The 143,768-nt window shown below is 41.1% G+C and overlaps 6 protein-coding genes, 2 long non-coding RNA genes and 1 pseudogene across 12 annotated transcripts in view; 7 read left to right on the top strand and 2 right to left on the bottom strand.

Moving 5' to 3' along the window:
- Window positions 1–757: 757 nt before the first annotated feature.
- Window positions 758–18,746, top strand: LOC116694405 (myosin heavy chain, fast skeletal muscle). Its single transcript, XM_032524138.1, has 30 exons — window positions 758–866; window positions 1,327–1,548; window positions 1,624–1,767; window positions 1,866–2,022; window positions 2,109–2,136; window positions 2,225–2,321; window positions 2,430–2,522; window positions 2,611–2,674; window positions 2,753–2,851; window positions 2,941–3,044; window positions 3,162–3,300; window positions 3,402–3,520; window positions 4,630–4,779; window positions 4,881–5,051; window positions 5,142–5,445; window positions 5,564–5,631; window positions 5,727–5,814; window positions 5,934–6,051; window positions 6,138–6,261; window positions 6,586–6,722; window positions 6,806–7,061; window positions 7,148–7,390; window positions 7,475–7,651; window positions 7,739–7,884; window positions 7,975–8,065; window positions 8,165–8,554; window positions 8,665–8,791; window positions 8,879–8,996; window positions 9,075–9,131; window positions 18,736–18,746. The coding sequence occupies exons 2-29, from the start codon at window positions 1,342–1,344 to the stop codon at window positions 9,112–9,114; spliced, it is 3,999 nt and encodes a 1,332-aa protein (XP_032380029.1). The 5' UTR covers window positions 758–866; window positions 1,327–1,341; the 3' UTR covers window positions 9,115–9,131; window positions 18,736–18,746.
- On the top strand, window positions 10,804–13,372 carry LOC116694428 (myosin-7). The gene is made up of 8 exons (XM_032524160.1): window positions 10,804–11,111; window positions 11,205–11,408; window positions 12,054–12,179; window positions 12,353–12,523; window positions 12,606–12,710; window positions 12,793–12,888; window positions 12,977–13,108; window positions 13,274–13,372. The coding sequence occupies exons 1-8, from the start codon at window positions 10,833–10,835 to the stop codon at window positions 13,292–13,294; spliced, it is 1,134 nt and encodes a 377-aa protein (XP_032380051.1). The 5' UTR covers window positions 10,804–10,832; the 3' UTR covers window positions 13,295–13,372.
- On the top strand, window positions 14,116–14,455 carry LOC116694442 (histone H2B 1/2-like; annotated as a pseudogene).
- A 1,751-nt stretch (window positions 18,747–20,497) lies between the features above and the next one.
- setd6 (SET domain containing 6, protein lysine methyltransferase) lies at window positions 20,498–33,486 on the top strand. Of its 2 annotated transcripts, none has more exons than XM_032524152.1 (9): window positions 20,498–20,569; window positions 27,139–27,219; window positions 27,611–27,755; window positions 27,859–28,000; window positions 29,094–29,288; window positions 31,003–31,153; window positions 31,263–31,443; window positions 32,468–32,604; window positions 33,128–33,486. In XM_032524152.1, exons 1-9 carry the CDS (start codon window positions 20,525–20,527, stop codon window positions 33,449–33,451), a joined length of 1,401 nt encoding a protein of 466 aa, XP_032380043.1. In that variant the 5' UTR covers window positions 20,498–20,524; the 3' UTR covers window positions 33,452–33,486. The 2 variants fall into 2 exon arrangements, with proteins under 2 accessions (XP_032380043.1, XP_032380044.1); XM_032524153.1 differs by lacking the exon at window positions 20,498–20,569 and adding an exon at window positions 26,546–26,797 and having other exon boundaries at window positions 33,128–33,451.
- Window positions 33,487–36,218: 2,732 nt separating this feature from the next.
- On the bottom strand, window positions 36,219–62,368 carry cnot1 (CCR4-NOT transcription complex, subunit 1). Its single transcript, XM_032522279.1, is given in 51 exon segments — window positions 36,219–37,165; window positions 37,354–37,488; window positions 37,571–37,703; window positions 38,002–38,182; window positions 38,280–38,429; window positions 38,674–38,847; window positions 38,957–39,058; window positions 39,166–39,283; window positions 39,470–39,633; window positions 39,815–40,063; window positions 40,159–40,390; window positions 41,125–41,294; window positions 41,510–41,618; window positions 42,531–42,673; window positions 42,798–42,992; window positions 43,252–43,371; window positions 43,550–43,654; window positions 43,786–43,926; window positions 44,074–44,370; window positions 44,527–44,678; window positions 45,233–45,410; window positions 46,079–46,156; window positions 46,349–46,459; window positions 46,577–46,693; window positions 46,920–47,099; window positions 47,182–47,322; window positions 47,705–47,950; window positions 48,086–48,164; window positions 48,262–48,548; window positions 48,716–48,840; window positions 49,414–49,539; window positions 49,969–50,170; window positions 50,359–50,378; window positions 50,381–50,483; window positions 50,775–50,799; window positions 51,319–51,470; window positions 51,607–51,729; window positions 52,005–52,124; window positions 52,263–52,503; window positions 52,882–53,009; window positions 53,985–54,155; window positions 54,627–54,737; window positions 55,343–55,469; window positions 55,887–56,055; window positions 56,228–56,431; window positions 56,912–56,966; window positions 57,519–57,587; window positions 57,761–57,859; window positions 60,004–60,111; window positions 60,252–60,541; window positions 62,147–62,368. Coding segments are annotated over 50 exon segments (7,146 nt in total). The 5' UTR covers window positions 60,354–60,541; window positions 62,147–62,368; the 3' UTR covers window positions 36,219–37,086.
- A 1,065-nt stretch (window positions 62,369–63,433) lies between these two features.
- si:ch211-216l23.2 (nuclear receptor coactivator 5) lies at window positions 63,434–75,269 on the top strand. Its single transcript, XM_032524159.1, has 9 exons — window positions 63,434–63,637; window positions 63,842–63,928; window positions 64,669–64,742; window positions 66,461–66,584; window positions 70,382–70,581; window positions 72,152–72,430; window positions 72,596–72,754; window positions 73,061–73,279; window positions 74,535–75,269. Exons 1-9 carry the CDS (start codon window positions 63,576–63,578, stop codon window positions 74,570–74,572), a joined length of 1,242 nt encoding a protein of 413 aa, XP_032380050.1. The 5' UTR covers window positions 63,434–63,575; the 3' UTR covers window positions 74,573–75,269.
- A 5,891-nt stretch (window positions 75,270–81,160) lies between these two features.
- Window positions 81,161–96,842, top strand: LOC116694464 (uncharacterized). The gene is made up of 4 exons (XR_004333171.1): window positions 81,161–81,171; window positions 84,653–84,661; window positions 85,657–85,660; window positions 96,738–96,842. It is a non-coding gene; the product is annotated as an uncharacterized LOC116694464 (long non-coding RNA).
- LOC116694449 (uncharacterized) lies at window positions 89,969–97,384 on the bottom strand. The gene is made up of 3 exons (XR_004333156.1): window positions 97,322–97,384; window positions 97,136–97,244; window positions 89,969–89,981 (listed from the first exon to the last, which is right to left on the bottom strand). It is a non-coding gene; the product is annotated as an uncharacterized LOC116694449 (long non-coding RNA).
- Window positions 97,385–115,692: 18,308 nt separating this feature from the next.
- znf423 (zinc finger protein 423) overlaps window positions 115,693–143,768 on the top strand; it is a 160,375-nt gene continuing 132,299 nt past the window's right edge. For 3 of the 4 annotated variants that reach the window (XM_032524133.1, XM_032524134.1, XM_032524135.1), the window contains exons 1-2: window positions 115,694–116,929; window positions 143,142–143,204. In XM_032524133.1, the coding sequence (XP_032380024.1) occupies window positions 116,890–116,929; window positions 143,142–143,204 (103 nt within the window). In that variant the 5' untranslated portion in view covers window positions 115,694–116,889. Of the gene's footprint in view, window positions 116,930–143,141; window positions 143,205–143,768 lie in introns of all 4 variants that reach the window. The other variant, XM_032524132.1, reaches the window with a different exon arrangement.

Genomic DNA, 143,768 nt, shown 5'->3' on the forward strand with positions numbered 1-143,768 from the left:
AAACCTGAAACATGAGATGATAAATTCTCTTTCTATAAATCTGTCTCGCCAGATTTGGTATGAATACCAACAAGGTATGGTTTTAACTTTTGCTGGGTCATCAAAAGAGTTTGATATAAAGGCTACTTGTAGACACAGAGTGCGACAGTAAAGATCTGGGGGTTCCTGCTTGTGGTAAAAACTTTTTTCTTAAGCTCAAGGCCATTTTATTAACATTATTTAAGAAATAAGTTATGAAAATAGAAAAATTTGTTGACTGAATCTTGTTTTTACACATACTCTAACAAGAAAAACTGTTTTCAGAATTACATACTAATGTGAAATAATGCAGGAAAAATGCTTTATAAATGATGCATTAAGTATTTACTAATGCTTAACTGGTGCTTCATAGTGTGTAGTTATTATAAAGTGTTACGTATTATAAAGTGTTACTAAAAAGGTTCATACAAGATGTACTTTAAAAATAGCCTAGAGTAAACTTTTATTGATGTAATGTGTAAGCAAAAACCAAGACAACTAAATGAAACCTGAAACATGAGATGATAAATTCTCTTTCTATAAATCTGTCTCACCACATTTGGTATGAATACCAACAAGGTATGGTTTTAACTTTTGCTGGGTCATCAAAACCGAGTTTGATATAAAGGCTACTTGTAGATACAGAGTGCGACAGTAAAGATCTGGGGGTTCCTGCTTGTGGTAAAAAATGTTTTTCTTAAGCTTAAGGCCATTTTATTAATATTATTTAAGAAATAAGTAATGAAAATAGAAACATTTGTTGACTGAATCTTGTCTTTACACATACTCTAACACGAAAAACTGTTTTCAACAGATTTGGTGAATACCGTTGACAGAGAGGCGTTCAGGTAAGGAAACTTTAAATGTTACATTTTCTTTAAAAGCGTAATACACTGGGCGCCTGGGTAGCTCACCTGGTACAGCGCGCCCCCAACTACAGAGGCTCAGCCCTTGACGCACCTCCGACCTGCAGTCCTTTGCTGCATGTCATTCCCCCTCGTAATTTCAATTCACTGTTTTTATTTATATAGCGCCAAATCACAACAACAGTTATCTCATTGCGCTTTTCATAAAAGTGCGGGTCTAGACCGTACTCTGTGATGTTATTTACAGAAACCCAACAATTCCCACCAAGAGTTAGGCGAAAGAGGCATGGAAAAACGACCTAAGTTCCTGTAATACATATGCAAATTATTTCTCATTCATTGAATTTCAGTTCAGATATGTTCAGCAGAATTTGAAGTTTGACCGCTGTTTTAATTACATGGACTTAGTCTAAGATGACAGTTCCTTTGTAATTATCATCAGACATCAGCCGCCACCATGAGTACGGACGCGGAGATGGCCATTTATGGCAAAGCTGCCATTTACCTTCGTAAGCCAGAAAGGGAGAGAATTGAGTCTCAAAGTGCACCATTTGATGCCAAGACTGCCTGCTACGTGGCCGATGTCAAGGAGCTGTACTTGAAGGCCAAAATCCTCAAGAAAGATGGTGACAAAGTCACCGTTGAAATCCTGGACACTAAAGAGGTTAGTATCATGAAGTCACAGTCAAGTGGGAATTTAACATGATTAGTTCTCATTGTAATAAATGCCCAATTCCAGGAGAGGACAGTGAAAGAAGCTGATGTCCATCCAATGAACCCTCCCAAGTATGACAAGATTGAGGACATGGCCATGATGACCCATCTCAATGAAGCCTCTGTGCTGTATAACCTCAAAGAGCGTTATGCAGCATGGATGATCTACGTGAGAAATTATGCCCAATGAGAAAAGAGAACTATTAAAAAAAATGCTCAGCTAGTAGGAAAGAAAGTTAACTGTTGAATCTCTATGATCACTTTCAGACCTACTCTGGGTTGTTCTGTGCCACTGTGAACCCCTACAAGTGGCTCCCAGTGTATGATGCTGAATGTGTAGCAGCCTATAGAGGCAAGAAGCGTATGGAGGCTCCACCCCACATCTTCTCTGTCTCTGACAACGCTTTTCAGTTCATGCTTACTGGTAAGTCCTAACCAAAACAATTTATCAGTATATGAGGTTTCTGTTGTAGTAAAACACAGTAAATTTTTTTGTTTTTTATTTAACAGATAGGGAGAACCAGTCTGTCTTGATCACGTAAGTTTGTTACATTTACATTTGTAGACTTTGTTTAACATAGTCAAATATCTTGATCAGGTTCTTATAAGTCTATTTCTATACCTAGTGGAGAATCTGGTGCTGGAAAGACTGTGAACACCAAGCGTGTCATCCAGTACTTTGCAACAATTGCAGTTGGTGGACCAAAGAGGGACGCATCAAAAGTATGTTACTGTATGATGAGTACAATTCAGGGTTCTTATGTATGGAATGTTTTTTCCAGGGTAGAAAAATAGTTATTTTCTAATAGCAATTCTAAACCTGGATATTAGGGGTCACTGGAGGATCAGATTATTGCAGCCAATCCCCTGCTGGAGGCCTACGGTAACGCCAAAACTGTGAGGAATGACAACTCTTCTCGTTTTGTAAGTATGGAAAAATTTCTACAAATAAGAGATTTTTGTTACAGATTTCCAATGTGGAGATCCATTAAAAATCCTTTGTTCCAAACAGGGTAAATTCATCAGAATCCATTTCGGCGCAACTGGCAAACTGGCTAGTGCTGATATTGAGACATGTAAGTAATACTCATAGCACATACAAACAACTGGAATTGAGAACTGGTCAGACTGTAATTTATGAACAATATTTGTAGATCTGCTGGAAAAGTCTAGAGTGACATTCCAGCTTCCTGATGAAAGAGGCTACCACATCTTCTATCAGATGATGACTGCACACATACCTGAGCTGATTGGTAAGGAGAGTGACAGGATACACATTGTTTAACCTGTTTTCATGTGAAACAAATATTCAGACATTTTTTCACCCTTTTTTCATCTCCAGATATGGCCCTCATCACCACCAACCCCTACGACTTCCCCATGTGTAGCATGGGTCAGATCACTGTGGCCAGCATTGATGACAAAGTTGAGCTGGAAGCCACTGATGTGAGTGATCTCCACTTCATAGTATTTAAAAAAATGTTTGCATTAAATGCAACGTAAAAATTTCCATTGCACGTTTTTCAAATGATTATATTTTGTGTGGACCTCTTTTGAACTCAGAATGCCATTGATATCCTGGGCTTCAGCAGTGAAGAGAAGGTAAGCATCTACAAGATGACTGGTGCTGTGCTCCACCATGGTAACATGAAGTTCAAGCAGAAGCAGCGTGAGGAGCAGGCTGAGCCTGATGGCACAGAGGGTGAGTGTTTAATGTCAGCTCAGAATGTATCGCTTGGGTACAACAGAAAATCCCACTAGTGTCAGTTTACATCATGATGGAATTCTCTGAATTATTTTCAGAGGCTGACAAGGTTGCTTACTTGCTGGGTCTGAACTCCGCTGACATGCTCAAGGCTCTGTGCTATCCCAGAGTGAAGGTCGGAAATGAGTATGTCACCAAGGGACAAACTGTACCTCAGGTAAACATGAATTATCAATATCCTACTATTAAAAAAACAGATTAGTTATGTTAGTTCTATAAATGTTGCACTTCTTTTAAATAGAACACAATGGTATTGTTCAATATACCAAATTGATACTTTGGAAGACTTACACATTGAATACTAAATGCATAATATAGAATAAGTCTAGGAAAATCTCAGATGTAATTTCAAATTTTTAGATCTTTTGTATTATTTACGTGACAATTGAGGTGGCCGTTCAAACCATGTCTGTTTCGAACAGGCCGATTGCTTGGCCTGTGGTGTTGGTGCTGCAGCTTTCTTGAGAAATGCTCATACAATCAACTTAATGCTCACACTGCGCTTCTTTGGGTCCTGAGCAATATCTACTACACACAGTCAGAAACACATTTGAAATACACTGGTTCAGCGGTGAAAACATTAAGAGAAAAATCATTAGGCCAATAAGACAACTGCCTGGGGGCCAAATGTAAAAAGGGCCCCATACAGCTGTAGATGTATTTTGATTCATGATGTAAAATATAGAATGTTGCAATTTTAATTCATTGTACCCAGAAATAACTTACAAAGCACACAAAAAAAAAAACTGATTACTTCCACTTCAGACGAAAACATTGTACTGCTACATTTACCTGCTACCAGGAGGAAGAGAGGCTATTCCAGATTGGGCATCGCGATAATGTTTTTCTGCCTTTTGCTTAGAAGTGGTGAATTTACTGCTCACAATGATTTAAATACAATACTGTGTCTGGTTTTTGTTTGGTATCTATTGTCGACAAAAAAATGTTGTTAGCAACATGTATCTCACGTTTTTGTTGAATTACCCTTGGCTGCAGGAGTTTGCATGCATTAGCTCAGAGGGCTAACTTGGTTTCTCTACTTTATGAGATCCTTCTTTTCATACATAGAAGTGTCCATTTTTATCCGTACAAAAGCGTGCTCGTATTACGTATTTTGCGCTTTTGGATTGCCACATTCAACTTGACAAACTGACTGACCTGCCTATATATTCAAGAGATTAGAAGAAATTCAAAATACCTTTAATCCATGATTTGACAAAAAGGCTTGACTGGCCTTAATCAAATCATATCCTTGTTTTTATTCAGGTGATGAACTCCGTGACTGCCCTGGCCAAGGCTGTCTATGAGAGGATGTTCTTGTGGATGGTCGTTCGTATTAACCAGATGTTGGACACTAAACAAGCACGACAGTTCTACATTGGTGTCCTGGACATTGCTGGTTTTGAAATCTTTGACGTAAGCTTCATTTCAAACAACTCAGAAGATGAAAAACTTTTCATGACAGAATCCTTCTTATTGCCTACAAGAGATTAAACTGATTATTTGTCTCCTCACAGTTCAACACCTTGGAGCAGCTGTGCATCAACTTCACCAATGAGAAACTGCAACAGTTTTTCAACCACACCATGTTTGTCCTGGAGCAAGAGGAGTACAAGAAGGAGGGTATTGTCTGGGATTTCATTGACTTTGGCATGGATTTGGCTGCATGCATTGAGCTCATCGAAAAGGTAATTTAGTGATTTGGTGATTTTATATAATTGTTTTTCCTTTTTAATTAATGTATCACTTAATGACACACTCTTATTACTTTTTTCAAGCCCATGGGCATCTTCTCCATCCTTGAAGAGGAGTGCATGTTCCCCAAGGCCACAGACACATCCTTCAAGAACAAGCTGTATGACCAGCATCTTGGCAAAAGTAAAGCATTTGAGAAGCCTAAGCCCCCCAAGAAAGGCAAGGCTGAGGCCCACTTCTCCCTGGTGCACTACGCCGGTACTGTGGACTACAATATTATTGGCTGGCTGGAGAAGAACAAGGATCCACTGAATGACTCCGTCTGTCAGCTCTACATGAAATCCTCAGTGAAAGTGCTGGCTATCTGCTTCCCTCCTGTTGTTGAGGGTATGATAGTAACTACAGTAAAATGAAACATTTTTTAAGGTTATGATGTAAATGTATTTTAAGTTTATACTGTATATTTGTTCATGTACATTTTATGTCTACTTTAAATTATCAACAGAAACTGGTGGCAAGAAGGGAGGCAAGAAGAAGGGTGGTTCTATGCAGACTGTGTCTTCACAGTTTAGGGTAAGGCAAACAAATCATAAACATACAGTATCAGTTCATTTTCAAACTCACAATTGTTACATGTCATGCTAATACTCACCATCTTTGATCTACAGGAGAACTTGGGCAAGCTGATGACTAACTTGAGGAGCACCCATCCTCACTTTGTGCGCTGCCTGATTCCCAATGAGTCAAAGACTCCAGGTACATAGAAAACTAAATCTCAAGACATTCTTGAGGAGAGGTTTTGTTTGTTAATTTTGTTTACTAAATGTTGTGTTACCATTTCTTCAACAAATTAATTCATTATTAATTTTTGACAGGTCTGATGGAGAACTTCCTGGTCATCCACCAGCTCAGGTGTAACGGTGTGCTGGAGGGTATCAGAATCTGCAGAAAAGGTTTCCCCAGCAGAATCCTCTATGCTGACTTCAAGCAGAGGTATTAATGGATATTTTGAGAGAATTTTGATAGAGATTATTTACAAAAAAGTCTCATACTGACCATTGACTCTTATAAAACTCAAGGTACAAGGTGCTGAATGCCAGTGTCATCCCAGAGGGCCAGTTCATTGACAATAAGAAGGCTTCAGAGAAGCTGCTTGGGTCAATTGATGTTAATCACGATGAGTACAAATTCGGGCACACCAAGGTAAACACCTGGATTTCCTTATTTAACTGACGAATAATGGCCAAGGAGGTTAGGTTGTTCAGTCTGGTGTGTCTGCTTTTTTTATTAATTACATAGCAGAATATGTAAAAACGTAGTTACATGATTGTAAAGTTTGATGCCAAGGAACAAGTTATTTATTGTTAGTAGAGGCCGAGAAGGCTGCAAGTTTATAACACACCTTTGACTTGAAACCCTTGAACATTGTGAGGAAGGTGAAAATCTTTTCAGTTTTAGTTTTACAGTGTGTGAAGTATTCACTATCTGAGTTCATTCTGAATTCATTTTTATTTTTTGCTTAAACAGGTGTTCTTTAAGGCCGGTCTTCTGGGTGTCCTTGAGGAGATGAGAGATGAAAAACTGGCAACTCTGGTAACCATGACTCAGGCTTTGTGCCGTGGTTACCTCATGAGAAGAGAGTTTGTGAAGATGATGGAGAGGAGGCATGTTGAAAACAGCTCATTCTAAATGATGGTACAAAAACTCAATAACAATACTGTCCCTAACAGCTACTTCTTGTCCGCAGGGAATCCATATATACCATCCAGTACAATATCCGCTCATTCATGAATGTCAAACACTGGCCATGGATGAAGGTGTACTACAAGATCAAGCCTCTGCTGAAGAGTGCTGAAACTGAGAAGGAGCTGGCAAATATGAAGGAGAACTACGATAAGATGAAATCGGACTTGGAAGCTGCCCTGGCCAAGAAGAAGGAACTGGAAGAGAAGATGGTGTCCCTTCTGCAGGAGAAGAATGATCTGCAATTGCAAGTAGCATCTGTAAGTACACGTCATTGGACAGTTCTGTTTTTTCATATACAAATTTATGTCCTTACATCAACATCTGTTTTTATATCTTTAACTAGGAATCAGAGAATCTGAATGATGCTGAAGAGAGATGTGAGGGACTTATCAAGAGTAAGATTCAGCTGGAGGCCAAACTCAAAGAGATAAATGAGAGACTGGAGGATGAAGAGGAAATCAATGCTGAGCTCACTGCCAAGAAGAGAAAGCTGGAGGATGAATGCTCTGAGCTCAAGAAGGATATTGATGACCTGGAGCTTACCTTGGCCAAAGTGGAAAAAGAGAAACATGCCACAGAGAACAAGGTTCGTAAATAATAATCTGTCCATCAGATCAAGTAAGATTATAATGATGAACATTTAAAGACAAGATCTTTCTTGCACACTTAGGTGAAGAACCTGACTGAGGAGATGGCCTCTCAGGATGAGAGCATTGCCAAGCTGACCAAGGAAAAGAAAGCCCTTCAGGAGGCTCATCAGCAGACTCTTGATGACCTGCAGGCAGAGGAAGACAAAGTCAACACTCTGACCAAGGCCAAGACCAAGCTTGAGCAGCAAGTGGATGATGTAAGTTTACAAAGTCTCTTGGATTGGCAAAGCACGATTCTTCTTCTTGAATGTGTGTGATGGTTAGAAACCCATTTTATTCTTCAGCTTGAGGGTTCTCTGGAGCAAGAGAAGAAGCTCCGTATGGACCTTGAGAGAGCCAAGAGAAAGCTTGAGGGTGATCTGAAACTGGCCCAGGAATCCATCATGGATCTTGAGAATGACAAGCAGCAGTCTGATGAGAAGATCAAAAAGTAACTAAGTTTTTCAACCTACAACCATTCTTTTAGAAAAAATGTGATCAACTTCATGAGCTCTGTGCATTTTATCTAAACGTCTCACAGGAAGGACTTTGAAATCAGTCAGCTGCTTAGCAAGATTGAAGATGAGCAGTCACTGGGTGCTCAGCTTCAGAAGAAGATCAAGGAGCTACAGGTGACATATCACGTTACACAAAACATTTCTGCAAACGTTTCCAATTTTAGGTATTACAAGTGAAAGTTTACTGAAAGGCATCACATCGATATTAAACAGGCTCGTATTGAGGAACTGGAGGAGGAGATTGAGGCTGAGCGCGCTGCTCGTGCCAAGGTTGAGAAGCAGAGAGCCGACCTCTCCAGGGAACTTGAGGAGATCAGTGAGAGGCTGGAGGAGGCCGGTGGAGCCACCGCTGCTCAGATTGAGATGAACAAGAAGCGTGAAGCCGAGTTCCAGAAGCTCCGTCGTGATCTTGAGGAGTCCACTCTGCAGCATGAAGCCACTGCTGCTGCTCTTCGCAAGAAGCAGGCTGACAGCGTTGCTGAGCTGGGAGAGCAGATCGACAACCTCCAGCGTGTAAAGCAGAAGCTTGAGAAGGAAAAGAGTGAATACAAGATGGAGATTGATGACCTCTCCAGCAACATGGAGAATGTCGCTAAAGCAAAGGTACACAAAGCATTAAATGTTATTTTATTACCCAAATTAGTATAATAAATAATGTAATTAATATTATAAATAAAATCTGATCACTGATCTCATCTCTATTTACTCATTAGGGAAATCTTGAAAAGATGTGCCGTACTCTTGAGGACCAACTCAGCGAACTGAAGACCAAGAATGATGAAAATGTCCGTCAAATCAATGACTCAAATGCACAGAGAGCACGTCTCCTGACAGAAAATGGTATCTAAAACTTTTAAACTCAATGATCTGTTGTCTATATTAAGAAACGTGACAAAAACTCATGTATCGTGACATCTTTCACACAAGGTGAGTTCAGCCGTCAAATTGAAGAGAAAGAAGCTCTTGTCTCCCAGCTGACCAGAGGCAAACAGGCATTCACACAGCAGATTGAGGAGCTGAAGAGACAGATTGAAGAGGAGATTAAGGTAAGAGACATTTAAGTGTGTGTATTACTATTATTATTTGGGGGTTGTGGAATTTTGTAATTCTCTATGTCTTGACCGGCCAAGAAGCTTTCCCATGGACTGCATCAGCCCCCCTGACGTGATCTGCTGGGAGCGTTTAAAGGGGAGAAAGAGGCCAAGGCTAGCGCGCTGGAATGCCCAAAGGGCCCCAGTGGGTTTGGCTCAGTGAAAAACTAATATAAAACTGTGCTATCCACGACTGGGGGTTTTGAGGAACAAGTGGCACTTCAAAAAAGAAATGGTGGCATTTTTTTTTGGGAAAAACTTTTTTAAATGATCATTAAATCCTGTATTAAAAAAAATTTGCATTACCATAATGCCCAAATAAGGGCTACTTAAAAAAATTTCCCCCTTTTTTCCAAAACACTGTTATTTTGAAAAATACTCATTTTTTTACCAGTGGGAAAAATTCAAAAAAAAAACATGCTGTAGAAAAGCCAACGTATACAAAAAAGAAATTAAGCCCTTCCAATACATTTCCAGAAAATTACGATCTGGCCTTGAATGTTTTGTGTGTGGATTTGCAACGTTAATAAGGTGGAAAGAACTAAAATTTTGAAGATTCCTTTTACTAGACTTAAAGAGCAACATTTTTTTAGTTGGAAAAAATCCTTCCTTTTTTCAAACAGGAAAAAAGCTGCTCAGCGTCTTCAGGGGGTAGGAATTAAAGGTAAATTTTCCAAAGGGGGCTTTCTTAAAAAAACCCAAAAACAGAGGCCCCAAGTGAGGTGGGGACCTCTGTGTTTTGGGGGCCCCAAGGGGTGGCTCCAAATTGGGACAAAAAGGAGGAATTTGACAGGTACATAGTTCATCTGTGTTGCCAACCAACAAAAAACATCCGCATTCCCAAACCCTTGCCCCCAAAAGTGCTGCGGGGGAAAGGTCTGGCTAGTCCACACAACATTCCACATCAGAGAAACGGGGTTGGGTTTAGGGGCATTTTTTAAAACCGTCACAACCCTTTTGGGGGGCGCAAGCCCAGACCAAAAGACGTTCCTCGAAAAAATAGCCCGGGGGGAAAAATTGTTTTGGGGGAAACGACAAAAAAAAAGTTATTTTGTCGTGCAACAAAAAATCGATTGGGAGATAGCTAGTAGTTTTTTGGGATTCTCATAAACCACCAAAATTTAAAATGCAAAACATAAAGAAGGGGGAATCCGGGGGTTTTGGGGGTTTGCAAAAACTTTACCCTGTAGAGCATATCTTGGCAGACTATAAACCAATGAAATATGTATGTATTTGTCTTCAAGTTTTTTAATACCATTTAAAATGTGTTTTTTTAGGGGGTTTTTGGGAAAGTGGAAACAAAATTGAGGAGGGGCAGCGAGCTCGAGGGGGACAGAAGAGCCCCGTTCTCTCACACTGGCCCCTTTTAGATGAAAAACTCTTAGAGAACTCGTATCACTGGAGACCATGAAGGTGAAAACCAAAAACCTGCAAGTAACTCAAATTATTCATACATTCATTTGTTTTTTAGTGTATTGAACACTTTAAATAAAAACTTAAATTTTTGTTTAAAACTTAACAATATAAAAACATTTTCCTCTGCAAAAGGGAAACTCAGATCTGACAACAATTGGGGGACTGCAAACTCCAAGCTGGGAAATCCAAAACCGGGGGGGACTGAGAAGGCAATTCAAAGCCTTGAAGAGGGGAGTCATTTTTTTTTCTGGGGACACTTTCTGAAAAAACAATCAAAATCACAGACAATACACTTAAAAGGTTTGAAGGGCAGAAATTTATATTTTATTCTTTGATATCATCAGGGAACTCTGGAACACGAGGAGTCTAAGATCATGCGTGTCCAGCTGGAGCTCAACCAGATTAAGGGTGAGGTGGACAGGAAGTTGGCAGAGAAAGATGAGGAGATGGAGCAGATCAAGAGGAACAGCCAGAGGGTGATTGACTCCATGCAGAGCACTTTAGATTCTGAGGTCAGGAGCAGAAACGATGCCCTGAGAATCAAGAAGAAGATGGAGGGAGACTTGAATGAGATGGAGATTCAGCTGAGCCACGCCAATCGCCAGGCTGCTGAGTCCCAGAAGCAGCTGAGGAATGTGCAGGCGCAACTGAAGGTATTGTTAGACACTGAGCTGTTGCACAGACTATGATCAGTGCAAGCACATTTTTGCATTTATGTGAATATTTTCCTGATATTTTTTCACTAGGATGCACAACTGCACCTTGATGATGCTGTCAGAGCACAGGACGAGTTCAAGGAACAAGCTGCAATGGTGGAGCGCAGGAACGGTCTGATGGTAGCTGAAATCGAGGAACTTAGAGTTGCTCTGGAACAGACGGAGAGAAGTCGCAAAATCGCTGAGCAGGAGCTGGTGGACGCCAGTGAGCGTGTTGGACTTCTGCACTCTCAGGTGAACAAGCCCAATTTTTTCATCAATAAAAAATCTAATGATATTTTAAAAGGGAACTATTATATAGCATTTTCGGGTTGTATTTGTATTTTGTGTTTGTACTAGGACATGACATAGCCTGGTCCTACCAGACTCTCGTACATGTCATTTGTACAGAGAGCCTGGCCATTCTCCATAGGCCTATTATGCAGCAACTGAAGACTGGAAGAACGTCTCTGAGTGGGGATATGTTTCTTCCGGTTAGCTTTGTACAATGACGGAGCCCGATAGATATTGCTGGACCAAGTCTCTCTAGTAACTTAAAAAAACAAGCATTCACAGTAGTTCCTGCATGGAGCATATGACCAATCCCATGTCCAATAGAAGGCCGGTTAAGTGTTACGTGACGCTTAGCCAAAGAGTAGAAAAAACTGTTTAAACCGGAGTGTTCAGAACAGTTGGCTGAACGTTTTAGCTCACAGGGATTTCTCTGAAATGCTTTTACCACATTTTTTGAAGTTTTGGCCACGTTTACCATGAAACCCGACATTTTAACATTGCAGATATGACAGAAAATATGGAAAAGCATAATGTGTCCACTTTAAATAACATGTGAAAATCAAGCATGTGATGTTTAAAGTGCATAAATCTTGTTTTGCCTTTTAGAACACAAGCCTTTTGAACTCTAAGAAGAAGCTTGAGGCCGATCTGGTCCAGGTCCAGAGTGAAGTGGATGACACGGTTCAAGAAGCAAGGAATGCAGAGGAGAAGGCCAAGAAGGCCATCACTGATGTGAGTTTGCATTTTGTTTCTCTCTATCCCAACCATGCGTTTTTTCAAGGCATAATTACTGCACCATTACGTAATTATCTTTAAATAACAGCTTCAAAATCATGTTTATGCCACACTGATTTACAATGGGGAAAATGGGGACACTAAATAACATTGAATGCTGTCTCTTCTAGGCTGCTATGATGGCTGAGGAGCTGAAGAAGGAGCAGGATACCAGCGCTCACCTGGAGAGGATGAAGAAGAACCTGGAGGTCACTGTTAAGGACCTGCAGCACCGCCTGGATGAGGCTGAGAACCTGGCCATGAAGGGTGGCAAGAAGCAGCTCCAGAAACTGGAGTCCAGAGTAAGAAAAAAAAGAGAGAATTTGCAGAGCTCAACTTACATATAAAAAAGATGTATGCTAATTTCATTATTGTTCATTGAAGGTACGTGAACTTGAGGCAGAGGTTGAGGCTGAGCAGAGACGCGGAGCAGATGCCATTAAGGGTGTCCGCAAATATGAGAGGAGGGTGAAGGAGCTCACCTATCAGGTACAGCCACTTTAATAGTTAACATGCAAATCAACTTGACATATACAAATCTTTTTTTTAATTATTAAATACACTTTAACAGACTGAGGAAGACAAGAAAAACGTTAACAGGCTGCAGGACCTAGTTGACAAGTTGCAGCTCAAAGTCAAGGCCTACAAGAGGCAGGCTGAGGAGGCGGTAAGGACAATATACATTTTCAACACTAAAAAAGTATACCTTTGGTGTTTTAGGAGATTTAAAAATGTCAATCTCTATGGTTTTTCAGGAGGAGCAGGCCAACACTCATCTGTCCAAGTGCAGGAAGGTGCAGCATGAGCTGGAGGAGGCTGAGGAGCGCGCTGACATCGCAGAGTCCCAGGTCAACAAGATGAGAGCAAAGAGCCGTGACTCTGGCAAGGTAAATATATACACATCAGCTTTATGAAAATGTAACCAAATGAAATACCTCCTACTGTTATTTGTGTCTAACAATACTTTAGTCATGACTGGAAAAATATGTATGATGAGTAGGATGTGTACAACAATTAATACTAGTTGTATTAATTATTTTATTTTTTTCCAGGGAAAAGACACAGCTGAGTGAAGAACTTCAGTTGATGGGCTGTTTCTTATCATATAATATGATGTGAAATATACCACAATAAAGTAATTTTATTTTAAATTGCATTGTATGGGATTTTTTTTTTTTTTACATCTGTGTCCTCTCAGAAAGAGCAAATGTGAGCTAAACACAGTTTTACAAACTTTATTGCAATGGCTGGCTACAACATAAAGGATGCTACATAGTTTTTTTATAGGGTGGGGGCTGTTTTAACAACAACACTAAACAAAAATACAGTATATAACTGAGGTAACCATCTGTTATATTTGAGGTCTGTGGTATGGAAAACTAGTAGGCCAAGTGTGCCCCCAATCTGCATGTATCGGCATTCAAAATAAATTCTCACTTTGAAGCTTTATTTGAAGGCCAACAGTTTTGTATTTAAGAGTTTAATGAATCCTAGCATTCCAGTGAGGGCTCAGTTTTGATTAAATTGACTTGATTAAATCCATCCAGCGTCCAGAGTAGCCTAGAATGAAGACTAACTTAACTGGTTTCCAGTATTTTTGTTTATAGTGGTTTCATCTTCATTCTTTCAGTCAATTACTGTTCACACCTCTGTTATCCTTCCTCCTTTAAACATGCATGTTTAATAACCTTGTATCATTAAACTCAGACAGGTCTGAATGCACCCTAAAAGCAGATACAAATTCTTACAGGAACGGTTACTTGTTTATTGCGTGCTCAGTCCCGCTCAAAAGACAACCAATCATGTGCGAGCCACAGCACAGTGAGATTTGCATGAGTGGATATAAATTGACCATTCTGTGGTCCGAGTCAGGAGGACAAACCTACTGCTAATTATGCTGGACCCCACCGTCAAAGCGCCCAAGAGGGGCTCAAAGAAAGCCGTGTCTTAGAGCGTCAGCAAGACTGGTAACAAAAAGAGAAAGATCATCTATGTGAACAAAGTGCTGAAGCAGGTCCCTCCAGACACTGGCATTTCCTCCAAGGTTATGGGCATCATGAACTACATCTTTGAGCACATCGCTGGTGAGGCCTCCCATCTGGATCAAAACAACAAGCGCTCCGCCATCACTTCTAGGGAGATCCAGACCGCCGTGCGCTTGCTGCTGCCCGGGGAGCTGGCCAAGCATGTCTGAGGGCACCAAGGCTGTGACCAAGTACACCAGCTCCAAATAAACCTGCTGCTAGACCAACAAAATAAAGGCCACCCACTTTATCTGAAGACATGTTCCTGATGCCCTTAAGCTGTATTGTTGTTGGAATCGTAGTAAAACTTTGATAAACATTTGTAACTATGTGTACATTTTTATGTGGTAGTGTAATAGAACAAATGGTGATCCTTGTCAAAGTATGGAGTTCCAGGGTCCTCTTGCCTCCTTAACTGTGAGCCCATGTCTAAATTACAATAGTATTCCTTTGCTCTGCACGTATGGATTTCCTTTTCGTAGCACCTACTGTAGGCTTCCTGTGTGCAATGGCAATACAGCTGAATAACATGTCATAAGTGAAACCTATTTGCCCCCTTTAATGATTGAATAGAGTACAAATAAGGAGAGAAAGTAAAAAACGTGATAAGCTGTAGGCTATATAAATGTACAGTATATCAAACTAAGTAAACTAAAAGTTATACATAGAAACTATAAAAAAGCATATTGAGACAAAATTGCAAAGTAAAGTGACAGTGGTGATTAAGCAAGTCTATGTTAAGAGTACACCACACTCTCCATATGATTTCAGATTAGTTGGCTTCCACACAAAAGTATAGTTTGGCTGCAGCAGCATTTCTGTATGACTATTTTTGTAATGTATTACACAATTCATCCATATGGAAGCCATACATCCAGGAGTAAATTTATTTGGAGACACAGTTGCACCCATAAGTGTTGTCTCATTCACTGACTCCAGAGTCAGAGAATTAAGTTGATTTTAATTGTAATGGAGTTGGCTGTTATGACATACTTTATATGAATACTTCAAAAAGCTCTGCTTAAGCAATTGGAAGCAATGTATTGGGTTGGTGATGGCACAACCTCATTAATCAAGTGTGCTTTGAAAAACCTATCCACATTTATAGGCACTGTTAGTGACATTCCATAGGTTAAAACAATGTACTGGTTTGCCCCAACGAGTCCCCCTAAGTCTCGTCCAACAGCCCCCTCTGGTCATCACAATTATGTTATCTTACCATCCATGATAGACACTTATTTATTATCTTCCTTAACACATACATAGCTTCACAATTGTTAAAATGAAACAATGTAAAGTAAAAGTACACATGTATCTCAATTTTTAAATACCATCATTTATATATAAAACGTCTGGGATAGTACAAACATTGTGCTTTCTATAAGTGAAACTGCTACTGCACCTTTGAAGTGCCTTGTTAGCACAATTAAGTCAAAACATCATTTTGATAGCATTGTCTCTGCATGATTTTAAACAAGGAGCTATAATTAAAAAAATAATCTGGCCTGAGTATGAATATGGAAGATTATTGGAAATTCACGTTATGCATGTGATTGGTCTGCTCTGTGGAAAGGCGGAGTTGAGGAAGCTTTTTGACCACCCCGTGCAAGGTAAGAATGCAGCTAAACGACTTTTCTCTTCACCATGGAGCCCGCGATGCATAAAATTGAATTCAGGACATTGGTCATCAGGGGTTGTCTATTCGGGTGTATAACAGATGTCGAAAGAGAAGGAGGGAGAGACAAAGGGGGTCCTCCAGCCAGTCACTGATACTGTTACCATTTAAGTCTGGGAATAGACCAGGGATTACTGGTTCCGTTCAACACCCCACGAGATGAAAGGAGAGGTTTAGTCATCTGCGCCAGCATAGATGTGAGACCAACAGCTGCGGTAACATGGGCCATTACATCTCCTCCTGTCCGCAGAGCCCGTTGAACTCCCAGCAAGCCAACCTCAGTCTCCCAATAACACAGCCAGACCCCATTTTCCTGCCACCCTCATAAACTCTAATCAGTCTGTTGAAATTAACATGAAATTAACTTTGGTCAATTCAGGGGCGCAATGGTTGCCTACCTGGTAGAGCAGCTGGGGCTTTCCAAGGAGCAACTAAGGAGGCCATTGAAGCTACCACTCTTAACGGCAGACTACTGGCACGTATTACCATGAAAACTTAACTTGTGAAGATACTGTTGTCAGGAAATCACTCAGAGGTCATCTCCTTCTTCATCATGCCCCATCATGAAGGAACACAACCGCACTTTTGATTGGGTGACAGGAAAGGTAACTAGTTGCAGTATTGATTGTCATGCTAACTGCCTTAAGACTGATTGTTCCCATTCTGTTTTCGGTCAGGTCTTAAACTTTGTCCACTCGGATTTGTCCCTGGTTCCTGAAGCCTAACACGGTTTGGGTGAATTGTTCAGCAAACAGAAGGCTCTGTCTCTTCCCCCCACCGACCGTACATGCTATTAACCTGATCCCTGGAGCTACGTATCCCAAAAGGATGCTTATACAGCATCTTTTGACTGGAGCATGAAGCCATGGAGTCCTACATCACAGAGTCCCTAGCTGCTGGCCTCAATCGTCCCTTGTCTTCACCCCTGGGGGCAGAGTTTTTCTTTGTGAGTAAGAAAGATGGCTCCCTTCAGCCTTGTATTGATTCTGTTAGTTAAAGATTTAATGAACATTATGAATGTGCAGATGAACATTATGAATGTGCAGATAGATGATGTCGCCTGATGGCTGGTCTGGGAGGATGTGTGATGACCGGGTGGAGGAGACTCAGAGTGGGGGTTCCGTCTCAGAAGCAGTTTTCACCCGAATAGTTTACAGACCCCCAAAAGTGTCAGATTGTGTAGAACTGAGTTGTGCGTGGGCTTGACTGAGATTGCTGATATTGTTTGTGACTAGAAGATCGGTATGCCTGGGATGACCAGCGGCCTGGGAACGGAATGGTTTGGTGGGTGATGCCTGATCTGGCGGCTGTGGATGCTGCGCCGATACTGTGGAGGAAAAAGTTTATTTTGCATTATGATCCTTGACAATATATTATTAGCCTATATGTTAGAAGAGTTAAACAACCTCTAAATTTAAGAATTTATAATACGGCCCTGTGATGAGAGTACTCCTTAAAATCAGAGACGGTTGGTTTGGGGTGGATAAAATCACAGTGGAAGTAGATCCTTCTGTTCTGAGTGATAATTTAAGGGTGGATTATTGGGTAAATCAACATAGGTTTACTGTCACCATTGGTGTTCCTGGAGATCGAATTGTTTTTTTAACCCTGGTGGTGGACACTTTGCAGTTACATGCTGGTCCACAATGGCGGGTTACATTTTTAAATGAAGAAGACAAACCCTGGGGAAGGTATTTCCAAAATTAAATGAGATAATGTTGTCAAAGATCAAGGGGTGGAATGTGGAGGAAAAAGTTTATTTTGCATTATGATCCTTGACAACAGCTAAGTGGGTCACTTGTATAACTTGTTGATTCATTGTTGTATAACTATTATTATTGTTTTGTGTTTCATTTATCAATTGTATGTGTTTCATTTATCAACTGTATCATTGTTTTGGGTTTCATTTATCAATTATATAACTTGTTTTGGTCACATAACAAGCTCATGTTTTGATAAGTTTGGTCATGTTTTGAGGACGGCGCTCCTGTTTTGAAAACATGGTTTCCAGGCAGGTGCACCGGACTCACCAGGGGATCTCTGAGGGCGAAGACTGGCCCCCCCTCGCTCACACACGTTCCCTTGTTTGTTAAGAGAATAAAAAGACGGAGAGTTCTTCGTCCCGACAGAGCCTGCTGCGAGTCGCGTACGAGACGTCCAGCAACGTTGATGTGAGCCCTGCCGGACTGAACGGCTCTCCAGTCCTGTGTCAAGGTAAGGGCTTGAAAGTAGTGTATACTCTGCATCACGTATTGAGTGCATGTCTGTTGCATGCTGTTGCTATGCTGTATTCTGTGGGAAATAAAGAGACACATTTATTTTAGCAGAAAACAGTGTTTGTGGTTATTGACAGTATGAGTCTGTTGCTCATAGCTGTACTGTATTTTGTGGCGAGGAAAAGCGACAGTTCATCCTGGCAGAAACAGTGTTTGTGGTTATTGACAGTGTGAGTCTGTCGCTCACAGCTGTCTTGCTGTGTTGTGTGGCAGAGTAGACGAGCACTCTACTCTGGCAGAAAACAGTGCTTTGAAGATTATCTGCTTGTAGTCGACCACCCCGCGATCCTGTCTAAAGATTTCACAAAACAGATACGGAAAGAGTGGCTGGATTAATGTTTGGGTGATATGGCTGAAATGCAGAGAATGCTGTTCAGCTCTTTCTGAAACCAGAGTCAAGTGGCCATTTTGGAATAGTGAAAAGTGGGTGTTGTGGAGATGCCTTGGTCGATTTATTTGATTAGTGGCTCGTAGGGTTGAGGTAGAAGCTGAGGTGGAAGACAAATGGGGAAGGAAACTTCTAAGTGTGAATATGAGAGAGTTTGATGAGACGGATGAAGTTGGTGCAAATTCTTAACCCCTCAAATGCTGAAAAGCATTGAATGGAATGAGCATGGGTGATGAAATTGCGGATGAACGTAACGTCCAGAGAGGGTAACGGAAGCCGATATGTGGCTTGATGTGCCTTAAAGCAATTCCAGGGAGTTAAGTAGGCTGAGAGAGTGCTGGGCAAGACTGTTGATGATGGCGTCTTGTGATGCGTAAGAGGTTTCTCAGCTGGTGTGTTAGTGGAACGTTGTGGCTAAAAACGGTAGCATTGTTGTGGGGTGAATGTCTGATTCTGGAGACAAGTGTCTGACTTTCTTTATTTAAGATGTCTTCTACTGCTGTGTTTGAGTAAATGAGTATGGACCTGTGACCATTCGTGCCCCCAAAAGTAAGACAGACCAGTTGGAAAGAAGAAGGCCAAGAATCGTTGAGCATGATAGTAGGTAGGTCCCCTTGATCGGCTGGATGTGGCACTGGAATTGCAGTGCGGCCAGCTTGGAGAGGGAGGGAGCAGAAGCCAATTGGCCAGGAACAGCTGGAGAAAGGGTAGAGGAAGGGATGAAGGGATGCATGTGCACGGGGTCTTGTGAAGCCTGCAAACACAGGGATGAAAAGGCAGAGATTGCCTGAGACATGACAGAGGGAGCAGGCACATGGGGAATTACGACCTGACCCCCGCCAGGGGGAGCTGGTGAGACATGCCGTGGCAAGCGAGGCCTGTGACGTCATGCGGGGACCCGGAAGTGCCAGAGGCCCAGTGGTTGCCGCCTACGGGTAGCAACCGAGGCTAGGAAGAACCGGTGCAATGCAGTAATGGTGTCAATGAGGTACCGTTGAAGGCGGGCCACGGTCCAGTCTCTGATATCGGGTTAGGTATCTGATATCTGTGGAGGTAGAGACGGCCCGCCACGGAGGAGGGCGCGCTGCGTCGAGGAGAGTAGCGGGCGCCACTACGGGAGGAAGGCTGATTACGAAGTTCCGATTTCCCGACCTTACAGACTGAGGGGACGAAGCCTGAGAGCCACTGGAAGCTGAAGCTGAGGCCGCTGGGAGCCGCTGGAAGCTGAAGCTGAAGCCGCTGGGAGCCGGGGATCGTTCGGCGGAGGAGTGGAGATCCGAGCGAAGCCGAGGCATGGTGACCGCAAATCACAATCGGCGCTGGTGAGACACATGACGAGATCCAACTTCTGCGGCGTGACTGAAACATGCCCTGTTTCGAATAGATCGTCGTACAGATCGTCGTTGACATCAGGTGAGCGTAGCTATAGCTCCGGATCCATGACTGAGAGCGTGGAACGATGACCCTTTTGCATCAAGCAATCAGAGACACGAGCCTGGCTGCGCAGCACGGTATGTAGGTCTGTCTGGTGATTAGAGGTGTGGTTTAAGCGTGGCCCTGCTCCCGAACCTTAGATAACAAATTAACTCCATTACAATTGAGAACAATTACCCTCTACCCTTGATGAACTCTGCTTTTGATTCCCTGCAGGGCGCTACTGTGTTCACCAAGGTCCATTTACGCAATGCGTATCATCTTATTTGTATAAAAGGAGGGGGCTGAGTGGTTGACGGAGATCAACACGCCCATGGGCCACTTTGAATATCAGGTCATGCCGTTTAGACTAATCAATGTCCTTGCAGTGTTCTAGAGTATGGTAAATGATGTCCTGTGAGATATGATCTGTCACTTTGGGTTTGTTTATAGCTTTCGTGGAGTTGAAGAACCTCCCTCAGCCTGGTACCTCCCTTCTTATAGTGTAGTGGAAGTGGACGCTTCTGATGTGGGGGTTGGCGCCATCCTGTCCCAGGGAAGCTCCACTGATGGTAAGCTTCATCCATGTGCCTTCTTTTCTCGTTGTCTCTTTCCAGCTGAAAGGAACTACAACAGTGGCTTTACACACCCATGCTAAAGTTGATGAAAAAGAGGAGAAAAAAAAAATGAAAATCCAATCTTTTAGGACATAAATTTTCTTTGTGTATGAATAATGTATTGTAAATAAATAAATGTTCTTCCTTAAAATACAGGGGGCACAAGTATACACACCCTTATGTTAAATTCCCATAGAGGCAGGCAGATTTTTAATTTTAAAGGCCAGTTATTTCATGGATCCAGGATACTATGCATCCTGATAAAGTTCCCTTGGCCTTTGGAATTAAAATAGCCCCACATCATCACATACCTTCACCATACATAGAGATAGGCATGGGGAACTTTTCCAAAAGATCATCTCTCAATGCAAATCAAACCAGCTATTAGGCTAACTGAAATAACAGACTTGACTATGAACAAAGGAAATCCATATCCCAGTAAACCTGAATAGAATTGGCACTGCCATGACAAAATTATATACAATATTTATACCCTGTATAGAAATTCTGGATAGATGTAAACCACATTTCGTTGCTTGTACTTGTGACAGTGCAATGACAATAAAGTTTAATTCTAATTCTAATTCTAAAGACCTTTACCTGGAATAAGCCTGACAATTCAGAGGTGGGACTTGATCTTGAGAAAACATCTGACCAAGAGGGAAAGATTTAATATGAGGAACCACCCTCAACTTCTTTGGGATACATTTGGGACCTGGAGATGATTTCTGGACTGATCTCATGTGACTCCATCAGGGAGAAGCAAGGATCAAGTCCGCTACTGTCAGTGTTGTTATGTTTTGTGTTTTATTGTCTTTGTCATGTCATTTTGATCATGCTGTTTCATTAAACCTTTTGTTAATTGTTCATTGGAAGCCTGGCCTCTTTCCGTCCTCATTAATCCAAAGAATAAATGTTAATATTTCTTAACAGGTTATGTAGAGCTCTGATGCTCTCTGCATTTTGTTTGTGGCGCCTAACGTATTTATTGTAATTTTGCTGTTGAATATCTTTTTTTCTGTACAAGCTTTCTTTATGTATTAGCAGTTAGCTGGTGTGCACATTTGATGAGAAATACTATTCAGTTGCATGAATATACAATGTTAGCAATTGGACAATATTATAGAAGGTAACTATCACACTTTCAGATACACTGTCATTTAGCATGTGTCTTTGCATTTTGACTGTCCATCCATCCATCCATCCATCCATCCCTCTTTGTCCACTTATCCTGTGTCGGGTTGGGGGGACAGCAGCTCCAGCAAACTTCCCTTTCCCAAGCCACATTAACCAGCTCCGACTGGGGGATCCCGAGACGTTCCCAGGCCAAATTGGAGATATAATAGGCTCGTTCGAGATGAGCCAGGTCTGCGCAGAATCGATCACTGGCGATCGGCGCCCGTTGCATGCCGGTTAGATTTGTGTCCGACTTGATCCCGACTTGCTCTGACGTCATGCACACGTGGGCAACGGAAATCTCACGAGAGCAAGGCGGATGCAGTTCTGAGACGCAGGCGGCGCAGTTGCTTTTCACCGACTGCAAGAGCCAGGCGGACCCAGGCGGACCCAGAGCATGCTGGGAAACGCCGGCTTCTCAGCTGATTTAACAGCTGATTGGTTTACAACATGATGACGTTTTATATAAACTTTTTATTGTTTTTGAATCGGAGGGATTTTAATTGCTATTTGTCTGATTTAAAGACTTATTCTGTCCAGAACACATGTGTGGCTGATAGAGTATAGCCCTTTGCCAGCTACTCTGTCATAACTAAAACAACTGGAGACTGTGTACCAGCTGGTATGTGGGTCTGATTATATTTTATTAAATCGGAATCGCACCACAGTGTTTTCATCACTTCCTGTCCAGCCTGAAGGCGGCTGGAATCGGCTGGAAACTGTCCGACTTTACCGCAGCTTTTTGTCACCGCCCCCCGCTGCTACCGCCTGCTCTCGTCCACTTTACAGGCGAGGCGCAGTTCATCTCGAACGAGCCTAATCCCTCCACCTAGTCCTGGGTCTTCCCCCAGGCCTCCTCCCAGCTGGACATGCCTGGAACACCTCCCTAGGCGCCCAGGAGACATCCTTACCAGATACCCGAACCACCTCAACTGGCTCCTTTTGACGTAAAGTCTTGGTCTAAGCAATGATAAAGGAACCTTTTGTTTTGATGACACTGATTTACTCATTGATGGATTGAAATATGAGTTATCACCTTAAGCAAGTCACAGTGGTGTGCTGAATGTACCACACTGTGAGGATTGTACTTAGAGTTTTGACAGTAAGTTTGTTTCAGTACATGTAGCAGATTGATTAAGAAAAACTTCTATAAAAGGGATTATAGTTCTACTATTATTGATCAGACACACTGACAAACATGTCACCTGTCTGGGGTAGCACACATGGCTTTAAATGTTACAGTTACACTGCTTCATATGATGCCGGAGTATAAGAAAACTTTGTGTCACATTGCAGTTATTCTGCGCTGTCCTGAGTTTGTAAGCTTCCTGAAATTTAGATTTTTAATCATGAGTGACCCAGCAGTGACGCAGCTAAAACAAACTGTAGTTGGCATCTTTCTAACAGCTTAATGAAACCAGTTTGATCCAAAATGACAAACACAGAAATTACCATTCTTAATGTTATTCTTATTAGGAGCTATTACGCAACCACTCAAAATGATTCTGTTCCAAACATTGGATCGTATGCATCTGTGTGCAAACTTTAATGCACACTTTGACCCTGTGCATATAAGCTAGTGTTATGTATCTTCATGCATACAAACTAGGAAAAAAAAATCTATCCATGCTGTTTTGAGTGAGGTACAGGTTTCTGAATGTCCTCTGCCTTCAGTCTTCAGGTAGGCTGTTCAAAATCTGCATGGCTTTCTACATCATTAGCTGAGGCGAGGTGGCTAACCATAGCATGCTAGCTCATTCTCAATGGAAAAACACCGCTACAACACACACTAGTTCACCATAACCTACAAAAGAACTACTTCCATGTCCCTGTTCTGCAGGTATTCCACAACTGTGCCCTCGTTTAACCCTTGTGTTGTCTTTTCGTCAACCATGACAAAAAAAAACAAAGTTTTGATCACTTTTTCCAACATTTTTGTTACTTTTTTCAATGTTGTGGGTGCTTTTTTCAATGTTTTTCCCAAAGTTTTTTGATATTTTTAATGTTGAACTTTTCAACGCTTATTTTGATGGCCCATTTTTTGAAACAAAAAAAAAATAATAATTAACTGAAAACGGGTCGAATTTGACCCAAGGACAAAATGAGGGTTAAAAGAAGTCTCCCAGCTAATCCTGCCTTGTAGCCTACTGACCAAAGTTGGAGAAACAGTATCTAGCTGATGTGATCATTACTAACAAAGACAGTAAAGAAGTGAGATGTATCCAGGCACGGCGTCATGGGTGGGCCTGACGGGCCTAGGCCCACCCACTTTTCAACAGGCCCACCCACAAATTTTCATAAAAAAATAAATAAAATGTTTAATTATAAAGAATTATTAAAAAGTGGCAAATTATCTCGTAATTTGTGCTAAATTAGTCTAAATCTTAAGTAGTTTTTAACTTAATTTAAAAAAAGTTGTTTGTCTATTAAGTGACAGTGATCTGCGCAACATTTCCAAAAGCGCTACTGCCAGCTTAGTGAACTGAACACTCAATTCCACAGTGACACCTCTGGCATCTGCAGCAGTCCTGATGTCCCCTAGCCTTCAGACTAATGACACCATCAGCAGTCCTGATGTCCCCTAGCCTTCAGACTAATGACACCATCAGCAGTCCTGATGTCCCCTAGCCTTCATACAAGTGACACCATCGCTTGGCCACTCTCAACGATGCAGGGAAGCGCTTCAACATAACCGTGTCAGAGTCGGAGCTCGCAGTGTTTGTGAAATTCAGAGAGGACGAAAAAAAGAGGAGAACATCTCAAAAGTCTTGTTGAAGTGATGGACATATGCAATGAGGACGTTTTCCCAAATATCCATGCTTTCCTAAAAGCTCTGAGAACACTGCCGATGACGTCCTGTACACTTTTCCAGTGCAATCAGATTAAAACACCAAACAGGAGCACCATGCTTACGTCTCGCCTTATGTCTCTGTGTCTGTTGACATAAGAGCGCTTACAGTAACTCTTGACTTCGATGATATCATCGACATTTTAAAGAGCAAACCCCGCCGACTACTGCTGTAATTTGTGTCAGTGTGTGTGTGTGTGTGTGTGTGTGTGTGTGTGTGTGTGTGTGTGTGTGTGTGTGTGTGTGTGTGTGTGTGTGTGTGAGGCGACCTAAAAACATGCGATGAATCCGTAGGCTACATGTTGAAAGTTAGTAACATAGCAGAGAGAAAAAGAGGAAATGAGTCGTTCTGTGTTCGCTTCTTCTAGGCCTTTTTTAGGTGTGTGAAGGCTACTCTGTCTGTATTGAGATATATTAAAATAATCGATTCATAACCCGTTACAAATCTACAGGCACATTTCTATTTCTATATCAGCTTGTTACTGTTCTTTTTCCCTCATGGGTTCCCCTTGTTATCGGCGCTGTGTCTGTTGTTAATGTGATTTATTTCCTTTTGTTAAATATGGTTATAACATGAATCACACTAAAGTAACAGTTTGTCTCTTTCGGAAATAACCTGAGTCTTGTTTTACACGACAGATGACGTCAATGAACAAGTTCTGTGCCCGAGTATTGAATGAAACTGTCGAGCAGTGTTGTTGAAAACTTAAAAACAATTAAACAGAATTGTGAAATATTCAGCCTCCTGTTATACGAGCAGAACTAAATTATGTTTTGGGGAAATATTAAATGCCTGACCACTGTTCCAGTCTTAGGTCTATGGAGCTTTGCGTAATAGCGCAGCCAGGTATGGTGCGTAATGGAGATTCCAAAGCGCTCCTCTCTGGGCAGAACCAAGGAGAGCGGTCAGATAGGGTCGTCCTATACAACCAAACTTTTGTACAATGTTTTTTACAACATATTTAAAGAGCATCAATCTATTGAAATCTCTATTATATTAGCACAGATAACATAACAGTATATTAGTCATTTGTATTAGGTTAAACAGTGATTTGATATCATGTTTTAATTTAAGGCCCACCCAAAATTGGTCTGGCCCATCCAAAACTGAAATCCTGGCGCCGTGCCTGGATGTATCTAAACCTATTCAGAAAAATAACTGGAACAATTACATTTGGCAAGACCAGATATTTCATATACTGCTTTAGTAAAAAAAAAAAAAAAATTACCTGGCTGACACAAAAAAGAAAATTACTATTGTACTAGTCTGGACATCTTGCTGTGCCAATGGTTCCAATAAAGGTTTCCTAAATGCCATGTATGTGAATTTGATGTCAGCTTAGGCCTACTAATTAATTTCGCATTTTGAATGGATTTTTTTTTTTTTTTTTTATCTTTTATACATTTATTCCACTTTGTTTAAACGACAAAGTGGAGAGGCCTCGTTCACATGTTTGGAGCTGGCTGGTTAGTGTGACGGTGCTCACATAGGATCAAAGAACTTGTTTGAACTCGTGCTCTGCGTGCCAATAATTAATGTCCACAATTTGTCTGAATTTCGGTGCTGTGACCCACTTATCTTCCTTAACGGTCTAGTACTCACGGTCGCACGAGCATTAGTCCATTTCATTCCATTTCTGGTTTAGTTCCACTCATTGTTCTTGTCAAACAATTTAACCCATGACACGGTGAAAAGCACGCTTTCCCCGTTTCTCCATACACCTGTGTTGGCCTACCTGTGGCTGATTACCTTCATGCCTTCCCGAGCGGTGCTCCACCCAGTGCTCAAACTTAAAACTGCAGATTAATTAACATAACCAATGTGGTATTTAAACAAAACAAAGGGTTGTAATGGATCCAACATAGTGTTTTATATATTCATACGACCCATTTCCACCGAATGCCTCTGCTTCAGCCTGAGAAAACGGAGAGAACGGTTGGGCTAACGCTAGCTATCTATGTAGCCTTGAGACTTTGGCTGCCTGCAAGTCTGAAAGTTGGGTCCAATTTAACCCACGTTTTCTCCACAGTCCGCATGCTCGAGCTAGCTTTGGGCTAACGTTAGCGAACACTAGTTACCGGTAACCAGCATCAGCACCTATGGTCCTGGGTTTGGAACAACATTTATAAAGATGGCAACCAAAGCGAAACGGCCAAAGGTTACAATTTTATCAGTTTTAACAAATAAACAAATATGTTTGTGCATGTGTATTTGTGTAACGTCCAGTCACCGATGCATGCTGTGTTGGCTCATAATGTTAACGTTTACATATATCTACCTAAACTAATCTAAGCTAACTTGGCAACGTTATAAACGCAGTTGTAGTAGTCTGTATTCCAGCTAATGGTGCTATTGTTTTTAAATAAGCTATCGTTACGTGTTCGGCAGCGGTCACAGTCACTGTAACTTACTATCACAGTAAAGTCAAGTTTACCAAAAAGGACTAGGTCGCATATACTATATCATAATATGTTTAAGTTTGTATCCTTGTGCTGACAGGTAGATGATGGTTCGGAGATGAATCCTCTGCAGAACTTTCTTCAGTGGTGCAACAGAGTGGGCTTAGACCTCAGCAATAAGGTATGTTATTGTTACAGTGCACTCAGGCCTTAGACTTAGCTACTATTCAGCCACTCACTTTGTTTTGTCAGTTTTTTCCTGCCATTTCTCCTTGTTCCGTATTTGACCGGAAGCTTGAGTAAGCTGAATTGATCCCATCTCCCTAACCAAATGGGTTTGCACTCCTTTATAAAAAACAGAATACTTGTATTGTTTCAATGTCTTTCACATAGAAAGAGAGAGTGAGAGTGTGTGCTGAAGAGGTCAGAAACCTTTGGGGGGGGGGGGGGGGGGGGGGGCTTATAGTGAAACCTCACCAGGTCACTAGAACTTAGAACAGTACTTTAGAATAAAAAAAAAGTGAAAAAATTGGACATGAAATCAACTCAATAGGCTATGTGTCTCTGTGTAGGTGTGTGTGAGTACAGAGGGAACAGTGGCACAGTATGGGATGCTGGCTGTGGACAACATAGAGGAGGGGGAGGTTTTATTCACCATCCCCAGATCAGCTCTTCTCCATCAGGAAACAACCAAGGTCTCTGCTCTGCTGGAGAAAGGTGACAGTTAATGATTAAAAAGAAACTTGCCCAAGATGAAAGCTGCCTGTTTTGCCTCTCTGATTGTAACCTCTCTGTTTTCTCCTTTTACCTTTTTCCACAGAGAAGCCATGTCTGGAGAGCTCGTCTGGCTGGGTTCCTCTGCTACTGGCTCTGCTGTATGAATATACCTCTCCACAGTCCCACTGGAAACCTTACCTCTCTCTGTGGACCGATTTCAAGACACTGGACCACCCCATGTTCTGGTAAGAAACAGTTTTAATTTAGTGTCTAAAGCCCTTTCTAGAAATCAAGAAAAAATTACATTGCCAACCACAGTGACAGCCTTTCCCCTTAAAGGAACACGCCGACTTCTTGGGACTTTAGCTCATTCACCGTATCCCCCAGAGTTAGATAAGTCGATACATGCCCTTCTCATCTCCGTGCGTGTTGTAACTCTGTCTGGCGCACCCAGCGCTAGCCTAGCCAAAGATGCTGGAGGGAACCGTCTCCAACTAGCCTACGGGTCCCAATAAGTGACAAAATAACGCCAACATGCTCCTATTTGTACTAATAACAAGGTCACATGATACACAGTCATATTCTAACCGTATACAAACTGGGAGCTATATTCTCGGAAGCCAAAGCACTGCAACTTCTGCTACTTGGGCGGAGTGATTAGTTCAAAGCATATAAGAAGCCGAGAGTGTGTAGAGCTAATCACTCCTCCAAAGTAGCAGTGCTTTGGCTTCGGAAAATATAGAGCCACTCATAGCCAGCTGATTCCCGCGATTGACTAACTCAAGCAAGAAATCATGAGTCATTGACAACTCACAAGTCATCGAGGATTCGTGAGTTCTCGAGGGATCCCATGTGAGCTTCCTTCTATGAGTCTGCGGGTCGGTAAGTTCCTATAACCTGTCTTGGACTGTCTCTCTGCTCACTCAGTTGCTTGAGTTGACTTGTGGAGGAGTTGTTGCTCATGAAATTGTAAGTTCTAAAGCTTTTAGCAGCTAATATGGCTAGGACTAGTAGTAGCTAATGTTGCAAGAGGTTTGTGTGTGGCACTGTTATCATTTTAACTCAAGTGATCCGAGTTAATGATACTAGAAACTCGTGGCTCGTGAGTACATTTTAAGACTCGGGTGAAAAATCCGAGTGAATCACGACTCAAACAGGTTCACGCCAGACAGAGTTACGACCCGCACGGAGATGAGAAGGGTATGTATGAGCTTATCTTACTCTGGGGGCTAGGTGAATAAGCTAAAGTCCCAATAAGTTGGTGTGTTCCTTTTAATGTTCTGTTGGTGAAGGGTGAATTTGTGTAGCTTTCTTGTAATTTACGGTTGATCCGTCCAGGTCTAAACAGGAGAGAGACAGACTGTTGAGAGGAACAGGTATACCGGAGGCTGTGGACACAGATTTGGCCAACATCCAGAGGGAATACTCTGACGTTGTCCTTCCCTTCATTACCAAGCATCGGGACCTGTGGAACCCCGACACACACACACTGGATCTGTACACACAGCTGGTGGCCTTTGTCATGGCCTACAGGTCAGAGAGCATGTAGTCTGAAACGACAACAGTTCATTTCCAGGATAAGCGGCGATGTGTGTTGCCGTTGTCTAACTCCGTTCTCTTCGGGGGAAACAACAACAAATAGTCTCAGTTTGGTAGCAACTCATTTGGCAATGGTTTGAATGTAATTGACGTTACATTCAAAGCTAAAGCTTTAGCGTCATCGTTCCATTATGGTTACTAAAGTTCAACCTAGCGTTAAACCTATGAAACTTAGTTGTCAATAGTTATTTTTGCATTTGCTGACATATTAAAGTTAGGAAATATAAACTTCAACTTGCAAAAATAACTTTTTTAAAACACAATAAACGTTTTTACCATAAATGGTTAATGTTAAAGCGTAACGCTTGCCAAAATGCAACCTAGGCTTTCCTTTTTGTGAATGTACCTGAGTCATACTTTCCTTTAAAAGCATTATTAGGACAGAAGCGCCACTTTTAAGATTTACCGTATTGTAGTTTTTGGCCCAATGACCTTTTGAATGGGAGTGCTAGGGGTACTTCTATGATCGCATCAAAATCGCTATCTTTAAAACACAAAGAAGGCTCAACACAACATGAAACTTTGCTCCAAGTATCACCAGGGACTCCACACATGAACTCCAGCATTGAGAACATTGTTTGTGTACACAGAGTTTACTAAAAAGAGTTTTTCCACCCACCGTCAGCTCGCCGGTTAAAAAGTGGTGGTGAAAATGGCTATATTTGGATGGTGCAACAAGGCAGGCCTGCTTGGTTCTTTCGGGGAACTGTTGTAAAGATTTGCAAAGGATATGTTTTTGACATTTACTCTCTAACTGGGACGTTTTGGGACCGACTGGTGTGGATTTGTTATGGACAAAGTACACGCATGATACACTTGTAAGCAAATTACATTCAACCATGCATCCAACAGATCTCATTACTGTGTTGTGTGAACAGTTAACTTCATTTTATATGTCTTTTGCGTGGTGCAACTGTGTCCGCAGCGTAGACGATTGTGATTGGTTTAAAGAAACGCAAACAGAGCCTTTTTTCCCCCTCCTATCCTATACAATACACTCATGATGTATGACTGTACTGGAGCCCGACCGATGTATCGGCGGGCCAATATTAGGCATTTCCCGATCGGTATCGGCATTTATGATGGCTAATAAAAAAAAAAAAAGATTAAATATTCATTTCAGAATCATTTATAATGATTAATAAATGATTCTGATAAATGAATATTTAAAAAATAAAAACGGACAGTAAACCATGTTACGATCATTGGCGTTGCATAGTTTGTCCACCAGAGGGCGCTCTACAACGTCCCTGTTGGCAACACTGATTTTTTTTTTGTTCACTTTGTTTTGTTTGTTTTTGACTTTAAGTTCTCTTAAATTGTATTTTTATACGTGTTATTTATTAGAACTTTAATATATTTTGATGATCCTCTGTTCTGTTGTGACAAAACAAATTATTATCATATTATTTTAGTGAGAACTCATAAATAACCAACTGTTTATGTTTTGTAACGCGTTTCTGGATTTAAAAAAATATGTATCGGCATATCGGATTTTTAAATAACGAAAGATTTGTATCGGCGTTAAACATCCTTTTATCGGTCGGGCTCTAGACTGTACATAAAGTATCTGGATCTTTCCCTTCCTTGTTGTCGCTCTAAATTCAGCCCTGATCTGGTCCCTCCCTGTTCTTCCTCCTCACTGTAGTTTCCAGGAGCCACAGGAAGAGGATGACGATGAAGACAACGATGATGATGAGGAGGAGGAGGAGAAGGCCCCCAACCCACCGATGATGGTTCCCATGGCTGACATGCTTAACCATGTGTCCAAACACAATGCTAATCTGGAGTTTACACCGGTGAGGCGTGCCAGTTCATTCCATTTTTTTTTTTTCCTCTCACTTTTTATAATTGCTGTTTGAACTAATTTGTTGTTGTTCTCATCTCCCTACACGCTATATTTCTCAGGACAGTTTGAAAATGGTTTGCGTGCGCCCCATTTCTAAAGGCGAGGAGGTGTTTAACACCTACGGGCAGATGGCCAACTGGCAGCTGCTGCATATGTACGGCTTCGCGGAGCCGTATCCCAGCAACAGCAATGACACCGCGGACATCCCCATCACCAACATCTACAAAGTGGCCACACAAGGTGACAAGATTTACAGACAGTGTTCAACATTTTTTCAAAAATGATACTGTGACTTTGATACCGGTTCCTGAAAGACATTTTTTGTTTTTTAAACCAATTTCAGAATTTCAACATCACGGCATGAATCCTTTATTTCTTATTAAGCTCCTACTATGTGAGCCCTGTGTCTGTCACGTAGAGTTTTCCCTGCATGTCTCTACAACCGAATCATGTATCATGTCATGACCACGCGACTTACTGTCGCACAGTAGATAAATTACCGTATAGGCAGGAGAAGCTTGCAGGCAATTGGGGCGACATGGAGGCATACAGTCAAGATTAATTACTAATGTTAACTAGCATTTTAGTTAGCAACTAACTATAATTAGCCTGGGCCTATGTTATCTCCTTACATACACCTATTGGGTATGAATTCATATCACAAGTTCTTGAGTATCATGTTACATAACTTCTTAATATTAATTGTAACTTAATATGGCGTACTGGCGTTATATTTGAAATTAAATAAATACTATGCAAAATGACAGAATAATTAATCTGAATACTTACCAAAAGTTGCTCCTACGCTCATGGACAGCTCCTACTCATGCTCTGTCTCTGCTGTTTGGGAATGATTGAGATTTCTCTTGGCACAGCTACCAGAAGACTTACAACTTTCAGACAGGTTGCGTCCGGCAGTGTCCATTTCTTATGCTGTCTATGTCTACAACGTGTAACGTTAGACAGCCAATCACAAACATTATTAGATCTTGGTAGAAGCATGCTGCATGCTGATTGGCTCACTGACGCTGATTAGCAGTATTGAAGTTTGATCTTGAATGACGAGACATTTTTGATATTCAATACTAAGGAGGTAATTCGCTCCGTACCTAAAAAGCATTGAATTCTGTAACCAGCCCTACAGATGATTTGTCTGAAGGTCTGGAGAGAGGAGTGTTTGACGTAGACCCAAATACAACTCCGGTACTTAGTGCTTACTCTTCACCCTCCCCCCTCTTCTCCCCTCTTCCTCTTCTCTTGGCAGGTACTGGGTCCGATCTGGGCCGCCAGCTGCTGGAGCAGCAGTGGGAGCTGCTGTGCCAGATGATGCAGGAGAAAGGAGCCATTGTCTTTGGCAAACATGGCTGCCTTACAGACACCGAGCTACATACTGTGCTTAAGGTGAGAGGGTCCATGCGACAGTGGTGTTTAAATGACATGTTTGCGTGCACAGACCTTTTTAACTCACACAAGCAAAAGAGGGCACATCACACCCGTTTTAGCATTACTTCATTGGTTAAGAGTTCATTTTAGAATTCTGGTTCTTACTTATTGAGCCTTACACGGACAACCTCCTTCATTCATATTCAAAATTGCAATAATATTGTATTGTGGCATAAGTATCGTAATGATGCGTCTTGGGATTCCCACCCCAATTAATGTTGGATTTTTCCTTTTTTGAGTAGGCATTAAGATCAATCTACAAAAGATGTTTTGTTTTTTTATCCCTCTGTTTTAGTCAACTTTAACATGGGTGTGTAAACTAATGCAAGCCACTGTCCATGTCCAAGTCGAGTCTCAAGCATAGCCTGTATACAACTCGTCATTTATTTTTTTGTCAGTCTCAAGTCCACATCTTTGGGAGATGAATATTTGAAAAACAACTGTTATTGGAAACACCAGTCTTTGCTTTGTGCATCTTCAGGTGCTGTGCATGTCAAAGGAGGAGTTTTCCGAGTTCAAAGATAATGAAGGATGGGAGGAAGATGAAGAAGACGAGATTTCCCTCGCTTTCTCCAACGAGGGTCTCCCCGGATTAAAGGCTTCGTGGAAACGGCTGATTCATGAAGCAGCCCGTCTGACCATGAGGTCTTACGGGGACTGGCCGGAGGGTGTGGACAGCCCCCAGGCGCTAATGGAGGACAAAGTAGCACTTGGAGGACTGAGCAGCAGGCAGCAGAATGCCCTGCAGGTTCGCTGTGGACAGCAGAGCATCCTGCACAGACTGATGGAGCTCACCAAGTCATGACTTCAGCAAACCACAGGACCAGCTTCTTTTTTTATATTGGGGGGGGGGGGAAATGTCTCTCAAAATCCACTGTCAATAAAGGTTTCACTAAAGGGATCTCCGATTTGTAGTCCTTTGTGTTGCACTCCTGTTATCAGCGTTGATTTGCAAGATTTATTTCTATTATAAAAGCTATAAAACTATAAAAGTGCATCCTGTTTAAGTGTATTTAAAATGTCAATTTGAGCTTGCTATTGCTATACCAACAATTTGAGGACAAATTCTAATTTTGCATACAATATATTGTAGAAATTTAGTTAGATTAACCAGTTAGGTTACACCTTTAAAACTGTTGGTCTGTTATTGGCCATTTATAGTTTAATATGCAACGTTTTCTAGTTCTCTAGTCCCGTGCAGTCCACAGTCTTCTGGATGTACACAACATAGTAAAACATTTTGATCCTAATAAAAACCGGTTTTAAAAGAAGGTATACACTCACCGGCCACTTTATTAGGTACCCCATGCTAGTAACGGGTTGGACCCCCTTTTGCCTTCAGAACTGCCTCAATTCTTCGTGGCATAGATTCAACAAGGTGCTGGAAGCATTCCTCAGGGAGTTTGGTCCATATTGACATGATGGCATCACACAGTTGCCGCAGATTTGTCGGCTGCACATCCATGATGCGAATCTCCCGTTCCACCACATCCCAAGATGCTCTATGGATTGAGATCTGGTGACTGTGGAGGCCATTTGAGTACAGCGAACTCATTGTCATGTTCAAGAAACCAGTCTGTGATGATTCCAGCTTTATGACATGGCGCATTATCCTGCTGAAAGTAGCCATCAGAAGTTGGGTACATTATGGTCATAAAGGGATGGACATGGTCAGCACACAATACTCAGGTAGGCTGTGGCGTTGCAACGATGCTCAATTGGTACCAAGGGGCCCAAAGAGTGCCAAGAAAATATTCCCCACACCATGACACCACCACCACCAGCCTGAACCGTTGATACAAGGCAGGATGGATCCATGCTTTCATGTTGTAGACGCCAAATTCTGACCCTACCATCCGACTGTCGCAGCAGAAATCGAGACTCATCAGACCAGGCAACGTTTTTCCAATCTTCTATTGTCCAATTTCGATGAGCTTGTGCAAATTGTAGTCTCAGTTTCCTGTTCTTAGCTGAAAGGAGTGGCACCCGATGTGGTCTTCTGCTGCTGTAGCCCTTCTGCCTCAAAGTTGGACGTACTGTGCATTCAGAGATGCTCTTCTGCCCACCTTGGTTGTAACGGGTGGTTATTTGAGTCACTGTTGCCCTTCTATCAGCTCGAACCAGTCTGGCCATTCTCCTCTGACCTCTGGCATCAACAAGGCATTTCCGCCCACAGAACTGCCGCTCACTGGATGTTTTTTCTTTTTCGGACCATTCTCTGTAAACCCTAGAGATGGTTGTGCGTGAAAATCCCAGTAGATTAGCAGTTTCTGAAATACTCAGACCAGCCCTTCTGGCACCAACAATCATGCCACGTTTAAAGTCACTCAAATCACCTTTCTTCCCCATACTGATGCTCGGTTTGAACTGCAGGAGATTCTCTTGACCATGTCTACATGCCTAAATGCACTGAGTTGCCGCCATGTGATTGGCTGCTTAGAAATTAAGTGTTAACGAGCAGTTGGACAGGTGTACCTAATAAAGTGGCCGGTGAGTGTACATCCTCTACATGTAAAACCTTAGAACTTCAAAGAATATGGAAACAAGCATTAGTTCATAAGTAACAATGACTACGTTATGGCGAATGAAAATGACTATTCCACTAATATTCTTGCTTACATGCAGCCGTGTTAAATAGGATTATTTCAAAGTTTTCAACCATTAGCAGATTTGGAGCGTGTGAACTCAGCGTCTCTTTCAGTTCCTCAGGCTTCTTGAAAAGGTCAATGCTGTGATGTTCGTGCATATTAAAAAACCCGTTGATGTCCAAGTCTGTCATAAGGTTTAAAAATAGCTGGGTGTCTCTTTCGGAACTGAAACGTGGGCTTTTATTTTGGGCATGCTCCTCTATCCCAGCCATGCAAACTGTTGCTTAGTTTTGTTTACAACCACAGCAATGCACAGAGCTGACAGTTACATGCGAACGGGCAAAATATGGTAAAAACAGACGCATGTCTCGAAAGCCCACATAAAATCAGCTTAATCAAAAAATACTATGAAAAAAAGGCCTTATTCAGAATTATTCCATTCCAAACAATATGCAGTTTACATGCCGCCATTGCACGCATAGACATATATAAAACATCAAATTGGGAATACTGTCATCTTCAGAACAACGTGCATGTAAACATACTCAATTATAATGTATACAAGGGCTGCACAATATCGTTTTATAATGTCATCGCAGTATCAACTGGCGCAATAAGCATCATGAAAGGCTACTGCGAAAGACAGATTTCTTTTTGTTGGCAGAAAGAAAATATCGATAGAAAATGGCACTTTAAAATGTTACTGTCAGTCTTTTAGTGGAGCCTTTCATTGAAAGTTGGAAAAGATTTTTCATGTGTTTTAAATTCAACAAGTATTTTTTGTATTGTAGAATACTGAAAGCAGCAAGTACATTAATATCTGTTCATGTATCGCGAGTAATATGGTTATTGCAATATTCAACGTCGTCAACGATTGCATGTTGTCCTCATATGGTGCAGCCCTAATGTTTGTATGAATGCATAGATACGTACTTTTGAAACACCAACAAATAACTCTTGTAGTCCTAAATGAACACAGATGCCTTGCAGTTTGAATGCTTTATTTCCTGTATGTATGCATACTGCAGTTAAGTAGCAAGAACTAAAGGCAAACTAGAAAGGACTACAAAATACAACACATGGACCAATACATTTACAAAACATTCAAAATGTTACAAAATGGGCTGTATTGGTCCTTCTATTGTTCTTCAATTTGGATCTTTGTACAAATCGTCAAGATACGATGTCGCCATCACTTTGCACAATTTACAAATGCCAGGGAGAGACTTCCAGAGCCAGTTTCAAATGGACAAACCATCAGTAAACTGTCTCCACCGACACACCAGGAGTAGGAACCCCCCCACCCACCTTGGAGACTAAGCTTCATCTTCCTGTTCCACTCAGGGATAAAAAGGAATCAAATGTAAATAGCAGGCAGCTTTTCTTATCTTCAATCATCTACCATTCAGCCTCTGAAAGCAACAAAAAAAAAAGTCAGAAAAAAGGGATTTGTGTGGGAGGGAAGCAAACCAAGAACTTTGGTAGTGAGTGGAAACATGTTCGGATGTCTTTACATGTCAAGATACATTTTATTTGACATGTGCACTGCTCTCCACACATCTACTCTCCCGTTCTCCCTTTTTTCCAATATTTACATCAAAGCATCAAAAAAAGTATATCAAACACGTCCCAAATCCATTCTGTCCATCTCAATTCAGCCCAAAAGGGATAAACAAAAAAAATCTAACTCTTTAGATTTGTGAGCAGTAGTCATTCCATCCACATTTCAAATGACTGTGGTTGCCAGTTTATCCAGTGCCAACAGTAAAGACAGAGGTGTGTGTGTGTGGTGGGGGAGTGGGTCAAGGCAGCGGCATCTCTCCCGAGGGCTCCGTGCTGGCTGGTACACAGGCTAGCTGGCACCAGTGCCCTCCATCACCTGCTGGGCCTGCTTCTGTCCCATGCAGCACTGGGCTACTGACTGGAACAGCCTGAGGAGAGAGGGGGACAACGTTAACGCTTGTTAAACAGCAGCAGAGCTGGTCCAAGATAAGGCTGACATTACTTTATATCTTTTAACATCATCATGCTCCCTAAAACAGCAACAATGCATTTGCTTTGCTATCAGGTGTTGCCTGTGCAGGTTATTGTAAACAAATAAGTCCAACAGAGAACCTACTTTTCAATCTCAGGAGCACAGTGCACAAAGTCGTGGCTCCAGAACTTGAAGGCAGGGTTCTTGATCAGCTCGATGAAGGTGATGAGGAGACCCCATGGGTGAGGCCTGTTCACTATCAGCCTCTCCAACAGAACCCTGGAAGAGTGGGAGAGAGCTTTAACTAACAGCACTCTGGGATGGTTCGAAGTATTGCTTCTGCTGAAGTTCAGACTCTCACCTGGTGATCTGCTCCTGGATGGCCTCGGTGTTGGCCTCAGCAAACAGATAGAGCATGGTGCAGCTGAAGTAGTGAGTGTGGCTGTTGGGGTAGCGCAGCTGATTGGCGATTGCGTTCAAGAACAGGTAACGCCCTAAAAAAAAGACAATGGCAGAAGTTTGATCAGAGTGCTCTGCTCTTTTTAAGCACAGAAGTTGAACTTCTAAAGTCTGATCGCACCAAAAACGTACAACTTAAAATTTCCCAAAAGCTTTTCTAATTTGGCTTTGCAACCCACAGAAGTTGGGGGAAACCCAAGTAACGTCAGCCTGTTTAGAAGTGTTTTAGTACTGACTGAATAAGAAATTACGCACAGCAGAAAGCTTGGAATAGCCAAGCACTTATCTGCTTTTTGGCAGAAAACTAATGTGGTTTGGATGCTGCCACCTTACCCTCCGTGTCCAGGTCCACGGCCAGGTTCTGGAAGATGTCCATGTGTGCAGAGTGGGTGATCGTGCTCATGGAGGGGGTGCTGCCTTTGTTGTGGATGTGAGCGATCGCCTGTGTGCCTACATACAACACCAGAGCATTGATCAGCTGGATGTTGTAGCGGTTTCCTGGCTCGTTAGACACCTGGGAGGAGGGGAAATAGATGACAAATTGTATCATCATTTGTCTAATAGTCAAAGTCTAAAACTAATAACTTAAAATAGGTCACCACTGCTCCTACCTGCAAGTTGCTGCGCAGCTCAGACAAAAAGGTGACTGGTGAGCGAGTCTTCAGATACGAGTCCAGGTCCTTCTTGAACTGGGAAGGCATAACGCCTGTGAAGTTGGTGAGGATACGGGGAGCAATGTTGATCTCACTCAGCATGTCCACCTGCAGCAGGGGTGTGAATAAAACACAGATTTATGAGATCATTTGTCAGTCCAAACAAGTTCAAACAAGTGGAAGTAACCCTTTTTCTGTAAACTTTAAGTCAAATGGCAAAGTGTCCAAAATAAACCACACTTTTAAAACACCTCTGAATATGTGATTAACAGCAGTGTGTATACGTGTGCGTGTGGTGTGTGTGTGTGTGTGTGTGTGTGTGTGGTGTGTGTGTGTGTGTGTGTGTGTCTACCTTGAGATTGGGTGTGAAAGGGTCAGGGAGCCTCATGTTGCGTGGAAAGGCACTGAGGATGAGGTTGCGAAGCTGGATGCAGTTGGGTGGGATAACATCACAGAAGCCGTAATGGTAGTCACACAGGAACTCTGGGAAGTCATGCAGCAGGACCAGGAGCACTCGCAGTGTGCCCTGAAACAAACGACATGCAAAGCAAAGAATTTTTGGTTTTATAATCGTTTCACTATTGTCAAACGTGGCTGATACAGGCAGTTATTACATTGAGGAAGAATGCGAGCACCTTGTAGAGGATTTGCATAGGTTTGTTGAGCTCTACATTCCTCAGGAATGGGGCCAGGTACTTGAAGAGATCAATCAGCAGCTGTGCATACATGGGCCAACCCTGGAAGAGAAGAGTCTATTAGACCAAAGAATATGGGCAGCACCACTTATGTATTAACAGCTAAAAGTAAGGTGCAAATTTGATAGTCTTGTCTTATTCTTGCACACCTTCTGCTGCGGTGTGTGTGCTAGCATCCTGGCGATGAAGATACGATGGGAGATCAGTTCCAGCCAGGCGTACACAAAGCCGGGTGCTTTGGTGGGTCTCAGGATGTGGAAGGTGTTGCTGCACAGGGAGAAAAGGAAACATTGAGTACAACCCAAAAGGGCAGCAATTATATAGACATTTAAAACCTCTTCCTTTTAAGCACAAGATCAGCAATAGCCGAGCCGTCTCTATTCTACACACTGAGCTCCGGTCCCTGGCAGGACTACACCTTGCAGATATGATTGATCCATGTGGATGTCTTACCAGAAGGCGGTGAGGGTCTGGAAGTTGATGGTCTCCAAAACATGTTCGGGAGCGTTGAGCTCCAACAGCAGCATGATGAAAATGCGGTGGTACGGCAGCTGTTGGAATTCTGTCTGACGGACATCATGGTCCTGAATCAGCACCCCAACTACGATACCCAGAACCTATAGGAACAATGCAGAGCACAATCAGGAAAAAGCCAGCTGGCTGGCAGAAATATTTACAGAGACAAGTATTTATATTGTCTGTGGCTGAGATTTTCTAATCAAAAATGTAAATTACAATCCGGTTGTCAAGTGAGCAATGAAGGATTGTGAGATGCTACTATTTCCTTTGTTTGTGTACCTTATTGAGGAGGTTGATTTTTGTCACTGTGTTGGTGGCCTCTCCAGAGTGTTTGACAAGCAGGGCTATGAGCCTAACAAAGGCATCCAGGTTATGGTAACACTTGGCTCTGATGATGGCTGCACTGGCTGCTGGGTTGTGCTGCTGCTCAGCCTGTGCCCGATAGCTTATCTCCACACACATTTCCGTGCACAGCCGGAAGAACCTGGTGATCAGGTCATCGGTCTTCAGGATGCCCTGCTGGTGCATCTGGAGGGAAAAGGAGTCAGATGAAATTGAGGAACAAGAATCAGCACAACTTTGGGTCATTTGCACATATTACCTAACTGATAAAAGAGAGTTACCTGGCCGACGAATGCAGAAAAAGCTTTGGTGCTATCCCTGCCAGCAGCAGCTGAGTGGTAAAGGTTGACCCATTCCCTCAGGAGGTACTCGGCTTTCTCCCTCAGGCCTGGAGGATCATCATATTCTGAAGCTTGTGAAATCCCAGAGTGCATCATGAAGTTGGGTCCTCCATGGGCCCGGTCAATCATGGCCTCATAGTTGGAGCGAACAACATCCATCAGCTGGGGAAGGCTTGGGGGGGGGGGGGGGACAACGAGATGACAGTCAGTTTTAACCCCTTTCACATCATTAGAGTCATTTGATTTTTCCCAAATTTGGTACATATTACATTTATTTCAAGGTAAAGTAGAAAATAAATTAATCTGAGAGGAAACTTGTAATCTATGGCATATCATTAGATAAAATATGGCAATCAATTGTTTTAGTCTAAAGCAGATACATTGAATAAGCATAAACATTGATAACCAGTGGGTTGTAAAAGCACCACTATCTGACCAAGTGGTAAAGTACATATGTAAATATATATGTATATATTTATTTTTTTACCAAGTTGTTGTACACCCCACTGTCTCATTTGGTGTCTTTGTTAAGCTTTGCTGTTCTTGTTCTGCTGTATGTCTATTAGTGTGTAAGTTCATTGAGAGAAACAAAAAACAGAGTCAAATTCCTTGTATGTGTTCACATGCTTAGCCAATAAAGCCGATTCTGATAGAACAAAAAACACAGCCATGTAATCATGACAGAATGCTTCAAATATGGATGTTGCTACAAACAATCTACACATTCTGAAACGTGGCTGCTTCCCACAAATCTTTAACCCAGCAGCACAGAAGATCTATACAATCACCACAGTTTTAAAAGGTGGACGCTAAAGATTAGGGTCACCTGATCCGTGTTCAAGACGTAAGTGACAACCTGAAAACATAATGCCTTCAGGAGGCAGTTTGAACATTGTGGGTGTTTACCCCTCAGGTGCGTTGGCTCTGGAGTGTGCACAGGTCCTCATTAAAGTTTCAATTGTGTGGAAGAGGTCAGCCTCTGTGACATGGCTGACACTGCGTTCATCCACAAGCAGGAGCTTCACCAATTGCATGGCAAATGCAACGGCCATGTAGTGCAGTCCGTTTTCCATTGACTAGAAGGAAGCAAAAAAACAACATGAGCTTGTAATGGCAGTTGAAATTTGACTTGGCCAGACGAGATAAGTTACAGAGTCACAGATCTATTGATTTATTTATTTTGTTAAAACACTGAACTATAATAGATCTGATTGGGACATTTTAACACTTTCAACAGAAACACTTGACTACACTTCAAAGTGAAAACTAAATGACTCGATTCTTAGTGTACCTGTGCCAGGTGCAGGTCATACTGCTGCATATTCACGAGATGGTTCCTAATCAAAAGCTCCACTGCCTCTACATTATATTTGTACTCGTCACGGCATTCAATCAGACACCTGTACACAAAGGAATATTACAAAATATTAGTGGTGGGAAAAATAATCAATTCCTACATGCATGACGATTCAATGCTCGATTCTGAAAAGTTGCCAATCGATTTAAAAAAATAAATAAATAAATAAATAAATAAAAAAACGTACTCTTCTCCAGACAAATACAAATCAGGATGGGAAAATGGACAACAACTTAAGAGTTTAGGCAAGGCAAAAAATGGCTGGGAAGAACACAATCTAATAAGACATACATAATAAATAAGCAAAACACATAAAAGACAGTTCATCTACTTTACCACATTACATCTGACCACCTCATGTTTCCTGTTCTAAGAAGCCAATTCTCCTTTAAACATGACTGAGGCTTTGACATGGAAGATTACTGTGAGAGAAGGTGACTTCCACAAGCATATTTATGGCTTAAGAATGTAAGAACAAAAAAACCTCAGTCGACAATACATCTCATTAAAATTGGTGACAAATGCTGTATGTCAAAATCAAAGCGTTGTCTAGCTGCTTTGTCTAGGACGCAAAATCGGAGTAACAAACTCAGATTTATATGTATATTGTTAAAATCACGCATGAAAATTTACATACAAAAATTGTTGCATCGAGATGCATCAATAATCAGTTTGGAATCGAATCATTGGCCTCTGAATCGAATTGTGATGTGCCAAGAGATATCCACCCCTAAAAAAAATATACTATACCTGTAGCAACCTCATATCATGCACCACAGGGGGGACATTTTAATTATTTTCAACATTCCACAAATCAAATAATTGTTCGGATTTATAATATACCCCAAGGCCAAACAACAACATTGTAGGATTCAAATTAGTGAGGGGAAAAGGGAGCTTAACAAAGAACCATAGGATGAATAATGGTTTGAAATAAAAATGTGCCCCAACTCACCTGGTGATCTGCTTATTGCACCACTGTGGTCCATAGGCCCGTCCATCTTGTAGGGCTTTAAGCACCAGCAGGTGGCACTCCCTGTAGCGGAGCAGCAAGTCTGCATCAGCACCACTAGTAGCATCCAGAAGACCTTCCACAGCCTGGGAAATAGAGGAACAAACTTATTATAAAAAACAAAAAGCATAAATTAAATCAAATTAATCCTCCACCTTGCCTCCCTTACACCATTTCTAAAGACTGCAACTGTAAAAGTAAGTGCCCTACCTTCTGCAAAAGTCCAAGTGCGGCGATGCCGTCCCTGGAGTTCCTAGCCAAGGCCACAGCTTCCAGCAGGCTGCGCAGAGCCTGGGTCAGCGGGTTCATGGCCAGGGCTGGAGGGATGGCATGAAGATGTTGCTCCAAGTCTGCCATGCACTTATCATAGATCTGAGCCACATCATCTGTGGCCCATGCCTGTTGCTGTTGACAGAGATACAGAGAGATGGAATTAAGTTCTGTGGGTTTAAAATTGCAACACCTATCTGTGACACAACTTTTTATTTATTTATTATTGACACAAGAGACACATAGCTAACCACTGGCTGTTTTAGTTTCTTATACACTGTAATAGGGCTTACAAAAATTATATAAGGTCATCTTTAATAAATAAAAATTGTGGTTTTGAGCCATTTTCTAGTTTGTTTTGGGTAACTACCAAAAAAAATAAAAATAAGACTACCTTCATGGGCTGAGCCAAGAAGCCAGTAGGTTGAGAGAGATCATTGCTGGGTAAGAAACCTGGAACGTTCCTGGCAAACTCCTCATATACAGCCAGTTGCTTCGGGTCCACTCCTCCCACCTACAACACAATAATGCAGTTTGTTACTACTCTGCTGGGTTGTTTTTTTTTAGTCTGTGTGTACAGATTGAATACACAAAATCAGGATCCTATCGGACATGTTGGACAGATCCAGTAACTGAGGTAACAGTCAATGTTTTGATATTTATTGCACGACTGAATGTTACCGTACTCTTACCTTGAGTCTGATCTGTTCAGGCATACGTTCAGCCTGGTACGTCAGAACAACAGGGTCACAATAACGACGCCCCTCTTGCCGTGCATGCTTCCTCAGCTCAAACTCCTAAAAGATAAAACAGCCAATTAAGAAATTTGACACTAATCCATCTTACACGTCATGACACTAGCAACAGTTCATGTATCAAAAATACATTTATATTAATGTCTGTTGATCTAGTCTTCCTTAAGTCTCACCGTGGCTAGTCTCTTGTCCATTTCAGGGCCAGCCTTCTCTACGGCTGTTTTCTGAATGAAGCAGCAAGCCAATTCACAGTTGTCTTGAGCAATCCTGGCTGCAGCCTCTTCCATCATCTCCCTCTGTTGGGGTGTTGGGGCCTGAGGGAATAAACGCCTTGAGTTAAACAAGCAGGAATGGTACATGGGAAAGGGTAAGAAAGCTCTCGCTACACTTTGTCTATTTTATATATATTATGAAACACTAACAATTAAGCACATATACTCTTGTGTTGTCATTCAGCTTACCCTTAGTGCAGCAGCAAAGCTGTTCTTAAGGTTGGTGGCGATGCTCATGAGCAGGGGCTCCCGGCAGGTGATCATGGCCATGCCAGCAGTCAGGTTTCTCATCATGTGGTGGGCAGCCACACGCATGCGGGACTCCTCTGAATCCAGGGCAAAGTCCTTCCTGATGATCTGCTCACAGGTTGTCATGGCTATTTTGATAGAGCGGTCAACCACAGGGTGTACCAGCTCCTGAACAGCTCGCTCTACTGACTGCCGTACACACTGCTTCAACTGTGGATGGGCCTGTAGCAGAGGGATCTAAAGAGAAAAGACGGGGGAGGCAGGACAGAAAGGTCAAGAAAGGAAAAACAATCGAAAGCAACAGGAGAGAGCAAAAAAGAAGGCATTTATGTTCTTATTTTGGTTATGTGGACTTCTGCGTCTTCCCCCCCCCCCCAGGTACCTAACACTTACGTTGACTGTTATATTAATGTGTGGAGCCAGACCTGCCAAGGCATACACATTGATGTCGTGGTAACTGAACTGTGGGGTGGGGGGCCCTGTGGTTGTGCAAGTGGTGGTGGTGGCAGCTGGGGTTGAGGGAGGGGCTGCGAATGGAACAAAGTCTGTTGGTCACAAAACAGTAATTTGATTAAAAATCACACAAAAGCATTTGATTTGCAGAAAATATCAAAAGAGAAGCAAGGACATGTGCAACAAAAACTAGTAATAGTAAGCTTTGAGTGCGACATATTTTAAACAAATCTTTAAAGAATTTCACAGAAAAAAACGTGATGACAAAACTAGACAAGGGGAAATGGTTATAAGTAGTATTGTACTAATCATCACAGCAGTTTTTATATATATTAATATTCAAAATAAAAACAATTAACTTAAGGTCATCCTATTGACAGATGTGGCTTTAAATAGGTATGTCGTACTGTGACAGTACGGGCCACAATGCGTTTCGTTAATCATTTGGGACGGCGAGTCATTACTGGGGTTAATGAGAAAATGTCCACCCTCTGGATTGATGCTGACATATGATATGCTAAAACCTTACAAAACAAGAAAAAAAAAAAAAAAAAAAAAAAAAAAAATGTAGCTCAAATCTTTCCAAATTTGGACGTATAGTATGTAGGTAGCAGTGCAAAGTTAAAATCAAATATGGAGCGCCCACCTGTGGTAGACACTGGCAGCATCTCCTCTGGAGGCTTTGCCTCTTTCTTTGGTGCAGACAGCTGCTCCTCCAGGCTCTTCAGCTTATCTTTGTCCTTCAGCAAGTTTCCTGGCTTTAGATCGTTGATGTCCAAAGACAAGTTCTTACACAGAACTTCAATCTCAAACTTTAAGTTCAGCTGCAGTAAACAAGAAAACAACGTAAGAAATGATTGAATTATTGATAAATACTGTTCATCTGTATTATAGCTGAAGTGGCAACAAACCAGTTAAGGACAATTAGGTGATAGGCCATCTAATACAGAATGTATTGTTAACAATATTGGATTGAGTTGGTTTTGGTTAACAAAATTAGTTAAATACATACTGTTTTGTAGGGCAAGGTAGATGCTCCGCTAGCTGCTAGGCTAACGTGCAATGTTAAACACGGCAGCTGTAACGACGTTAACGTCAGCTGTGAACAGAGAAAGGTGCTTTCCCTACTGTGTACGTTATGTCATGGAACATTGCCCTCCCCAACTTGCGAAAGGTTGGATTTGCTCCATCTTTTGTGAAGTTTTGAAAACTTTAACCCCATGTCATCAGACACAATCTATGTCATTAAAATCAACGTGGCTGTGCACACATGCAGGGCAATGTTTTTTGGCGGTGGTAACGGCGACGACCTCAGACTCGTGGTAGGCGTCATGTGACCGCTGTATTGCGGTAACGGCCCGAGCCCTACTGTTTTGTAGCATGATAACTTCATATCTGCTAGCAAACCAATTTTTAAAATGTAGTATTTTGATGATTGCATTTTCAAGAGCTGCCTGCAGTTAAGTGGCTATAGAGAAGAATAATCTCTTACCTTGAGGTCATGCTCTTGATGCAGCTCAGCGAGAACATTCATGATGGCCATGGTCCAGGGGTTCTGGGGCCGGAAGACCTACAACATCAGAGACACACAATTAAAATCACTATATATAATTCACAGAACCTCTAACAATGTAATCAGGTAAGAACAAGCCAATTTTATTAACTGAGTGTGTAAAAATACGACAGCATGACATACTGGCAGTGGTATGAGGTATTGTCAATGGCAGGGAGACACCTATCAGTCTACACCTATTTTACTAACCATGCTTCGTAGACTGGACTCCAAAACTTTGGCCACAAAGGGAACCACGTACAGTAGCTCCTGCTGGCCTTTCACATAGGCTTCCAGCAGCAGAGACTTGACTTCCAGATCCTGGAAAAAAGGTGAAATATATGTCAGCCAATTCCAAAGTCGTCCGGAGACCCACCACGTAACAAGACAACGTAACCAAATAATATATAATAATACTTTTTTTTTAATTATTCTTACTGTGTAAAGAATAGGCTTGTTTTTGGCCAGTGTAATCATGCCCAACCAGTGGCCCAAGTTCTTCAGTAGAGAGCGATCAGAGAAATTGGCAGCTGCCTTGTCAGATGTCAACAGAACCTGTAAGAAATGGAGGGGTGTATCAATATTTTGCAAATGAGTTCTTTAGCAGTGGTGCAACTGTGATCAATAAGAACTGCGATATTTTACACTAAGCAGGCAAAGCACTAGAATACACAACAGGAATATGCTGTTTATAGTAGAAAGCAAATAAGAAAAAAAGAGAACTTGTGCGTTTGAAGATATTAAAGACCTCAAGTTACCATCTTATCCCCCACTGTTTTACCTTGATATTCCTGTATGTCTCATTGAGGACCATCTTCACAAACTCAGGGTTCTTAAGAGTGTCCAGAAAGTTGGAGTAAAGACCGTGGAAGTTGGGCTCAATGCTGACACGCTTCATCACCAGGTACTGAGACACCCACGGCATAAACTCTTCCTTCACCGTTTCTTTCAACTCTTCAACCTGAAAAAAAGAATTAGTTTAACAACCTTATTTGACCATTACGGTTCTTAAAATAGTTATGTTTGGTCTGTTTTCACTTTACCTTCTGTGTCATGTTGGACTGAGAAAGGTTGTTAAAGATAAACGCAATCTTCTCCTGGACAGTCTCTGGAGGCTCTACGATCCTTTCTGTTTGGTCAGTGGCCACTAGCAGTGTGTCAATGTTGGTTGTGTTTATGGAGGGCTGCAGGTGGGAATAAGAACATTTACCTTTATTTTGGTGTATTTTTATTTTAACACTATAAAAGGTTGTTGCTGTTCTTGCATCACTCCCTTACCCCTCCTACCAGGTCCTATGGCCACTTGGCCAGTGCGAATGCAAAATGTAAAACCGGTTTTGGGGGGAGAGTAGTTAGAACTGTTTAGAAGTGGACTATTCCTATAATCAACGTTCCTGTAACTACCTGGTCGGAAAGCGGCTTTTGAAACAGGAACAAGTCTGTATACCGGATACTAGTTTTGGATGCCATGAAGAAAAACAAACCAATTGAAAACATTGACAAGTCACATATTAGGGTGTATAGACATTAAAACATGAACACAAACAACATGAAAGCCAAACTCACAGGGACATCCTTCTTGAAGATGCCGGGTGTTGGTCTGGTGATGGTAGGGGTCTTGGCTACTGTGGTTGTAGTCGTGGCGGTGGTGACTAGAGTGCTGGGCTGACCTGGCTGTGGGGCTTTGGGGACACCAGGTTGCTGTGACTGGGTCTGTGCTTGGACTTGTGCCAGTGCCAGACTGCCAGGGGTGGTGATGGAGCCTTGCATCTTCACCGGAGGGTCCCGTGACTGTTGGCCATACTCGATATACTGCACACACAGGATATTGAAAGGAGCAGAGCGAGAGATTTAATTTATCTGTATTTGTGAATCATTTTCTGTAGTCATAGCTGGGATAAAAGACAAGAAATGGTGGGCAAAGATAAATTAAGGAAACCTGGTTACCTCTTGTAAATGGTGGGGGAATTGCAAGAAGTGAGCAATTGAAGCCAAGTGTTGACAATATTGAGGATAGTCCTTTAGTCTACAAATATGAAACATGGGTTAGTCTGAGACAAGATGACTGTTACTTTCATAATTATTATTAATTTAAAAAAAAAAAAAAAAAAAACATTTCATACCTGTTTTTAAACCTATCTAGGGCAGCAATTCCAAAGTAATACATTTTGGATCCATAGGGTTTTCGTAAGGCTTCAAGAACATATCGGAGGGCCAAGCCCAGGGCCATGTAGGTGACAAGACCCTTCTCAATAATGCCACCAAAAAGGCAGGCAGTGATGTGCAGCTCCTTGTCTGGGTATTGGGGGAAGAATCTGTATTCCTCAAACAAGTTGCGAAGCATGCAATTGAACACCTCTCGCTCCCGCTTGATGGTTGAATCCTTGAATCTCTGCAGCATTTCCAGTACCTAGGATGGGGACAATGATGTAGTCGGAAATGAGTTACTTTGAAGAGCAACATTACTAAGAATATAAAGAACTAAACAACAGCAGCCACTAATTCCCCTTAAGCACGTGGGAGTTTGATTTAGGTTAGTGATTTTTGCAGAGACAAATGAATAATAGCACTATGTACCTCATCCACAGACATAGTTGGATGAGGTGGATGGTTGTAGATGCGCTGAAAATAACTGTTTGCTTCGTCGTCTATCTCCTTACTAAAGTGCTGGTTTGCCTCGGGCCAGACCTGAGAAAGGTCAGCTAGAAAAACAAAAACAAAGAAGAGAGACATTTTTAACCAAGACTCATTTACATGAATGTTGTAATCAAACAGTGATGAAGCAAGAGCCAGGTTATTAGCTCATTAATGAACATCATAGTGCAACCAAGTGATACATCATGAATCCAAGAGTATTGCAACTTATCAAGTCAGGTTAGACCTCTTGATCATTAAAAAGTAGAAAAATTACATTAAAGGTGTAATTTGTATAAGCAGAATGAATCACTGATCTGTATTTCCTCTAGAATAGACAAATTGTGTATGGATGTTGTACAGCATGACATGAAAAAGAAAGTTAAGTCATACCTTTAAATGTTTACAAGAGGTTAAAATTCCTTTTAAAAAAATGTTTAAAAAAGGACCTAGTAAATTTTCTTTGAAACTTGACTGTATTTGGGAGGCACACTAAAATGCATTAGATATATAATAATTATATATTATATTATATATATTTTATTTTTTTTTTTTCTTTTTTTAATCACAACACAAGAAATCCCTGGAGGGAGGCAGCAAAGAGTGGTCTCTCAGTCACACTAAACCGGCCTTCATCTTACTCTGCTGAAAAGTAGGTGGGTTCAGGCCTGGTGTGCTCATCTTCCTGGTGCCAAAAGGGTCTGTGTTTACCGGTGGCATCCCCAGACTAGAACCAATACCAGAGCCGATGCCTGTGCCCAAAGGACCTGAAAGAAACATAACACTTTAATCATTTCAATCCATACCTACATCCTCATCTGAAAAACAATCATTTGTCTTCTGAACTTAGTTTAGTTTTATAGGTACAAGGATTGAGTGACCAAACAGGGTGTTCTCCAATTTATTAACTCTTACATGATGTTTTCCCAGTTCCTTTTTCTTAACTTTCCAACATGATTCAAACTAAGTTCCTAAGTATGTTTTGCCATAGTTTGCTTAGGCTAACTGTATACACAATATTTACACAAGCATTTAGCAACAGTGGAACAAAAAAAAAAAGTGTTCCAATCTTGTTTCTCACAGAGCTCCAATGACATGCTATGATGTAATAGGACTTGCTGATTTAGTATGAAAATGTGTCTTGGTTGTTTGTCGTGAAATGAAAAAATTAAATAGCATAGTACCAGAGTCCATACCAGGGAGCTGCGAAGACAGGCTGCCAATGCCCCCAAATGGTGTGCTGGGGTTGGTGTTGGAGAGTGGTGGGAAGGCCTTTGCTGGGGACTGGGGATTACTGAAAGCCGAACTCAGCGAGGTTGGGAAACCTTGCATGCTTTGAGTGTGAGAGGTGGCTGTGCCCCCCAGGTTCAAGGAACCGATGCCAGACAGAGTGTCCATCTAGAGAGGAGCAAGAGAGACAGAGACCAAGAAAGAAAATAATAACTAAGAGCAATTTTTAAAAGTTATTTTTTAAGTTTTTAGCAAGTTAGGAAAACAGATCCGTTTTGTTGACACCAATTTCCACCATGAGAAGGCATTACAAAGTTTGTTTACAGACGCATGATGTGTCTTCCATATGAAGATACCTGTACAGGAGAGATGGCACCAAGGTGCTGGTGCTGGGAGCACGTCCCTTTGGCATCACCCCTGGTGGTGGTTGTCGGGCTTTATTCATTACATTGCTGCAGTTAGCAACCATGGTTAGGATCGTCTTCAAAAAAAAAAAAAAAAAAAAAAAAAATACAAAAAATAGATAAATAAAATAAAAAAAAATAAAAAAAAATCACTGTATGGAAGGGTGAGAATTATTGGTGTCCATAAATAACTATACTGTGATAAACGTCACATTCTTTAAATGAGAGCCTTAATGTGGTCAACACACTATGAAATGTGACAAAAGCTGGGCCTCACTTTGAGCAAGACAATAAATCTAAAGGGCAACTATTACTTAGGGTTGAGCATCGTTTTTTTTTTTCCCCCAGTAACGGCGCTAAAGCAATACTTTTAAAACGCTGCCGGTACCTAACCTGAAATTTACAAAAAAGAAGTTTAAAACCAAAGCAATATTGCTAATGCAAAACTGTCAAAATTAAATTAATAATGTAATAACAATAACTTATTTCACCAGTAAATTCCTGTGAAACTGGAAAAAACCAACAGACAGGAAAAAGGGATTATACAATAGCTTTGAATGCACCACGAGGCTCCCAGTTTCAGTTAACACCATCTGTGTTTTTCCATCAACGGCAGCTGATGACCGTTAGGTCCCGGTGTTGGAATACAGTAACGGTAGGCTAACGTTTCCGGCGGTTAAGTGTACTGTTAACTAGCGTACCATGCAGTGGTGTTTCTGTAACGTTCGTTGTGGAGCATCAGAGAGCAACACCGGCATTAGAGTGGCACCAAAATGAGACATCAAAATCCTCGTTACTATTTGGTCTGATAGATACTGGTAGTTTAGGCACGAGTGCCATATTAGCATCAGGTCTCGGTACCCAACCCTCCTAATAGTACAGTGATAGGGACTAAGCCAACTAGGTTATCACCCAGCACAGGATTGCAGGCAGGCTAGCATGGTGGCTAAGGTCTCCGGGGGCAGCTGGGCGCTTTTGGGCTGGTCCTTGTCTGGGGCCAGACCCCCCATAATGGATGGGCAGCGCCTCTTCAGGAATGTCACACACGCCTGGATAAAAGGTTCCTGACAAAACACAAAATGATTGATAAATACAATGTTCTTAGGTGGGTATTCTCAAATACAAAATTAAAAACACCATCAACAAACTATTGAATTATTTTTTTTTATAAACGGTACATAAATCAATATGAAAACATACCCCATGCTCTCTGATTTTGTCAGTCAGCCATTTATCAAGTTTGAGGTATTCACGGCGAGAGGCAAGTGCAGCAAGGTCAATTACAAAGGCAAATGGAGTACCATTCAGCAACATCGATAGAGACTGGGGAGGGGAAAAAAAAAAAAAAACACACTGGCTTACTGACCATGAAAATGATACCTACATTTATGCAAAAGTAGGTACCGTCACAAGATATATTGCCCTATGTCCTCTACTTTGTCTTATTTTAATGTAATGTTGACTAAAACTAGTAAACCATAAAAGAAACACAGGAAAATTATTTAATGTACCAGTGCCGAATTATTCTGCTTTTGCTTGAAGGTTTTAAGTTCAGAGAAATCACCATATCAATAACTATTTAGTTTATTCACACAAACCTTCAAGTCCTGGGCCACATCCAGGATGCGAGACAGCTTGGCCTGGTCATACTGCTCCCCTCTCATGTACCACTCAGCCATTGAATGCATAATTAGCTGACGGATGGAGGGAGACTGTCCCTGGGAAAACAACCACCAGGTATTATAAGTACACAAGTTTTAATAACATAAACAACACAAATTTGAAAGTACCAAGGGCACAGAGGACAAAATAATGACCTCTTGACTTCACTGAAACCAACAAGCATCAACACCAACCTGTCCATGCCAGGCGTAATGCAGGATAATGGCTGAGTTAGGGTGGTTGCCGAGGAAGATAGGCATCAGTGTAGAGATGAGCTCATGGCGCAGTGTGTGCCAGGAGGTGGAGATCTGCAGCAGTGCCAGCACCAACATGTCTGGACAGTGCTTGATAGGAAAGCTGAACAGCTGCTTCACCTGCTCATACTGGCCCACCTCAGATAGCCTAAGCAGGCTCTCCACCAGGTCCAGACTTTTCCTGTGAAGAGTTCAGGGCAGTCTGTCAAGCAAACTGTAGCATCACTACAGCATTGATCTTGTAAGCTCCTGAGTTAATCAACACTGAACCACATTCAGTAGGTCAAACTATATTTCTGAACATAAAGCAGTGTTTCCCAAAGCATCCTATAGCAATCACCTAAAGATAATGTCTGTTTGACAATGGTGATTTTTCTTATCACAATATTAGATATTTTATATTGGATGTGCTAGGGGAAAAATTGCTTGAAATCTACAGCTGAGTCACATGCAGCAAATATATGTTAACCATTTTTTAAGACTAAATACTTCAGAACTAAACCCAGTAAGGAGGAATAAGCAATTGCAACACGCTTTTATATAGCAACAAGCTCCATACCAGGTGGCAATCTCCCTGTTGTCATCCTCTGGTGGGGCCTTAAGGATGTCTATGGCCACAGTGTGACAAGGGTAATCAGCAAAGGAAAACACTTCTGGGCTCATTAGGGAGTGCTGAATGAATGATAGCTGAAAACAGAAATAAAGCAATTACGACATTTAAAAGAGGAAAATACAAGGGTCAACCTTAACCACTCAAAACCCACTATCTGGTAGGGCTGGACAGTCACTGCATTACTGGTCACGTGACTCCTACCGCAGTTCTTAGTTTGTCACCCTAATCACCCCCCCCCAAAAAAAAACATTGTCCTGTATGTGTGCACGTTGTGTCTAATGACATGGATTCATTGATTCTAGTGACATGGATTGTGTCTGATGACACTGTGTCTCAGATGGATTCAAGGTTTTCTTAACAAAAATTATCATCAAAAGATGGAGCAAATCCGACCTTTTGCAAGTTGGGGAGCGCAATGTTCCATGACATACAACATTCCATCTGTGTTGACTATTAGGCCTATATGCGAGAGTAACTGTAATTCATTGTATCGGAGAAATGCATTTGCCTTTTCTACTGTGTACTACAGTAGGGAAGGCAAAGACATTTCTCTGTTCTCAGCTAAGGTAGACACAGTAACGTTACAGCTAACGCCATTCACTTTACCGGTAGAATTAACAGATAAAGCCACTGTGTCTTGAAAAGCTAGCTTGTTGTTTTATTGTTCACTTTTAACCCACTTTGCTATCTCTTTCCTCTTGGCAGCACTTATACGCTACTCTCCGTTGGCACTTGCTCTCCTTGCGCGACCACACGGGCAATGACGTCACTCACTTTAGGCACCCTGCCATTCTTGCTCTAACTTACGCTACTCTCGTAAGGTGGTTGCTGTATACCGTGCTACTGCGGGAATTTCTTGCTTTTCAACCACGGTAACAAAAATCCATGCCGTCCCAGCCCTATTGTCTGGACAGAGAAATCAATTCCTACTTTGCATAAAGACTCTTCTTTATTAACCATACTTTCTTAGACAGCAATACATTCCATTCAATCAAGGTTGGAACACATGAAATCACATCATCCACATAAAACAGATATTGGTCAGTTACCTGTCCCTCAGCGTGTTTCCATGGCCTATAGATGAGATCAACAGGAAAGACTTCCATGCCCAACCCCCTCTGAATGCCATACACCACTATATGCAGGCCTTTACTGTCCCGGATTAGAAAGCCTGGGTGGTCCAATTCGTATGTCACCTCCTTGAAGTTCAGGTTGGGATTCTAGGGAACAGACAAAAATTGTCAAGTGAAACCTCAGCAGGTTTTGTAAACTGGCAATGTCAAATTTCTGCAACCTTCAGTGTGAGGTTTATGACAGGCTAGTGCATATTTTAATGACTTTGTGCAGTGATGCAGAATTTGACAAAATGTAAATCCAGGGTGACGCTATAAAATGTTAGACACAAAAGCCTACAGTACTCTTTATTAATGAATCAACAGCAGACGTTGCAACCTAAGAACAGGAATTTTTGTCCATATTCATAAAACTCAGGTAAATTTTATGAAGGTAAAAAACAAGGTAATTGTCTACCGATTGCTGACTTTAATGCCACCAATACCTTAGCCTTTTCCAGACAAGGGCGGGCACAGAGCTCCAGAGGGCCAATGAGTGATAGGATCACTCATTGGCTCATTGATGTTAATGCAAGGTGTAATTGGGGTCTATTTAAGATAAACTGATTGTTCACTTACCACTTCTTTCACAACATCGATGAGAACTTCAACATTCCACGTGTGTGCTTGGGAGCCATCATTCTTATCCTTACTATCACTCCAGATACCACTTCCTGGAGCAGAGATGGACTGTGAGAGAAAACACAAAAGAATAGAAAATATGAGCTCTGGTAATATGTTGAAATGTTAAAGATCCCATGGCATGGTGCTCTTTGGATGCTTTTATATAGACCTTAATGGTCCCCTAATACCATATCTGAAGTCTCTTTCCCAAAATTCAGCTTTGGTGCAGAATTAGAGCCACTAGAGCCAGTCCCACAATGAGCTTTCCTTAGTGTGTGTCATTTACAAAACAACTGGTCTCATCTAGGGCCAAAAAAACGCTTGGTTATGTTGTTACCTTGGTTCTCTGAATAAAGAGAGACTCAGTTATACATTCGAGTTTGTGGCAGTTTTTCATTTAGTGATTTTTGATTAAATAAATGACTATTTTTCCAGTCATATTTCTTCCTTGCAGTTTTTGAAATAGTGTTACAATCTTGTGAACCCAAACTCATGTTTTATCTCGTGAGCTGGGTGTCTAGAGGAGATACAGGGAGCATAAAATCAAAAGAAAGAGTTTACATTGACCATACTCCTATTAAATGTCTGAATTTATTTTTCGTGAAAACCCAGACTAGGCAAACATAGTTTCACCACTTGAAAATCCATGGTACACAAATAAAGCAACTCACCTGTAGTGGGATGCCATCAGTTAAGCCAGAGTGGGTGCGAGCCATCATGCCCAGTACCCTGGCTACCTGGCTGGCAGTGACCTCCCTCACCCCATACTGAAGGATTATGTTTCTGCATTCATCAAGACTGGAGAGACATATGGACCATTACAATCACCAATCAATTTAACCCCCACTGAAATTATATAAGGTATAGGACAGTCAAAGAAATTCAACAATTGGGCCTTTACCTTGTTTTAGCTTTAAGTTTTAACACTTCTAAAGTTGCAAAACATGTGTGATACATATCCACATTTGTCAACTGCATTATGGTGTAGTGTGAACTGAAGCTTTCTGCGAGGTCTGTATTAGGAATCTCAACCATCTAATATGCAGGCAGTAGCACATTGGTATCAAATTTTGCCTAGTCTGAATGCCTCTCAAGTGATCTTTCACATAATTACACTACATTCACTAGAGGATTTCAATACACAAGAGAATTTTAAAATCTTAAATTTGTGTTAAATGTAAAATGTAGCTTAGAAGAATGTAAACATGAATTCACCTAGCACAGAAGCCATAGCCAACTTCTTGCATGAATTCTGCAAGAGAACTCTCCATCATGGTCTTAGCTAACTCCCCCGAGTCTGGCAGGATCCTGTCCATGAGAATGTCCCGTTTTTCAGGGTACAGCAGTGGTGCGAGCACCACAGGGCAGCGCTCCTGGGGGAAATCTGAAATACAACACACAATCAAACAAATTTGGCACAGTAACACTGAAAAACAATTTATGGACAGAATTTGTACCATTTCTATTCAGTCTGACAAATGCATATTTAATTTTAGGTATCTAAAGTTTTCAGGATCTGAAGAAAAAAAGAAAAGAAATGTGTGTTGCCCATGTACCTCGGCAAAGTGTCTTGAGGAAGGCGTCAATCTGCTCTTGCCCTACCCCACTGGCTCCCTTCTGGCCAAACAGTAGATGCGAGAGCAGTAACTGCAAGACCTCTATGGCAATATCTTGGAAGCCACCTTCCTGGTTTCCTCCGAGATCTGCGTCAACGTATGACCGCAGGAGGTCCGGAAGTTTCTGCTTGATGAACTGCGCAGCTGGGAAACAAACACAATTTTGTCTATTTAAAGTGATGTGGGCATCAATAAACATGCTTCAGATTATTTAGATACCTCATTCCTATATGTCCAAGTGTTACTAATCTTTATCACAACTTGATGAAAAGCAGCATTCACTCAAAGGAAGTTCATTAAATTGCTGGGTAGGCAATAAATGCCAACTTGCCCATAATTTGTAGAAATTGTAAAAAAAAAAAAAACTTAGAAAAAAAAAAAAGTATATGTTTTGCCCATTTAAGCCAAGGTTAAATGCAAGACCACACCACCAAAAAGGGCCTTGGCAATTTGTACCAACCTATTGTTTTACCTTTTGAAAAAAAGATTTATCAGCAGTATATCAAATATTTAAAAGTGTTTTAATTACTTTTAATGCTTTTCACAGTAATGTGTATGGCCATTTAAAAACAGATCATCTTTTCTACAGGTTTAATTATGTCAGGCTCCACTAGAATAACTTACCAAAACCACGAAGGTCTGCGTTACTGGAGTTGAGCAAAGCAAGTCCAAATATCACCTGGGAAATAAATTAAAAATGTTTTCCAACTTCAGATAGACTTTTCAGGTCACACGTGTTGACAGTCAATACTTCTTAACTGCCAAATGTAAACCACGCAGTATTGCCTCCGATACTGCCTAAAACACTGGTATCGGGAAGTACTGGAGTTTATGCACCGATCCGACACCACGTAATAAACCCCTAAAGAAAATCTACATTAAAAGTAGTTTGTTCTTTTTCTATTATGACTGACAGTCAAACTGGATAATAAAAGAAAGTCCTGTGGCATTCGTTGTTTGTCTTTGTTCATGTTTCACAAAGAATTTAACCTGAGCAAGATCGTACGACAAAGAGAAATTATATCACATCCATACAGGGATAGTAGTATACAGTTGTTAAAACAATATAAAACACTATACAATATAAAAATATATGCCACATTGGTATAGGATCAGTACTCAGAATTGGTATCGAGAAGCAGAAAATGGTATTGGAACATCTAATGAACATTTTTCCAGATGAACACGTAAAGATTGATAAATAACAAAGCCCATTGCAGAGCTGGCTTACCTCTTGGACCTTGCTGAGCTTAAGAACTTTACTCAGTTGAGTGAATAAGTGGGCCGATGGCTTCAAGCTCTGAAAGATAATGTAAGTCAAACAACTTAATTTTCAGCTGATTGTAACCAGTGACTATTTTCTTGCTTGCTTTTAGTAGTATGTCTTTACTCAACTCAGTATGCATTAATCAATCAGGGCTGTCATACATTCAGGCTACAACAGTAAAAACACAAACTCTGGTATCTGCTTACCTTCTGGTAGTGCAGGGGATTGTCAACGGCGTAACACAGAGTAGCAATAAAGTTTGGCTTTGATATCAGCGACACACACTCCTGAATCAGAAACTGTGTCTTGGGCAAGTTGAAAACCAAAATGTACCGAAAAAAAAAAAAAGTAAAAAAAAAAGGCAGGTGAAGAATAAGACAGCAAGACAAACAATTGTGACAATTTTACCACAATGTTGGAAAAAGACACTTAAGATCTCAAAATCATTCATAAAATACAGGTTTTGCAGGGACAGGGGCAGACATTTTTTTATTTCACAGTGCCTAAGCTAAATGAACTAAAACAATTATGCGGCAATATTTGCGGGCACACTGTTTGTCCTCAGCATTTCACTAAAGCCACACCCACACCAAAATTGTATTCATCCACTACACAAGGGAAACACTTTCTGCCTTGTAATGGACTTTATTTGCTGTGTTTAAGGCGATGTTCCACAACAAGGGCAATCTATAGCTAACATTAGCTGCTGAAACTTGGCCCCCAGTATTAGGGTTAGTGTGGGCCAACCCAATGTAGCTACTGTTAGCTGTCCCCTGGCAGCAAATGCACATTCAGAAATGTAATAAAAGTATTATTGTCAATATACTGTAGTATTGCCACTGCCTCATACTATCTGAATTAATCTTCCATGGAATGCGGAGTAACATTACTGTACCGCCGTTACCGAACGCACATGAATGCAGCATTATTTCACGGGGAAAGAAAAGCTTTGTTGTTTGGCAAACATTTAGCTGGACACAAACTTCTGCAGTGTAGGTTTCAGTTTGTCTCTGAATAAATGACGTAGCTTGTCAAAACCCAAATAAAGTTTCTTTGTCTTACTTCTCAACAACGCAACAAAACAAAAAGCTCTGCGGTGACACAGGGAGAGCAGCAGTCGGTTGAAAAAAACTCCCGACCAGAAAAGGATCATAGGAGAGGATACAAGAGGACGGGGAAAACCATCTACAAACCAATCAATTACAACTATCGGGAGATGCGGTTCACGTATACAATGGCAACGGGAGATAGCTTGTCAAGTATAGTTCTTTAGCGCATTTGCCTCACTGCAATTGAAACCAAAAATAACCAGATCAAAAAGGCATACAATGCAATAAAAAAATAAACGTTGATCCAGATTTTCAGGTGTGTAAAGGCCCTTCATGGCCATTGTATTAAAAGGGTAACTACTATTCTTTTTAACCCTATTTAGGTTTTTGCATTTAAGTGACTGATAGGAACAATAATCTTTAAAATTGGTCCAGTACTAAGCATGAATGCTGTAACAGGCAGCCTCAGACCGGGCTGCAATGTAACCCTATGGGGAAAAAGGGCTTTATTTTGCCACTGAAAGACTTTTATTATTCTAAGTGTCTGACAACATTATGGGAAGGATAGATACAAACAAGGACCTTTTAAAAACCTATTTTAGACCTGTTTACCAGAAACAGCTCTGAGGTCTCTAGAACTAAACCCACCAGACTCCATTTAAAAAAAAAAAAAAAAAGGAAACAATATGGTACACTATGCATTTATTTCAACCAAAACTAGAGTTGCGCTGGTTGGAAAAGTGAAAAGACAACCCAAAACGACTTTGTTGTTTTATCTTGTTTCTGTCGACTTTGAATGCAGTGCATTTTAAAATATTAAAATTAGGATTTATTTAAATTGAGTCTGGTGTCTCTAGCAAACGCAATTTTTACCTTAAAAAAAAAAAAAAAAATCATACTCTTTAACAGACACTATGAATAATAATCTGAGCCTGTCAGTGGCAAAACTTGCACTTTTGTGAATGTAAATACAAGCTGGAAAATTACCCTATTAATTTACATTGTAGCTTGTTTCACCGCTGCCAATTGCAGCAATCTTGCTTAATACTGGACCAATGCCAAATACTGTTGTTCCTATCAGTCACTTTGACACAAAAACATAGGAAAATAGGGTCCAGGTTTAAAAAAAACAAAAAACAGTAGTTAACCTTTAATGCATTTTCTGCTGCCTGGCTGCATGCATATCCTTGGAAATTGAAAACCTGTAGAATGTTCAATCAATTTAACTCCCAAGAAGAGTAGTAGTACAACTGTTCAGGATTTGAGAGTAAATTTAAGGAAAAACAAATGCAGTGTCTGAAATGCCATTTGCCTTGTTTTGTAAACAAATTAACTAGCAACAGTACTAAAAGAAATGGGAACAGTATAAATTAAACCAAAAATCTGTAATCAAAAATTACCTGGTGAAAGTCCTTGCCACTGCTTTTACCATCGCCACTGAAATCCACATGAGAGAAGAGACAGCGTAGTAGATGCCTGTCTGCCTCAGGGCCGTGACGATTTACAATCTGGGAGAGCACAGGCCAAACATCCAAACATGTGGACACATGGATATATTCACAGATACACTTAAGAGCATAACAACATAACATAAGATTTCTGTTGACAGATATATTAAAATGTACTTGATGCGTGTGGTACCACTTACATGCTGTATTTCTTGCTGGCTGGCTCGGTAGTTTTTCTTTGTTAAATTGTCCACCAGATAGCTGATTTGAGACAAAGCCAGCGAGAGCGAATCAAGATTCATTGCTGGTTGGGGCGGAAGCAGGCGGCCGAGCACGGCGCAAAATCACCATTATTCCCCTTTAGTCACTTCAGTGATAGGTTACTTCTGCTCCCCCCCCCCCCAAATAAAGATGTGAAAAATATTGGCTTCCAAAGTCAGTAGCTCCCGGTGTTAGGTAGAGTCCTTCAGTTTAAAATAGAGTTCAGCATCTGTAATAAAAGGACAAACAAATTAAGTGTGTTTTACCTTAACACAGGTAAAACTTTTTTCAATAGAAATAAAACAAAAGGAGCACTGACAGCACTAAACTTTAGAGTTCTGTAGCCTTATTTACATGCAGGACCATGTTTTACAATCAATTGTCAACACAAAATATTGTGACAGGCTTTGAGGCCTACGTGGATAACAGACACATAGGTGTAGAGAAATGTATTTTTAACGTCTGCCAACAGATTCCCAAACTATAGTCAAAACGAGTTGACTTAAAGCTACGTGGATTAGTACGCTATCTTTACAGATATCCTGTAGTTCTATAAACTCTCCGTGCCAATAGCTTGCACTAGGCCTCGAATGAACCCAAATATATCTGTCTTACAGAGTCAAAGCTAACGTTAGTTAGCTAAGTTGCTCACCGAACTGACCAACCTTTCCGTTTACAACAGCACCATAACTGCCGCAGCTTTATCACCCAATTCAGTGGTACGTAGCATTAAAAGCAGCTAACGAGAACTGTGTTATGACTAATGGACAGAGAAATAAAAATAAAAAAAAATCACCCATTGAAACAAAGAGAAAGCTAATGTAGTTAGCAAAATTACTAGCAAGGGATCTAGATGCTAACGTTACTTAGCTAACAGCTAGTGTTTAGCAGTCATACCTTTATCAAAAATCCTGAATGATAACAGGCTAAGTTAGTAAATTAATTTAAAACAAACGTCACCTTTCGGGGACAATACTCCTCCTGTTGGCAAATGGGGAAACCTCGCTAGCTACTCAAGCTAACATTACCATGACGCTGATAAACACTTGGTAGGGAGAGGTTTTAGCGTTGGCCAACATTTATTGGATAATTATGATACCGTTAACACTAACCGTTACCATACTATATTTTTTGTATCTTTACTAATCAGAATAACGTAACAGTGGTCAATATCTAACATTAACCTCTGTGAAATGTTACCAACTCCCTGTAGGCTACGAGCTAATGCTATCATATTAGCATTTACGTAAAGCTAACATTAGCAACATGAGCCCGCAACAAGCTGGTGTGTATAATTAGGCAGACTAATTAACATTGCGTTCTTACCATTTTGACAGTCATTTTGACTAGTTAACAGATCACAAAGTTTTCGAGACCGTTGCCGTTAAAAATGCCTTGGCCGTGAGCGTGAAGGCCGCAGGTACTGCGGATGGGTTTTGCGCGATCGTGTCAGCCAACGTTAGCATTAACCTTGTTAACGTTAGCTTAATTCTGAGGGGGTCTGGCTAATCTATGGAATTGCTAACATTACATGCTAGTTTCACATGCTAACTAGCTTTCTATTGACCGTTACCCCGAGCCAACGTCAATAACGTCCGAAGCAAAACTGTGGCTATTATAGTTACAAAGAACGAGCTACGTTATCTACACTCAAGAAACGTTCTAAACTAAGGAATTGTTACTTTTTGGATGTGACCAATATGACAGCTGCTTTTTCAGCAAATAGACCTCTCCGCACTGGTGGCTAGACGCCATCCTCCGTATCAACATCGTTGCTTATGTGTTGTATATAACTCTGTCGACGGCTGTCCACCAAATATGTTATAAATCTTACCGTGCTCCCATGAAAGTAATTCAGATGTTCATCCCTTTTTATTTCGGACACAACAAACTTGACGAGATGGAAGAGTCGCTGTGCTCCAGTTCAGTTTGATTTTCAAAATAAAATGGCGACCGTCACCACCGCGGCTGCGCGCTCACGGTTTGAGACTAGTGCGTGCCATAGCCATTTCTTTAACTGTCTATGACCATAGTGCGTGAGCTTATCCGCGCGACACAAACGCAAGGTGCTCGCCAGCAGCCCGGTATTCACATCTCATCACTGGTAGATACCTCTGGTCCGTGTTGGCTGCCATCCAATTAGTTCATAGTTCAGTCTAAATGAGGAAAATGAACCACCATAAATGCAATAAATTATGTACAAAAACCCTGTTTGCTTTTTCCATAGCTGCTCTAATCTAATCATCTAGCCTACTGCTGTTTTGACAGCATCCCAAAGGACAACCTGGTTGCGGATCATATAACTAGGTGTCTCTTGAACACTAGATGATGAAATAGCAGTTAAGGTTGTTTATGGAGCCATTGTTGTAGTATTTTTTTTTTAAACATCGAGTGTAAAGATCCAGCATATCTGCCCTGCTTTCCTCATACAGGAATTGCCTCCTTGAAATAGAGTTTATCCACAGGAGATGGTTGCGTACAGGTATTGCGGAGGGAAATCCCCAGGTGGAATCAAACCAAGAATGTTGCAGTTATATGGTATGTGCCCTAACAGGCTTCCCAGTACCCAAGTAGGCTACCTCTAATGTCTCATTGTCATAACCATAGTCACAAACCATGACCAAAACCTTATCTAAACTAGGGGACGGCAGCTCAGCAACCAGGTATTGAGAGCAGAGTTTAAAAAAAAAGTCATGTCTGATGTAAATTTGCAACGACCTATCAACAGATGTAGATAAGGTCAGCACTTCACTGGTCAGTGATGGAGTGGTCTGCAAACAGTATTTTGTTTCCCTGTAACTGTTTTTGTGTGACAAAAGAAATTTCATGGGCACACAGGCCTATCTCAAAACCTCAGCTGATGGGCTATAGCCTATAGTCTAGGCTAGGCTACTCTGAAAGATATAAAATGTTTTGTTTTTTATGGGGGGGGGTCGTCAGAGGCATCGTCAGTTTTACAGTTTATGGTTGTATTCCCATTTTATACGGCCAACAGCAGACCTAGCTAGTCCAGTAGGTGGTGTTATGGTAATACAACTGCTGTAGCTAAGCTGGCTAGTCAACAGCCTGAAGAAGAGTTGCTGACTATGCTCCTCCTCCTCCGCCCCTTTTCTTTTTTTTTTTTTTTTACTGTCTATGCTTCTCCCCCGCTACAGGGAGGGATGTAGCGCGGACCACTGGTAGAGTAACCTCGGGAAATATTTTCTCGTCTCCCTGTGATTAAAAGCTTAGGTTTATTTGGTTGAAGTTGCACTGCGGATAAAATGTCGTCTTGGACGAAATCGTCTGCATCAGCCCGGCGGCAACCAGCTAACCCAAACGGAAGGTAAGCAGAGTGGTGCACTGTTGCAAGTTTAGCATTAGCTAGCAGCTGACATGCTAGGTAACGTTAGCACCCGTAACGTTAGTAGAAGAAAAAAAAACGGCGTGGGTTCTACAAACTGACACCTAACCCTCTTCCGCCAGTTAACGTGAGCTGTATTTGGTAGTAGGCTAAGGCACTCATTCAATTCCCTCTTGCGTTGTGCAGTACTCAACAACTGCGTCTGTTTCGGAGAGCAGCGCCTTACCCCAAAAGAGAGGAGAGGAACGAAGAGCTCAAGGATGCCCTGGAAAGGTACAGCTTAACAATTCAAAGACTCTGTCTCTTAACATTATCCGCAGTGTTTGTTTGGTAGTTGATGCATAATACGTGGAACATAATAAGGGCCTTTTTTCCAATCAATATTTCTGTTTTCAACAATGAAAAAATGGACAAGAAAAGTGTCTTATTTAGATAAAGCTGTAAGGACAAACCGTTGACAGCACAACAACACTGCAACACAACTGGAGTGGAAAGATGAATACATATACATTTCAGTGCAGTCACATAGCCTTGTCTCTTTTGTGTTTTGGACCAAATAACCAATCAGACTGCAACATCGAAAACTGTAATGTAGCTTGTCTTTTAAGCATACTTCATTATCAAGGTTGGAAAGAAACTGCCACTTGTTTGAAACTGGTCATGATTTCAGTTTCTTTTTCCAGTCTTTATAACCTTTTTAGTTCTATCAAGTCATCCCATATTCATAGGACAAATCTATCTGTAAAATTCTGTTTATAATAGTATTCATTTCTATATTTATTCAGTACAGATCCATCCTGCACTTATGAAACCATTGTATATCCTGCACTTACTGCTATTGCACTTCTGGTTAGACCCAAACTGCATTTTCTTTGACTTGTACCTGTACATGTGTAATGACAATAAAGTTGAATCTAATCACATATAATGGCCTATTGAACAGTAGGCACAGAAATGCCTCCCTCATTAAAATGTAACATTGTATGATGCTCCTGTTTCATTGCCTTTTTCAGTTATGAAGATATAGACCAAATTCAAAACTACAGTGGAAGTGTGATGTTTGAGGGGTACAAGCATCAACCAAATGGTAAGACTGTTTCTTCATATTAAGCACTAAAAGCACTGTAACAAATTTGCACCAGTCAAAATATTTGTATGCTCTTTTTAACCAGGCCATCATAAACCATGAACCCAAACATACCATGTATTTTCTTTTTAATTCCTTGTTACTTACAATGTGAAGACCCCATAATTTAAGTTTTTATAAACCACAAAACTGAGCTGTTGGGAAGACCAAAGTGGCAGGAAGAATGAGGAGACTGTGAGATCCAATATGCCTGACATCACACGTGTTAGCTTAATTTACAGAAATATAGTTAGCCTGAAACGGGCTTCACAAGCAAAAATCACAATTAATTGCACATTTACCTTGATATCGATAAATGAACTATAATTTAAAAAAATTTAAGATTCGTTTTATTTTGTTCTCATCGTTCATTGGCAAGGCTTGTACTCTAAATAGGCTCAAATATTGAAGGTGAGAAATATTATTTCCCAATTCAAAAGTGCTTATTTTTCTGATTTAAAAATAATTGAAGAAAACACACAAAGCGGGAACTATTATGGCTATTTTATACAAAGTGTATGCAATTAAAATGAAAGTACACATTGCAAAAAGTCACAATTCATTTTTTATAAAAATTATCAAAATTAAACTTTGATTACAGCCTCAGAATTTCATTGTTGATTTCAATTAATTGTTGAGCCCGACCTGAAACTGACATTTGGATATTTGACTTGTTAACAAAATGCTAGCTGCAAACGTAATAGAGCCCAGGTACTAGGGTAGTGTCAGAATTCCACAGTCTTCCCATTCTCCTCACATGTGAATCCACTTTTGTCTTAGTAAAAGCTCAGATTATCGGTTTGACGGCTTAGAAAAAATTAAGTTATTGGTACTTTATATTGTTGGTAGCGCATCCCTTCACACCTTTTTAGGCATTTTTCTGTTGTTTGCCGGCAGACGGAATTGGCAACAAGGCACCCTCACGCAATCCGGGGCTGCATCTCATAACCCTTAAATTGTCTCCTCGAGTCTTCCACTTGCCTCGCGTCTTGGTCCCTCCCACCCAAGGAGGCACGGGAGAGACGCGAGGATATCATGGGAGGAGAGAGGCAACACAAAAATGTGTTTTTTAGAGGGATGAGACGTCCTTTCAAGCATCACATGAGTGTGTTCGCTGTATGGGCGGAGTTAGCAACTCCATCAGCTGATTGCTTATAGCTCCTCGGTGATCGCTCCTCGGTTTAAGGGGCAGAAATAAGGGCTTTGAGACGGCCTTCACCACGGAGGAACAGAACAACTTCCGGTTCAACTGAGGAGTCGAGGAGCTTCCAAATAAGGGTTATGAGAGGCAGCCCAAGTCAGTGGAGAGTGGAGAGTTGTTTTCCCCTCCAGTGGGCGTGGCTTTTCCAGTATGAAGCGATGTGCTCCTACTCTGTTGTGCCACTGCGTTTCCACTGCACAAAAAATAAAAAATAAACTGTTATTTATTCAATAACTGGTACCCCATTGGTTTACACAACACGTCTTGTCTTATGGTGCGCCCCAATATTCAGTTTTACACGTGAAGTTAAATGCCATTTTATTGGCCTTGCTTACTGTTGATATCAAATTAACCAAAGATCTGCTCTCATTTCTGATCTGCACTTCTCTCCTCCCTTTACTCTCTCCACTCTGTCTCCCCTTCACTGTCCCCCAACTACCTCAATATGTCACACACACACACACACACACACACACAGCCAAGCCAGACGGCTGCACCCCAGCAGACCGCCGTAAAGCCCTGTATCAGAAGTTCTACCGACAGGTGCAAGAGGAGAAGAAGCCGGCCGACTGTGTGGTCCTCTCTGTCACCAACCGATGCCTGTGAGTACTTTTAACAAAAATAACAAGCAGGTGAAGTGAAGTGGACATTTCTTTTTACATGCAGGGTTTATACTGTGCTGCCAGTTAGAGAAAGACCAAACTAATGGATGTCCTTTTTTAAAATGTCAATTGTTTTGGGGAAGGGGTATTTAAGCTCACCTGCCAGTGACGTGTGGTGTGTGTGTGTGTGTGTGTGTGTGTGTGTGTGTGTGTGTGTGGATATGATGATGTGAGAAGATATGTGTTCTTGTACTAAAAGGTAGACATTTTTACACAGAGGTCTCGTTTCCTAGTCTTCCCCATCATGTCAATTGAATAATACTATTCTCTAGTCTATACTCATGTTTGGGTTTCTGTGCCTCAATCAGTCTGGCACCATCTCTACTTTCTACCCCCTTACTTTCCGGCATCCTTGCTCATACTACACTTCGATCTCTACTACACACCTGTAAAGTTTCAAGACTGCATTTTCACTCTTGTGGCGGTATTGAGGTGAGAACATGTTTCCTCTGACAGATGGAAAAATGAACACCTGGCAAAGCACTTAAATCCTCTTCTGTGGTAGTTCCCTGGTACAAAAGGTGTCTCCAGGTCTCCACATCATTGCTGTTGCAGCTGGTAATGAACAGTAACTAGGTCGCAAGATATGCATACAATATATGAAGAAACGTTTTCAGCCAGTGTAGCTGTTGTACAGTTGTGAGAGTAGTACACTTACTATAAGCAACTGCTGGATCAGATTGGGATTTGTTAGATTCAACTGTTGAAGATAACCAGTTAACCCCTGTGTATTTGACAACGGCACTTCCAGTGGCTCTGAACACTGAAGAAAACGATCTGGTGATTAGTGGCAGGGCTGCGTGGCGATGGCAGTGCCATTTAAAATGACCCATTTGTGTAACGTCCTGTTGTGTTAAGCCTCTGACACACCAACCTGACGGCCGACCGTCGGCAGAAAAGGCAGTTGGACTGATCAGTCGGCTCCTCGAGATCAAAAAAGTGACTCCGAACCCACCAAACCTTACGTTCTGCGCATAGATCTTGACATTTCCAACCGCACTTGTAGGCAGCTTTATTTCACGTAGAAAAAGAAAAGAGACCCAGGGACTGAGCCTTGTGCTGGAGCTTGTTGCAGGAAACAGTCAGCAACAGTTTGTTTTTTTTCTCAATAGAGACCGTAATATCTACTGTTTACTCTATGCAACGGCGTGTCACGTTTTCTCCCAAAATTGAATCTGTCTTTTTACCGCAGGCCACTGTGGTTTTTATTTCTGGGTCCCCTCTGTGGCTCCCACCACCGCATACTAAACGCACTGTCCCCATTGTTTGTGTGTGTGTGTGTGTGTGTGTGTGTGTGTGTGTGTGTGTGTGTGTGTGTTTGCGCGCCCGCCCCGTCTTGTTCTTTTCAGCCTCTCTATTAATCACACCAGTACTAAAAAAGGCTTTTGTGTATGTGCAGCCGTAAGCTGACAACACAATTTTCAAAGTTGTCAGGTGGCTATATTGTTTCCACTACACAACTTGCTGTCTTATAATTAGGATTTGTGAAGTCATCGTGTTTTTGTTTTCACACTACATAACTGTCGACAGCTGGGCACACTCTGACACTACAAGATCTTTCACCAGGAGTTAATCCCCTGTGTGTGTCTGGGTTTCACTACGTTTTGTTACACGGCCAGGACATGACATCCAAAAATGGATTTCCAACCGATTTCAAGCTCCAAGTTGTTGATGCAACTTTGGAGTTGCAAATGCAACTGAGAAAACAAGGCCCGGGTTATCTTTTCGTTATTGTTGACAAAGCTCAATATTTCTTGTGTTGGATGATTGCCTGTCCAATCAAGTTTGGTTTATGATCACTGACGGACAAGTCCCCCTTTCTCTCCTTCTGACAGAAATGTATCTCACTGATGCCATTGTCCTTATATGTCTTAAAGACAATTTGAGACTACTTCATGAGTTTTGTTATAGTCTTTTATACTCCAGCTCTCCTCAGAAGCCTATTTTGCAGTAGAAGAACTGCGACTTCTGCATACACCTGATCCAAATTCATCTCACTTCATTTGACGTACGTTATTACTGCACCAGATTTGTTGAAATAAAAAGACAAATTTCTATGTGCCATTCATACTTACCCAAAGAAAATAGGAACATCAAGAGCTATGTTTTAGTATTCAGCACAGTAATTTTACAGTCTCATACATTAAAAAATGTAAAGTGTCATGCAGGTCTAACATTAATCACAATCTTTCGCCAAACCCACACCCATGACTAAATATAGACATATAATAAAACAAAACATTCAGCATGATCTTTTAAGCTCATAAAAGAACGCCATTAAATTGATCTGCCTTTACCCCATTTGGTGACAAATGAATGAACACATGCTAATTTGTACTGTTACTGTTGCATCCTGTTTACAAAACACATGAAAGATGTACACTCACTACACAATGCAAAAATGAATTCATGCACAAGATAATACTACACTATTGGCGACTATGAAGCTTTAAAAATTGTGGCAGCCGTGTCATCATAGCACTCACACTGCTATGATACTAATTTATTGTCCCTAGTGTGCTAATTAAAGGGAAATATTATTAATATTAATTCAATTAAACGGTACATTGCTGGTTATCAGCAGGCTACCTAAACAACAAAATGGAGTGGATTTATCATTTTCATAACATGCTTAACAGCTGTTCATTATACTTTTTAAGTTAAAAAACAAAATACATGGTATATCAATGAGCTGTATTTAAGTATGTGTAAATGTTACATTTCATGTTTGTAAAAAAACAAAAAAAACAACAGACCTTTGTCTCAAGCTTTTGGTCTTCATTTAATTGTACAGATGTTGGTATTGTAGTTCAAATGTTCAATGGCTGGTAACTGAACTAATGTTGCATAGTGCATTCATTCAAAAGGCTATTTGCTGTTCTAGGACAAATTAGCTAATGACTATTTACAGTTTTACATGCCATAAGAACGGGGTATCTGCAATATCAAATGTGTATTGCTAGTGTTAGAGTAATACTCCTTTTTTTTTTAAAACCTTGTTTTGAGTAGTAAACACTGAGCCTCTAGGTTTAAACTGTGGCTCTGGTAACTATAGTCGGCTTGGATGCTTTGCAATAATAATGCATTCTAGTTTTCCCAGTTTTGTTTACCCAATTTTTCTCTACAATGCCTACTTCTATGTCTGTGGATGCCTTGCTACATTTACCAGAGTTGGTAAATGTCTGCCTCTTCTAACAGATCTTCCCCTTGTATGGTTGTTGAATGTTAATCTATTAAGAAGCCTGTGCTCCATGAGTTGCAGCGACCAATATGAAAACATTACCACTGATGCTTTAGAAAGATGTAATAGTAAAATGCCACCAAACCCAGCCACATCCAGACATTTCTCCACAACTATATCAAACAGCACCATTCAATAGAGTGGTCTCTTTTCTTGCAAATTTCAAACACATTCACTCAAGTCGTCCATATGAATACCATAAACACATAATACTACAATACTAAATACACTTGAAAGAGCCCCAAACCGTGTGTTAGTGCCACACAAAGCTCTACATAATGCTACGTCCAGTCCTGTCTAATCAAAGATCCACACAAACAGATTTCACCACGCAAAAGGATGAGCTCCGATTTGCGTTTTTTGTTGATGACGCACACTATAAATCAAGAAGTAACCCCCTGTTCATCTCAGAAATAACTTAGGTTTCTCTATATGCCATCTAAGTCACTTAATATAAAAATGTCAAGTTAACAAAGTGTTTCTCTTCCTCTCAAAGGGATTACCCCAAATCGCTAAGCCAGTGCTTGCAGGAGCGTGGCCTGTCAGTGGAAATGCTCTACCTTCAGGCGGAATCGGGCCTGACCCGGGCTCTGCAGGATGTCCGAGCAGAGGGCTCCCCGTTATGTATTCTGGTGGAGCAGACAAACGTAGCTCTGTCCTCCTGCACTGTTATCATATTCTCAGAATCCCTCAAAAGTAAGTCCCTGCCCCCATTCCTTCAAGCTTAGCCAAACCACCTGAGTTACACCCCTACATCCCTTTTCAACTAATGGTCTAATGCAGTATACGTGTTGTGTAGATTCTACCAACATCTTTGAAAAAAAAAAATCAAAATCTGAAATATATTTAGCATGAAACCCAATAAAAACATTGAATATTCCCATTAAAACACCAACATTTACAGATATGCACAAGATACAATTCTGCACGCCACTGGAAAAAAATAAAATCATCTCAAAATCCATCAAATCTACACAATATTCATGGCACTCTGTTGGCACGTCTGCCACTGGTTTACACTTTGACATCACAAAACAGTACATACTTAAACTAAATAAAGCCCAAAAGTAGCAGAGTAGGTGTGTAAAAGGTAGGTTTGGCTTTCTTGCCGAGAGTTAGAAATTCCACTAAATAACAGGTCTATATCGCATTTGTTTGATCCGTACAAAAACCTCAAAACGGCCAGAACAAAGAGTAAAAACCAAACATAGGGTGTTACAAGGGATTATGTGTGAGGCTATTATTTTTTATCTTGTCCTCACTGCTGGGTCACCAGTAGAGACGTCAGGAAGTTACGGCGCAAATTATTCTACCTTTGGACAAATCCAGACTAGTTAGTCTTTATGCTTTTAAGTCAAGCAGCTGCTTACTTTAGCTTCATATAGACTGTACAGACATTGTATCAAAAGGGAATAAGCAAACTTCCCAAAGTGTCATACTACTCTTTTCTTATAAAGGAAAACTATTGTTTCATTTCATTGGTTAAGATAACATTGTATTTGACAAAGTAATTGCTGAGGTCTGTGAACGCAGCTGCAGAAGTGGTCAGACAATGTGTTACCAAGCTCCAAGGTTAGTTTCAAAGTCAGCATGGTCACAAGGACCATATAACCAATGTTATTTCAGTATTTAACTAAAGTTATTTCATGTGGGAAATACACGTCCCATAAGTTAAGCAACCTGTGCGATTCAGATGCCCCACAAAAACTGATATTTCTGAAATCTGCATAATACAAGTTGCAAATGTGCATTATACATAACCAGAACATCAAAACTGCAACAAGATGTTATTATTCCACAATGATGCTACTGTGTAGCTTACGAAAAAAGAGAAACCAAAATACATTCTTGTCCTCACAACCAAAACAAAATCAATGAAATTAAATCAATGTAATACATGTCTTCAAAGCAAATTATAATAAAGGAATCATTTCAATTAATCCAAATAAAAATTAAAAATATGTCAAACATAATGCAGCAAATGATAAAGTTACTGATAAATTTACATCTACAAATTGCATGCTCTTCATTGCCCCTCTTCTAACAACAGAGTGAAACTTGCATACCTAAATATAGCAGTTGAATTTGCTCTAACATCACATTAAAACCAGAGAGATTTCAGTTTCACCTGAGTGTCCTGTAGGAACCCCATTGATTTTACTGTTATTTCCACGGTGTTTGGCTTGTCTTATTTCACGTCTTTCTTCCCCTTCAGTCCCCTGACACCTCACCATTAACATTCCAATTCCCCCCCTCCCCCTCCCAGTCCATCGCAACATGCCGAAAGACCAGGCCATGGACTTTGTTGCAGCCGAGTACAGTCGCAGGCGCGGCAAAGAGCGCCCGCCGAAGGACCCGGCAGACAGTGCTGCCCAGGCGTCACAGCTGCTGGATGACTACCTGGACCGAGAGAAGATTGACCGCCACACGGTTCCCTCCGAAACCCGTCAGCTCCTCTTGCTGTTTGCTGAAGGGGTGCATCTCTACCCCGAGGAGATGGAAACCATCTCCGAGTATGTCCGTTCCCGGCAGGAGCACCTACAAGGTGGGATGCTAATTTAGGCTGCAGTACCTCGAAGAGCTGACTCTGCGTCGATATCACTGATTGCACCTTTTTAACTTTTTTTTTTTTTTTTTAAATCTGTTCTTTCCTTCCTCTTCATACTTTTCCAGCCTTTTGTCATTCTTTAATTTTTATTTCTGTCTCCAGCCTCCCACACGGAGGGGAAGAGGGGTAACATGTTACCTCCCGGACTGGGCAAGCCGCCTCCTCTGCTCCCCACTCCACCCGGACCCCCTCAGGCTGCCGGAGCAGGGGGGCCCATGATGAACCACCCCTCACCACCCGCTCCTCTCCTGCCTCCGCCAGGTTAGACTGCAGAGTTGACAACTTGTTTGATTATTTGAACGGGTCTTTTTCTTTTCGATAAAAGTTCAAGGGTGTAGGATCCATAAACAAGACATTCATATTTTTTTTAGATATAACTTTTTTTTTTTCTTTCCTGTGTTTGCATACAAGTTGTATTTTCATGCACCTGTGTCAGTTGATATTGTGATGGCGATTTATATATATAAAAAAAAAAAAACTAGTATTGTGTAGCCCTAATACATACACATAATTTCTCACACTTTTATCTGTAATATCTACAAATCTATCTATTGTTCTTTTTTCCAGGCTCTCATCCCAAATCCAAACCTCCTCCGCTGCTGTCCCTGCATCGACCTCCTGGTCCTTCACTGTCCTCACACAGCTCCTACTGTGGCCCCTCTATGCCTCGTGGGCCCATACTCCATCACCCTCCTCCATACCACCAAGGCCCCAGGGGCCCTCACACAGGCAGAGGGGCCCCTCCTTCTTTAAAGAGTTGCCGTCCTCCACTTCTCGCTTCTCCAGGTGGGTCACTTCTGCTTTTTCTTTTATTTATTCCTTTGTCCATTTACTGAGATGTGCTGTGTATATATGTTCAGGATGAGCTTAGATTGGAATCTGGTATTTACGCCAAAATACAGTGAGCTTTAGACATTACTACAACGAAGATTTATAAAAGGTGCAGTAAGCAATGCTGAACAAAGATTGTTGATATTTGAAGTCCGATGACTTCTCAGATCTCTGCGGGGTAAATCCAGCTGGACCATACTAAGGATCGACCAATTTGGATTTATTTTTTATTTTTTCCCATCAGCTATAGCCAATGACCGATACCGGCTGCTGATTTTCTTGAGCCAATACTGGTTTTGCTCCTTCAATTCACATCATAAAAATGACATGATAAAAACAAATGCTACAAGTCTCAATTTAAAAAAGGAACATTTATCGAACTTAAAAAAAACGACATTTAACAAATAGTGACAGGTGAGGTGGAACAAGTAAGAACAAAGAGATAAACAATATTTATTTAAAATGCTGCCACACTGGATTGGTTTTCAGAATCTGCTCTGCCATAATGCAGTAAATAATGAAGGGGGGGAAATATCGGCGAACGCAGCAGCAGTGTATCGGCCAATGCTGATACACGTAAAAATGCAAATATCGGTCCGATATAGATTGGCTAAAAATAATAACACTATAAAATCTGTCTATCACTACACCACGCACAAAGTTTTTGGAGTTGTGAAAAACTAAAGTCATTTTGGAAAGATGCCTAATTTAGTTCTGATTAATGTAGGCTTGGATATAAGAGTCCTGTCTTCTAACTTGGGTCATATTTCACTAGTAACATTACAGAGGGACTGATACTTGGTAAAGATAGCAGCATGGAAAGCCATAACTAGAAGTTGGTAAAAGCCTGATTCTCTTAAACAGCATCAATGGTTTGATGTCATATAATAAGTAAGGACAGGATCAGCTAGAAACTGGGAAGACTGACCTGTGTGTTAGAGTTGAGGGAAGACTTGTATGCAAAGAGAGTGAAGTAGGACACTGGCTCACAGCTTGTACCCATTTTAGGATAAGGCAGCTACCGGTACTGTGCAAATTTATTTTTATATATTTTTTTATATTAACACTTGTAAATTGATGTGACCGCATGCAGTTGTCAAAATTAAATGGTGACCATTAAAGCAAACAAAGACATAAACATCAATTTAACCTTGTTGTGATAACTTTGCTTCCCCCCCCCCCCTTCTTTCTGATCTCTCCCTCTGATCAGGTGCCCCTCTTCCACGACCGGGTGGCCCCCGACACTAAGAAATTACACCCCAACATTCTCTCTCCCTCTCCCTCTCCCTCTCCCACTCACACTCACACCACACACACACACACACACACACACACACACACACACACACACACACACACTGTAACCCATGCAGGCTTCACGGGCCAGCAGTGTTTTGAACATTTCACCTAACTCTATAACAGAAGACTCGTGGCCCCTGTGTAGGAGACCTGTTTTTGTTTTTTTTGGGACTTTTTTTTTTATTTTTGTAAGATAGTAAACCACACTCAGTTAGAAAAAGATTGTAGTTAATGTTAGATATTATCTTATTGTAGATATATTGATTAAAGATGGCAAGGGGTATTCTGACATCACAATCATTTTAAGTATTGTTACCTACATCCCTCTGTCATTGTTCATTTATTTTCTTTAGTATGTACTGGGCTTCTCATGCAAAGAGAAAAGACAAAAAAGCAATTCAAAATGTATGTATGTATTTTTTTTGTGTTTGAGGCTATATCAACCTGGTCACCAATGGATAAGTGGGCATTAGTGGTCTCACATGGTTATAGGACTTTTTTCTGTATATAATGACTATAACAAGTAGCCTACCTGCTGTATATGGCATTTCAAGATGGTGCTTAAGATTTCACATGGATTTGTTTAAAGATTCTCTTGACCTAAGAATTTCAGTATAAAAAAGAATTAAAAGTTTGTGTTTTTAAATGCTGTATCCTTGACTCCAATTTTATTCCATTCATATAAAATTTTAGGCACAGCAAATTCATCTTCTTAAATGTATTACACTCAGTTTCACTTTTCCACATCTATCTTGCCTGACAACCTGAACCGTCGCAACTCTGCCGTCCTCATGTTAAGCCCACCCACCGACTCTATACACAATGTGATTGGCCTGACCAGAATTTGGTTTTTCCAGCACGCAAGCCAACGGAGAGTTGCCAGACTGACCCTGGCTGCAAATTACATTTGCTGCCACTAGGGTGTGTCTAGATTTCTAGGCTACTATCTTGCATGCTGTCCGCATAAACACACTCGTGATGTATTCCCTTAGAATACCTTTCATGCTAAGTGAGATTAATGACACTTGGACCTAAGAAAAACTACCATATGTTTATGATATACGTTGGCAATTTAAGCCCAACAACTTTTGCAAACTTCCTTTTGTCATCCAGAAGAATATTGGATAATTGCGTGCGGTCAGATGGCTCAGTTGGTAGCGTGGCCGTCCATATATAGAGGTTTGTTCCTCGATGCAGCGGGCCCAGGTTTGACTCCAATCTGTGGTCCTTTGTTACATATCATTCCCTCTCTCTCCCCTTTCATATCTGTCAAAAATAAAGGCTGAAAGTGCCCCAAAACATATATTTTTTAAATGGACAATTTTGTGTTACATCAAAAGCACAAGCTTGTAATAACTTAAACGAATGTTACATTACATTTACCTGAAGCAACTTACAATTGCCATATACGTCAGAGGTCACATGTCTCTGTAGTAACTATGGGTTATGTGTGTTGCTTAGGGACACATTGGTTGATCACAGTTGGAATTGAACCCAGATCCCCCACACCAAAGGCATGAGTTCTATCCACTGTGCCATAACCACCCATAGGTTTTTGTATATTATTGTGAAACAACTATAAGATTTTCTTCTCAGAAGTCTATCTAATCACGTTAATACTGAACATTTAGGAAAGCTCCACTGCAACATGTCTGGCTGAGCATGTGTGTTGTTATTAAACCTACTGTCTTTAAGTGAAATTTCTCTAATGCAGTTTAGAAAAGTTGATTTGATGTAATGAGATGACATTCACGCTCACTTATTATAATTCAGGGAAAAACTCAAATAATATTGTACTGTAATGTTGCTGTTGATTGTTTTAATAACTTCTGACCCATGGCCCGAGACTGTAGAATATTCTGATTTGCTGTACTGTGTCAATCATTAGTTCTAGTTCAGATAAAGCAGCAATCCAGTTCTGAAGCCTTCTCCCTCTGTCACTGTAAATCGGTTCGCAGCCTGTACTAAGGTTAAAATATTTTCGCCTGACGCCTGAAAGAAGTCATTTGTGAGAACAAACATTCTTTTATACTGCTTAACATTGTCTTCTGTGTTGTACATAATGTTTAATTGTTGTTGTTTTTTTGCTGCTGTGTTAATATTCAACACGTATGGAGGAAGAATCTTGAATGTATTTTCAAAGAAAAACGTCTACAAATGTCTGAATATTTCGTTATGATTGGTTTTGCTTTCGTTGGATACCAAAAGATGTTAAAATGACATTAAGTATACACTCCCCTTGTCAATACAGACAAAAGTACTGTTTTCTACACTGAATCACAGTAAATGTTTTTATGTTTTGTAGCACTAAGCAACACACAGACTTTAATCTAAAAGGAAGAAGCCTGAACCAATTGGTCAAAGTTAGATAGAAATAAACTGCATGTTCCACCTCAGTATTTAGTTGACAAGGTTTCTTGAAGTATACACCAAATTTTAATACTTTTCAAGACCTTTATGAATGAAACTTATTATGACAACCTAAAAGTACAATGAAATGCAGAGTCACAAAGGTACTTGCATAGTTTGAAGAAATAATTGAAAGTTAACATGCTAAAGTGCCTAAATTCAACAAAATAAGGATACACCAAGGCCCTGATTAAATGCAATCATTTATGATGACCTTTATTATAATTAAAGGGAATGTATTGGTTTTGACTATAGTTTAGACTTGCAGCATGAATGCATAAACACTACAGGGAAGCTACATGTTCATAGGTACGTTCCTCCTTCAGAGGGCGACTTAAGAAGCCACTGGCACAAAGAGGCGTGGACACGCCTTTGCGCCAACCAGTGGCTAGAAATGGCGATAGGTGTAGACCGAGCCCTGGGTGTCCTGCTCTGCCTTTGAGAAAATGAAAGCTCAGATGGGCCGATCTGGAATCTTTCCCCTTATGAGGTCATAAAGGGCAAGGTTACCTCCCCTTTCTCTGCTTTGCCCGCCCAGAGAATTTGGATCACCCATGACAGAGAGACATCATGGCTTTCAAACGAGCAAAGTGGCAGTTGGTCAAGGCCACACCCGCAGCCTCCACCTTGCCCCCCCCTCTCTCTCCTCCTCAAAAGCTACAGACTCAGAAATGGCACATATTAAGGAAAGCTACATTGTGGGACTGGCTCTAGTGGCGTTAATTCTGCACCAAGGCTGAATTTTGGATAAGAGACTTCAGATATGGTATTAGGGGACCACTAAAGTCTATAAAAGCATCCAAAGAGCACCATATCATGGGACCTTTAACCAAACCGTCTGGGGGAAGCCTGGGAGGAAAGAAAAGAGAGATGTTAGAGATGAAGTAGTCCGGATCAACAGAAGAAAACCAGGATAAATGCCTGACATACTGTATGTCCATAAGCTTACGCTCTTTGTCTGTTCCTGTTCTCATACTCTGTTCTCTTGGGAAACAACAAATTTTGAGCTAGCAAGCTACATGATGAGAATTGCAGGTTTTCAAGAAAATTCGGATTGTGTAACAAAGCAGGCCTGCTTGGTTCTTTGGGGCAATGATTGCAATGATCCACAAAGAATACATTTTTTATGACATTTACTATTTAAAGGTCCAATATGTAATATATTTACTGAAATAAATCAAAAAATGACCCTAATGCCTAACATCTTTTCTGTCAACAATGCTAATGCTAATGTATTTTCTCCTTATGAAAATTTCTATTCTGTTTGTGTTCTGGCCTGTGTGTTGTTATTGCCCAGTTTGACAGCCAGGCCGCATTGCTAGACATATACCTGTAAAAATGTAAACCCAGCACACTACAGCTGTAACGTCAGTACAGCCATGAAAGCAACAAACAAACAAACAAAAAGGATGAACGATAACAGATTAACCAACCTAAAAAGAAAACGGCATGTTTCTAACATTTGCGTGACCAGAGAAGTAACAAACCCTGGGTAAATATTGGAGATGTATTTGAAAGATTGAAACAGTTTAGAGCCCAAAAAGGACGCCGAGTTGGCTAATTTCCTCCTGAACAGGTAAGCATTAGTTTCAAGGTAATTTATTACGGCTACAAGGGACCATGTTTTCTCCAAGGGACAGGCATTTTATGTCATTACACGCAGTGACAATTAGCTAAAGCCTAGAGTGAATTCTACAACTCAGTGCTAATGTGAATAAATTGAAAAAATAAGCTTCAATGGTGAAGTTGTGCATTTTAAACTCTAGATGGCGACGTACACCTGCTTTAATACTCCATACACCAACATGTGAATGAAGTGTATGACTTCCAAGTCCTCAGAATCTCATGTTTGTTTTTAGTCTCACTGTACTTCTTGCTGCTGATATTTACAAAGACTGACTTCTTGAGACCTGGCTGGAGTGAGCAGGATCACCCATTATACAAAAGTACTCTCCACTAATATGTTTATAGTTACATTCAAATCATAAAAACTGTCCGAATGTACAAAAATATTTTTGAGAAAAACCTGCTTAACACTACACAGGGAGGGAATACTTTAGGCCCACATGTACCTTTAGTAGCCTAATAATTAAATTTGGGATCTAGGCCTACATCATCTAATAATTTAGATACATTTTTTTGAAAATCTCTTAACATGTTTTAAAAATATAAGAAACCAGTAATAAATGCCATCATCTGGCTCATTCATTAACACTCCAAACGGCTCATACTGCGTTGTGTATGGATTACCTCAAGGGACATGCAAATTAAAATTAAGCATTTCTTTATTCAACATCTATGTAATAGTACATTAAAGACAAGAATGAATACATTGGTTTTCAAATATTAATTAATCACTATTAATTATAATAATTAATTAATTGTTAATGTAGTTTTAAATGATGTATTTATTTACTGTTTCAAAGTTTAATGAGGAAAATCTTTTCATTGCGCCTCTATTACAGTTTTTCTTGATTGGTTTGACCTGCTTAAAGAAAGTGGGATCCACTCGGTTTTCATCATCACTGTGTCAGCAGAGCAGAAGACACCTATTGCAAATGTGTTAACCCATTGTCATTGGATTGACACATTTTCCCCCCACCTTTATGCAGAACAGTTAACACGGATGTCATTCAAGCAGTCCAAACTCTATTGTTTTAGGTATTGTAACCAAACAGAATCTGTTCCTAACTATTAGAAACTACCCACAATAGTATGGAATCGCTGAAGCACCTGTTTGACACTCCTACACGCAAAAATTAACTTAGCAATCAGTTAGGCCATGTGGCCCCATCATCAAGACAGAAGAGACTGAGGATCAATAGTGGCTATTTCTTAAACTCTACAGTAACAGATTTTTATACTTTACTGTAATTGATTTTATTTTCTTAATTTCTTGTACTGTAATATATGTTATTTTGTTTTACATTTTGTGTAATATTTCCAGTATTTCAGTTTTCAGCCACAGTTTGAAAACAAGAATCAATGAAGAAAAAAAAAAAATTGCATCAAAGCATTTCTGATTCTGGATCCAGTTCTTTGCAAGAAGGCAAATTTGACAACAAATGGCACTGGCACAAAAGCTACGTACAGTAATAGGCTAAAATGACAAGCAATGGTGCCCGGATTCACACTGAGAGCTGTGTTTTGTACTTTGTTGTCCACTTTGTAATGGTTGATTGGAAGAGCTCATACATGTGTTTGCAAGCTGTGTTTGTTAGAAGGCAAAATTTGCTTTTGTTGCATATTTGTTTTGGTACAGTAAGAGCCCTTTGCAATCAAAATGTCTCATTTTGACCACGAGTGCCACTATTTCGACTTGTGTGTCAACTGTTTTGAAACTGTGGACTTTGAGTAGACTGCTGCATCAAAGCAATCAAGACCAACTGTACTAAAGGATTCATTAATGGATTTTAGAACCAATTTCTTAATTCCTGTATTTAGATATTAAATTAAGAAATGCTCTATTTCCATTTACATGTGCCTTGACCTCCTTCATAGTTGTGTAAGTTTGGTATACCTGTGTCGTCTGATTTGTGGTGCAAGCAAACTAAACACTAACGCGGTGGGAAGAACTGTGAAGGGCCACATGCAAGCAACTCTGTGTAGAGTAGATTTTTGTAGTGTGGGTAAGCCACGGCTCCAAATCCCACTCAGACAACAAGTAACCAGGCCTCCATGCATGTTAGATCTTTGTGTGTGTGTGTGTATGTGTATGTGCGTGTGTGTGACATAACACTGCAGATGGGATTACTTTAAAATTTAAAGCCCTCTGCGACTGCATGAGTTGCTAAAAGAGTGCGTCATAACTAACGCCAAACACCTCTGACCAAGCATTGTTTTTTGACGTGCTGGAAGTGAGACTGCCTCTGTGTGTGTGTGTGTGTGTGTGTGTGTGTGTGTGTGTGTGTATGTGAGACAGGTAAGGAATTTAATGAGTCTACTCAATGAGATCAAGATTTGGTTCTCTATTTCTTAATTCTGTGTTTTCAGGTATTTGCTGAACATCTTAACGGGACAGCAATCTGAGTTACAACCTGTTTAGTCAAAATGAAAAAAAAAAGAATTTAAGTATTTATTTAACCTGCAGAGGTAGAACAAACTAAATACATGAATCAACACATTATATTTTGTCCATAGTTGACCAAACCCTTGCATTCAACAGTTTAATAAATAAATGTAAATATGTTTTAAATTATTGATAAAAAAAGAACTGAACTGAGCTTTTACCATCCTATGCTGTAAGTGTGGTGTTAAATTCAGTTGTACAACTGTCTTGTCTTGGGTTTTTGTATTGTACTAGTGGGATCAGGTTGACTGCATTTCAAATTGTGATGAGCTTCCTGAAGAACTCAAGTTAGCAATAACTGTATGGAACTCTATGGAACTCTGTATTGTGGGGAAAATATTTTTCTACTATTTTTGTGTGTTTTTCTATATAAAAATTCCTAGCACCTTTGAAAACTGTTTTATAAACAAAGTTAAGTATCATTATTACTACTATTAAGTAAAAGAAACAAACACATAGAATGTGTCTTATATTCTCTCCTGGAGGGAGCGTCTTCCTCGTCCTCCCCTCTTCCAGCTGTGGGGTGCGCTGCTGCGAGGAGCCCGTCAACTCAGAATGTAATGGACAACTGTCTCCACCTCATTACACACACACACACACACACACACACACACACACACACACACACACACACACACACAATTGTTTGTGGGTAGAACAACTACAACATACTGTTGGTTTTCAAGTATTAGAGTATTCGTATTTACTTTCACAAGTCTTGAAATTGATTTAATTCAATAAGCAGCATAGAGAGAGAGAGAGTAAGTGTGTGTTTTAATTATAAATAAATAAATAAATATCCAAAAGTTTAAAAAAAAGAGTGTTCTTAAAAGAGTATGAAAAGAGGACAAAGATGTGGCTTGCCTGATCTCTTACAGAAAATCATTCCAGAATGACGGGGCTCTGATAGCAAAGGTCCCGTCGCCTGTGGTTTATAGGGGGTCCGGGACCTCTAGGGGGTCCTCAGAGTCACTGCAGGGGGCTTCCAAATCATTCATTTTTTAATCTTTTTTTCAAAAACTAAAATGTCTTACAGTAACACAAATACACCATGCAAATATAAATCCCAACTGGTGATTGGCTTACTGGCCTATAGGTAAGGTAGTCACTGAGGTTACCCACAGATACTGAAAGAGCCGCTTTCATCTATTTAGTGTATAGGACACAACTTGTCCAGCAGGGTGTCCCTGTTGTGCTTTTGAGTCCCATCTATTTAGCTAGGAACCTTTCAACAGGTTACGGGGGTGTAGTCGGAGGAGCACTATTAGCTTTTCACAGCAAAACGCTGTATGAAATGTTTGTTAAAGCTATAACGTGTAGTTTCTGTCTCCCCCATGAGAAATTCAAAGTAATGACAACACTGTTGGCGCGTCCACATGATTATTCCTCCATGTATACACTTTAACCTCGCTACAATCTGTTTAAGTGTCTGTGTCACTCCCCGATGTAAGTTGAGTTCAGATTTAAGTTGCGCATGCTCAGATTTAAACGGTTTACGGCATAACGTGTCACACCCGATGAGAGTTGAGTCAGACCGGCTCTGGTCGAGTGCAGATGTAAGTTACACATGCTCAGAATGATGTAAAGCATAACATGGCATACTGAAATTTGTAAAATCCATGAAATAATAAACTTTTCTTATTACAAACAATAAAAATAAGAAGACAAAATAAAAAGACGATGGGAATCATTTCAGATTGTTTGATTGCTAACGTTAGCTCAAAACGCAATTTAAGTGACAGCCTTTGTTGTGTGTGACTGCTAGCTTGTAGCTAAGCTAGCAGTCATTTCAAAAATGTTTTAGCTATCTATGGTTGTTTAATTGCTAACGTTAGCTCAAAACACCATTCAACTGACAGCCTTGTTGTGTTTGATCGCTAACTTGTAGCCCGCAGTGAACAAACTTCGTTAAGTAGGTCCATTTTTACTGTATTGACATTACAGAAGTCTCTCGTTAGCATCTTGTATGCTACTTGTCGCAAAGTGACGCATGCGCAACTCACAGCTTCACTTGATTTACATCGGGGAGTGACAGTCCGGGCATGCTTTAACTGCACCTCATCCGTCAGCACTGCAAGTGGTAGTTGCTATGACACCATACAACAAAACAGCAATGCCCAAATTAGCAGGCCATCGCCAGAAAGAGCCTGCGGTCCATCTGTTTTACTCCCCGCTGAGGCAGCAGTGAACTCCGATAGATGGCTAAACAGATTCTCCATCTCCGGGCCTGTCAACACTGTGTCTTCAGCAACCTGAGTAGCGGCCGCTGGCTAACGAGAATGCTAGCTGCTAATTCCACTCGACACTGGTTACAGATAAAGTTGTCAGTCGTCTGGCGGGAACACCGTGCGTTCCTTCACTGTGACACGAAGGTCTAAATTAATATTAAGTTGTTAAATTTTACTAATTGAAAAACTGATCGGTGTAATGTTGACATCGGTCAACCAGAAAAGTTGTGAGTTAGCAGAGCGCCACCTACTGTACTGGAGGTAGATTTACTTCTGTCATTCTGATTAGTTGTGTAGTTGTGTTAGAGTGTAATTAACCTACAATTGGGGTTATATGTGTTATTATGTTTTGTCAGAAATAGCTATATTGAATTATTGTTATGCTTTATGTTAATGAATCTGCAAGATGTCCATAATAAAAACTTTGTAGTACTTAAAAGCAGAACAATGTGTCCTTCTGTCACTCAGTATGAATGATAACAACATGTAGGTTTACTAACTAGTTAATCTCCCATTGTTAAAAAAAAATCATAGAATATTGTTCCATTTTTTTTTAAATTTCCCATTCCTTTAAAGTTGGTTTAGTTAAGTTTCTTAAAAAAATAGAAAACAAATGACAAAAATAAAATAAAAAAGCTACATCATGCTGCTAATGTCCACTTATAAACATGCTGGTCATACATATCTACGTTTGTATCCACACATTCAGGAGTGTGAAAGAGCTGAAAAGAGACATGAATAAAGTTGGATTCATTATTTTTGGTTTGTGCTCACACACACACACACACACACACACACACACACACACACCCACACACACACACACACACACACACACACACAAACACACACACACACACACACCCCTTGGTTCTCTCCCCTTATCCTCGCCTCTACCTCCTCCTCCTTTTGACACTGTTTCTCCTGTTTTCCCACCTCTGCCTGCACCCTCATCCTTCTGTCATTCCTCCCCCACCTCCTTGCCTCTCTCCAGTTAAGTCATTTATTTGCCATTTCCATTGCCTTTGTCACAAAGCAGGAGTCATTTACATCTTTGTGCACTTTGTGCAAAATAAAGTCTGATTGATTTATAATGCTGAAATAGTCATTAGATAGTTGCCGGTTCTCATTTCGGAAGGTTTGAAGTATGGACACCACTGTGAAGCTACTCAAGATGAGTTTCTCTCATGGTCAATCCGTGGTTGATCACATCCATTGTTCAAAACAGGTAATCTGACCTTTGACCTATGTATAGGCCTATACTATATTAGCAGTGATTGGTCAGTGTTCAGTTAAGCATAATGTGTTTGCACATGTAAGGAGTGTGTGTGTGTGTGTCCTGGAAAAAAAGTGTAGCATTTCACAAGCAAGTTACTTCCTATTAGATTTTCTTTGTTTTAGGCGTATATTGTTAATATTAATGGACAGAGCATGTATGACGTCACCCATTGGTTTGTAGAGATTTGCGTTATTGAGTTTGCCGTTCTGGGTGCAGCCATCCTGGTTGCGGATGTGACGATTTTAGACGAGAGGCAGGTGTTATACACTTTCACTGACAATCACATAGCCACGCCCTAACCCCCCCACCGCGCTTTATCATGAAATTTAAAATCAACGAGACCATCATTCAAAAAAATGAACATAATTCTGTGTTGCATAAGACTTAAAATCAGTGACAGAGACCATGAACTCATTATGAAAATGTTTACAGAGGTAATAAATCAAGTGAGGGGGGGCGCCACTGAACGATGACGGAGTAAGACGCGTCCTTAAGAGCTCCGTAAGCCAAATCCGTTAAAAACTACCTTCAAGAGCCAACAACTATGTAGATTTTATGCTTTCACAACACATTTACTTTTAAAATACTAAGACTTCAAGCTCGACTGGATATCTCAACATGAGCAAACAAAAAACCAAGAAACCGACATCGACTCAACTAGGCCTCAACCAACCACCGGCCTTGCCTGGTACACAGACCGAGGACTCCAGCGGTGATGAAGAAGATCCATCCAACCGAGCGCTACTCGCTGCCATTACTGCACTCAGAGGTGAAATGACCAAGATAAAGGATGACATCTGTGAGAATTTGGACAAACGCATTGAGCGTGTATATAACGACTTGAGAGAGGAGATTGTTACGGCTAACAACGTCGTCCAAGTGTCTATTGCTAATCTTGAAGCGAAATCTCAGACGCAACAAGCTAAACTCACTGACATAGAAGAGGCCACCACAACACATTCTGATAGCATTAGCCAACTTGAGCAAAAGGTGGCTAATTTCAGTGCTGAGGTTGTCGATCTTAAACAAAAGAATGAAGATTTAGAAGGAAGGTCTCGTAGAAACAACATCAGAGTTACGGGTGTACGAGAAGGTTCAGAAACGACAAAACCGAGGGACTTTATTGCCAACTTGTTGAATGACGTACTATCGTTGGACGAGGCCCCGCTTATTGACAGAGCCCATAGAACCCTTCGCCAACGTTCGAACCCCTCTGACCCGCCGCGCCCGTTCGTAATACGTCTTCATTACTATCACGTCCTGGAAGACATCCTCCGCAGAGGAACCTCCAGTATCAAGGTAAACCCATAAGCATCTTCCCCGATTACCCTCCATCAGTGGCAAAGCGAAGGGCGCAATTCAACAGAGCCAGGCAACTACTCCGCAACCAACCCGGCGTTAAATATGGCTTGCTCTACCCAGCGAGATTCCTAGTGACTCACAACGGCTCCCAGTCATCCTTTACAGATCCGCAGAAAGCCGAGGAGTATGCTGAGCGTCTCACAGCATCATCATCGGGATCAACTGGAAGAAGTTAACAGTCTGATAATACATCGTGTACCCTATGTGGTGCCGTTTGTAAAGCGGCTTGTGCTGAAAATAACAGCAACATTTTGTCACATTTAGCTTTAAATAATGTTTAAAAAACTGGTATGAAATTTTGAGGGTCACTTTCTTGCACATTTACAACAATATTTGTCAACTTGGAAATATTTTAAATAGTTAAATTCAAATAATAAATGTTACACCTAAATGTTAAATGTTAAATCTAAATGCTAAATCTAAATGTTAAATCTAAATCTAAATGTTGAATCTCAATGTAAATATTAAATCTAAATCTAAATCTAAATGTTAAATCTAAAAATTAAATCTAAATCTAAATGTTAAATCTAAATCTAAATGTTAAATCTAAATCTAAATATAAATGTTAAATCTAAATATTAAATCTAATTCTAAATGTTAAATCTAAATCTAAATCTAAATGTTAAATCTAAAGGTTTCGGGTGGAACTAAATATTTAGCTAAAATGCAAATTAAATGCCGGTAACCGGAAGTACCAAAATAAAAGCTCGAGGAGGTCAGTGTATGTAGTGTCAAATAACGAATAAAAATCATCTCATCCGGGGATATGGACTCTTGAACTTGTATAAACGTGATAATAACTACCTAAAATAATAAACACAGTTGGAGAAACTGTATTTTGAAGAGAACTTCAAATACAGGGGGGGGGGGCTCACTTTGACTGATCTGTCATGTTCGCTTGCATTAAGGCCAGCTAGAGCCTATCCCCGCCCGCCCCCGCCAAGGTACGGTAAGCTACTGTCGGCCATGGTCACTCTGCAGAATGTCCAACGAATCAGCGTTAGACGAGAACATCGGCAGAGTCGTCCTGGTGGCTGAACAAACTTATTGAACAGCAACAGCCTCGGGGCCACCGCAGGCCACCTCGATAAGCATGTTTTCCAAATCACGGAGCTAGCATTGTATTGTTGTCAAGGTAGTAGCAAGTATCTACTGGCTAGCTACCGTTAGCTAGTTTAGTTAAGTTAGCCTTGACAACAGGGTTGCTAGCTCCGTGATTTGGAAAACATGCTTACCGAGGTGGCCTGCGGTGGCCCTGAGGCTGTTGCTGTCGCTGTTGAATAAGTTTGTACAGCCACCAGGACGGCTCTGCCGATGTTCTCGGCTAACGCTGATTCGTTAGACATTTCGCAGTGTGACCATGGCCGACAGTACCGTGCCTTGTCGGGGGCGGGCGGGGATAGGCTCTTGCTGACCTTAATGCAAGCGAACGTGACCAACCAGACCCCCCCCCCATCGTGGCTGGCTATAGTGGCTATAATTCCAACACCATTCATAAAAGTGACACTAAAAACTCAAAGTACTCTTCAAATACAGTTTTCACAACTGTGTTTATTATTTTAGGTAGTTATTTTAACGTTTATCCAAGTTCAAGAGTCCATATCCCCGGATGAGATGATTTTTATTCGTTATTTGACACTATAAACACACACTGACCTCCTCGAGCTTTTATTTTGGTACTTTCGGTTACCGGCATTTAATTTGCATATTAGCTAAATATTTAGTTTCACACGAAACATCTAGATTTAATATTTAGATTTAACATTTAGATTTAGATTTAACATTTAGAATTAATATTTAGATTTAACATTTAGATTTAATATTTAGATTTAATATTTAGATTTAGATTTAGATTTAACATTTAGATTTAGATTTAGCATTTAGATTTAACATTTAACATTTAGGTGTAACATTTAATATTTGGATTTAACTATTTAAAATATTTCGAAGTTGACAAATATTGTTGTAAATGTGCAAGAAAGTGACTCTCAAAATTTCATACCAGTTTTTTAAACATTATTTAAAGCTAAATGTGACAAAATGTTGCTGTTATTTTCAGCACGAGCCGCTTTACAAACGGTGCCCCATAGTACCCTACCTCGACAGGGATCCTTACAGGTTGTTGTTAGATAACATGACAAGGAAGGCAAGTCGAGAGAGACATCTATATTGTCAATAAGCTACGAGTGTTTATTCAAGTTAATATCCTCTTTCCCCCTATGGAGTGCTTTTCCACCGTCTTTTATACTCTGTTCTAGAGGTATCCAGTAAGATTAATATATAAGAACATATTGTTAAGTTTACAAATCTTTTACAACGTACGATTACTATACAAGTTTTACTTATTTTCTAATTTTCTTATCTCCATATATAACCTACAAATATCTTGTTCTGCGTTACAAATGGCCATGACTTTATAGTTAGGGTTGAGGGGCCTCCCCCAAAAGGAGTAACAGTCTTCATAAGTTAAGTTACTCATTCAGGGAAGTTTCGTTTTTGTTTTTTGGCCTTTTCCCGCTAGCTGTTTTCCTGCGGCTACTCTAGATTAGCCTAAGGTATTTAAGTCTATGTTGTTCACTTGTTGTTTAGTATGTGTGTGTTTGTAAGTATGCGGAACTACAAACTTTGTGCAGCAATAGAAGATGATCTCTTTTACTATAATACATATAGATACTTGATTTCCTATTTCACTCATATGTCAATTTTCCTTCCTGTTGCATATGACGGACGTACTGAATGCTAAAAACTGAGTGACATTAACAAGTTGGAATGTACGGGGCGCAAACATCCCGGTGAAGAGAGGTAAAGTTTTGAATCATTTAAAGTCATTACACTCAGATATATCCTTTTTACAAGAGACACATTTAAAAAACAACTTTCATAACAGACTGAAAGCTAAATGGGTAAAAGAGATATACCACACGTCCTTCTCCACAAAAGCAAGAGGTGTAGCCATTATAATAAAGAAAGGGGTACCCTTTGTCCATAATTCCACCATAGCCTATAAAGATGGTCGCTATATCATTGTCTCGGGAGAGATATACAATACATCTCTAACTCTAGTCAATATATACACTCCCAATATGGATAATCCTGCATTTTTTAAGAAAGTCTTTAGTTTACTCCCCAATCTGTCACAAACTATGTTAATAACAGGAGGAGATTTCAACACACCTTTAGACCCCTTTCTTGATCGATCATCATCTCGTAAAATACCCAAAAAAAATTTCATGTGCTTTTTTAAAATTCATCCTTAAAAGTAGAATTTATAGACTTTATGGCGTTTTAACAACCCATCTGACAGGGATTATTCCTTTTTTTCGGGCAGCCCACAATCTTATAGTAGAATTGATTATTCTAACGTGCTCGACTAGTTCCGCTCACAACTGATGTGAAATACACACCATATCAATTTCAGACCACACCCCATTACTTTTAATTATTTTTGGAAAAGATAGGATCCACCCAGTAGATTTTGGGAGATTAAACCCTCATTTATTGACTAAAAAGGAGTTTTGTAAATTCATTGAAGCTCAAATAAAAGACATTTTGAAATCAATGAACCCCAGGGGGTCATCATGCACTTTATGGGAGGCTTTCAAAGCCTATCTGAGAGGATGTGAAAATTCATAGGAAGCGGCCAAAAAGAAAAAGAAGTAACTCAGTGTAAGCATCTGAAGAACAGATACAACAATTAGATCGACAGAATGCCTAAATCCCACTCCCGCCTGCGTAGAGAAATAATAATCTGAAATATCAACTCAATCAAATCTCTCTAAAAAAATTACTTCAGCTTCCTATCCTTAACAAAAATACTTCGAATTTGGAGAAAAACCTCACAAATTTTAGCTCGTCAACTTAAAAAATAGAAGCCGATCGAACTTTTCACAAGGTTAGAGATGACAGGGACATATTTACTTAACCCAAAAAGAAAAAGGGGCTTTTTTTTTTACAGTTTTTTCTGACTTGTATACCTCAAAATGTAATAGTATCCTAACCTATGATCCCTTTCTAGACGAATGAAACTTATTAAGAATCTCCCCTGAAGTTTCCCGGAAGATCAATACAGATATCCAATCCACAAAAATACAAAAGGCATAGCCTCCCTTAAAGCGGAAAATCACCTGGCCCCGATGGCTTTACCGGTTGAACTTTATAAAAATTCAGTAATTTTCTTACCCCATTTCTCCATAAAATGTACAACCAGGCCCAATTGATGGCACTTTACCACCAACTTTTAAATAAAGCTACAATCACGGTTATTCGTTAAAAAAGGTAAAAACGACTAAATGTAGGCCATACGGTCCAATTCTCTATTAAACATAGATTATAAAATTTTAAAGGAATCCTGGCCAACAGTTAACTCCCCTAATGAATAAATAGTTCACAACGATCAAACTGGCTTCCTAGCAAATAGATCCTCAACTTCTAATTTACGACGATGTTTGATATTTTATATACTGACTGAAATTCACAACGATCTAGCCATGTTAACTCTCGATGCGGAAAAAGCGTTTGATCAGATAGAGATCAATCAGATTGATCTGTTTGAAGTACTTAAATTACTTAATTTAGGTATGAGTTTCATAAAAAGGATAAGACCCCTTTTATACAATCCTAAAGCTAAATTCATAAAATCGCAACTGTCTTCCTCTTTTAATCGTTTTAGAGGAACACGGCAAGGGTGCCCCTGTCAGCATTCATTTTTGCTCTGCTATTGAACCACTTGCACAAAGTATTTGTCTAGACCCCAAATTTTGGCTATCAGACTAAGACCACAATAAATAAAATCTAGCTATATGCAATGATATTCTGCTATATGGACCAACCTTCCCTCTCTATTCCATCCATTCTTAAAAAAATAGAAATGTTCGGGAAATTTTCAGGATATTGGATAAATTGGACCAAGAGTTTAATAATGCCAGTTCATGACATCCCTCAAATAACGTTAGCAAGATTCCCCTTTAAGGTTACCACTGATAAATTTACATACTCAGGTATAGAGGTTACAAAGCAACTTTCCTCTCTCATGCAATCTAACTTCCCACCTTTATTGGAACAATTTAAAAACAAAATTCAGTTTTGGAAAACCTTTCCAATATCACTACTTGGGAGGATAAATGCCATCAAGATGATCTTTCTGCCACAAATTCTATACTTGTTTCAAAATATTCCTGTTTTCTTAACAAAATCCTTTTTCAAGAAAATTGATTCAATTATTCAACCTTTTCTGTGGCATTACAGAACTCCAAGAATTAACAAAAAACATTTAACCAAATCTAAAATGAACGGAGGTCTATCCCTCCAAAATTTCATGATGTATTACTGGGCATGCGCTTTTAAAAATATAAACTCCTTCAACTTCACCCCTAACATACTTCCCACTTGGTTAGCTATTGAAATCGAAGACTGTGATCCATATCTACCTGCAGCCCTACTACTTTCACCAACGACGCTTGACAAATCGAAGGACGTTCAAAATCCAATTATACATAATCTATTTCGTATATGGAAGCAAATCAAGTCACATTTTATCCACAAAGCATTGCCTCTTTCTTTACCAATTGCAAAAAATCCATCCTTTGCCCCTTCCAATTTAGATCTGACATTTTCTGAATGGAGAAAATTAGGATTATGTTGTATTATTGATCTGTATACTGAAGGTAAATTTGCTTCCTTTGCACAACTGCAGACAAAGTTCAAACTAAATAGCAATAATTTCTTTAGATACCTACAGGTCAGAGACTATATCCGAAAACTCATGCCAGGTTTTGAGACTCAACCACAATCTATGCTAGATGAATGTTTCACTATACCCACATATAAAGATAAATGTATCTCTAATATATATAACAAAACTACAAACAATCTCTTCCCCCTCGTCCAACAAATATAAAGATAGTTGGGAGAAGGACATGGGTATCCATATTCCTAATGACATTTGGGAGGAATCTTTGAAATACATACACTCCTGCTCCAATAATACGAGACATTGTCTTATACAGTTCAAAATTATACATAGGCTTCATTTTTCAAAAGTAAGGATCCACAGCATCTTCCCGAATGCTTTATCAAATTGTGATAAATGTCAGTCCCTCAATGCAACACTTTTTCATGTTTTTTTTTCCTGTCCTAAAGTTGCCACTTACTGGTCTGATGTATTTAATGTACTGTCAAGAATTTTTAAGATTACATTACTACCGGAACCATTGTTGATTATCCTTGGCGCATCACAGTTTTTTCGAAAATTGACTCCAGCCCAGCAGCGGTTCATTTCCTACTCTCTTATTACTGCAAAAAATTTTCTCCTTTTTTCATGGAAAGGACCAGAAATACCCCCTGGAAAAATGTGGCTTCGGGATATGTCCATTTTTACTTTTGGGAAAAATTAATTTTTGGTTGAAGGAAAATTTTCCCATTTTCCCATAATTAGGAAACCCTTTATAACTTCTTACAATCGGGATCTGTATAAAACCCTTTTTCCTTTCCCCCTTTAAATTCCATAAAAACCTTATTGACTTCCCTGAAAACTGTTTTCCGCTTCCGCTCTTTTCTTTTTTTGTTTTTTTTTTTTTTAATTTTATAAAAAAAAATTTTGGCCCCCTTTTTTTTTTTAAAAAAATTTGGGTATAGGATATATAATGTTTCAAAAAAAAAGTTACAAAAAATAAATAAAAATAAATAAATAAACCCAGGAGATTTGGGCCCCTTTTCTCACAGACTTAAACCGGATCTTTTTTTGAAAACGCCGTTCGCCTCCTGCGGAAATTTCCCGAAAAAGGCAGGTCTAAGGCACACTCGCCGAACCGCATGTTTTTGGGCCCAAAAATATTAACGGTCTTGGTGTTTTTTTAAAAAAGGTTTTTTAAAATGCAAGGCAAGGAAAGGGAAAGGGCCCCCTTTAAATTTTTAGCCCCTTTCGCAACAGGGCAATTAAAAGTGTTTTAACACAAAATCTTAAAACAGTTAAAACCCCAAGTACAAATTTTTAAAAAATCAAAAGCTTTAAAAAACTTTTAAAACCCATAAATAACATTTAAAAAAACCCCAAATGAAACATTGACACATAAAACCCAAAAATAAAATTCCCGTGCACAATAAAAAAAAAAGAAATGAGCGGGCCCTTTTAACAAAAAAAGGGGGCCCAGCCCCAAAAGAAAGGTTTTTAGCCTTGTTTAAAAAAAACTGGGTAGCCCGGTCTTACAGGTTTCTGGGAGTTTTTTTCCATATAAAGGCCATAAACCCTAAAAGTTTCTTCACCCCTGTTTAGTTTGACCCCGGGGGACAGAAATTTAACCTGCCCCCAGTAACCTTTAAGGCCCGGGGGGCCCCATTTTAGGCAGATCAAATGTAATTTTGAAACCTAAACCTTTAGGGATTTATAAGTGAAATTTGTAAAAGGCTGAAAAACACTTATTTTTTTGGGAGTTTTGGGTGTGTTTTTGGGCACTTTGGGTGGAGTTTTAAAACCCTTCGTTGCCATAAAAAGGGTTTTTTGTGTGTACCCCATTTTGGAAAAAAACTGTAAGCAAAACTGGATAAACAGAAGAAAACACTTTTAAAACGTGAAATAAAAAAATTCCTCTACTTCTCCCTCATTTTCTGCCAGCCTGCCCTATACTCGACTTCTTCTCTCCCCTCGTTCGTCTTTCCCTTTTTACCTTTCGCCCCCCCTCCCCCCCCCTCCTCCCCCCCCTTTCCTGCTCCCTACTGGATTCATCAAATCAATCCTCCAACTTTTTCGCTGCCGTTTTGTGTAGATTCACGGATTTCATAAAACTGGAAACTGTTTCTTTTACATCAAAACCCCCCCCTGCTGTGTGAGGTCGGGCCTGGGGGGGAGTTTGTTGTGCCCCCAAAAACTTTTTCCCCATTCCTTCATGTAAAGGCTTGCCACACCCCACACCACACACCACAACCCCCCAACACACAAACTTTTGGGGTTTAATTGTTTTGATAACCCTTACAATAAAAAGGGCTCTAATTATTACATGTTTGGCTGTTGGAGTGTGTATCTGGCACTTCTGGCACGGATCATGCGGTGAGAGTGTTTGTATGTGCAGCAGTGTGGGGTGTGGCACCAGGGGAAGAAGGTTTGATGATTTTGAAATGTGCTGCTGCTGTGTGTGTGTGTGTGTGTGTGTGTGTGTGTGTGTGTGTGCGCGTGCAAGCCTTCACGTAAAGCTGAATGATGGGTGATGATGTCTCAGTCTCAGTCTCGAACCTCATTTGCATATGACAAGGGGTCTTTTGTCCTTTGGTTAATTGAAAATCATCTATTTGAGAAATTAGACTACTGCTATGCAAAATGCATTACAGACAGACACCCAGAAATTACTATAGAATTCTCATGTGTTTAACAAATAGCACACAAAAATTGTTTTTACAGAAACGTGTTAACATTTAGGGCTACCACACAAAGATAACTCCAAAGAGCACATATCTGAGATCTTTATAAAGTATGTCTTATTAAAGCATGACATGGGGGACTTAATATTCAATACATTGTCAGTTAAAGGATACTTTCAGATTTCCATGTTAATGCGATACTCACATGCCCATATGTACATAGGGAGAGTTATTGGTGAAGGATTCAGCTATGGTGACGCTAGCGACGCTAACCCGACGTCACGACCAAACCTTAGCGACTGCTGCAGATTCAATAGTTTTAAACTTCAACAGAGTACCCGCCTTCAAGGAAGTTAACACTTGTCAATGGAGAGTGGCCAGACTCTGTACAAGTGAAATGTACGATAGTCTGGTAGGACCGGACTTCCGTTAATCTCCCGTCTATTGTAGTAAATAATTGCCACCGTAATAACTTTTCAGTTTTAAAATCCCTTCCTGTGATATTATAAAACCACTGTGCAGTGTTGTGATGTCTGATGAGCCTTTAAAGTCATGGATCTGTGCCGGTACATGACGCAACACACCACCACCACCACAGCCCCTTGCTTTGTTTTAATGCAGGGCTGTTTTTTTTGCAGTCTTAGTGCTTGTATTGGCCAATCAAATATACATGCAAGATCACAGTCGCGATAGATGACTTTGTAACGTGAACAGCATATTTCTACGGTTTACCTTGCAGTCTGATCCCATGGTAAGAAATGGGGGGCAAAATCTACAGTCCTTGTTCTATGCAAAGTTCATCTGGAGATAATACGATGATTTATCAACCTGAATTTGCCAGATTACATTGGAATTTTCCAAAGTTACAGTATTAGGAATTTTCCTAATGAGAGCAGGTGTGCGCATTTGAAGTTTAACGTTCGTAGTCCCCAGAGAAGGAAGTTAGTAATTTTCATGACAAATTGAAACATAAGCAACCAAAATTGCTGAATGTTTTTTGTTGTGTAAAATTGGTTGTTATTACTGTGACTTCCATCATATTTTTCATAGTGTCAAAAAATGTTATCTGACATTGTTGTTCCATAGCTAGCCCAGAGATTATCGGTTGATGAAATTACTGTTAGCAAGGGGGGTTAACGCTTTTGCAAGGCACCGTATTTTTTATTTTATATAGACTGAGATTCATATATATAGATTATATAGATTCATATTAAAGGCTGAGCCTCCCTAAAGGTCTGATAGCCCCTCATAGTATATATTGAGTTGGGTAATATAGTTGAGATCATCTTCACAATGCCAGCAAAAACACAACAAGATCAGTTCATAAACAGAGGTCACAATCCCTTCCTAGTATAAAGAGGCTGGCCGTCTGACAGAACGCCTGGCTAACTGTTTAGCAGCCTGGTTTGCTGGCTGGTTATCTGTCTGACTGCCAGGCTGCTGGGTGTACAGAGTAGGCAGCTGGTTGCTTTTCTTGACTGTTTGACTGACTGCTGGTTTACTGAGTGGGCGGCTGGCTACTTGCCTGCCTGCCTGCCTGCCTGCCTGCCTGCCTGCCTGGCTGACTGACTGGCTGGTTGACTGGCTGGCTTTGTGCCTGCTTGGCAAGCTGGCAGCCCCAGCTGTGTCCCGAGCCAAGCCCCTACGCCCCACCAGATCTTAATTGGGTTAAGTTTGTCCGCCACAGATAACACATCCTCTTTCTTTCCCAATGTAAGAAAACAAAAAAAATGGCATTGGCACTAATGACGCTCTTTAGTGGGGTTCTTTTCTGTTTAGGTGGAGGGAAATTAGAAAGAATGGGGTGGGTTCCCCGCAGAGGGAGATTGCCAAGGGAAGCATGCTATTGTTTGGAGCCAAGCGTTCAATGAGAACAGAGAATATGAAGAAAGAAAAAGAACGAAATAAAGTAGATTTGGTTTGTGCTGTAGCGCTGTCACATTGCCACTGTTTCTTTTTTACTACCCCTTGTGATTGATGCAGGCAGGACCTTGAGAGATGGAGACACGCACACAGGAATACAAATGTGTCATTGTATGTGCGCATACCAGTTGTACACATAATTTCTCACTTTTTCGTTAAAGCACACACAAAGAAAGTGTTCTGTAATTACTTTGGCTGCACCAAGAAATTGAACGGTTTTCGCAGTCACAGGTATCTTCAAGGGAAGAGAGGTGTGTGTGTGGTGATGGCCACTGGTGAAGGTTTGGTTTCAGGAGTGGGGATGGGGGGGCCCAATTTAGTCCTTTGTTCTGCAAGTATGCAAATAAAACGTTTTCCCATTTTGTAGTCTAAACAAGAATAACCAGGCTCTTTCCCAAAGGTAACAAAATCTGCCTAGCAGCCCATCTAAGGCTCACTAAATACATCAGCTGTGTTCGAAACCGCTTCCCACCACGGGAATAGGGCATTAAACAGTGTGTTCGCCATTTTGTAGTGGGGTTTTAATTCTCAGCGGTTCGTTTCATTCACTATATAGTCCACTATGAAATACCCACAATGCACAGCTAATTTGTGCAAACATACGATCCCCCCTTCACTTTACTCCTGTATAGCACAATGCAACGCAGACGTGTTTTACGGGAGGAGATAAGAAGAAGCCGAGTTAACGTCTTCTTTTCCACTATGGCCAAAAGAAAGAAAGGAAGAAAGAAAGAAAGAAAGAAAGAAAGGCCGCAAAACAGACGGACGTTTTAGATGAGTGAGTCAAGCAGCCATTCAAAGCTGGCTCTATGTATTTGGCACAGATATCCACCAATCAAAAGGAGCGAGCTGGCGGTCTTTTGTTGTATCTCTTTTTATTTATTAACACCCACACAGGTGTTTATAGTTAATGTGGCTGATTGGACCTTTTCCAGGACGTGTGGGTGTGGTTAGACTGAGTGATTGACATCTTCCTGAGTCCACTGTTAAGTGTTGTTGCGCCTTTTAGAGCATGACAAATGACACCTTTGTAGAATGACTTTGTGACCTAATAAGATGCCGTCAATGCTCCGGCCCACCTTCAACCTGAAAATAGTCTTATCACCCAGAATAACTGAAAACACCTGTGGGTGTTCAGAGGCTTTAAATCCCCAAACTCAACACTGCCCTGTCCTCTGCATTTTTGGGTCCACCATTTCTTCTTTATCCGGACAATGACGTTTTACAGTGAGAATCAGTCATACAACTGCACTTAGCATTCAGCACCCGGCCATTTGTTTGTTGATGTGTTTTTGTTTTTTCATTTATATAGTCAATATCATAATAACATTAGCTAGATAATTGTATTGTAACAATTTTAAGCACAGTAACTTACAAAAACTTTTTTTCCTTTATGTCAAGGCTACTCAAATATAGCCTGCAAGTAAGCCACCTTCAGTAAAACCAACAAAATAAATATGCTGTCTGATATTGTACCCTAACCTTTACAGAAAGCAGTACATACATGTACCTATTAAGGCTTTGGAAACATATGTGTACCATTTTGAGCCACTAAAGGTACATACACTTACCTTGAGGTCCAATAATTAGCCCTAGGGGGTACATACAGTGTAGATTGTAGGCTACCTTGGGGGACAGAAATGGACTCCTGCTGTACCCCAATTTAGTGTATAGGGAACAGTGAGTGAGTGAATGACGGAACAGTTTGGAACACAGTTATTATATCATATTTGTTGATTTTATGCAAAAAAACCAAAGCGTAAAAACGCCACATTGTGGTTTGTGAGCTGGAACTATTCCTTGGCTGGATCAGGCTCTTCCTAAAATTCCCTGCTGGTTTCCTGGCAACCTAACAGTAACATAGGGTATTAGTGAGCTTCAGAGGTGTTGGTAGGTTTATTACCTTTGGATGGAGCCAGGCTGGCTGTTTCCCTCTGCTTCCAGTCTTTATGCTAAGCTACAACCCGTTCTCACTCAGAATGCGTAAAATATGGATTTTTGGGCAGCGGCTGTCTGCGTCTGATGCGACAAAAAAAGGCACCCTTCAGCGGGTGTGTAAAACATACTGGGGAGAGCAGCATCTAGACGGGGTTTAGCGAGTAGTATGTATGTAAGGCGGCAATTCTGCATAGGGAGGTTGGCCGGGATGGTGGATGGTTCAAACACAGGACTTTCACCCAAGAGATACCAAGAGATCCCTCTCGTGTCCTTAACCTTAATCGGACCCATAAGCCCACCCACAACCTTTCCCCAAACCCAACCAGCCCAGACTTTCACCCAGGAGAGCGAGGTTCCTTTAGCGTCCATAACGACAAAGGCACCTGACCAAGCTTCTGTATTTTACGAGAATGTGTTGTAAGCTAAGCTAACCAGCAGATGTCTTTAGCTGGAGACCAACTGCACAGACATTAATGTGGTCCCAATTTCTCAGTGGTGTATTATTCCCAAAATGTCGATTGCTTTAAAGGACTGGCTTCCATTTTCATCCAGTGCCTCAAACAAAATGAAATATATAATAATCTACTAATCTTAAATATAAATAGGAAAACAATCTCAGTGAGCCCCTAAATGTACTCTGTACAGCCCCATACACTTATTGGATACGTGACAATTGAAGGGAAGTTACATTTATGAACAAACCTATATTCATTTACTTGTAACCCTGAGCCTTCATTTGTTAAACAGTGCCATCAACATAATGGCACTAACAATAACCACAAAGTGGTTAAAATAGTGATGATCCTCATATCAGCAAAATCATAATCACTGTCAGTGTCATCATCATTATCATTATTACCATGTTTTGTTTTCTATAGAGATTTCAGACAGCTGGCAGTCAGTCTCCACTCCATTTGTCTCTCACACACATCCATACACACTAATACCTCAGCAAAGAACAAAAGGCTGAACAAATGCTCAAAACAAATATTAAAAATAACATTGATCTCTTTCCTGTGTCTCTATACTGAATATTTATTATTATTATTAATTCGGTATGGAATAACCACAGGCTAAATGTTCTCCCTTCTTCTCACCTCTAGATCAGATAATGAATGCAGCGCGCACACACACACACACACACACACACACCCCACACACACACGCACACACATTTAGAATAATGTAGAAGATCAAAATACCTTTTACCCGCTGCTGAACTGCATAACAAATAGCAATTACTTTAGAACACACATGTATGCACGCACGCACGCACGTGCACACACACACACACACACACACACACACACACACACACACACACACACACACACACACACACACATGTACTTTACACCTTTGGCATTGTGCACCCACGCCACATTAAGTGGAGACAAAAAAAATCTGGCTTTGCAGTATTTAAATCAGTTATGTGTCTAATTATTCCATATAAAAATAGCTGATATCTAGGGCAAAAGCAACGAGATGGAACATTGTTGTCTGCAGAGGGGAGACCTAGTGGAGCTGGCGAGAGTTCAACACAGCAGAAGACAGGGAGACGGAGAGATGGGGAGGCAGAGTGTGTTAAAGGCAGAAAGGGACAGAGTGTGCTTCAGGCTACATAAATATAACATGAACTCTATCCACTAGTGGCAGGCAAGCAAGCAGCACAATGGGCCAATGTTTAGGAGCGCTTTGTGAGGGTGTGGAGAATGCATCGTGCTACCTCCTCACCTCAGAATTATCAGGCTTTGATACCTGAGAGACAGAAAGAGTTGTACGAGGGAGAATGTGTGTGTATGGACGGAAGACAAAAGGAGAGAATTTACAAGACAAATGCAGTTTTTTCTGCAGGTTACACTGATATAGATGTCCTGCATCCAGCTCTCAGGAGAGTCTGACCCTGACTCTGCACTCAGCAGACTTTGCTTGTCAGCTGAGGATGCTCATTGATTGTCATTGACCATGTCTCACTGTCCTGGTAACACAGTTGATTTAATGAATGTATTTCAAAACCTTGGTGCCTGATTTCTTTTGCACATTTCGCCCTCCGTATGTCCATGCAAAATATTCAGATTTTTCTCATACAACATACATAGGAAGTAATTCTTCAGAAAGCCAGCAATGTCATTGTTGGCAGATGCAGTCATACATTCACGTCGCACAATTCATTGCTCACCGAGCTCAGAACAATAGTCACACTACCGATATCAAGTGCCAGAAAAGCACTAAAAAGAACAAAGGAAAATGCCAAGAACAAGACAAGGTACAGTGATGGAAGAGGAAATGGAGGAGATCAAAAAATCCCTGAGCTTTATCACAGAGGAGGTAACCAAACTCGCCAAACAAACAAAAGTTTTTGAACTAATGGCTGAGGTATAACAACTTAAAACACTTATCAAGGAAAAGGACAAGAAAACTGAGGACTTAGAAAAAAAGATCGACAACAATGGAACAACACACACGGATGGAAGATGTGATTATAATCGGACTGGAGACCAAACACCAAACTTACGCAACATCCAACACAAACAAAGGTAAGGACGCAGTGCAAGAGTTGCAATCATTGGAACAACAAGTCATTCAGTTTTTTGAAAAACAAAGCATGTCAATTGACAGCAAAAACATCTCGGCCTGTGCTATGACACCCTTCACTGGAAGGACAGTAGGCCTAAAGCTAAGGCCATAACAGTTCGCTTTGTGAATCGGAAAAGTAAGGAAAAAAAACTGTCTGGAACTGGTGTGTACCTAAATTAACACCTGACCAAAAATAACACGGACGTCGCCTGGCAGGGACACATTCTACAGAAGTAAAACAAAATACAAGCCACCTGCACGAGAAATTAGGCTTGTTTGAGAAGAGCCAGGTCTGTGCAGAATCAATCGCCGCCCGTTGCATGTCGGTTAGATTTGCGTCTGACTCGATCCCGACTTGCTCTGACGTCATGCACACATGGGCAACGATTATCTCACAAGACTAAGGCGGTTACAGGTTTGAGATCCAGGCAGTGCAGTTGCTTTTCACCAACTGCAAGACCCAGGCGAACCCAAGGGCATACTGGGAAACGTTGGCCTCTCAGCTGACCTAACAGCTGATTTGTTTAGAATTTACTACATGATGACGTTTAATATCAACTTTATTGTTTTTGAATTGGAGGGGTTTAAACTGTTATTTGTCTGATTTAAAGACTTATTCTGTACAGAACACATGTTGTGTGGTTGATAGTGACGTTAAGAAATCAGAGAGACTAGATCCGTTCAGATTACAGATCATATACAATCTGTTGTTTATTGACATCAGCAACAGATAGCATGTAGAGCATTTTGAGAGCTTGAGGATTTTATTGACCCCAAAAAACAAGGTTCACACCATCAAAAAGAGTCCTGGGTGCTGCAGGCAAAAACTGGACCCAGAATGAATAACAAAGAAAAGAACAGGATACCAAAAATGAAAAGTAATCCAGAAACAGACACTGCTAACCAAAAAACTTCACGAACAAGACAGGCTTGAATACGACTGGGAACTGACACAGTACAGAAACAAACGCAAAATGTTCTGACACATGGAACACAAACACTATATACACTGGAACAAGGTAACAAGAGGCAGGTGACACAAGGGCTGGGAAACAGGTGAGAAACATCAGGCAATTACAAGGGTGTAACACAGGAAGTAAAGCAAGACACAAGAAAACAGAAAACCCAGACTGTCAAAATAAAACAGGGCAAAATACAAAACATAACAGAACAGACTGTCACAATGAGACAGGATAATACAAGACCAAAAACAGAAGAAACTACAGAACAAAATGCAGAACAAAATACCACAACCATAACATAGTCACAATAGAAACAACCGGAGACTTGTACAAGCTAATTTATGGGTCTGATAACATTTTTATTAAATCGGAATCGGACCACACTGTTTCTGTCACTTCCTGTTCAGCCTGAAGACTGCTGGAAATGGCCTTAAACTACCCGACTTGAGAAGGGATTTTTGTCACTGCCCCCAGGTGCTGCCGCCCGCTCTCGTTTACTTTACAGGCGAGGGGCACTTCATCTCAAATGAGCCTAATGTAATGATTTGGCTGAACTGACACCCGGAAATTGCTAAAGTGGTCATGGTGAGGGAAATGAAAGACCTGAACCTGTACAGACAATGACACAAACAGACACAGATCATACAATTTGCTACATCAGTTTGCGTGCAGTTTGGTGTCCCAAATTCGACTATGGCCACGCCAAGACCCGCCGATTGGTTGGGGTCAGGCATTTAAACACATAATATGGAATGTAATATCCGAAATTCAACATTTTTACATATTAGGTAAGATAATATTGAAATAGAAGAGTAAAAGATTTTTTGGGAGTTGTCATAGATCACAAAATATGTAACCCACATGTTAATCATGTTAAAACCAAAATATCAAAGTCTATAGCAATTCTGAACTAAACCAAAGATATTCTTAATACAAATTCATTACTTTTATTATATCAATCTCTCATAATGCCATATGCAACTTTGGGTGTGGAAGTTTGGGGGAAAACTCATAAAAGAATCACAAATCCAATTTTCTTACTTCAAAAGAGAGCAATAAGAATCACAAATGGGGCTTATTATTGTGAAGTGACAAATCAGTTATTTATAAACTTACAGGTACTTCAATTTAGTGAACTTGTAGACCTTACAATAGCATCACTAATGTACAAAATATTTTTTGTGATCTTTAAAAAAAAAAATTATACATTTAGAAATCACAAACAGTAACAAACAGCCACAAACAACACACTGAGACTGTGAACGCGTCCCAGGGCCAAAAACCATAGAGAGGATAGATGGGAGGGAGGGAGACAAAACAACACATGCAGAAAAAGACACAGACCAACACAAGACAAGGGACCAAGTTCCTACAAATTAAAGCCCGGACCTCAGAGAATCAGAAATGCTCAGCCAAGTGTTCAGAGTCCTTCCTGGTGCTCCATGAATGGGTGCCCTAGAGTTCCATATAAATTACATCCAAGAAGGAAAGGGTCCATGGATTCTAAAAAAACGGGTAATCCAACCAACTATAATAACCCTTCGTCCTATCTCAAATCTTCCCTTTATTTCAAAATTCTTGAAAAAAGTGTCTGTTCAACTCCATGCTTTTCTTTCCCTTAACTGTCTTTATGAACCTTTCAGTCTAGTTTTTGCCCCTCCCATAGTACTGAAAATGCCCTTTTAAAATCACCAATAATCTCCTCACAGCTGCTGATTCCGGACCATCCCATCCTCATCCTCCGATCTCGGTGCGGCCTTTGATAAACCCTTTCTCACTCAAAAATTTTCCTCAAAAGACTACTTCTCTCGGCATCTCTCACACTCCTCTTGACTGGTTTCCGCTCAATCTCCCGACCGTACTCAGTTTATTCAACTCAAAACCTTCACATCCCCCCCTCCCCTGTTACTACTGGGTCCCTCAAGGGTTTAGTCTTGGCCCCTCCTTTCACACCACTACTCCACTTGGTAATATCTTCCGCAAATTCAACATTCATTTCATTGCTACGCAGACGACACCCAGCTCTACTATTCCAGCAAACCCACCTCCCGTCCCCCCCCTTGTCCCTGCCTATCTGCTTACTTGAAATAAAGACTGGTTCACCTCAAACTTCCTTAAACAAACAGTGATAAAACCGAACTCCTCCTCGTAGCCACCAAATCCACCCTATCCAAAATCAATAGTTTCACTCTACCAATCAACAACTCTTTGGTCCCCCTTCCCTCAGGTCAAGAGTCTGGGCGTCATCCTCGATTCCCCCTCTGCCTTTCAGTCACACATAAATAATATCTGCGGTCTGCATACTTCCACCTACGCAATCGCCTCCGTCCCTCCCATACCACTCACACTGCCTCCATCCTCATCCACAGCCTCGTCACCTCCTGCCTAGACTACTAATACGCCCTCCTTTTTGGCCTTTCCTCAAAATCCCTCCATAAACTTCAACTCTTCAGAACTCAGCAGCTCGTGTCATCACCAGAACCCCCTCTTTTCATTGTATAACCCGGTTCTTCCAGACTCCATTGGCTCCAGTTCAATTCAGAATACAATTTAAAATCCTTCCCATACTTTCAAAGCCATCCATAACCTTGCTCCTTCATATCTATCAGAACTCCTACACGTTGCGTCCCCTCCCGCTTCCTCAGATCCTCCTCCTCCATCCACCTCACTGTCCCCCCAGCTCGACTTGTCACCAGGGGAACAGAGCCTTCAGCCGCTCTGCTCCCCAGCTCTGGAACTCACTCCCACCTGACCTCCGCAATATCAACTCTCTCCCCCTGTTCAAAACTATACTAAAAATCCATCTGTTCCAGCTTGCTTATCTGTAAATACACTGTTCCTGTTTTTTTATTTATTTTTTTATTTTTTATTTTTATTTGTTTTGTTATAACTGCTTACACTTTTCTGTTCCCTGTATCTGTCTTTTATTGTCTGTAAAGCGACCTTGAGTGTTCAGAAAGGCGCTGTTAAATAAAATGTATTATTATTATTATTATGCACAGATATAAAGGTCATGAGGATGTGCGGTCGTTTAAATGCACATAATTGTTGTAAAAGTTTGTTGCTGAAAAAAAGACTTAGCTGTAGCTTAGCTCCAAGATGGCTGACACACTTGTCGCTTCGGCTCGCTTCGGCTTGCTTCATGTCCAACCCCCTATGGGCGTGTTAAAAACATGCGGAGCTAGTAGGCTTGTAGTTTACTGCCTCTGGGCAAAAATGCTTCTGATGATGCAAAATGACGCTAGCGCTAGCATTAGCATAGCAAGGTAGCAATTTTTAAAAACGTTTCAATTAAGAACATGATTGCAAATATATATGTACAGGACTGTATAGAGCAGAAAACAAGACTGTTGTAATTTTGTTGCTTTTTCCCTTTATTTAGTGACAGTGGATAGACAGGAACGGGGAAGAGAGATGGGGGATGACACTTAGCATAGGATTCGAACCTGGGATGCTGCAGAACTCAGCCGACATGGGGCGAACGCTCTTACTGGGTGAGCTAGAGGCCACCCCCACTTTTGTAATTTTTAAATCAATTATTTAAGCCAAAAATTCTTACATTTATGGGTCTCTCTGTTCGCAATTGTTGCCGAGGTATCCCCCCCTTCCCCTTAGCCCTACCCCTTGAACAAAATGAGTATTGGGACAGCCCTTACTCTCATGTGAACACACAAAACTAAGGGAAAGGGTAAGATAGAGAAATGTTTAATACTGTTTGTATTCTTGTGTTATACCCTGTTTCCTCCTAATAATGCCCAATGCTTGGTCTTGTTGACGAGGCGATGATTGTGACAGATATGTTTAAATGTAAATGGACTGTTCTTATATAATGCTTTTCTGGCCTCAACAATTACTCAAAGAACTTTTACATAGTACAGGAACCATTCACCATTCACACACATTCACAAAAACATTGTATTTGAGAGCTGTAGCAGTATCACTAACCAGTTTGGGGAAGATGGTTCACAGTAATTACAAGGTTAGAGAGCCTGCGCACACTGCGGTGATCAAACCTACAATTTGTTTTGCTCAAAGTCAACATTTTTCTTGTGCAAACATTACTTCATACATTACATATTTTGATTGGCCTACACATCAGCCTAACACAGTTAAACATATCAGCAATGAGAGTTGTCCTAGTTGGAAATTTAGTTTAGCTCTCTAACAAACAGGACGGTCACTGGGCCTGTTTGAAAACAGTGATGCAGTTATTAAAATATCCCTTCCAACCCAGTTACGTAGATGCTGCAGTAGTGATCCTTTTATACTTCCATCCTTCAGAAAAACTGCTACTCAGTTCAGTTTTGTCTCAGTCATGGATATAAAATTAGTGGACATACCGTGACGTGAACGTCGTGATAGTGGACAGCCATTTTAAAGCCTCGAGTTTTTAGCTTTTTTTTTCAACTGGATTTGACAAAAAACAAAAGTTGTGGAAGATGAGTTGGCCAAGCCAGTGTGGTTTGGTTGCACTTGTGCTAAGCTAATCACGAAACGGAGAAAGATGCAGATTTCCAACCCTTCTGAAGCGAGTCATCCAGCAGAGTTTTACTGGCTGGTAAACACTGACCTGATTTCATTTACAACTTTTACCTTACGCAGAGACTTACTATAGAGTATGTTTAGTTTAAGTTACCAGCTAGCAGAGATGGGAAAAGTACTCACTTTCCGTACTTAAGTAGAAGTACAGATACTTGTGTTAAAAATACTCTGGTAAAAGTCAAAGTACTGATTAAACTTCTTTACTCAAGTAAAAGTAACAAGTACAGGCTTGGAAATTTACTTAAAGTATAAAAGTAAAAGTAGCCTTAGAATGACAACAATATTTTTTGCAAAGCTACCTGGAGCACACAAATGTTACTAGAGAGACGCTGAGGACTTCAGTGGACATGGAGGGTACGTCTTATATGGCAATGGCTACATTTTAAATGGATGTCTGCCAATAGGCCTAAAACATAACATATAGATTATTATTATGACAGACACTGGGACTCCAGGTTAATAACATTCTGACTCATTAACAAGATGAATTCAGTTGTTATCTGTAAGAATTCACAGATCCAGTTTCTATTTTTAATTAATCTTCCCCCTACATGTAAATGAATCTACATGTATGTGCGTGTGCTCAAATATGGCTTCTGAAAGAAATAAAGGATTAAATATGAATAAACAACTGACATTAAAGAGGAAGTTCCCCAGCACATTGGCCAGGAGTCTTTCTTGATGCCTACTGTTTACATCTCTTTCAGATAAGGTCGAGATGATGGAATGTATTGCTGCTTGTCTGCCCTTTTTTCTTCATTTTCAATCATGTTGCCATCCATACTACCATGTGCTAACGTTAGCCCATCCATACTACCATGTGCTAACGTTAGCGCCATCCATACTACCATGTGCTAACGTTAGCGCCATCCATACTACCATTGCTAACGTTAGCGCCATCCATACTACTATGTGCTAACGTTAGCGCCATCCATACTACTATGTGCTAACGTTAGCGCCATCAAGCCTCAATGATTTGCTGTGAATGAATGCAGAATCTGTTGAGTTGTCTTAGTCGTGCGTCAAATGCAACGTACAGTAGATATATTCCCATCCATTTAGATTGAATATGGTATTGATGACATAAACATAATAACAAAACTCCAGTGAAATGATGTGAAAGTTGAGGACTAGATTAGGACTGGAAAGCTGATTCTGTGTCCAACTTGGCCCCAGGTGTATCTGTTAAAACAGACGGAGACAACTTCTCTCTAGCTAAGGTTCCATCCACTTGTCAATTGAATTACAGAATCTGAAGTTTGGTAAAAAAATAAAATAAAAAAAAACTCATGCGAATAGAGCTGGTAACGTGTAACCCAGCTAACATGTGAAGACCACACCAAAACCACGAGCTAACAGGTGAAGAGCACACCAGAACCACTAGCTAACTTACTTTAAATGTGCAAGAACTATAGACCAGTAACAGGCTTAAGTGAACTGACAACATGAGTTATACAACTTACAGTTCTCAAAGACTCACACACACAATCTCAGCTGGTTATCCTCCGGACAGCTTGTCTCTTTTTCTTTTCTCTCACTTTTTTCTCCGTGTGGCGCGCGCACCCGCTCGCGGTGTGTGGCGCGTGTCCGCGCTATTCTCCGAAAAGACGACCACTTGTACAAAACTAAAGTAACGAGCCAATTTTGTAAAATGTAAGGAGTAGAAAGTACCGATATTTGTGTTAAAATGTAAGGAGTAGAAGTAAAAAGTCGCCACAAAAATAAGTAGTAAAGTAAAGTAAAAATATCAGAAAAATCTACTTGAGTACAGTAACGAAGTATTTGTACTCCGTTACTTCCCATCTCTGCCAGCTAGCTTGGTTAGCATAACGCTGAAGAAGAACTTTTTAGACAACCAAAATGTTCCAATAAACTGTGTGAAAACACACAGTCAAAGTTTAAGATGAAAACATGGACAACACTCAAAAACAAGTTCATGGATACAAATTGCTGAGCCTCTATCATGATTGATCGGTTGGCTTGTAGCCATGTCATAAAGCATCCCCTGCTTTATTGTCAATTCTAAAATAAACAGGACCATAATTTACTAAATGAACATAATGCTGTATTGAAGAAGACTTGAAAGTAGCAATTGAGACCATGAACTCATCATAAAAATGTTCATTAAGACAATAAATAAAGTGAGAAGTAGGGTCATTTCCCCATAGAGTTTTATAGAAACAGAATTCTTTTTTCAACCGGGGGAGTTGCCCCCTTCTGGAAATTGCATGATATCTACTCCCTACCCCTCTATTTGTGGCACCCTTGCTCTGAACCGCACCATAAAACTAGGACCGCACCCATTTTTTTACCTTTATTTTCATCTCAACACACACACACACACACACACACACACACACACATTTTATATACTTAATTTGATTCCACACTACAAGTCACATTTCATTAGGAATGAAATTTCCTGAATGATCCAACAGATTAAAACAGATTACCACATTGTAATGAATTATACAATTCTTAGGGTACAGGAAACATTGCCTGTTCCAAATAAACATGCTTCCTAAAGTTGCTGAGATTGAACAGCAGTACTTTACCAAATATTTGTACCCCGGTTTTAGATAGCCCCCAATGCAAAGTCTACGGATTTCCAGCCTGTGTACATGACCTAAACTACCAAATGTAGAATGATAATTCTGGAGGCTTAATACTCTTTTGCCGGAGCCATTCCTTTTATTGAACACATGCAGTTGTCGCAAAATCACATACCATCTCGCGATCACATGCAAGGCTATGGCGAGATCTCACAAATGATCTGTGCTACCGTAAAACCCAGAGTAATGAACAGGCAATTAAAACATCTTGTGACCTGGTCACTGTAGGCACACAAACCAAAACATACACCCCTTTCAAGCTGACCTATACACTAGAGTATTACTGTTATTAATAACTGTTTCTTAACTCAAAATTGCCACATTAATTTCAGTAACTTGAATTTACCATGAACAACATTATCAACATCAGTGGCAATACTCATTCTCCCACTGTCCCTACTGTCTCAAACAGTCACTGGTCTACAGGTTAAGCCTGGGGACTGGTTTGCAAACTCGTCCAGATCTGGTCACAGTCTGATTGAGGGTGCTGCCTCACTCTGACTGACAGGAGCAGTCTCTACCATGGTGGCACTGTCAGAGTGGGTGCCTGTCTCTGTCACCTCACAGGGCAACGCTGATGTTGGCTGTGGAACTGGCCTAAGTTGAAGGTGACGGCAATTTCGCCGCAGCACAGCTCCTTGTTGTGTCTTGATGTCGAACGATCTTGGGGTGCTGCTGTTACTCAAGATCATCTCAGGTGAAAACCATGATTTTTTGTGATCCAACTTGTCTCCTGGCTGCAGGGCAGACAAGAGTCTGGCTCCATGAAGACGGTTGAAGTAATGGACCTGTTTTTCCTTTTCCCGACGGTCCTTTTCTTTCACAGCTGCTAAGCTGGGCCATTTTGGAGTAAGGTTTTTCTCCAAAGAGGGGAGTGTGATCCTTATTCGCCTCCCCATTAACAACTCAGCTAGACTAAAGCCTCTAGTGGAGCAGGGAGTAGACCTATAGCTCATTAGAGCCATTACAGGATCTTCCTGTTTGAGGATTTTCTTAGCGATCTGCACCACTCTCTCTGCGTGTCCGTTACCTTGCGGTTGATGAGGACTAGAAGTGCAGTGTTTGAAGTCTAGCTGCCTGTCTAATTAAGAACTGGGGACCATCACTCACCACTTCATCTGGAATGTCAAACCTTTTTTTTACTCCTACACGCTCTGCTCCAATGTCCAACTTTGTTGCAACAAGGACTGATATTTTAGAGTCGTAGAACACCAATAGTCCTCCATAAACAAGTCAACTGCACATGACACCTCAAAAAGTTAAACTGTTTTGTCATTCTGAGAGATGTTAACAATATCTGGTGTATTAGCAATTTCTAAAAGAAAAGTGTTTGTAGGGGAATAAAACCATTCAGACTGTACAGTAAAGATCTGCTCATCTGAGCAGCATTGAGGTCCACAAGTCTGTCATGCCTGGCAGTATATATTCCTTTAAATGGACAACTGTTCATGATGTGGGCTGCTGACTCCAGGTGTTCAGGGGGGTCATCCAAGATGCAGAGGGGTCAATGGATGGAGAGAAACCACAGTGATAAGTTGTATTTTGTAGGAAGAACCTGCAGTCATGCTTTCTTACAGAAAATAAAGATCTCCTCCCTGATGGTGGTATTACTGTAGATAGCACGTGATACAAAGTGTTCTGTGCAGGGCAGTTTTTGCTCTTTGAATAGACGGAAGGGTCCGCCTTGATGTTCTAGGCTGGAGCAGGTGAGTAATGTTGTTACGATGCAGCATGGTTTCCACGATGACAGATGGGTCCTCTACAACTGTATCAGAGACCTCTACAAGTTGGTAGGGGGAGGTCCACTTCAGTTCAGTACCTGTTCTCCAGTATGGGTTGTTTAGGTCTGACCAGTCTGATGACACACCAAATCCCTGTGCCTGTCCATCCAGCCTTCCGTTGGTCTTTCTTTTAAAACCCATGAAGCTGTCTTCCCCTGTCTTGTTTTACCGTGAAATCAAGCAATAACAATGCTCTGGCCATTTGCCTCACGCTGACATCATCCCAATTTAGAATGGTAAGTTGAGACCGTCTTGTGGCTGTGTACTCCCACATGCAGTTCGGAACTCAAAGCCCCCCCATACTTTTCTGGAAGATGAAACATGTTGTGGAATTTGTGTTGCAACAAAGCCATATCCTAACCACGATTACGGTTTTGTTGTCCATTTCACGTAATACTTTTTGGATGTTGCAAAAAGATGTTTTAGAAAAAGCTATTGCTTGCATTTTCAGAAGACAGGAGAGGTGATGCATCAATGCCATCCAGTCTGGTCATAAAACGGATGTGCCATGTCAGTCTTGCAGACTCCATTATCCAGCAATGTTAAACTTGTAACCCAGGTAGTTCTAAGTCTCATGTCTAGCATACATTCTGCGTGGCTGGTCTAAACACACACCATCCGATTATCAGCCGTCAGACAGTCTGGCGAGTCTGTTCAGTGTGTTCCCTGCCGTTGCCAGTTGAAGGAGTCGTCGGCCTTCATTTGGGCCGGTTTCACATGTTGAATCAGAAGGCGGGCAGTCAAACTCAATGACCGTTCTGATTGGTAACCCGGAAATGATGGATGAGCGGGACAAATGCCACTATAAATCTGAGGAATATCTTTTAAACTGACCTTTGTAGATCTGAAATGAAGACAGATTCAGCAACTGCATTGCCTATTTCTTACTTAAAATGTTTTCAGTACACGTTACAGTGAACTACACTGTAAATAATGGCTGTGAAATCTATAGTTATTTACTTTAGATTTCACAGTAACACTACTGTATATGATTTTTACAGTAGAATACTTTAAAGTTTACATTACAACCTTGTTGACATAAAAAAATCCCAGTAGTCTAAGTACTACAGTTGAAATCACAATTGTCAAAGCATTGCTGTAAAAAAATCACAATATAGCCACTGTAGTACTGTAAATAGTACAGTAAACTACTGTATTTTTACATTTTTTTATCTTATGTTGTGTTTAATTGTTTTGTGTTTTACAGTGAATACATAAAAAACTGTAAATGGAAGTACGGTACCTTTACTGTAAACAGACACAGTAACTTGCTGGCCAATTGTTGCCAGTAAGTTACTGTAAATTTTACGTAAAATTCTTTACAGTGAATTTTTCGTCAAAAATGAGATTGTATTCTGAAGGAGCTGCCATGACGGTCTGGCTTTGAAATTCCAGAGATGCCAGACCCACGTGATACGTCCGTCCAATCAGCTGCCGGTTTTCAATTTTTGGGCGACAATACAGATTACCGCGCCTGCTGTTATGGAGACGTATTACGTCTTGTGCACGTGCAGAACGTACGCTCAAGTCGGCGTTGCTTTGGTGTGTTCCAAGGCAAATTTTTGACCAACTCAGGGAGACTGTCAGTCCAACTGCTTTTTCTGCCGAAGGTCAGCTGTCTTGGTGTGTCAGAGCCTTTAAGATGGTAAAAGAGGGGGGTTGGTCGGCCTTTGAACTTTACCAACGATTGCCACCGCTCCTCCTCTAATAAAAACTGCACACACACACACACACACACACTCAAGGTGAAAACGATACCAGTGTTGCTGTTGCAGCTGTTAATGAAAATAGGGTATTTAGATTTACCTTCACATTATGTCAAAATCTTATTGCCAAGAAATAGCACTCTAAAATGTATATTATTCTTGTAGTTTGTAGCTTGGCAACATCAAACATGAATTGATGGAATTGACACTGTCCAACCACAGCTACATTTACAGAATGTGTAATGGTGAAGTTCCTCATCTACCGGTGAATCTCATCAGACTTTATTTTGGAAAAAATTTGTAGACCTATGGTAGGAAATGGGGAGAGATTAATTATTTTTTGATCCCGTTTGAACTGATCCATGAATGTTAGTCACTTTAAAAGATCATTTTGCAGGCTTATAGGCAACACAGCTTCAGCGAGACCTCACTTATGTGACTTTGGGGTGAGTAGTACTCCTAATTATGTATTTTCACAGTCTTAATCTTCAACAGTTTTATTACAAACTGTGACTTTCTTGACTTGAAACATTATCTTTTAATTTGATGAACATCACATGAGTAAGCCATGGCTCAGTTCAAACAGGATCAAAAAGAACCTTGCCCAATTCACTACTGTAGGTTACATATTTCTTCCCAAAATAAGATCCCCTGGTGGTTCACCGGAAGGTGAGGGACTTTGCCTCTCTATTGATGAAAATAAAAAAAAGTTTTGTCCCTATGCTTTCTGTGTCTCACAGTGTTCTCACAATACACATCACTGCACAAACCAGACTGCGGTGAGGGTTTTACGGTACAAAATCTTTAAGCCAAATCCCATTTTTGGAGCTGTAAGTTTACATCTGCCCCAGGTATCGTTTAGCGATATCCTGTCTTGTATCAATTCCCACTGCATGCCAGTTGGCCAACTTATTCAGTAGCTGTTACTTGATGTTCTCTTGTTGTGTGTATGAAAAAGCCAAATCTGCACGGAGATGACAGAGGGTGTAATCGCTAGCTATGTGATTCAACAATACAACTCTTAGAAGCTATTCAGACTGGGGCCTGTCCTTGACCCTTAAGGAGCTTGTAATGTGGGCTTTTCCCCCTCACTCTTTGTATTTAACGGCAGAAAGGAGGAGGGGGGACCAACCACTGAGTGAGGGCTTCTGCCCCTCCATGCCAGCGGCAGTCACACTGGGGAAGCTATGCGCGTGCACACACACACACACCACACACACACACACACACACACACACACACACACACACACACACACACAGGTTTCCTGGCGTGCACTCATTCCACAGGAAGGGAGAGGCGAAGGTTGGAGGGTGAGGCAAAGGGAGACAGAAGGGGAGGGGGGACAAGGGGAGGGCACAGAGACAAGAGCCCCCCACCTACCTTAACCTGGCAGGGGGTCAATCTTAAAGGCTGCTCTGTCCCTTCATGGGAAGACGGGGTGGGGGGGGCAGTGAGGCTCAATCTGCGGAGGGCAGTGGTCCTGCTGGTCAGCACAGGGAGCTCCACGTTACCCAGTTATCCATGACAACCAGAGAGAGAGAGAGAGAGAGAGAGAGAGACAGCGAGAGAGACACACAACATGGAAAAGCTCAGCTGCGGTCAGAGAGTGCTCAGTTGGAGCAGAGAGTGAAGAACAAAGCACCCAGTGATTTTCATTTTCCCCCTCTTTGTCTGCTTTATATCGTCCACAGACGTGTCCCTCTTTTCTTTACTGGAAATAAAGGAGCTTTGAAGAAGACACACAAACACACACACGCACACACACACACAGGCGTGGCTAATTGAATTATGTTTATACAGTAAGTCAAACGGTTTATTTTCCCTGTGACAGAGTATCCTCTGATGTGAAAACAGAAAAAAAAGGTTTCTTCTTGGAGGGGCATATCCAAGGCACAATAGCAAAGGCAATGGAGGACACAGAGGTATTTTTCCCCCTTATTCTTTTAAGGAAATGGCTCAGGAGATTTTAAAAATGTGAGAGTCCATCACTGCAACACAAAGGTCTATGTTCTTGTATGCCTATGACTGGATAGAAGCAAGACATTTCATGTGGTCTCGATCTCGAGTGCGGAAAATGTTCATTTCGCATGGATACGTTCTGCTCAGCCTAAATGAATAGGCTTAAAACTAATCCTGTCAGAAACTGTCCCAAAGAAATTAATCCAGCATAAATTAATGAAATGATAAACTCAAGAAACTGGAAATATTTCAAGATGGGTTGTGTTACAATTTTATGGAATGAATTGACCATTACAGGGTGAATCAATGCCTTTTTCCCCCCTGTAAGCGTACGCTATTCCTGCCTTGAATATGTTTCTGCATTCCTGAGCTAAAATACTCTATATAAAAATGTGTTACTCTAAAAAACTACAAATTGTGTCTGCATTGGGATTACAGTAGGCATTCTTTTGGAAGCCCACACAATGGCATTTGGCTTCTCTGACTAACATTATGTATACCACCAACTTTAATTAGGGCTATTCTTATTCTTTTGCAAAAAGTAAATAATGTCTGCAACATTGAGGCTTTGCATATTAAATTAGACACAAACTTTTTTAATGATAGTTTACAAATCAGCAGGTCATATGTGTACTGTGAAAATATTGAGAAGTGCACGTTCAAATCAAAGTGGTACACTGTGGCAATTCCTTATTGCCTATCAACAAACATGGCATTGCATTCATGAATAAAGTTATTTCCTCTGTCCACTCATGTATTGTGTCCTCTATAATATTTTCTTTCAATGCCATTTTTATTCTTTTGGGAAGTCTGGTTTGTAGTGAGTGAGTAGGCTTTTAAAAAGACTTAGGCTACTTTCTGTCACATGTTAGTGCCCTGTAATCGGCCTAACTAACTAGTAAAGCCACACAGAAGGGCATGCTATCAAATGCAGAGGCCCAACAGAAATGTCGAATGTACAGATACAACACAATGTCCTTGCTATTGGGGCTCGAGATTTGTATGTTGTGACTATCATGTAGGCCTACCCTAAAAAATTTAATTTCCTTTTGGAGATTAATAAACTAGTCTAGCCTACATCTTGTTCTTCTTTTGCTGGCTGATAGCACAGCTTATGCTCTATAGCTCAGCAGTGTTTTATGTTTTGATTACTTGTGCTGTTCAACAACCCTCATTTGTTTGTCAAACTTAGCCTACTTTGCACGTTTTAACTTTAGGGTTTCTTCCACATCCTACTTTAATCCAAGTCCATATTTTCCCTCGGTCTCCTCCCTCTGTATTCTCGGAGTCCCTGTTGTAGTTGTGCCGGTCGGCCACAGCTTGGCGCTGTTGGCTAACTCTCCCCCTGCTTCTCCTCTCTCTCCGTCAGCCCAGCCTGCCTCTCTCCTGCCTCTCTGCCTCAGCCAACCCGGGCTGTGCCGAGCTGCTCCCTGCGGGATCAGAGCGCTCCCCCGCCGGGACCCTTCTCTCACATCCCCCTGCTGGGACGCGGCTACATTTCCAGCCAAGCACTGCCTGCCTTGGCTTTATTATGTGTGTCTGCGCCGCAGCCCCGCCAGCAGAGGCAGGCAGAGGAGGAGGGAGACTGGTAGCCAGAGTCAGGACAAAGAAAAAGCAGGGAGAAAGAGGCTAGCGAAGGGTTATACTGGTAGAAACATTAGGCTGCTATTAATACCGCCGGTAGGGCATTGAGAAATATTAACAAAAAGAAAGCTTGGGTTAAAAGCAGTGGGCTATTCTCCTCGGGGTGGAGATGCTGGGGAAGAGCGGTGTGTCCATGCCACCAGACCACCACCACTAGTGTAGAATAGCGGGACGGAACACAGGAGGCTGGTCGGTTCGGTGCAGCTTTCCTGAAGGAGAAACCAAACCACAACAGACTGAAATAGTTTCGATAAACTAAAAAACAAAAAAAGCCGCGTGGAGCGCGGGGGAAGAAGCCACGTTTCATTTTGAAGGCAATTTCCCAGAACAGTATTCGTCGCCTCTCTTCACCTGGACCGTCTTAAACCGCTGTTGCACCGCCACCTCGCACTCGGACGGTGCCGCTGTCACTTTTCTTCAATAGCCTACCGCTCGGGACCCGCTCAGGTGTTTGCCGCGCGCGTGGCTAGCAGCTCGCGCCCCGGTCCATAGTGCTGAAAGAAGCCGGAGCGGCACGAGCGCCCGGGCTGCACCGGAGAAAGCAAAACGTGCGCGGGGTAAAAGAGAAGAAACAAAAAAGCGAGTCTGTCGGCGTCGAGGAACGTTGTAACGAAGAAGGGAATACCGACGGGAAGTTGTTTCCGTTTACGCTACAGGTTGCGCGAGCCCTAGCGACAGTTGCAGAAGAAAGCGCAGAAGAGCCGAGTGTCGCCCGCTCCCACTCCGGGTGTGTGTGGTTTGTTGTCATTGGACTAACGGCCGTTTCCCAATCAGAGACAGAAGCTGCCGCATTGCAACAGGCGAAGAAGCAGCAGCGAATTTGTGGAGGAGGAACCGACTTTGTCCGCCTGCATGGTTAGCTGAAAACACGGAACGGAACAACACAATTAGAGAATAAAAAATAAAGCTGTTCGAGACCAGAGATGTCGAGGCGGAAACAAGCCAAACCGCGCTCTGTTAAAGGTAAGAAACAGTTTGTTTTGTAACCTATTTTATGTGAACGGACACTTCACTGCTACACTCCGGACTCGGAGTAGGAAAAGAAGCTAACGCGACTAAAAGCACGACCAAGATGTCATGCCCAACTCTGGTGCTTGTCTTAGCTAATTCAATTTGATTCCCCCAAGGGTTCCAAGCAATCTGTGTGTAGTTTTACAACAGAGTTAAATCAATGTCTCTCACAATTACCTTTGCAAACAGTGTATTTGGTCACTTTTACAGTTGGTTCACTAGGCCTAATTGTTTTTGTCAAGTTAAAAAATGATTACTTTGTAAGTGTATAGTTCAATGTTAGCCTACTGTCTACTTGTCGTTTTAAATGGTCAAATCTTTGTGAGAAATGAGCTTTCAGTTTATTTCTGTCCACTGCTCCACTGGGCTAATTGTTTTCAATTAGCTGCCACACTGTTAGAACTTCAGAGACGAGCCTAGATTTTCTTTTCTGACAGCGTGGGTTGTCCTTCTTGGATCAACTTGTTGTGATAGTCACTTAGTGGGCCCATGCAGTCTGGATTATTCCCATGTTGACGTGTATTGCACTTGTTGTCAACAGCCCGTTGCTGCTTTGTTGTAGTAAATTTGGTTGGGTGGCCCAAAACCAAGTCACGTAGCCCCCATGTCTTTATACGTTCCTTTAAAACCGAAAAATAATGTTAACTATTGGTAGCCTAAAATAATTGTAATTTTCGCCTAATGTTACCCTCCCTACACACACACCTTTTACGGGAGGTGCAGTGCATTGCTGGACATGACTGTATTTATTCTTAGATTTTAGAATGTGGCTGTAAATATTTTTCAGGTTTTCAGGCCTCCCTTCCTTATTTAAAAATAAGTCCTGCAAGGTTGGGCACATATGAAGACTAACTGGAATTCACCGATTTCTTTTTCCTAAAGTTATTAAAAGTCTAAACTTAGGCTATGTGATTAAAATCCTAAACTTTAAAAGCATTATTATTATTATTATTATTATTATTATTATTATTTTTTCACTAAAGGAAGCCTCAATATCCCGCAATACCATAAAATAGTATTCATTGCAGTGCATGGGTGAGTGGGCATCTTGCATGAGGGCATGTGGTGGCCTTGGCCTCCATGTTTCCTTTATGGGACCCAGATGGGCAACAGGACGGTCTGACCATGTGGTTGCCACCCCCTCCCCCAGTTTCCTCCACCATATAGGTTTTCCCTTTCTGTGACTATCTGGGTAGAAAGCAGATTTCAGACAGTGGTTTAAAACTGTTGTTTTGTTAGTTTGATCAGCAGCATGATTTCTATTGGAGGATTGCAGCTTCTCCTACAGGTTGGGAAGCCAAGCCCGTTCCATCTGAGGCCAGGCAGGTTTCATTTTGTCAATAGTAGGAGAGGCTTGTCACACATAAAGTACTGGAAGCCTGTGTTGTTGTGGTCGCTTTGGGATACATTTGTGGTGTTAATATCTTTCACTGTGGGCTATGTGTGCAGGAAACAGTTGTTTTTCTGTTCAGTGCACAGAACAGGCCAACAGGGCTGTGATTGAGAGTGATGCGGTAGCTTGCAGATTCCACAGCCTCCTCAGGAATCTGCTGTAAAAGCTGGTTTCAGTTTTCAGTTGATATGCTGCCCATCTTTATATGTATCCACTAGCCTTCACTAAAATTTGACTAAGCATCAAAATAATAAATGCCGTTTTTAGTTAATTACAACACTTGATGGTTTAAATGGATATTGTATGAAGTGGAAATTTGAGGGGCACAAAAAGAGAATATCCAAAATTATAACTTTGGCATGCATCTTTGTATTTTGGAGAAAGGACTGATGCGTGTATCTTCTATCTTTCCTGTTTTTCCTCTTTGTGTCTGTGTGCAGAAAAAAGCAATGCATTGTTGCAGTGATTAAGTGATTAAATAAGGGCATGTCATTGATTAATCCTTTACCCTCATGAATGTCAAGTGATAAAATGGTCATTCGAGCCTAAGCTGATGTCATAACATTGAACAATCAAACACAAACAGTAGATTCATAATTGAATGAAATGGAGAAAAACAAGCAAATCTTCACATTATTAAAGCTGGAACAACCAGTGTGTGCTTAAAAAACTAAAACAGTCATGATCAGTCAACTTATCGTTTCAGCACTTGTTTAGAGCAGTTTGTATAAATGTACATTTCATTTCCACTTAATTAGTATGTGTACGATGTGGTTGAATGTGGTTGTTATTGCCCCCTGCTGTAGCGTTGTTGATGCTCGGTGCAGTTTGTCAGAGAACAGATCAGCTGCCGTGGACCAGTGAATCTGTCCACTGCTGCTCTGTCATTGCTCGGTCAGTGTGTCTCTGTGTGCTTATGATTGCAACATGTACATTGTTGTATTTGCATGCATCATGGTCGTGTGTGTGTGTGTGTGTGTGTGTGTGTGGTTGTGTGTGTGGTGTGTGTGTGTGTGTGTGTGTGTGGTGTGTGTGTGTGTGTGTGTGTGTGTTGTGTGTGTGTGTGTGTGTGTGTGTGTGTGTGTGTGTGTGTGTGTGGTGTGTGTGTGTGTGTGTGTGTGTGAGAGACTAAGGCAGCCTGGTCTCAGCAGCCTGGATAACGAGAGCTTAGCTTTAGTCAGGCAGCCAAGCGAAGCGAGAGAAGCAAAGCTGAGGTGTGTGTGTGTGTGTGTGGTAAAGGTAACACAGCCCTTGTAGTCAAGCTTGCATAAGCACCATGTGTTTTGTGTCTGTTTACTCATGCATCCGTGTGTGTACATGTGTGTTGCTATCTCCCCTCCACACCTTGCCCCACTGACAGCTTGGCAAGACCTGGCATTGGGGGAAGATGGAGAGAGGAATGGAAGAGAGAGAGATGGATAGAGATGGAGGAGAAAAAGGGGTTGAAGGGTAAAGGGAAGAGAGAGGAGAGGTGTTTGGGGCAGCACAGTGGCACACAGCAGGTGAGTGGGCAGGAAGGAGGGAGCGATGGGAAGCCAGAGCGAGGTGGGCATCGCCGAGGGATTATCTGTGTTTTCATGTTCTTCTGTCTTTCACCTGCTCACCCAACTCTGACTGGCTGGCTGGCTTACGGTCTTACCGGCCAGCCAGGCATGCCAAAACAATAACAAAGAAGCACAAAGTCCCACCATATCCTGCTTCAGATTTGCACTGACTCTGAGTGGCCTTGTTCTGGAAAGGATTGTTTTGTTTTCCTAGACAGAAATTCATAGCTTATGGGTGAGATGGTGATAGCCTATAGGGCTGGGTGATATGTCCAAAACTTTCTATCATGATGTAAGTCATTTAATATATTAAAAAACATACATATATACTATCACAATGTAGCATGTTTTTGGGTTATTTAATGACTAGATAAATAGTCAATGTGAAATAACCACATTGTAAAGTTTATTTTTGAAGACTCCTATGTGAATGAAATACTTGACAGATAAAAGAGTATTTTCTAACATTATTAAGACCTTTAGAGCAAAATGAACAACATGCAAGAATCAGAATGTAGAGCATCTTCGGAATTATGTAAATTTTGTCGCTAAGCAATTCGGTTTTTGAACATCGCGATAGGAAGATATCTATATTTTTATACAGTTTTAACAGTATATATCGTCATAATGCTCAACCCAATGGTGATGTTTTATTGTTGATTTAATTACTCACAGTTTTCCGGAATTGGAAGATCATGGAAAGGGGGTGATAGACTTGCCTATGACTCATACATTTATCATTTTGGTGGTTTCAAATGGCATTTTCTGCTTTCACATGAATTTAAACCCAAATCACTTCAAATGTATTGTTATCAATAACAAACAAGTATTATATTGCTGGGAGAGTGATGTTTGTTATAGTTATTTGAGCTATTAGACTGTAAGATTTAGGGCATGGACAGCAACGGGAACACAGATGAACATTATGCATTTGGTTTGGTCATTTCTTTCAAGGACTGTTATTGTTTTAAATGTACTCAAATTTTTCTTATTTTTGTTTCCTCTTTGTGTTCACTCTGTTAAGGCTGCATATGGAATATTCCACAGCTGCCACTTGGATTGCAGGTTTTAATAACATTTTTAGCAACCTTTTTCTAGTAAGGGAACCAAGGAGAGTAATTATTATGTTGTGCTACTAGCTAACGCTAGCTACTAGCTGAGAGACGGCAGTTTGGGAACAGGACGTTAAAAATCCTTACATCCACGTTACAGGCTTTACTGCATGGATGTATTATAACATGATACAAATGATCAATTACAGCCATATAGCCATTGTTACAGCTACAGAAACTCGGGAGAACTGTCATTAGCCTGCAGTGAAATGCGGCTCAGCTGGGCGCAGTCCCATGGGTCTGCTCTTGTTCATTAAGTGTGGTCATTATGCCTAGTTAAATAACTCTCAATAACTTGCATGTTACAACTTTTAAAATATAATGATTTAAATGAGGGCTCTGTAAGTGTTTGGACTTAGTAAGTACATTTATGTGAATCAAAAACATTTATTTGCTGATATGTAGACATGTCTTTTGCTGCGTATGGTCTATGGGAAAAATGTTGCTATTCCACCGCTGGCCGCTATGCCCATGTTTCCATTAAAGCCTGGCGCGGTTCCCGCGGACGTACGGTTCTCGGCGCAGAATTGTGACGATGGTCACTCTAGAGTGACGTCAAAATCGCATGAATACCAATCTGACTGTCCAGACTCAGGTCACATTTTTCAAATATTTGACCTGTAATGGACCACGTATGAAAGTGGCCAAAATCAGAACTGGAAAAGATCAAATGCCATGTGACTTGGGCTGTTTACACTTAGAAAACCAAAACATTTCTCAGATATGAGAAAAGAAATCAGATTTAGGTCACTTTTGCCTGCAGTCTGAACGTAGCCTCAGTTCCTGATGGATTTACTTGACCAGTCTAGCCTTTACAGTGATTAGGCCTTGTTAACAGTGGGGGGACTTGACTAATTGCAGTCTGTTAATTGAACATGGACTAATGGCGGGATGATGGGCCATGAAACTAGCTGATGGGTTAGGAGAAAGGAGGGGTGAGCCGGAGGAAGACACGAGAGAGCACCGCTTCTTTCTTATCAAAATATTATTTCAATGCATTAATCCTTTTTCAATGTGTGTCTTTAGCGAAGCAAGGCAGCAGAAATCTCCCTCTGTCTGCTCAGGCAGCCTCACTACCCTGTCTCTCCCTCTCTCCCTCCCAGCTCTAAGCCCCTTGAGTCTCTCATGCATTATGTAGCGATGATTATTACTTAATTACAGATTAATAAATCTGCTTCATTTGCAGGACATTAAACGGGAGTTGAGCGCATATGACAGGGAGATGGTGGAGAGCTGAGAAGATTGAATGGGGGGGGGGGGGGGGGGGGGGAGGAGGGAGCACGTACTTTCTTGCGTTTATTTGGTTTGTTTAGAGTGTTGTTTAGAGTCAGTGGAGCCAAAGGAGCCCTTTGACCAAGAGGGAGAGAGGGAAGGTTTTTTTGCTATTGGTGTGTGTTGAGCCGAGCTCTTCTGGGCTAATGGCATAATTTCCGCTCAATCTCCTCCTTTCTCCATCTCTCCTTCTCTCTCTCTCTCTCTCTCTCTCTTTACACATCCCTTCCTAATTTCTTTTAATCCACCACTTTCCACCCGTTTGGGTACGTTTTTGCCTATGTAAACAGATTTTCAGTTGAATTACTGAGAACGTTTTGCCTGTATTCAGCTGACTGACATACTGTAGCTGCTGTGTGGACTGGTCCTGTCACCTCTGACAAACTAGTCACTGGTACAGTGACATGCTCATTTGTGTAGAGTTCACCCTTGATACTACTTCACCTCCGACCAAAATTGTGTCAACTAATACATTTAATACATTTTTCTTGTACAACTTTTTGCGTACACTGCTGGATGTGTAAGTTTGTTTTACTACTTCCATGAACGTTCAAGAATTTTAAGTGTCACACATGTCCCACTCGTTTGTTGTTTTGGCCAAACTGTTGGCACTGTTGCTATGGAATTAAGTGTCTCTGCACTAGGGCTGCGACTAAAGATTATTGTTGTTACTGGTGCAGTGGCCAGTCAGAACCTGCCAGTTTGGAACAGGCCGATTGCTTGGCCTCCGGTAATGCAGCTTCCAGCTTTCTCATCCAAACAATGTGCTTCCATGGGTCCTGAGTAATACAACTGCCATAGTTGCATCCCATAGCAACGCTATAGTATACATGTCATTTGCTAACAGCTAGCTATTTGGGACCAGGGAACAAACGTGTTCATTCTGAAAGTTACATCGCTGATGCTTAAAATGTTTAAGTTTGCTACAGTGGAACATCTCCGGTCTCTCTTTCTTCATCTGTTCCTGAATGAACTGTAGTGAAAGTGAGATGTACCCAGCATGCCGCTCTGCAGTGTAACAGTTAATAAGGTTCCCCTATCAATACACAACACAGTGTGTAGTTAACACACTACGTATAAATATATCCAGCAAAGCTCAAGAGCTAGCATTCAACAACGCTCTTCCTTAGGTCCTCAGTAATACACCCGTCAAGGGGGAAATTGATTGGATGAACTGTAGTCTAGAAACTCAGAGGACAGACAGACAGACAGACAGACAGACAGACAGATTTCTTCCAGTTAGATCAATCAATCTGCCAATGATTTCCTTTTATAATTGATTCATTGTTTAAAACTACTATCACAGTTTTCCACAGCCGAAAATAACATCTTCAAATTGCTTTTTTTTTGGCTGACCAACAGTCTAAAACCCAAAGATACGAGATAGATAGAGATGAGAAGGAAAAATCAGCAAATCTTCACATTGGAGGAGTTAGGAATAGGTGCCATTTTTGTGCAAAGAAATGACTAAAATGATGCATATTCTGTTGCTCGACTCATCAAATAATTTCAATTCAATTTTATTTATAGTATCAATTCATAACAAGAGTTATCTCAAGACACTTTACAGATAGACCACACTCCAGAATTTACAAGGACCCAACAGTTCTAATAGTTTCCTCCAGAGCAAGCAACAGTGCGACAGTGGCGAGGAAAAACTTCCTTTTAGGCAGAAACCTCGGTCAGACCCAGGCTCTTGGTAGGCGGTGTCTGACGGGCCGGTTGGGGTTAGAATGAAGAGTGGCAATAAAAATAGAAAAAATTAGTAATAATGAACTATCGTTTCAGCTGTAGTCTACACCATCTTTCTTTTTAAACACTGGTTACGGCTGCATGATAATTCATGTAAGTATGTGATTTAAATGTAATAAGAGACTCTGGGATAGTAATTATTCATTGCCTGGAGTTAAAGTTATTGTCAATTAACTGCTCAAGACTTTAACAACCGCCAACCCACCAAATGTGGGTAAAAATTAATTGTGGTGGGAAATGTCGTCAAGGTACAAGCCATTTGGTGGTTGCTGAACCTAATTATGATGCTCCTACAAAGTCAAAACCGGACTGACCTGTGCAAAGAGAGTCTGTTGCACGATATGAGGAAAATATCTAATTGCGATTATTTTGACTGATATTGCGATTTGATTCAATTTTCAATGAAAATTAACATTGAAACAACTTAAAATGATTATAGTGTGATTTTTGCAGATCTGTACAAAACAAAAAAAAATTGTTTAGTCTTTAGGTTAGGATTTGTAGGCCGGGACGTCTCTGCAGCACCACAAAACTTAACCACAAAACTTAACCACAAAACTTAACCACAAAACTTTCAGAATGGTTTGACACATATTTTGCCTTTAAGTAATGTTGCCCCCCCCCCACTTGCGATTTGGAAATTGCACAGGTCCATATTGTGATTTCGATACAGTTGCGATTAATTGTGCTGCCCTAGGAAGGACAATGTCCACGGGCACCTGTTTATTTTTGTTCATATAAGCGCTGTGGAACTTACTTTAATCCCAATATCTGACAGCAGCATCAGTTTGGTGTGTTTAGTACGGTACAGTTAATTTTTAATTTCTCTTCCTCTTTCTCCCTCTCCTGTCTATTTTTCTTTCTCTCTCTCTGTCTTTCTCTCCCCATCTGGCTTTACCATTAGAGTAATGTAATGTCACCCTTTGGCAGAGCACAGAGACATTCATAGGGCGACTGGCTCATATAAAACTCAAAGACCCTACACATGTGGCTTGGATTACTTATATTAACAATATGTCCTTCCTTTTGCAGGTACATTGCATATGTGTTGCAAGGGAAGGCACCGTAAGTGCCTTTTACTCTTATTAACACCCAAAATTTGACAGCTTACCTCATTTTGTTGTTGTTAACAATAGGGCAATCAGTTTGTGTCAACTCGTGTATAAAAAGCTTGTATTGGCTTTGCATTAAAGCCTGCTGAACCATTAAATGGCTTTCTGAGAGCTTTGTTAGAAATTCCATTGACTTCTCAGTAGGGGTGGTTTTGAGTTTTTGGTAATTGTTTTTTTTTTAAATAGGACAAAAACAAGCTAATGCAATTGGTGATCGGTGGAGCCCAGCAGTACCATGCATTGAATGTAATTGGACTCATGTTGATCTGCACTCAATTAGAACCAAATTAGTACACAATTGAACGCCAGGAGTAGAACAGAGCTAAGTATGTGTCATTTTTTATGGAAGACATTTTGACATGTCACAGTAAGACAGGCACAGGTCTAAATAATAACATGAAAGATTTCATGGCATGAACACTTCACTTTATGAGGTTTTGTAACATTAAAGGTCCAATAGGTAATATAATTACTGTAATAAATTCAAAAATGACTCCAATGCATCATCAGACATTAAGGAAACATGCAAAGTTGAAATACTATCCTTTCTGACAACAGTGCTAATGCCAGTATTTTCTCCTTTTGTAATTTCCGTTCCGTGACGGAATTTCTGTTGGTGTTTTGGCCTATGTGTTGTTATTGCCCAGTTTGACAGCCAGGCCGGGTGGCCAGATGTATACCTGTAAAAACGTAAACCCAGCGCACTAAAACTGTAACGTTAGTACAGACATGAAAGCAGCAAACAAACAAACGAGATCAACGGAGATAGATTCTACCCGATTTAAATAAAACGGCATGTTTCTAACAGTTGACCAGAGATGAGAGTGTGGTCTTGATAAGTACCATTCCTCACTGTTGTGCAACAAATATAAGGTTGTGTCTGAAATAATGGATGGGAGAAGGTCATATCATCTGTTAGGCTTTTTATTGTATTTTGTGTGTACGTGTGCAAGTGTAAGAACTCATCTGTGTGTCCAAAAAAAGTGTGAAGTCCTTAGGGAGGTGTGTGTATGCCAGCGACAACTCCTTATCTGTGTGGTGTGTTGTGTGTGTGTGTGGTGTGTGTGTGTGGGTGTGTGGTGTGTGTGTGTGTGTGTGTGGTGTGTGGTGTGTGTGGTGGTGGTGTGTGTGTGTGTGTGTGTGTGGTGTGTGTGTGTGTGTGTGGGTGTGTGTGTGTGTGTGTGTGTGTGTGTGTGTGTGAGAATAGGGCATCATGGCCCAGGACTGTGCCATCGTAGCAGCTTAGCTAGCCTCGTTTATCAGCTGCAAACTCACTGGACCTTAAACACACACCCACCCCTCTGGAGACACACAAACACGCAGTGTAGCTGAGCTCTGTGCAGGCCCGTGCCCTCAGCTTTTAGGAAGAGAAAGATGATGCTGGTGTGACTACACAGACACACACACACACACTTAGTCAATCCAGACCCTTGCCAACCCCGTATCCCCCCCTCCTCCACTAGATAGTGTCAGAGGACATTGTCCCTTCTACGTTTCGTACATGGCTGAGTGTGTGTGCATGTGTGTGTAAACATCTCTTACAGCCTTTTATATAACGCGTGTGTCTTTGTTCCACATTGACTGTTTTCAGTGCATTTGTCTCTACAGTTTGGGGTGTCTGGTTAGGTGTTATGTCCTGTGTTGTGTCAGGTAAAGCTTATTGGATACCTAACTGGTGTAGTAACTAAATACGAATTTAGTTATCAACCAATTTGATCATTTAGTCTTAAATGCTACTCATCACAAGTTACTATAGCACAGAGTAATACAATAAAATTGCTGATTTGGGATAAGCAGCAGTCCAAAACCACTAAAGGATTTGATCTGCAGTGATATGCAACAATGGAAACCAAATCTTCTTTTGTTAAATCTTTGGAAATACAAGGATTCCACTGACAAAATTATGATCTGGATATGGCCAGTAGGCATCCATGTCTATGATTAATTATGTGGAACTGGTATGGGAGCAGGAATAATAGCTTATTATTTTGGACATAATTCCAGTCATTCCTTTCCTCATTCAGCCCCTTGTCCCCCCTTCCCTCCTTCCCTCTCCTGCAGCCTCTTGCATTTCACCTCTCTACTCCTTCCTCCTCTCTACTTTGCCTTCTGCCTCCCTCCCTACCTCCCTCTAATAATCCCTCCCCCCATCCTTTTCCTTCTTATTCTGTACATTAAACATTAGTGGTGGGGCAATTAGCATTGCCCCTCTGCACACCTGGCTGTTGCATAATATATTAATTGGGCTACCCTCCCTCCCTCCCTCTTTCTGACACACGTACGCACACTGCTGTTGATGAAAGGCTGAATTTGGGGAAATGGGAAATCTGTGCGTGTATGTGTAAGCTATGAGAACTTGCAGAGCTTTATGCCCCCTGGTCTGACCCTGCATAACTTCAGTTTGCGCTTCTAGTCAGGGCAAAAGTCACTGGTCTAGTCAGGTTTTTAGAAAAAATGCTAAATGTTCTTTCTGAATTTTGTTTTTTAGTCGGGTATTAGGGCTGTACGATATGGGGAAAATATGCGATAAGGTTGTTAAATGTTACGATCTCATTTGTGATAAACAGACTTTAAAGTGTACTCAGGTCTGCATTTCTGCTGCTTCAAGTATTCCGCTTAAATACAGCAAATTGATTGTTGAATAAAAAAGAACCAGAATAAAATCATTATTCAACACTTTGTTGAACAAGTTGAACATAAAAATCACCATAAAAAAACAAAACAATAAATTACAGTGTAGGCTAGGTTTTCTACTGACACTCCCTTTCATCTAACTTAAAAAATCTCTTCAGTGTCTTGCGCGATATGTCGCAGCTTTTTGCCATGTGTTTATTGTGCAAGTTGATATCACTATAATAATAAAACTATATTTTGTGCAGCCCTATTGGGTGTCCAATTCAATTTTTTCTTTTTTCCCTAAGCAACTTTATTTGGCAAAAAATCCTGCATGGTCTGTGCCTATATGGCATCGAGGTTGCATTTCTACCAATTTCAACATATATAGCTGCTTTGTCTGAATAAACAGCCAAGGCCAGATTCATCCATTCAGTTATTTTACGTCTGCTTGCCTTTGCTCCCCATGTCTTTGTGAGCGCGCGCGCGCACACCCACACACCCACACACCATGGACTAATGTGCATTGTCCTCAGAGTGTGAAATCTTCAACAGAACAAGCTGCTTGTGTTGTGTTCCTTTTTTATAGGACACTGCCAGGTCTTTGTAGTGTGCCCCTCTATAGACCTACCGATGCTTCTTTTTAGTGCTTGAGTCTTCAGTTGGTTTTTCGAAATCTTTTCCATTCACCTCCCAGTCAAAAGGCAAGGGCGCCCTGCTGTGAGACATACAATGGAGCAAGAGAGAGCTGGAGAAAGTAAGAGAGCAAGAGAGCGACAGTGAGAGAGACTCCATGCTGAATAAGAAAGAATAGAAAGGGTGTGTAATAGGGCTGCACAATATGAGGAAAATATCTAATTGCAATTATTTTGACTGATATTGCGATTGTGATATGTTTAATGCGATATGATATTAACTTTGAAAGAAATTAAAATGATTTATAGTGTGATTTTTGTGGATCTGTACCAAACAAAGATTGTTTTATTTAGTCTGTAGGATATAATTTGTAGGCCGGGACGTCTCTGCAGCACCACAAAACTTAATTCAGAATGGTTTGACGCATATTTGGCCTTTAAATAATATTGCACCCCCCCTGTGATTTGGTATTGTACTAGTTCATATTGTGATTTCAATACAATTGCGATTAATTGTGCAGCCCTAGTGTGTAATGAAATGAAAATTAGAAATTGTATCATGTATCATTCCTCTATATAATCTTCATCTTCAGTAACATATTAATTCATTGCAATTTAATTACCATCTGTTTTTGTAACTTAAAATCATATTCTCTTTTAAAGTAACAATGTTTAGCAGATCAGTATTTTTTTTTCTTTTTTAGTCTAATCTCTGATAGGCTTTATTCACGACGTTCCACTTCCGGGATTGCTCCGTTGCCGATGGGAATTCCGCCCGATTTCACTCATTTAGGCCAGGTATTGGTTACCTTGGGTTTTCATTGTGTTGACATTTTAAACTCCGGTTGATTTATGAGAACGATTGGGATTGGTTAAAAGAAATGCCAATAAACCAGAGCACATTTTTCTCCCATCCCGGAATGCTGTGTGGAATAAGTCAGACCCTCCTCCGCAGCGCTGTGGAGGAAGGTCTGGCAACGCGGGACTAACTGTCCGATGGCACTTGGTAAATACTTTATGTAAATGTGGTAATCAAATAGTAATGTTTATAGATATTGTTCAATAATTAAAATGAGCTAAAATTGATTAAACTGCTAAACATTCACACTGTCTTGGATGAAATGTACTGTATTCAGCATGCGTTGAACTAATGAGTGATGTTTGTCACAGGAGTACAATAACTGTCAGGCAGTCTTTCAGCATAGTAAATCCAGATGAATATGTTAAGTGTAAATGTTATTTCAACATTCGTAGATGTTACATGTTGTTGTTTACATCATGCTCTCTTTCCTCTGTGTATTTCGATCTCCGTGACGCCAAGCAGCAGTTTCTAGCCGGGCAGCAGTTGGTAGTGTGTTTTGCCGCTCCAGAGCTACGGGACGCCCGCTACAGATCTCTGCCGTATCAGCGGCAGTTGGTACTAGTTGTGTAGGTGCCTGTGATCCGGGTACCGACGCCACCAGATGGCGGTTTGTTCTGAAGCTGTGGTAGTTGAGTGTAGCTGAGGAAAAAGTGAGTGTCATGCGGCCACAACTGTTAAGTTAGGCACCAAGACAACTAGTGAAGCTCAGGAAAAAGATCTTGGTTTGGATTAAAACCCTCCTAGAACACGCGTTTCCTGGGTGAAAGTATGAGAACAGCCTTTTCATTGACAAGCAGGTTCAGAAAAGCCAGAGTGATTTTACGGGTACTATGTGGAAACAAAAGCAGAGCAGGATGACAAGGTGTATTCTCTTGAACGCCCCTAATGAAAGCTTCATATCTGTATCAAGACAAAATGAAATAGAGAGACAGTGTTGGAGGAAAAAGTGGTAGAGCAGACGAAGCATAAGAGATTGCATGGTGAAATGTGTGTGTCTCTCTCTCTCTCTCTCTCTCTCTCAGCGCAGGCCAATTTACAAAGGCAGAAATACTGTCTGCCTCAGAATCACAGTTGATAAGCAGTCTAGAGACTAGCACACCCAGCCTCCTCTCCACATTGGTAAAAGTACATCTCTTACGTATTGACATCTGCATACTGAACCAAAGGGCTTTCTCTACCAAAGAGCATTAGGGGCTTATTTTTTTTTTTTTTTGGGTACATGTAGCTGGCACTTAAGATTAAGTGCATGTCTCCTAAAGCCATATGTTATAATGAACTTTGGCCCTTGGGTTAAGAGTCTCTATGAGCAAACATGAAGATTATTGTAGACTGCCCTGATATTCATCATTTTGCAGTTGGCGACCAACTTGTCTGTGACTGAAGCACTGTGTTTCAATCCTTAGTGGATTGATTGTTTCTGTCATCCTTTGGACTGAAATCAGTTCCAATCAATGCTATCTAAGCAATATTAGGCAAAAATGTTTTGTTGAAAAAGGAAAACCACATTTTGTGTTTAGGATAAGATGCTTGATTATACATCCACTCAAACAAACAAACAACCAGCCACGCTCCAAGCGCACACGCGCTGTGTGTATATTTTTCTTGTTACTCCCAGAAGGAGCGTGACGAGCAAGTTAATCTATCCGCCAGCGATGCGCCATGACACAAAGCTGTTTATTTCCTTTTTCCTCTCTGTGTCACTGTCTCTCTCTCTTTCTCTCTCCTCCTGTAAAGCCTAATCAAGTTTGTATCAAGCTAAATAATGCCTTAGCGTGAAATTGGTGTCTTCAGTCAAAAAGCACTCCCCAGCCTGTACTACAAGAGAAGGCAATTATGTACCCCTCCACCCTCCCCCCTGTGTGTGTGTGTGTGTGTGTGTGTGTGTGTGGTGTGTGTTGTGTGTGTGTGTGTGTGTGAGTGTGAGTGGTGTGAGTGTGTGTGTGAGTGTGAGTGTGAGTGTGAGTGTGAGTGTGAGTGTGAGTGTGATAGCAGTTATAGTGCATGCATATTTGCAGAATTTGTCTGGGTTTTTCTTGACAACATTTGAGTCTGTGCTCAGTTTGGAGTTCAGTCTTCCAATGGTGACTTGTGTGTCCCAGTATGTAATGGTGAGTGGATGCTGCTGGGGGGAACTTCTAGTTCAGTTATTTCTGGAGCCTTCCCCAGAGTCAAGGTACTCCAGAGGAATGCGTTCCCTCTCCTCCTCCTGCCCTCTCTTCTGCTCTCTGTCCTACTCCTTATCTCTCTCCTCGCTGGCCTCCTTCACCTCTCTACTTTCACCTCACTGGTGCTTAATCCTCACCTCTCTCTCACCTTTCCTCTCCACCTCTCCCTTTCCTTCCTACTTCTTACTCTACTGTCTTTATATCGTTCCAGTTGTTCCCTCTTTACTTCTCTCTATCCTTCCTTTCCTCTCCACGTCTCTTTCTGCTATTGATTCCTCTTCCCGCCACACTCTCTGACAGACAGAAAAACAAATGTCAGATCAGAGAGGCTCTTTAATCTCAAGCTGTGTTGTTTGGCCTGAACTGTGTGGGTGTGTGGTGTGTGTGGTGTGTGTGTGTGGGTGTGTGTGTGTGTGTGTGTGTGTGTGTGGGTGTGTGTGTGTGTGTGTGTGTGTGTGTGTGTGTGTGTGTGGTTGTGTGTGTGTGTGTGTGTGTGTGGTGTGTGTGTGTGTGTGTTGTGTGTGGTGTGTGTGGTGTGTCTTTTTGTGTTGTGTACAGATTTTTCATGCAGAAATGCATGTTTTTGTAAAAAAAAAGAATTTTAAGATAGTTTTTTGGGGTATTTTAGTTTTTTTTATTGATAGGACAGCTGAGATATGGAAAGAGAGGAATGACATGTAGCAAAAGGCCGCATTTCGGAACCAAACCCTGAGGCCGACCCTCTGTTTATGGCGCCGATTACCAAGGGGAGCTCACGGGGCCCTTTAAAAGATTTTTACAAAGCCTTGGGATGTTTAAAAGGGGACTTTAACAGAAAGCAAAAAAGGCATGTGTGTTTTGGGTTTTCTAGTGCTGGGGGGACGTTTTTGGAAAGTGGGAGGTTGCATTTTGGGAAACCGTGGGAAACACAGCGTTTTAAAACAGCAATGACTCTAGAAAAGTGTGGGAGCAAAATGGGGGAAAAGATGAGGGAGATGGGAGGGAAGACAAGGGGGAATAACGAAAGAAAAACGTAAAATTTGGCTAAAGTTAAAAAAAAAAATAGCAAAACATAAAGGGCCAATAGAAAAGGAAGTTTTGGATAAAAAGAGGGGGAGACAGGAAAAAAGGAGAGGAGGAAGAGGGGTAAAAAAAAAACAGCAAAGAAAAAAATAAAAAGGGGGATGAAATGCCGCCGGGTTTGCGGGGGGGGGTTGTTTTTCTCTCTGATCCCCTAAGCCCCCTGCTACCCTGCCCCTTCCACAGTACAAACAAAGGCATGCCCCAAAACACGAGTCCCAAACCCCGATACCCGGGTTTGTGGGTGGGTTTTGTTTGTGGGTGTGGTGTGTGTGTGTGTTTGGGGTGTGGGGTGGTTTTGTGTGTGTGGGGTGTGTGTGGGGTGTGTGGTGTGTGTGGGGGTGTTTTGTGGGGGGGGGTTTTGTGGGTGTGGTTGTGTGGTGTGGGGTTTGGGGCTGTTTTTTTCAAATGCAGGCGGGCAAAGTGGGGGTTTTTTACTGCTGTAAAAGTTTTGGTTAAGTTTGCCCGCCCCGGGCCAAAAGAGGTGTTTTGTGTGTTTTTGACCGGCCGTTAAATTTGGGGGGGGCTCCCGGGGGGGGGGCGGGGGATGGGTTTGGGCATCACCCCTCGGCCAGTAGCGTCACAAGTCGTTCCTGGGCCCGGAAAGCGGCCGGGGAAAGTCCCTCCGGAGATAGGAAAAGGGGGGGGGGGGGGGGGGCTGAGAGAGGAAGGAGAGAGAGAGGGGAGAGAGGGAGGGGAGAGAGAAGGGAGGGGGGAGAAGAGAGAGAGGGGAGAGGAGAGAGAGAGGAGAGAGCGGGAGAGAGGAGAGAGAGAGAGAGGAGAGAGGAGAGAGGGGAGAGGAGAGAGAGAGGAAAGAAGAGAGATGAGAGGAGAGGAGGGGAGAAAAGAGGGGAGAGGGGAGAGGAGAGAAACAATTCCCCTTTGATTCGCCAGCATGGTTGTCAACACCCTCCCCTTGGGAAAAAAAACCGGTACATTGGCTACAGACCAATCCCCCTTTTGGGGGCCGTTTGGCCCAATGGGATTGGCCCAGGACCCTTTGTAAAGAGATCGGGGGGAACATCAAAGTTTGGGTCCCTGGGAAAAAGGCCCCGATGAGAGCGTACAGTCTGGTGTTAGGGGGGGAAAACAAAGGGTTTTTTTTTTTTTTTGTTGAGGTTAAGGTTTCAGGGTCGAAAGAAGGGAGAGAAAAAGTAAAAGGGGTTTGTAAGGGGGGAATTGGTAGAAGAGGGAAAAAAAGGGGGTCGTGTGGGGAGAGAGGGAAAGAAAAAAAAAAAAACAAAGGGACAAATGGAAACAAAGGGGATGTAGAAAAAGTAGGAGGGTGAGAGCGGTCGGGGGAGCCATTTAGAAGATGGGGGAGAGCCAAAATAGGAAGAAGGTGGGGGGAACAAGAAAGAAAAAAAAGAAAGTAAGGAGGGAGGGATGGGTGGAAATAGAGAGGTTTAAAACAGGAGGAAAAGATGGAGGAAAAAAGAAAGAAGACAGGGGGAGAGGGGGGGGGCCTGCTTTGTGTAGGTCGTGGTAAATTTAAAAATTGGAAATTTTGTTATGGAAAATTTCCCCTCCCCTTTTTGGGAGGCTTATTGCCAATTTTTTATAGTTTAATGATGAGGGCTTTATTTTGGTACAAAAAAATCAGGGAATAAACCTTCATGTCATGAAAACTTCATGAAGCGGGGCCACAATTTTTGCCAAGAATTACCCCGAAACAAACTGTAACGGGTGGGGAGCAGCTAAAAGAAACCAGAATTATTTTCTTTTAGGCGACAACCCCACAGGTTTAGAAGGAGATTTTGAAAAATGATATATTCCGTGATGTCAGTTCATCTCCCCGATATTTTAAAGCCGTCCTTTTAAATTTTTTAACCCAAAATTGTTGTTTCCCCAAACTTAAAGTTCTGTTTCAAAACGTAAAGGTTTAAACTGCGCCCGCCCTTGTTTTCGGAAAAGGTTTTCAAACGGAACCGCCGGTTTAGATAGAATGGTTTAATAGCGGTGGTGTTTTTTTCCCCCCAAAATTCCCCAGGGAGCCCCGGGAATGGTTATGTTGGTTAGGTTAGGGGCAGGCCCGGAAGGGGAACATTGGGGCAAAACCCCACGAGCGCATGAATTCGTTTTGGAAACACTGCAATGACTGTTTTGTTTTTTATGTATAAAGTTTTTTTGCAGAATTTAAAGCGCCAGGGGTTAATTTTGGTTAGTCGGATCATAAAGTACATTCCGGGGAATGTTCCATTCCTCCGTCATGCTCTCTTCGAGAGGGATGCCACTTCATACAATGAGTAAAGGATGAACTTTTAATGTTTTCCAGGCACAAAAGGGCTTGTTTTTAGTTCGGGGCTGGTCAAAAAGTATTAATACCCCCATTTTAAAACCCCTGGTAAATATTTTTAGGCATTTTTCTAAAAATTGAGAAACAGAGGAAAATCGTGTATATTCTGGGCTGTGGGGTACAGGTGTTAATCACCCGAAGGAGACGGCCTTTTACACCAAAAGCGTGTGGGAAATCAGTCCCTAAATTTTAAACCCGAACAGACTCTTCCCTTAATCCAAAGAAATTATTTTTTAAAGGGGTGGGCCTTTTGTCGAAGGAGGGTGGTGTGACAGTGCAGTTTTTAAAAACACCATTTAAACATGCACCATTTTTCTTATTAAATTAAAAAATTTTCCCCGGGGCGTTGTTTCAAAAACTTATAAATGCACAGTCCCGATCGTGGGGGGGCCCCGGACGGCTCCCTGGCACTCTCTTTACTTTAGATTTGAAAAATTAAAAAAATATGTATAATTTTTTTCCCTTTTTTGTTTTTGGTCCCCAAAAATTTCCAGTTTTGTGATTTTTTGCAGGGACTTTGGGAATTGATGTTAGGAAAACTGCTTTTCGTTTATTTGGGACTATTTTTGGTTTTGCATGTAAAGGAGTGTTTTTGGGGGTTTGTGTTTTGGAAACCGCTATAATATCTTGTTGAGACCCGTCACAATGCAGACATGTTTTGTTCTTTTATGTTGCAGTGTGACGTGTGCTTGCGCTCTGTGTTATGTGTGTGTATCTGACTGTTTTCTGTAGGTGCGTTTGATACTGTTTGTGTGTGTGTGTGTGTGTGTGTGTGTGTGTGTGGTGTGTGTGTGTGTGTGTGTGTGTGTGTGTGTGTGTGTGTGGTGTGTGTGTGTGTGTGTGTGTGTGTGTGTTGTGTGTGTGTGTGTGTGTGGTGTGTGTGTGTTGTGGTGTGTGTGTGTGTGTGTGTGTGTGTGTGTGTGTGTGTGTGTGTGTGTGTGTGTGTGTGTGTGTGTGTGTGTGTGGTGTGTGTGTGTGCTTCCACTTAAACATAACGTGAAAAGCAAAATCGCACGTTTGCTTTTGGTTTTGACATTCCTGCCATCTGCAGACTTCTGACATCAATGTGGAAATGACTCATTCTGCCAAATAATTCCCAATTGGTCAATGTTTAGATTCATGCTGTGAGACAGCAGTTATGAGAGACACTTCAAAATCTTATTGAGTAACACAGACTCAAAGTACATACCCCTTCAAAGTCCAGAGAGATCACTTTTTTACTGTTCTCATCAAACTACATATGGTGTATTTACTGAAACACACACCTAAAAACACACATTTGATAGACTAAGGTGTCTCAGGGGTCAACAAAAGCCTAAGCTTAAGCAAGTCTTCATCATGTCTGTCATGCTCTCGGGTTTGGGACTGGGCTGTATTTGTACAGTGACGTTGAGGCAGATTGTTTGATCTCTAGGCCTTTGCTCTTTCAATAGTTATTGGCTTGCCTACAGGTACGCTACTTCTGCGTGTTTGCGTGTATGTTTTTGTGTAAATGTGACCATGGCATATTACATAGGCCTGCGTGATATCACCTACAACTAGGCTCCTACCTACAGGGCTGGGTACCGAATTGGATGTTTTTAACGCACTGACCGAATTGTCTTCTTAGTGTTGAGTATAAAGTAACACACACTTGTGGAAAGACAGTGGCACCTTGAATGCTGTATTCTTCCTTACATACACACATAATTTCAATTTCAATTCAATTATATTTATGGTATCAAATCATAACAACAGCTATCTCGAGACACTTAACAGATAGAGTAGACCACACTCTATACTTTATAAAGTCCCAACAATTCTAATAATTCCCCCAAGAGAAAGTATGGTGCGACCATGCGCAGGGGCGAGGAAAAACGTCTTTTTAGGGAGCAACCTCGGCCAGACCCAGGCTCTCGGTAGGCGGTGTCTGACGGTGCCGGTTGGGGGTGTAATGCACAGTGGCGATAATAGTCACAATAAAGAAAATGGAACAGTGACTAAAAAATGGTAGTAGTAGTTCTTGTCATAGCAGGGCGCTGCAGGGCGTTAGGCAGCAGGGTTCAGCAGGACACAGCAGGGCACCACAGAACGTAGCAGGGTGTAGTGCAGCAGGACCACGGCGACAGCTGCAACCAAGATCTAGTGCCATCCTAATCCAAGGAAATATGCTGGGCGAAAAGATAACATAGTGACTCCGGGGAGTAAACTTCCCAGAACTACTTCAGATCTCTCTGTGTATATTTTTCCTAACGGTGTTCGCTACCTACAGATATATGCACACACAGACACACACGTGCAAAAGGGCTGTACTGAAACATTCAAAGCTTTGAAGATTTATTTATAACGTTGACATTCAAAAATTAAATCAACATTTGAATGCTGCGCTGGTTTAAAAAAAATTGCATGTCTATTCATTCTATTTAAACCCGGCATTTCTGCACAGTTGCTGAGAAAGATTAGGCCACACTAATATTAATAGTGTCATAATATTTGCAGAGTGCTTTGGATTGTTTCTGACAATCACTTTCAATTAAACTTCAGATCGTTGTAAAGTCCAAAAGTCCAAATTTATTGAAAAACAATAGCTGTAATTATTTCTGTTCATGTTTTTATCTAACAAAACATTCTGCTTTAATCCATATTTGTTGGCGTTTAGCCTTTCAAAAACATTTTCACTGCAGTCAAAAAACTGTTATCCCGCTTGCCTCACACAAAAAGAGGCGCACACTCATGTTAACGAGGCCGTCTAGCGCTATTTTAACAGCACTATAACTTACAGCTGTAATAATTTTGCTGTCCAATTAATTGTCTCAGAAATAATTGCAATTACCAAATATAATTGTCTCTTTCAGTCAAATAAAAATAATGTAATTATTACTTTTTTAAACCATTTAAAGATTAGAATTAATTCTAGGATACATCTTTAGTTCTATATCACTGTGTGAAGTGATAAAGTAACTATGATCACTATGAAGTAACGCCTTATTATTATAAAAAAGAAATTCTAATTTTGTCCCCCCCTTGTCATTTTTGTTAGTATGAACGTGAATAGGTTCAAGTGCCGACAACTAACAATTGAAATGATATTAAAATATTTAGTTCCACCAATAATCACTTATATTATTACAGTTTGGCATAGCCGAACAAAATCAACAATTACCAGTTATACGCTTTAAGACCTTAGCTAATGTTAGCAATTAATTGAGGTTAAACAAAGACACTGCGATAATGTAAAAAAATTGACAGTATATAACCAAAAATAACAAAAAATCTATTTTTTGGTTTGCGCTTATAGTACTTCTTTAGTCGTTACAAATAAGATTGTTTTGATTTAATTAAAAAAAGGCCGATGTTCAAATTGAGAATTTTGAGGAGGATTTTTTTTTTTAGGATGATGGTGAAGTCATTAAATATGACTTAATTTTTCAAAACTTCATTCTAAAAACCTAAATAGAAGCTATAGAGTATGGAAAAACGACATTCGGTGCAGCCCATATGTAAGCACACACACTTTGTAGTGCTCACACTCACACTTCGATTAAACTGTCACTACTTCTACTCGTGCAGTTTGTGCAAAAATGCTCAACCCTTTCCACACAAAAACACACATACACCCCCCCCCCCCCCCCCCGACCCCCTGGTGTGTGCAGGGTTCACAGTGATGGTGTGTGTGTCTCAGAGGGAGGATAGGGGAATCTAAATAAAGCTGTGTGTGCTTGGCTAATGAAACACACTGTATTCCCTGCAGTCTCATCAGAAGAAATGGGCTTTTATCAGAGGCAGAGTCACCAGTACTTCTAGGTCCATCTATAACATCCCCCCCCCCCAAAAAAAAAAATGTAACTAACTACCAAAATGGTTTTCATCAGGATTGTCAGGGTAAGCATACCGAGAAGCCCTGTCACAACCAGACCAGGGACACATGGTCTAAGCAGAGTGGGGTCCCAGCAGGGAACACTGCTTTCAGAAAGTGAAACCTTTTTAAATCAAATCTGTCCATAAGTGATACAAGTCCCTCTTTCCATGTGTGTTCCAGAATATTCTTCCTCCTTGCTTCAAGTCAGTAAAGCAGCATAATAATGTCAGAGTATTGAGATGTCTTGGAATTAGGATTGTAGGTTTAGTTTGCCAACACTAGAGAATGTGGAATGTGTTTCTATCATCTCATCTGACTGCATTGTTCTACTTCTAGTTGCTGGTAAAGAAATGCATCGGTAACGTGACGCGTACACCTTTTGCATTGCATGTTGCTTAGGAGACTGAAGGCGTAGTATTGGAGGAATTAGGGGTGGGACTCTCTTGGCACCTTCCAATTCCGAGGCCAACGATTCAATTCTAGACCGATTTATCGATGCATCTCAATGCAACAATTTTTTTATGTACGTTTCAATGCGTGATTTAAAGAAATATACAGTACATATAAATCTGAGTTTGTTAGATTTTGACATATACGGTATTTGTCAGACACACGTTTTAATGAAATCTTTTGTCTACTGAGATTTTTATGTGACTCTTGCCCTAAACTCCAAGTTGTTGTCCTTTTATCTCATCTTCTGTCAGTCACTCTGTTTTCTGATTTCTACTTGTCTGGAGACTTTTAGATAAAAAAATAACACATTTAATATACACAAAACAAAGAAAAATCAGAATCGAGCATTGAATCGTTCTAGAGAGAATCGCGATGCATCTAAGAATCCATTATTTTTCCCCTCCACCCCTAGTATTAATCATTCAACCCAGCTCATGGCTTGATTGTAGGGTAGTATGGTCCAAGTGTTTTGGAGGAAAGCCTCTTTTTATTAGCTTATAGGAAATACTTTGTTTTTCTTTTGGTTTCCTCTTCTCGTACCTTCTCTCATCTGTTTCTGTCTGCTGTGTTTGGCAGGCATGTTCAGTCATAGTGGGAGGTCTCTGTTCAGGCAGACGCACAGCCTTCAAGTATAAATCCTGTGTGGGTCTGTCTCGGGTGCCTATGTGTGTGCTGTGCTGTGTGGGTTTGTCCAGGGATCCATTAGTACGTTATTAGCACACTGTGGTCTACATCTGCCCCTCAGAAGCCCCAGACTCTGAAAGGGCAGTCATTTATTGAGAGTAGAAGCTCCTCCCGAGCATGGTGTAGGCCTGCACGATTGATCGTTATAAAATCGCGATCTTGATTTACCCTGTTCACAATTTAAATTTTTAAATAACTTTTTTTTTGTTTTTTTTGTTTTTTTTAATGACTTCAGTTCTCATTTAATTTTACGAGCCGACTACATCCCAAACGCTACTACTTTCTTCTGGGAGATTTAAACATTTGACTGTATAAAATAGGTTTTTCAAGCATTCCCAAGCGCTGCAATGCTCTCCCTTAGGCCTCTGAAAGGCCTTGTGATGATGTGTAATGTACTATAGGTGCCAAAAAAATCTGTTTGGTACTGCCAGTTTGTTTTGTTTGGTCTTGTCATGGTTCATGTGTGCAATAAACATCACACCTTGTGAGGAAAAAAAAATGGTGGCAGAGAATGTGATAACAGTTTGCAGCTAAAGAAATCGTGATTTATATTTTTTCCCGAATCATGCAGGCCTAGCTTGGCGTATCTCGTACCTTCTTCCTCTCCTCAACGGGGAGAACAGGCGCTGTCCTGGTGGTTCAGAGCTTCAATGATTCTCCTAGCCTTTTCACCATCATGGCAGTCTTGTGTTCAGCCGCGCAAACCACTGCTGTCCTGTTGGGTGATGCTTCCGCACCAGGCAGCGGTAGGCCCAGTCAGGACGCTTTCAAGGAGGCAGCAGTAGAAATTGCTCAGTATTTAAGGCGATACCTGGGATTTCTTCAGACGTCTGAGGGTGCAGTCTTTGCCCTGCCTAGGTCAGACCCTTGATGACGTGTACACCAAGGGACATGAAACTATCCACCCCCGTAACCCGTAACTTCCTGTAGTAAAGATAACTCCCTCAGTAGCAGGTAGAGATTTTGTCACCATTTACACCTGGCAATAATGTGCGTTTTGGTTGATGGGAGTGCAAACGGAGAGTGCTTGACCACATGGAACATGGTACATACCACACAGAGTACAAGTGTAAATGCACCAAAATGCATTGAGGACAGATAGTGATTGTGATTTGATCAGTGAAACCGCCTCCCGGAGTTGGTCAGGGACACATTGTGTCCACATCAAACACAAATGTAAATGTAAATGCGTTTTCAAACCACATACGGCTACCAGCACCGGGCTCCAGCCGAAGCAGCAGCCAGACGGCCGCCTCGCTGCTGAAACAACCGACAGCTGCAGCAGGAGGCGGCGGTAATAGAAAAAAGGGACCTTCTGTTGTTTGAGCTGGACCGAGGATGTCAATGTGGACACTGGAGACACATATTAGTACCAGGTGTAAATGTAATCCAAATGAATCATAATAAATTATTCATATTAAAGAAATTTTGAATGGATGTGAAGAAATGACTCGCAGCCCAGTCTCTGTTTTCATTGGATGTGATGTGATCATGCTGTGCTCTATATTGGAACTTGTTCCAAATGAAATGCTTCATTTCAAGTTCACAAAGAAGCATTATGAGTTATACATACATATTTTTTTTATATTTAGGGAATACAATGAGAATATATGAGGCAGTCGGCAGGGCACAGGGTACATGTTTCTGATGTGTGTGTGTGTGTGTGTGTGTGTGTGTTGTGTGTGTTTCATCCTTTAGTTCTTTTCTTGTATTACATCCAGATCACTTATTTTATTTCCTCTCAATCCTCATTCTCTGTTATCAGATATTCCAGAGATTCTTTCAAACTAGGTTGTAATAGCATTACGATCAGTAATGTGTGTTTTTCTTTCTCTCTCTGCATGCTTCCTAAATCTCTATGCAACTTTCTTTCTCATTGTCTTATTCTTTCTCCGTCTCTTGTCTCGCCAGCGTGTGGCTGTGTTGGATGGGAAACCCAGCCTGGTGTTAGCTTTGGCCAGTCAAAAATGAAGTCACGGCAGTATGTTTTTAGTTGCGATTGAACGGACATACATGTCAGGCTGGGTAGCTTCCTTTCACAATATAGCCTGCTGTGGATCACTTAAATGGAAGGATTCAACTGCAGTTGTTTTTAGTGCAGATCAACCTTTATGCAGGGATTTAGCCTATTATTTCAAGAGACCTGACCATTGATGATTAGATTAGCAGGAAGTTTCAATATAATTTAATTATCTGTCCTCAACTTGAGCTCGTGGGTTTGCTATGTAGAACTTTACCCACCCTCACACATTTCTAATTGTTGTAGTTTTAATGGTCCACATTACTCCCTGGGGAAACTGAAAACCCATATATTAAGCAACCAGATTGTTCCGTATATTCCGGCTGAGCGTAACTGTGAGGATGGGGTGGGTCAAGTGGGAGCCGATGAGGATATATGGCGTGAGGAAGATGAGGAGTGATTTAAAGGGCGGGGGGGGTGGGGGGTCGTCAGGGAGAGCAGGATGAGAAGTAGGATTTTGAGAGATCTGAGAAGTGAGTAAGTGAGGAATCGTGTGTGGGGGGGGGGAGGGGGTGTACAGGAAACCCCATTGTGTGGTGGCTCCAGCCATGTCCTGTTTGTGTGCCAGCTGTACTTCCCTCCTTCCTGTTGTACCCAGGAAGTCAGTGTCACATTCCAGCTCTGATCAGCTGTGTATTTGTGGGTCCGAGAGTTCTCAGGACATTGCCAATACCTGCTTTTGTGTTGCTTCCCTGGTCTGTGTTCAGAGGTGGTAATATCATACATTTATGAGATTAAACGCGTGCGGAGGGAGATACATGCAGACTTCATAACCCTCCAATAAAACTTCTGTGTATTGTAGTGCCTATGATTTTTAAAGTTGTTCAAAAGTTGTTAAAGTTTTTTTTATTTTTGGGCCATTTTTAGGCCTTTATTGACAGGACAGCTTAACACATGAAATGGGAGAGAGAGGGGGAATGACGTGCAGCGAAGGGCCGCAGGTCGGAGTCGAACCTCTACATATGGGCGCCTGCTCTACCAACTGGGCTATCCGGGCGCCCAACTGCTTGCACTTTTAATCCAAAGGGATGGAGACAAAGAAAGACACAAAATATTTTCATAAACAGACCTGGAGTCCAGGTTTAACACATCAGGCTCCTCTCGTCTGTTAGTGTTGTCAGGTCTGTGTGTTGGATCACATCATCAAGCAGCTAAACCCATTCAGTTCTGTGTTACATTAAACAAAGAAGAGCAAAAAATACTTTTTAGAAGCTAGAAGCATTTTTTTCTGCTTGAAACATTTAATAGATTTTGAAAATAGCTTTTTGAGATTGAGCACATTTTTGCTCGTGATCTTGGGCTGCTGATAATAAATACTTAACATACATTTTAATGTGTCTTCCTTTCTCCTCAGCGGTAGAAGAAGGGGAGTCTTCAGAGTGTGGAGGGACCTGGGATGAATCAACCGTCCAGACAGGTTTGTACACACACACACACACACACACACACACACACACACACACACACACACACACACACACACACACACACAACACACACTGATAATGTAATTGAGTTCCAGCAAGCTGTCAGATCTACACGAGAAGTTTAAGTCTATATTTCTCAGACACAAACACACAGACACAAACCATTTGTAATATCAATTCCACATGGTTTATAATGGCCTGCTCAGAGGGCTATCAACTAAGAAAAGATGGAGAGATGAAGTGAACAAAGAGGAGTTTGGGTGGAAGGATTGGTGAAAGTATTAGGAGAAAGAAAAACCATAAGAATGAGAGGGAGATGTGAACAGAGACCGAGCACTCTTGGTCTCGGGAGTCGAACTGAATGGAAAGAGAGAAGACAAAGGGGATATGGAGAGAGAACGATTGGTTATGGGGGGGACAAGAGAGAGATTTGTGTGCTTTTTCACTACTCTCTGTGGTCTAGGGATGTCCTGGGAGGAAGTCAGTGAGATGGCAGGGCTTTTCTTTTCTTTTTGTTCTTTTCCTGGATTTTGTTTTTCCTTGCGGTTTCTCCA

Source organism: Etheostoma spectabile, chromosome 8, assembly GCF_008692095.1.
Source record: "Etheostoma spectabile isolate EspeVRDwgs_2016 chromosome 8, UIUC_Espe_1.0, whole genome shotgun sequence".
NCBI classification, from domain to species: Eukaryota; Metazoa; Chordata; class Actinopteri; order Perciformes; family Percidae; genus Etheostoma; species Etheostoma spectabile.

Coding starts and splice junctions, on each gene's coding strand:
- LOC116694405 (XM_032524138.1), top strand. CDS start 1,342: ATGAGTACGGACGCGGAGATGGCCATTTATGGCAAAGCTGCCATTTAC. Junction 2,137..2,224: donor AACCAGTCTGTCTTGATCAC/GTAAGTTTGTTA, acceptor TTCTATACCTAG/TGGAGAATCTGGTGCTGGAA. Junction 2,523..2,610: donor ATGACAACTCTTCTCGTTTT/GTAAGTATGGAA, acceptor TGTTCCAAACAG/GGTAAATTCATCAGAATCCA.
- LOC116694428 (XM_032524160.1), top strand. CDS start 10,833: ATGCGTGTCCAGCTGGAGCTCAACCAGATTAAGGGTGAGGTGGACAGG. Junction 12,711..12,792: donor TGAAGGAGCTCACCTATCAG/GTACAGCCACTT, acceptor ACACTTTAACAG/ACTGAGGAAGACAAGAAAAA. Junction 13,109..13,273: donor AGAGCCGTGACTCTGGCAAG/GTAAATATATAC, acceptor ATTTTTTTCCAG/GGAAAAGACACAGCTGAGTG.
- setd6 (XM_032524152.1), top strand. CDS start 20,525: ATGTGGGGGTTGGCGCCATCCTGTCCCAGGGAAGCTCCACTGATG. Junction 27,756..27,858: donor CTCTGCTCTGCTGGAGAAAG/GTGACAGTTAAT, acceptor CTTTTTCCACAG/AGAAGCCATGTCTGGAGAGC. Junction 31,154..31,262: donor CTAATCTGGAGTTTACACCG/GTGAGGCGTGCC, acceptor TATATTTCTCAG/GACAGTTTGAAAATGGTTTG.
- si:ch211-216l23.2 (XM_032524159.1), top strand. CDS start 63,576: ATGTCGTCTTGGACGAAATCGTCTGCATCAGCCCGGCGGCAACCAGCT. Junction 64,743..66,460: donor GTACAAGCATCAACCAAATG/GTAAGACTGTTT, acceptor ACACACACACAG/CCAAGCCAGACGGCTGCACC. Junction 66,585..70,381: donor TCTGTCACCAACCGATGCCT/GTGAGTACTTTT, acceptor TTCCTCTCAAAG/GGATTACCCCAAATCGCTAA.